The 122,644-nt window shown below is 35.1% G+C and overlaps 10 protein-coding genes and 1 non-coding gene across 30 annotated transcripts; 7 read left to right on the top strand and 4 right to left on the bottom strand.

Annotated features, from left to right (window-relative positions):
* The first annotated feature begins 26,473 nt into the window (after window positions 1-26,473).
* LOC125214400 (methionine aminopeptidase 1D, chloroplastic/mitochondrial-like) lies at window positions 26,474-30,758 on the top strand. Of its 2 annotated transcripts, none has more exons than XM_048115413.1 (10): window positions 26,474-26,663; window positions 27,410-27,479; window positions 27,899-28,130; window positions 28,385-28,546; window positions 28,638-28,679; window positions 28,818-28,889; window positions 29,079-29,158; window positions 29,821-29,918; window positions 30,029-30,076; window positions 30,398-30,758. In XM_048115413.1, the coding sequence occupies exons 1-10, from the start codon at window positions 26,558-26,560 to the stop codon at window positions 30,541-30,543; spliced, it is 1,056 nt and encodes a 351-aa protein (XP_047971370.1). In that variant the 5' UTR covers window positions 26,474-26,557; the 3' UTR covers window positions 30,544-30,758. The 2 variants fall into 2 exon arrangements, with proteins under 2 accessions (XP_047971370.1, XP_047971378.1); XM_048115421.1 differs by having other exon boundaries at window positions 26,475-26,663; window positions 27,902-28,130.
* An 8,099-nt stretch (window positions 30,759-38,857) lies between these two features.
* Window positions 38,858-43,689, top strand: LOC125214393 (zeaxanthin epoxidase, chloroplastic-like). Its single transcript, XM_048115401.1, is given in 20 exon segments — window positions 38,858-39,437; window positions 40,112-40,274; window positions 40,367-40,441; window positions 40,667-40,706; window positions 40,709-40,766; window positions 40,860-40,975; window positions 41,269-41,328; window positions 41,331-41,479; window positions 41,625-41,716; window positions 41,830-41,944; window positions 42,040-42,143; window positions 42,291-42,336; window positions 42,424-42,488; window positions 42,562-42,648; window positions 42,728-42,782; window positions 42,858-42,946; window positions 43,207-43,229; window positions 43,232-43,252; window positions 43,255-43,292; window positions 43,370-43,689. Coding segments are annotated over 20 exon segments (1,926 nt in total). The 5' UTR covers window positions 38,858-38,967; the 3' UTR covers window positions 43,430-43,689.
* A 9,736-nt stretch (window positions 43,690-53,425) lies between these two features.
* Window positions 53,426-56,290, top strand: LOC125223069. Of its 2 annotated transcripts, XM_048126041.1 has the most exons (5): window positions 53,426-53,654; window positions 54,141-54,691; window positions 55,528-55,819; window positions 55,889-55,970; window positions 56,042-56,290. In XM_048126041.1, exons 2-5 carry the CDS (start codon window positions 54,145-54,147, stop codon window positions 56,240-56,242), a joined length of 1,122 nt encoding a protein of 373 aa, XP_047981998.1. In that variant the 5' UTR covers window positions 53,426-53,654; window positions 54,141-54,144; the 3' UTR covers window positions 56,243-56,290. The 2 variants fall into 2 exon arrangements, with proteins under 2 accessions (XP_047981998.1, XP_047981990.1); XM_048126033.1 differs by lacking the exon at window positions 53,426-53,654 and having other exon boundaries at window positions 53,721-54,691.
* A 69-nt stretch (window positions 56,291-56,359) lies between these two features.
* Window positions 56,360-61,525, bottom strand: LOC125223083 (RNA-binding protein Musashi homolog 2). 2 transcript variants are annotated; one of them, XM_048126054.1, is made up of 14 exons: window positions 61,373-61,525; window positions 61,063-61,198; window positions 60,874-60,963; window positions 60,547-60,612; window positions 60,396-60,461; window positions 60,201-60,286; window positions 59,999-60,044; window positions 59,871-59,925; window positions 58,779-58,855; window positions 58,256-58,397; window positions 58,053-58,177; window positions 57,878-57,982; window positions 56,971-57,129; window positions 56,360-56,683 (listed from the first exon to the last, which is right to left on the bottom strand). In XM_048126054.1, the coding sequence occupies exons 2-14, from the start codon at window positions 61,081-61,083 to the stop codon at window positions 56,609-56,611; spliced, it is 1,113 nt and encodes a 370-aa protein (XP_047982011.1). In that variant the 5' UTR covers window positions 61,084-61,198; window positions 61,373-61,525; the 3' UTR covers window positions 56,360-56,608. The 2 variants fall into 2 exon arrangements, with proteins under 2 accessions (XP_047982011.1, XP_047982017.1); XM_048126060.1 differs by having other exon boundaries at window positions 61,342-61,476.
* A 443-nt stretch (window positions 61,526-61,968) lies between these two features.
* Window positions 61,969-62,070, bottom strand: LOC125202943. Its single transcript, XR_007173270.1, has one exon. It is a non-coding gene; the product is annotated as a U6 spliceosomal RNA (small nuclear RNA).
* A 4,602-nt stretch (window positions 62,071-66,672) lies between these two features.
* LOC125213583 (PI-PLC X domain-containing protein At5g67130-like) lies at window positions 66,673-70,131 on the top strand. Of its 6 annotated transcripts, none has more exons than XM_048114237.1 (9): window positions 66,677-66,889; window positions 66,966-67,091; window positions 67,163-67,300; window positions 68,070-68,168; window positions 68,273-68,576; window positions 68,939-69,040; window positions 69,116-69,162; window positions 69,283-69,369; window positions 69,786-70,131. In XM_048114237.1, the coding sequence occupies exons 1-9, from the start codon at window positions 66,731-66,733 to the stop codon at window positions 69,945-69,947; spliced, it is 1,224 nt and encodes a 407-aa protein (XP_047970194.1). In that variant the 5' UTR covers window positions 66,677-66,730; the 3' UTR covers window positions 69,948-70,131. The 6 variants fall into 6 exon arrangements, with proteins under 6 accessions (XP_047970211.1, XP_047970194.1, XP_047970202.1 ...); XM_048114245.1 differs by having other exon boundaries at window positions 69,119-69,162; XM_048114254.1 differs by having other exon boundaries at window positions 66,673-66,889; window positions 68,939-69,162; window positions 69,283-69,466; window positions 69,786-69,917.
* Window positions 70,132-72,428: 2,297 nt separating this feature from the next.
* On the bottom strand, window positions 72,429-73,330 carry LOC125202776. Its single transcript, XM_048101241.1, has one exon. It carries the CDS (start codon window positions 73,210-73,212, stop codon window positions 72,526-72,528), a length of 687 nt encoding a protein of 228 aa, XP_047957198.1. The 5' UTR covers window positions 73,213-73,330; the 3' UTR covers window positions 72,429-72,525.
* A 1,017-nt stretch (window positions 73,331-74,347) lies between these two features.
* LOC125201905 (nicotinate phosphoribosyltransferase 1) lies at window positions 74,348-81,656 on the bottom strand. 5 transcript variants are annotated; one of them, XM_048100194.1, is made up of 15 exons: window positions 81,301-81,656; window positions 80,713-80,860; window positions 80,129-80,248; window positions 79,878-80,012; window positions 79,730-79,791; window positions 79,159-79,234; window positions 78,463-78,564; window positions 77,710-77,817; window positions 76,979-77,037; window positions 76,431-76,605; window positions 75,694-75,828; window positions 75,529-75,627; window positions 74,965-75,073; window positions 74,736-74,848; window positions 74,348-74,662 (listed from the first exon to the last, which is right to left on the bottom strand). In XM_048100194.1, the coding sequence occupies exons 1-15, from the start codon at window positions 81,420-81,422 to the stop codon at window positions 74,585-74,587; spliced, it is 1,641 nt and encodes a 546-aa protein (XP_047956151.1). In that variant the 5' UTR covers window positions 81,423-81,656; the 3' UTR covers window positions 74,348-74,584. The 5 variants fall into 5 exon arrangements, 4 of the variants coding, with proteins under 4 accessions (XP_047956151.1, XP_047956150.1, XP_047956152.1 ...); XM_048100193.1 differs by having other exon boundaries at window positions 77,710-77,826; XM_048100195.1 differs by lacking the exon at window positions 81,301-81,656 and adding an exon at window positions 80,953-81,280 and having other exon boundaries at window positions 77,710-77,826.
* Window positions 81,657-91,574: 9,918 nt separating this feature from the next.
* On the top strand, window positions 91,575-100,287 carry LOC125202597 (OVARIAN TUMOR DOMAIN-containing deubiquitinating enzyme 7-like). Of its 7 annotated transcripts, XR_007173131.1 has the most exons (16): window positions 91,575-91,744; window positions 91,835-91,944; window positions 92,040-92,115; window positions 92,419-92,568; window positions 92,727-92,788; window positions 95,054-95,138; window positions 95,246-95,407; window positions 95,585-95,711; window positions 96,331-96,461; window positions 96,570-96,667; window positions 97,469-97,596; window positions 97,892-97,993; window positions 98,425-98,464; window positions 98,568-98,667; window positions 98,753-98,844; window positions 98,916-100,287. XR_007173131.1 is itself a non-coding variant. In XM_048101030.1 (12 exons), exons 1-11 carry the CDS (start codon window positions 91,688-91,690, stop codon window positions 97,584-97,586), a joined length of 1,176 nt encoding a protein of 391 aa, XP_047956987.1. In that variant the 5' UTR covers window positions 91,575-91,687; the 3' UTR covers window positions 97,587-97,596; window positions 97,892-98,120. The 7 variants fall into 7 exon arrangements, 5 of the variants coding, with proteins under 5 accessions (XP_047956987.1, XP_047956988.1, XP_047956989.1 ...); XR_007173130.1 differs by having other exon boundaries at window positions 98,568-98,844; XM_048101030.1 differs by lacking the exons at window positions 98,425-98,464; window positions 98,568-98,667; window positions 98,753-98,844; window positions 98,916-100,287 and having other exon boundaries at window positions 97,892-98,120.
* A 3,924-nt stretch (window positions 100,288-104,211) lies between these two features.
* Window positions 104,212-107,260, top strand: LOC125201661 (CBS domain-containing protein CBSX1, chloroplastic). Of its 2 annotated transcripts, XM_048099865.1 has the most exons (8): window positions 104,212-104,418; window positions 104,491-104,578; window positions 104,651-104,715; window positions 105,406-105,454; window positions 106,229-106,290; window positions 106,736-106,851; window positions 106,952-107,009; window positions 107,091-107,260. In XM_048099865.1, exons 1-8 carry the CDS (start codon window positions 104,251-104,253, stop codon window positions 107,172-107,174), a joined length of 690 nt encoding a protein of 229 aa, XP_047955822.1. In that variant the 5' UTR covers window positions 104,212-104,250; the 3' UTR covers window positions 107,175-107,260. The 2 variants fall into 2 exon arrangements, with proteins under 2 accessions (XP_047955822.1, XP_047955823.1); XM_048099866.1 differs by lacking the exon at window positions 104,651-104,715 and having other exon boundaries at window positions 105,449-105,454.
* A 5,520-nt stretch (window positions 107,261-112,780) lies between these two features.
* Window positions 112,781-115,529, top strand: LOC125203985 (probable 2-oxoglutarate-dependent dioxygenase At3g50210). Its single transcript, XM_048102523.1, has 12 exons — window positions 112,781-112,947; window positions 113,021-113,136; window positions 113,627-113,745; window positions 113,822-113,885; window positions 114,082-114,149; window positions 114,301-114,359; window positions 114,442-114,613; window positions 114,721-114,740; window positions 114,816-114,862; window positions 114,937-115,017; window positions 115,135-115,224; window positions 115,306-115,529. Exons 1-12 carry the CDS (start codon window positions 112,914-112,916, stop codon window positions 115,432-115,434), a joined length of 999 nt encoding a protein of 332 aa, XP_047958480.1. The 5' UTR covers window positions 112,781-112,913; the 3' UTR covers window positions 115,435-115,529.
* The last annotated feature ends 7,115 nt before the right edge of the window (window positions 115,530-122,644 follow it).

Here is a 122,644-nt window from a genome sequence, read left to right on the forward strand (position 1 = left end):
ATTAAGAAATAGGGTTGAATGAGTTAAATAATAATAAAATAAAATAGGAGAGAGAAAAAAAGTAGGAGTGATAAGAGAGAGTAAATTAGTTGTTGGAATAAAGTAAGATTGATTAGATGTTTTGTTTTTAGTTAAAAGGGAAAATGACTCAACTTTGTTGGGACGTCCCAAAAGGAATTTGACTCAACTTATTTGGGACGGAGGAAGTAAATATATGTACATGGGATGTAGTCAAATACATACTATAAATATTGTACAAACTCCAAACTATGATCTGGACCGTTAAAAAGTCACTAGATGACAAAAATAACATCAACAAAAAATGTCAGCACATTGTCATCTGTGACATTTTCTAACGGTCCAGATCATAGTTCAGACTTTATACAATATATAGAGTTTGCATTTTATCATTACCCTTATATACATTTATCTTTATTTATTCAGATATCATCATAAGTTTAAAATGTACTAGTAGGTATGGGATGCCAGTGTTGTCTGACATTTAGATATACTATAGTTGTCTTAAATTTGTAATAACGAGCGAAATTGTGAGAATTTGGCTTAAAAATTTTAACCTTGATATGATTTCAACACGATTAGAACTAGGTGCAACTAATTTATTATCTTCCCTCTTATATGAAGTGAATAATTGTACAAAAATAAACTCTTCAATATAGGGATGTATTAATATGACAACCCTTGAAATAGTGACACCACATCTTTAGATCTTCAAATCTTTTGCCTCTCAAGCTGTCACGTGGTAGACAGTTTTGTTTTTTTTTTTTAAAGAAATCGGTGAAGGAAATTTCGAAGTCACTTTTTCATTGTTATGCGCCAACGATTTACCAGTTCGCATTCACATTCTATTGTCAATAAAATTTCACGCTAGATTTTATCAAAATCTTCCACCATTTTCACCGATTCTTAAGAGCATGAATAACCCTGGCCATTCGGGCCGCAAGTCCCCTCCACGTCATCATTCTCTCAAATTAGGGGTTCCAGGCCACAACTCCATTAACACCGCAGGCCACAACTCGGCCACACTCGGCCACAACTATTCATCTGCACTATTCACAACATATTTTAATCGTAAAATAGAATACGTTGAACAATTAAAACCGGGGAAAATTTATTATTGATAGAAAATAAGAAAAGAAAATTACAAATCCTAGAAAAAAAATTACCAATTCTAGAAAAGAAAATTACCAAACCTAGAACCAAGAAAATTACAAATCCTAGAAAAAAGAACTACTTTTCTTCATTTGTGCGCGAAGAGTATTCGATCATCTCACGGTGCAATTCGAGCTCGTACTCCGACATTCTCGAGGTATCCCTTGATGTCAACTCCGTCAGCTGGCCCATCGCAACGTAATACTCATATCCGACATAAGTCGATATCTTGTCCAAGGAAGGATTGGGTGGCGGCGGCGCGCATCGGAGTAGCTCGCGTTGCCTTCCCTTTGCTTTCCTCTTTGCCGCCTTTGTGCCCATCGGACGGCTTTCGGTACCGGAGATGAGAGGAAGAAGTCATGCGTCACATCACGTTGAGGTCGATTGGCGGACCTCCTTCAAGCGAAGTGTGTGTCCGGCGGCGACTTTGGTTCTCTTGCCGCCGCTTCGGCCCCACCGGTGTACTTCGGGCTCTTCTCGACAAGCTTCCAAACGTCGAGTGACTTGAAGTGCTTTCCCGTCGCGAAGAAATCGCCTTGGCCTTGTCCACAAGGTCCATCTCGGCTGTGCCCGCTCGGCCACATCCGGACTACATTAGTCCACTTGCCATTCCACTTGTTAATCTCCTTACGCACCCGACCCATACTTGCGTAGCTTCCGTAGGTACGCTCCAACGAGCCCCGGGTCGACCGGCGTTATGCTTATCCGCAATCCGTGCCGGACGCTTTGCCGCTTTGCTGGTTACCGATCACGCATCCTCGGAGACGTCGACGTAGTTCTTGGCCAGCCACATTGTCTCCTGCGTGTGCTTCTTCGCCCTCCTCATCGGCAACCTTGCCCTTGCCCCTCCGTGGAGTGGCTCCATATCGCGATATCGTACTCATCGGTGCTAACCGCGATTCCATGTCTACATTGGTAGGCAGCCCAGGGACTAGGTGTTGCATCTGGATCGGGTGTCGGCGGCACTTGCCGAGTTCGGGAGTTCACGAAATCGTCCATTTGGCGTTGGTCGGCTGTTAAACAAATCCATGAACTCGAAGTCTTGAAATGCTAGAGGATTGAGAGAGAAGTGAGAGTTTGTGTGGAAGAGTTACAAAAAATGAGTAAATATAGTGTATAAATAGAAAACCAAAAAAAAAAAAAAAAAAAATTCGGTGGGGACTTGCGGCCGGCCCGAACACAATTACGCCGGGATGGGCCGCAAGCCGATGCGGCCCGGGCATGGATAACGCCGGCCTGGACGTGACGGAGGGAGAGGCCCCGGGCAATCGCGTCCTCGGGACCGCCCGGGCCGAGCCGCAACACCATCCAACGCTGAACACGGGCCGGGACTCGCAGTTGCGGCCCGGCCCTATGCGTTATTCATGCTCTAACACGCTATTCCTTCGCAAAATCAATTCCATCTCAACACCATATTCACACACTTACCTTATTCGTTCTTCAGTTCTGATTCCCAATTCTATATTCACCCGATTATGCATTTCTTCAGTCCAAATTGAAGATGATATGCCAAGCGACTCGATTATCAATTTTGATTTGGAGATTTTCCAGAAGGTGGACAATTACATGTTGTAGATGATAAATTTTTCTATGTGTTTTGATGTGTATTGTTCGAATGATAAATTTTTCTATGTGTTTTGATGTGTATTGTTCGATTCATAACAAACTTAATGATTTTGTTTCTTATGAACTTACACGACGAGTATTATTAGTTTCTTAGGTGTTCAGATGAGTCTTTTTCAATTTGTGTTGAAATTGCATGTTGTAGACTGTGAATTTAGGTTTTTTTAATTATGAACCTACTGATTTTGTTTCTAATGAATGTAGTGTAGTATTAATTGTGAAATCGAGTGATTTTGTTTCTCATGAATTTAGATAATGAGTATTGCTCGATTATTTTGGGTGTTCAGATGAGTTTTGTTTGATCTGTTACGATATTAATATTGAATCCATTTGTGTTAAGTTATTCTTGCTATATATACTCTGTTATGTAATAATACTAGATTGCTATGTTATTTATTACATATTGCTTGGCACACTACTCCTCCGTCCCAGTTTATAGTCACATTTAGTTATATCACGGGTTTTAAGGAATTGGTGGAGTGTGTAATTAATGAAATGAGAGGTGCAGTGTGTAACAAATGAAATGAGATGGTGGAGTGAGATGATGGAGTGTGTAATAAATGAAGTGAGATGATGGAGTGCGTAATAAATGAAGTGAGTTGGTTGAAGGTGGGTCCCTTTTTTTTGGTTTTTTATTTTTATTTTGATTTATTTTAATGTAGATAATGCATTTGAGTGTAATTTTAGTGAATAATGGGGTAAAATTTTATGTCCAAATATGAAAAATTTAAATGTGACTATAAATGTGGGATGGACTTTTATGGAAAAATGTGACTATAAATCTGGAATGGAGGAGTAATTGGTAATTGCATTCAATTGAAGTTGAACTAACATCTTATTAATGTGATGTTTTCATGTGATCCAGTTCCATGTGTTCCAGATAGTGCAAGAGTTGTTTTTTGTATTACATTTAGTTGAACTACATCCTACTAATGTGACGATTTTTTTCATGAAGTCTTGGATACTAAAAGATTGAATTGAAATAAGCCTAAAGAGTTACTCTCAAATCCTAGATAACAACAAATTAGTTATCCATAAACAAAGTAATAAATTATGAACAAAAGCACAAAAAAATACTCCTCCGTCCCATAGTAGATGTCACATTTTCTTTTGGTTTGTACACAAAAGATGTCACATATTCTTTTTTGGAAAAAGTTCCCTTTCACATTAATATAAATATATTATTTTCTTTTCACTTAACAAGCAAAACAACATCTCTTAAAATCCCGTGTCAATCCCAGAGTGTGACATCTACTATGGGACGGAGGGAGTACTAGATAAACCCCAAAGGATGAATTTTGAAGTCTGTCCTCAATCTCCCCTCTTTCCTAACTCCAAGTTGAATGCATGGAAGGATGATGGAATGATTAGGGATGAGGAAAAATACAAAATACCGGTCTTATCGTACAAAAAAAAAAACAATAATATTGAATTTTTGATATACGTAATTTTGCACGGTATGATACCTTTCCAAAACATTTCGGTAATAATGATGAATTTTCATATACCGCGGTATTACCGCAACATCGAAATTCGATATAATACTTGTCATTAAGGTATATACAAGTAAATTAAGGTATACCGTACCTACCCACGCCTAGGAATGATGGAATAGTGTATCTATTAGAGAGGGAATTCTCAAGCAAAAGTGTGGACCTCTTCTATGATGAACGATGTGGAATATTTGTTGACTTTGAGGCAAATTCTTCAGTATGGTAACAATTCGGCTCCACAACATAAATCTTGGAGTGAATTAGGGCTGAATGCATCGCCGCACGAATCGAGTCGTTGACTTGCTCTAAGACTCTCGGAATGACCGATAACTCCTCTTGGCAAACCTATGGGCGGGAGGTCGGCTCAAGCTTGATTTCCACAATAGACCTTTGGGCCCCCATCGACCGCTGGCATGCCTGTGGCCACTGACATGGTTTTAATCCTCCGAACTTCAGTTTTTACCTTCTTGTGACCTTTTCTAAGTATATTTTACACATTTACCGCAAAACTAGCGAAATATCAAATGGTACAAAATTGCAATTAAATACTCCTTCCCGTTTGAAAGTCATTTTTCTATTTCCGTCCGTTTCACAAAATTTATCTCATTTTACTTTTTACCATTTTTGGTAGTGTAGTGGACTCCATATTCCACTAACTCATTCTCACTACATTTTATTATAAAACAAATATATAAAAATAGACCCACGTTCATTAACTTTTTCAACTCACTTTTTATTATATTTCTTAATACCCTTGTCAAATCAAAGTTGGTCGATATTTGGAGGACGGAGGAGTAACATATTTTGCATGATTGTTATTCAAAACGAAACGTGCATCATCTGTGTTAGTTAGAGAGTACTTAAATGAGGTAGCAAATGATTAAGCTATTTGGATAGACCCCTAATAATCCCAGGCATTATCGAATGTGCTATGAACGAAGAATTATTACACAAGTTTCATGTAAATGCTTGTTTACTAATTTCACCCAAACGTTTACTGAGCTATTTTTCCAACACAGTTTAGTAGTTTTGTTCAGACTTTGAATTGATAAATTCCGATAATAGGGGCCTGGCGGGTCACAATTTATGTGTATTGTTGATCCGCTCAGAGGTATAAAGTTTGACCTTTGTATTATACTTCTTTTATCCAATAATAGATGTATACTTTCTTTTTTAGTTTGTCCCAAAAAAGATGTTACATTTCCTTATTTTTTAGAAAAATTCTCTCTCACGTTAATATAAATATATTATTTTTTCTCTCCACCTAACACAAAATAACATCTCTTAAAATCTTGGATCAATAATCAATTGTGTTATCTATTATGAGACAAATGGAGTATCTAATACTCCACTCATCCCAATTAAGTTGGGTCAAAACTTTTGTACACGAAGATTAAGAGAGAGTAAAATAGATTATGGAATAAAGTAAGAGTGATTGGATAAAATAAAATAAACTATATTAAGAGAGAGATAAGAGAGAGTAAAGTAGATGATGAAATAAAGTAAGAGTGATTAGATGTTTTGTTTTTATCTAAAAAGGATATGACTCAACTTTGTTGGGAAGTCCCAAAAGGAATACGACTCAACTTAGTTGGGACGGATGGAGTACTAGTCCAAGTGGAGGTTGAAAAATCTATGAACTAATTAAAATATTAGGCTGTAAATAATTTTGGACTTAATTATATAATGTAGAAAAATAAAACAAGCCCATAGGCCTATAGTCGTGGGGCAATAAGTAGATATCTCTCTCTATTGTAGAGAAATAGAAAAAGAAGATATGTTTTTTTGTCAGATAAATATGTTCGTATGTTCATCAGACTTCCTATCTTTTCCTGATTAAATTATGTACCAATGAATTATTCTTGCATCGGATTAGCAATGCACGTGGATTCACTTGCATAATTCGAATTAGAAATGAATGTGGATACCAAGTAGTGGATTCACTTGCAAGATTCTATCAATCATGGAAAACAAACTACACGTAAGTATTTCTAACTGTTGTGTTAGTTGCTCAACGTACAATATCTATTGTGAAACTAAGCATCTTCACGATGGTTGGTTACCTCGGATAAATACCAACGACGAGATAACACCCCATATTGTAGCGTCAATTGATGGCATAGAAGCTTAATGCCGATATCTTCTTGTTTAAAACATCATTGAAGACGTTTGGGTGGTTGAGCACTTTCGTTGTTCAATCCGACGACAGCCACTAGCACAACCATTGGAGGACTGCCTTTGTGGCCGCTCGTGTATGCCATGTTCCATGTCGTGGGCAATTCTTCCATTGACAATGCTTGCAATCAATGTTGTCAAACATTTCGGGCAAGTCATGGTGTGTTTCGTGAAGACGAAACAACTGTCAATGATCGTTGGTTGTCGGTGTCTCTGCACAAGACGCCAAACAGTCAAATACTCATCGCATATATCCGAAGTTAACCTAATGGCAAGTTGTCGGAGTGTAGAAGTACACTTCTACAATGAGGACTGGTAAGGTTGGCATGGTACTTTTAAGACACACCATACATTTTATCAAATTGTCTAATTCGTCGTTGGGAGAATTATTACCGTTGGAGTCCATAATTGAATTGAAAAAAAATTGTTTTGGATGAGTGCAAAATGGAGTTTTTAAGTGTAAATTTTTTTTGGATCGAGTAAAATATTTATAGATGAGATTAAGAAATAATAAAGGATAAAAATTAAAAAAAAAAATTGAAAATATAATCATGGGATAACTAATAATCCCTTCGTCCTAACTAAATTAAGCCGTATTCTTTTACGATATCCCAACTTAAAAATGTTATTTCCATTTTTTTAAAAATAAAATATCTAATAAATCTTATTTTATTCCACCGTCTATTTTTTTATCTTTTACTGCTACTTTATTAATTTATTTTATTTTTATTTAGGTCATCTAATATACTCCCTCCGTCCCGGATAATTTGTCCCAATTTTCTATTTTGGTCGTCCCACATAATTTGTCTAATTTCACTTTTTACCATTTTTGGTAGTGGAATTCATATTCCACTAACTCATTTCTACTCACATTTTATTATAAAACTAGGTCATCCACGAGTTAGGCGGACGATCGAGGACGATGCATCATCCGCCACTATGTCAACGCGGAAGATGGCTTATCCATCGTCCGCGCCCGATCGATCGTCCCGGACTAAGCGTGACGATGTGACGGACGATGCACCACGCGTTTTGGTTATTTTTTAATTTTAATAAATTTTCAAAACCTATATATACCTCTCACTTTTCACTTCATTTTTCACTTCCTTCACTCTCAAATTCACACTACATTTTTTACATTTCAAACAAAATTAATCCCGTAGATTAACCAAGTCCGAATAATTCGATGTTCGGTGGTGCACGATGGCGGTACGAACCCGATGAATATCGGCCATTCGACACCAACACGCAGACGATCTCGATTTCGACATGAACTCGTACGTGTTGTCCGACATGGAGCCTTCTCCCACCCGCACACCGGACCCATCTCGCAGCCGCGCCGCGCTCCTCCGCCGCCTCGGGCTCCGCAATCAAGAAGAGGCGGCCAAGGTAAGACCCGAAGTTTCGCTACCACGGTGAATGAAGAGTTCACCTCGGGCGGACGAACTACTCCGGAAGAATCCATCGTCTTGACGAGATGTTGGATTGATATTTCTAAAGATCCGATGTTCGCCAACAATAAGAAGATTATTGCGTATTGGGAGCGCATCGCCGATGAATACAACGCATCCAAGCCGGCCGCCTACAAGCGCCAACGGAGTCGCGCACAAGCACTGGAACCAAATAAAGAAACGAGTCAATTTGTTTGCGGGAGAGTACGAAAGTGCGAGAGGAGCGAGGCGCGCGAAGTCCTCGCGGATGTGCGCGGCAAAGCAATCAAGTCGTACATGTCATTGTACGCGACTTCAAGCACTACCGATCCTGGGCGCTTTTGAAAGAGAAGCGAAGTTCGTTGGAAGTGTGTTGCCCGAATCGACGGCTAAGAGGAGGGCGTCGAGCGCACCTTTGATGATTATACAAGGCGGCAGCGCGCATCTCCAATGGACCTCAACCATCCGGTGTTCGAGGATGAGAGTTCCGACAACGATGTCCTCAGGTGTCCTCGGGCATCAAGGCTACCAAGGGGCAAGGGCAAGGCGACATCCTCCACCGCCGCGCCGCATGACCCGCCCCGAGCTTGACCCCAAGCGCGGCACAGCCTACACGGACTTGGTGGCCTCCTCGAGCTATATGACGTTGTTGGACGCATACAATGTCTGATGCGGACGACCAACCGGCTCAAATCCAAGGCATCCAATGGATGATCGATGGGTTGGGACTACTCTAGACTAGCCTTTTTTATATGTAGTGCACTTTTTTTATTTGTAACTTTTTATTGAATTAAGTAAATGTAGGATTTGCTTAATTGTGTTGTTTTTATTTATTTATTTTGCTTGATATATTTGCATAAATTATATAAATACAAAATAAAAGTAAAATGCTTAGAGCGGGGCTTAGGGCGGGCTATAGTTCGCCCCATTGCAGGTGGAAGAGGCGGATGATAAAATGCGTGTGGCGGTGCGTAGGAGGGGCTTAGGGGTGACTATAGTCCACCCTATTGTAAGATGTCCTAATACATAAAAGTAGGAATCGATTCCACTAACTTTTCAACTCACTTTTTATTAGGGATTTATTAGGGAGTAATTTTTTAATCACCATATCTGAATCTTTTGCATCAACTTAGTCAAGATGAATATTGTGCTATAGTTTGAATTTTAAGATTGAATTAGGGACTAGGATAGAGTTGATAGATGTGAAATCGGTGAGTGATGACTAAGAAGGTCCATGGAATTTCTGACTAAAAGGGAAACTGGATTCGCCAAAGTACTTGACTGCCACCTCTACACATTTATGTCAGAATACCCATTTCCATATTGTCAGATGTTTTTTTCATTTTTATATTTATTCTAATCTCCTATTTTCTCTATTTGTTTATTTTTATCTTTATTTTCACGTCATGCTCTGCCACACGCACCAGCTGTGTTATTAGCTGTCATCTTGACCGTTGACTTGTTGTTTCCAATGATATGCGTTCTGTTTTTAATTTCTTTTTTAATTTTATTGAATAATTTCTGTATTTCAAGTAATAGTAAGATTAAAAAATTTGGTCGGAGGATCTTGTCCGCCAAAATTAAAGATATGATATGTTACGAATCTCATTGTTATTAATTGAAATTCAATAAAGAGAATATGAGAGAGACTTGAATTGTAAAAAATCAGTTCCAATGTGAAGGCAAGTTCATCCATCATGATTATATGCATGTTTTGGCTACCTAAACCTTGAACATTACTTGATTATATTTGAATTATGCTAACACCACAGCAAAAAAGTGGTGCAATACTAGATTATTAAGCTCATTGGCTACTTGAATCTTGAATCAATTAAATTGCAAAAATAAGTTTTTGCTACAAGATTTGTACATAAAAAAGTGATGCAACACTACCAAGAGCAAAAATATAAAAATTGATAGCACTGGTCAAAACAGCAAGATTCTACTATATTAGTAATAATTAGCATAGGAAAACTGGGACTAACTAACCCCGAAAAAAATGAGCTTGAGATATTTTAATTGTTTTTTTTTTCAAATACAATCTTGATTACAAACAGAAACCTGAACCAGATCCTTCCTCCCCAAAATTTGCCTTCCACAACTCTGATTCTCAACTCTTTAATCACCAAATTCCTACAAAAGAAAACAAAAAGTGAAGTTAGGGTAGCTGAATAATATGGTACTAAGGCCGATCTCTAATTAATTTACAACAACCATTGTTCAAATAGCAAAATAGAATACGAAAATAGTTTCAATACACCTTAAAACTCATCCTATTTTGAATTTTTGACAAACAAATACATACACCCTCCGTCAGACAAAAGGATTGCACTATTTTCTTTTTATTTCGTCCATGAGAATATGTATTTCTAATTTTATCTTTAATGAGACGAGACTCATTCTATGTTAACAATACTTAATTACTTTGTTTATGAATATCTGTTACTTTATTAATTATGTATTAAAACCTATATTCAATTAAAAGTGGATATTCTGTGGACAAAGTATTTCGAGTATAGAGAATGTTTTTTAGGTTTTGAATTTGATATAAATAATTGAATTATTGATGTGACATACTAAAATGAGTTAGATTTGATATAAATGATTGAAGATTTGTAAATAAAGATAAATTAGAAAGAAAACCTGTGATTGTGAGGTGTGGTCATGATGATGAAAAGAGGAAGCTCTTTTGTCAATAGAGTTGTGAGTGAGCTTCTTAGAGGGAATGTGAGACTTCCTAAGGCCAAGAAAGCCCCTCCACCTAGTGGGATTCTTGGGGGGCGTTGTCGATCTTGATCGTCCTCGTCTTCGTCGTCGTCGTCGTTCTGGAGCTCGTCGCGGAGGGTGGTGGTTTTGCCCTCCTTCAAAGGGAGGAGCCTCCTTTGGAGAAGAGCTCGTCGGCAGACATCATGGAGTAGTTGGTGACGGAGAATTCGAAGTCGGAGGAGACGGGAGCGTCGCGGTAACGAGAATGGGAAAGGGGTCGGGAAAAAGATTCGACGAAGTCGTTGGAGAAGGAGATTCTAGGGCTCATGATGGGAGGAGCCTTGTTCTGCTCTTGGTTGTTGTACATGTCTCCACATTCACTACTCACACCCACACTCACTACTACCACAAACATATGCTGCCAATTTCTCATCCAAATTTAATCAAATTAAAATGTGTTGGATTTTTTTCTCTCTCTAATAAATTTTACAGGGGCCCTCCAGCACTGTTGCACTGCAGCAGTAGATGTTTGTATTTATATCAGATGAGGGGGACCTTTTTTTCTTTTTTATTCAATTCATCTAAGTAAAAATGGATTGATTTATACTCCATTTGTTTTATGTTTACTCTTTGAGAGTTTGTATTTAGTAGGATAAATTAGAGGTGAGGGAATATACCCAATTATCGGACTTATCATACTCAAAAAATGCGAAAATATCTGTTTTTTGGTATACTGCAATTTTCGGTATGATACGTATTGCAAGATTTTAGTACTGTAATCGATATTAATTTTCCTATACCGATTATTCAATATTATACCGTAAATTCTTATGCTATCATGGTATATCAAATCCTTGTGCATACCAAAAAAATCGGTGTATGTTGGACATATTATATAAATATAATATCATATTTATATATTTATATATAAAATAGAATTAAAAATAAACTCTCAGAATATTCTACTTTAATATATTTTTTGTATAAAATAGAATTATTTTGCATAACATATGTCGTATACCGTAAAAGTGCGGTATACTCAATAATGGTAAAGTAAAGGTATAAAATTAACCATCGAATTTTGGTTTGCAATCGGTATACGAAAAATCGTCGATATCGTATGATATTTTGTCATACCTAGACGTCACTCGGTTCATTAGCCGGTTTCGGTTGAACGGCGTTCGTTAAAAATGTGGAACTGAACCGCCCGCCTAGGGTCGAGCGTTCCGTTCCGGTTCGGTTCGATCACGTTCCAAGCGGTTCAAAACCGGCGGTTTCGACGAGTTCCGGGCGGTTCGTGGCGGTTCGGTTGGACCGCCGGTTCAATGCGAAATTATTTATATATTTTTTTAATTTTATTCCGGTATAGTTTTAATTGTAGAGTTGTAGTTGTAATTGTAGTCTTGTACTATCGAATAAATAAATAAAACGAGAATGACAATTGACAAAGGGTGGGTTTTCGACATTGGAGTTGGAACAATTGGAATTTTAGTGAAACAATCATACAATCATACAAATTTGAACGATATAGAATGTCGATATTACAAATACAAATGTTGAAAATTGAAATTACAAAAGAATCAAAAACTTAAATAAAAAAAGTTGAAGTAAAAAACAATAAATTATAAAGTAAATAGATAAGATATATATAGATTTTCTTAGTCAAGGAGATGTTTTAAATTAAATTGAGGATACTTTAAATTCAACCTTAATTGTTGAGTTTAATTTTAACCATCAACAATCATGGTAGAATTTCAAAAAGTCTCCGGTTTAGTTTTATAGAAGTCTTCTTCACCGATTAGAGTATATACAAATACAATTAGGAAATTTGTTTTTGATATTTTAAAGTTGAAACAAATTGAAAAAAAAAAAAAATAAAGGAAAATGACTTGGGCCCCACTTAAATTTAAAATTTAAGTTGGGAGAACTAATCCCAGAAACCGCGGTTTCATCACCCTACGCCTGTATGCCTATACCTAAACCCGAAAAGCTAGAACCGGAATTCGACCGGCGTTACGGTTCTTGATTTTTCGCAACCTCGAACGCCCGCCTAAAGCCGACTTATCCGTTCCGAACCGCCACCGCGTTCCGTTTCATTCCAAACCGCCCTACGGTTCCGGGCCGGGTTTGGACGGGCCGTTCGGTTTGGTGAAGTCTAGTCATACCGTAGTTTTCGATGCAGATGTGGTATAACATACGTCACGATCAACCCCTAAGTTAAATAGTATCTATATAGTATGAGCAAATGAAATACTTATGAAACTGAAATGAAAATTAAACATGAGAAAGAATAGAGGAAAGAAATTAAAAAATTATTTTTTTATTATAAATGAAAAAACTTAACTCCAAAATTCAATAAAGGTAATTTTTGGGAACGAATAAAATTGATGAGTGAGAAAAAATACCTTCGCTCTTTCAAAGTTTCAGTTTCCCTCTTAATTTTTGCTCATTAAGAAAAAAATTTAATTTAAAAATTATTTTAATTTATGTTTTGGTTGGAACTTTATTCAATCTAATGAATGGCATAGAAGAAAAAAGTGGGAGATTATCAAAAGTCTTGGCTCCACATCTAAAAAAGAATTCATTTTTAGTTTTTAAATTGCCTTGGGTATGTTGGAATAAATTGGAAGATGGGAGAATTGAGGCAGTTTGACTAGGGTTATAGCTGTATAAGAAGATGTGAGGGGGTTTTTGTTTGTCGTGAGGTAAAACCCAAGACCATATCTTGGCAGAGGCATTAACCCTTGACTCAGTCATACGTTTGTGTTACATTAAACCAAAACAAACGGTTACATAAATCATAATTGAGCATAAATATTAAATATTTAGTTCTTCAATGAATCCTCCGTCGTATCCCCAATTTCCCATTGGCTATTTATTCCAAATAATCATACTCCCCCCACGTCTCAATTAAGTCGAAATTTTTTTTTGGATATCCTATATGTCGAGTCATTCAAAAAATATATATATAAATATTATCTTTTTTTTTTATTTAATTATTTTTCTTCTTTTAGTACTTTTTCTTTCTTTTGCTTTCCCAAAACAATTTTTAATTCCCGAACATAAAATTTTTATCAACTTAATTGGGAAAGAGAAGATTAAAAAATAACGATAAAGAGAAGAATAAAGTTGACTCAACAAGAAATGAAACGATAAAATGATGGAAAATAAGAAGAAGAAGATGGAAGTGTTATGATTTAGACTAATTCTTGGAACCTATGAACCTTTTGCAAAACAAAGAAGACAACTCACACCAATTTTCTCCAAAGAAGGAACCTAATGCCTCCACAAAACTAGCAACACAAGAACTAGAATTGCATATCCTAACATTTAATCTAAACCCAATAATAGATTGAAATGCAACCACAAGAGATTTTGGATAAAATCGTCAAAGATGAAGATGGATGCTCAACAATTCTTGGAGATCAGAGCTAGGCAAGAGAAGACTAAATATTACACAACAATTCATCCTTGGGTTTTGTTTGCTTTTTCTTTACGTTTTGTACTTTAATCTATAGTTTTTGCTATTTGTCTATGAGTAACTAAACTATAAGAATTCTTGGATGTGTTAGTTACTTCTATTGGTTTATATCATTCCAGTTTTTAATATCCGTTTTGTTCATTACATACTTCAATTTTAAGTGTGATAATGCTTCATGTCTGAGTGACACATTCTGTGATAATTTATTGACTTGCAAAGTAATCGAGAAATGATTTGCATGTTAGAAGAGCTTATTTGACGTTACAATTAATTCCTCTTAAAATGGTACTTTTAATTGAGAGTAGGAACAGTTTGAGTATTATGTGCTTTTGGGAGTTGCTAATCTAGGATTGACGACCCTAATGTGTGATCTACTTTGTGTCGCATGAGCAATATTTATGTGACTCGTTCTAATAAAGCGCGAACTGTGCTAGGGTATCATAACTGTGGTTTGTATAAACCATTGTGAAAGCTCTATCCTTTGAATTCCACCTCTTTGCCTGATTTAACTTCTTTTTTATTTATTTTTCTTTCTAGTTAATTATTGGACCCCAATCAACACATACAAATAAATTTTTAATGATACTAAATCTTGAAGCATATCGAATATGCAGTTCCACATTTTCTTTTGCAGCCCCATGAATCTGGGCAGTGTTAAAAATCGGACCGGATGATACGCTTGGATTTTGCAGTGTTTTAAGGCCTTTATTTGGTATGTTTTGAGTGTCAAAGTTGCACTACAAATCCATTATTTGCATATTTTATCTAAGTTGGTATTTTGACGTACTTTGTGAGAAATGTGCAAAATAGAGCCTAAAAAGATAGCACAAAGTCAAAGTTGAAAATTTGGAGTTTTCGAGCCAGCCAGCAGTCCGCTCCATCTTATCAAGTGACCGCTGGCCGTCATCGACCGCTGCCCCTGTAGCGGCCTGCTTCGGAAAATAGAGCTGAGAAGATGAACACGCCCAACAACAGTTGGGAAGTGCGCAACGACCATTGATTTAGATCCAGTAGCTATGGGATGATTGTCAGCGACACCTGAAACAAGTGCAACGACCACTGATTTAGATCGAATAGTTGCGGAATGATTTCCAGCGACTGCTGAACAAAGTGCAGCGGCCCTATGAGAAAACGCAGCGCACAAAAATTGCCCTATTTTCTCTCCAAGACTTATCATACTATGTTGAAAATTTACCATATCATGACACGACTTGGAGGCTATAAATACCCCTTTAAGCTTCATCAAAGGAACCTTTTGGTAAATATTTTCCAGATCATAATATTTGAGAGTTTCTTCCACTGTTTATCATTGCTTAAGGAGTTTGAAGAGTGGATTCAAGAGAAGATCAAAATTACAAAATTTAACCTTTGGATTCTATTGTTATAGTTCTTTTGTTTTCTATGTTTTTCCTACAAACTACGTGTTTAGATTATTCCATTATGTGTAACTAAACTCATATTATTTTAGGAATGTGTTAGTAACGACTTTGGTTTATACAATTCCTATTTATATAATATTCATTTTGTTCATTACTTTGCTTCTATTCTAAGTGTTGGATAATGCTTCATGTTTGAGTGACACATTCTATGATGATTTATTGACGTGTAATATAATCGTAAGAGGAGGTTTGCATGTTAGAAGAGCTTAGTCGACGTCACAATTAATTCCCCTTGAAATGGTACTGTTAATTGAGAGCAAAAATATTAGGAGTCTTAGGAGCCTTTAAGAGTTACAAATTTAGGGTTGACGCCCCTAGTGTATGTGATATACTTTGTGCCGCATGGACAATATTTATGTGACTCGTTCTGGTAATGTATTAACTGTGCTAGATTGATGTAGTTGGAACTAGTATAGACCTTAACTGTGAAAGCACATCCCCGGAATTCCCTTATCCCATCTATTTTATCTCTGTGATTTTATCTACAATTGTTTACTTGCTTTCGTAATTGTACAAGTTTTTACTTTTCAAAACCAAAATCTCTTGTTTTTCCAAATAGTAAAAGAAATTTAGTAGAAGGTAGATAATCTGTGACAATTTTCCTTGTGATCTATATCTGGTGCCAACCTTTGGTTATACTATATATACTATGTATACTTGTAGATTTATTTAGTGTTAATAAAAAGTACATCAAGTTTTTTGCGCCTTTGTTGGGGATAACTTTCATGTTTCGTGATTGATATCTTTCAACATATTATTTTGCTAATTTGGATTTTATTGCCTTCTGTTTTTATTTTTTGTTTTTATTTTTTTTTGTTTCCTACATGTGTGCATGCGAACGCGTTCAGTGAAGTACATCTTAGAACCTATTGATCAGTAGGTTGAAAAGACTCGTAGAAAAATCAAAAGTGATCTAAGAAATATGGGAGACAACACCCGAGCAGAGATCAAATTGTTGCGATGACTGGTGCAACAACTGTTGGATGAAAAGGCTGCGGAGAAGGTGACCAGAGAGGAGCAGGATTGGAAGAACATGGAGATAGTGCCCCTGAGGGTCCTCGTATAGATGCAAACAACTTCGAGTTGTGGATGCCCCTTATTCAGAGAGTGGAACCTTACCCTTTTGCCGGGAGAGCCACCAGGGATGCAAACCGTCATCTCGTGGAAATTGCAAATACTCTCAAGCTGAATGGTGTCGAGGATGACGCCATAATGGTACGACTCTTTGCCTTTTCATTAATAGATTTTGCTAAAGAGTGGTACGAGTGTCTCCACATGGAAGAACATAGTAGCGCTCTTCCTCGACAAGTACTATAGGAGTTACAAATCTAGGATTGACGCCCCTAGTGTATGTGATCTATTTTTTGCCCCATAGACAATATTTATGTGACTCGTTCTAGTAAAGTACAAATTGTGCTAGGGTATTGTAGTTGGAACTTGTATATACCATAATTGTTAAAGCACATCACTTTTATCTTGGTGATTTCATCTGCAATTGTTTACTTGCTTTCGTTATTTTACAAGTTTTTACTTTTCAAAACCAAAATTTTTTGTTTTTCTAAATAGTAGAAGAAGCTTAGTAGAAGATAGGCAATCTGTGATAGTTTTTCCGTGTTCGATATCCGGTACTGACCTTTGGCTATACTATATATACTCTGTAAATTAGCAGGTTTATTTAATGCTGATAAAAAGTGCATCATTGTACTCTGAGAAGTGATGTTTGGTCAAGTTCGATTCACACATTTAAACCAACTGACTTGTGTGTTCTTTTGAACCGAGAGAACTAGCCGGTCACGTTGTGAAATGACGAAAGATTCGACTAGTTTTTGAATTTTCCATGTTTCTCTAAATATATACTCCTTGAGACGAACTTTTGACATGTGAACTTATACGAGAGACTTTATCACTGCACCACAAGGTAATGTGTTATATATTGGAGAATATTACATAATTAATCAATTAAAACATAAGATGGAAAAAATGGCAAAGCTCTTTTATCGATACCAAATAATGCAGTGTATAATTTTTGCCAACAATGTGTTAAAGTGGAGAGAACCTGAAAAACGAAATTACTCATGAAAATATATAGATCAATAGATCTCTAAACTCAAATGGTCTTAAATTAGTTGTAGTTAGCAATTAAGAGGTGAGTTAGCAATTGATCATAATTCCATATCCACATAATTTAAATAAATTTTGCAAAATGGTCTGATACATAACTATTTTTATTTATAAATTATACTTCCTCCGTCTATTTGTAGTAGAGGTGTTTTATTTTGAGCCATCTTTTTAAAAAAATGATAGTAATAAATCCCGCTTTAGCAGTCCCGGTTGAGTTGGGCACATGTTTTAAGGAGAGTTTGAGTGTGTATTAAATAAATATGGTAGTGGATGTTGGGACCCACATTTTTTTAACAATTTTACATTTAAAACACTTTTTCTAATGCTTATTTTCGGCTGTTACTATCACTAATTAGAATTTTTTTTTAACTTAGCAATATTAACATTAATGATATTTTAATTTCTGTAGAGATACACCCAATTCAGTATATCACCAAACAAAAAAAAAAGAACGACCAAAGGAAGAGGGGTAGAAGATAATTTGGAAATCAAGCTCTGAATCAAACAATCAAAATTAAAATTTAGAATCTGTCCAAAACTAACAAGCAAATTTCGTCAACAAAGTGAAACAAAAGTGGCTTTTTAATTTCTGTAAACACACCAAAATTCCAAAACCCTGTGGACTGGACAAACAAAGAGGATTAAATTCAAATCCAGGCCGTGGTGAAATCGGCAAAGAATGCCGGCGGATTATTAGTGTGGGCGGTGACATGAGCGTAGGTGGAAGCGCTGCCGCTGAAGAGCTCCGGGTCGGAGTGCAGTAGGCCTCTGTTGGTCGAACGACACCGGGCTGGTCGAGTCCAGGGGCGAGAGACTGTCGTCGCTGCCGTTTAAGGGGCAGTTGGATTTGAGGGAGGAGTAAACACAGGGTTCCAGATCTAGGGTTACCAAGGAAGGGGGCGCACAGTAGAGAGAGAGAGATGAGGGGAATGTGAAAGGTTTTTCTTTTAATTGGGTTTTGTATTTAGTTGTTTAGTTGATTTTAAAATTAGAATAAAGTCATTTTTTAATGCACTGAGTTCAACCGGGACTCCTAAAGCGGGACGCCCGATATTGTCCAACCGGGACTGCTAAAGCGGGACGGAGGGAGTACTATTAAAGTAGAGAGAAAGTAAAGTGAGAGAGAATAATATATATAAGACTCTTTCCTATATTATTCTCTCTCTTACTTTACTTTGCATATTTCTCACAAAATATGTCAAAATAATAAAATATACTATAAAATATGCAATTTAAGAACTTAATTTGCATGATTATCATTCAAAACGGGGAAATATAGCCTTAAAACATGTAAAATCCGTGTTTATATAGACCCAATGAGCTCTAATTCGGGCTATTTATTACCTTTTGAGGCCACAATTGTTACCAAATCAGAGCAAAAGCCTCCAAGTCTATAAATACTCCTTATTGAAAGGCATCCAATTGCTCCATAGCCTTAGTCCAGTCTATAGTTCAAAATCATCTATCTTCTACACATAATTTACATTCATCCACAATTATTCTAGAAGATGCAATCCGTGTAAGAAAAGACCGAAGACTTCAAGATTCAACATTGGTTTTATCTATTTCTTTCATGTCTGTTCATTACTTAAATACTATTTGTACTGCTTGTCTATGAGTAGCTAACTCTAAGAATTCTAGGGATTTAGAAGTAACACATTTAATTTCAGTTTTTATCAACCAAAACTTTTATTACTTTGTCCAATTGTAGCGGATAATAATGCTTATGGTTATTTAACAAACACCGAATGTATAATTTAACGATATGTGGAAAATTTGAGAGAGAATCCATACACAAGTTGATAACACTATAGTCCATATCCTTAAAAAGGTAAACCTAAGAGTTGAGGCTTTTTAAGGACCTTATAAACCATTTAGAGTTACTTGCTATTTATTGAGACCTTAAGCTAAGTAATCTACTTTCTCTACAGATCTTGGAGTTTCCAAATTATTTTCTACTACTTCACTCATAAGTTCATCCAACTTCCATAGGATCCCTTATGAGAATGATTACGTGATTTGTCCTAGTAACTTTGTTGTCATGAGTTTGATGATGAACTATTCATTGATAACTAATGTTTTAAAATCAATATCCTTAGAATTCCCTTCTTCACCTGATCTGCATTATTTACTTTTGTTTTATTTCTCATTTATTTACTTAAAATCTAGTTTTAATATGCTAAAACGTCGCCTCTACAAATAGTATATGACGTTTATTATATAATAGACAGTTTCCAATTCTATTCCCCATGTTCAGTATCCCATTTGGTTATACTATAGCTACACTGTGAACTTGAAGTTAGTTTCAACGCTAATAAAAATGACATTATTTATCAATCCTCAAACTTAATTATTAGTTTGTCCCTAAACAAAACACGAGAGAAACTTAAAAGATACACTAATACTAAAATACTAGACTTCATCGTTGCCTTAGAAAATGTGGATAGTAACAAGTTCAACAAAATAAATCCCATCAAGTACAGCTATTGGTGAACTTTTATTACTGATTCGTTAAACACCTTGAAGTATATACTCTCACAATCGTAAATATGTGTACTTAAAACTCTTACTCTCAAAATGTATATAGACAAAATGTACGCTCTCCGATCATACAACATATTTAAATAATATGACTAATAATGACAAAAATCTTTAATCATATAAAAATAATAAAAACTCCTACTACTTTCATTTAGCACTAATCCAACACTTTAAATTTCATTTATTTTTCTTCTCACTTTCCACTTCCATCACTTTTTCTATTTCCTTTTCGTTCTCTTGACCTTCAACTTCCTTGACTTTTTCTATTTGCTTTTCATTCTCTTTTCAAGTTTTCTTTTTGTTTTTGGGTTTTGTGCTTTTTATTCTTTTATGAGCATCTAATATTTTTTCCATTTTGTATACATCTATTCCTTTTGGATTAAAGCTCAACTTCTAAAACCACTTTTACTTCTTTTTTCCTAATCTCCTTATTTCTTTAATTCTCTTTCCAAAATATTCTGTATTTCTTATGAGTGTTTGAATATCACATTCTCATTGTTTGGCTTCTAAAACATGCTTTAAATCTAAAAAATGTTTGACAATAAGAATTATGTGAATAAGGTTGAATTTAGTTATGAAAGAGGGCCTAACCTCCATCTATAATCCTTTAAATTACCACGTATAATTTTGCAGTCGAGGAACAAGTTGCAGAAACATCTACACAATTGTAGATAAATCACACTAGCTATAAACTTTACTAGTTCAATCTCACAAGGTGTGTGATTCAAATCAAAGTTAAAGCGTGATTCAAGTTATAGAAACAACTGCACAAAATGAAAGTTATAGAAACAATTACACAAATGTCAAGCAAGTAATAGTTCAAATCTCACAAGGTTAAAACATGATTCAAGGCAATCAAGTAGTAATTCACTACTTATACACATTTTTACTAAACTTTTCAAGTCATTAGTCAAAAAGAACTCGAAATATGGAAGAATTTAATCATCATAAAATCCCTAAGGACACGAATTCTCTAAAATCTCTATACGCTCCATTAAGACTTCTTTCTTTGGATTTATTCAAATCAAAACAAAAACAACTAAAGCTAACTAAAAACACTAAAACTAAATCAACTAAACAAATAAAAAAACTCCAACAAAAAAAAAATTAAGTAAAATTATTTTAATAAAATAAATTCATGGTCCACCAGTTCATCCCCAAAATTAATTAAAACCACGTAAAGAATAAGTTTATAAAGTCAACTGGAATATGAGAAAAAAAAAAAAAAAAAAACTAACTTCAAAAAACCAAATCGACTCTGCCTCTGCCCTCTAGTGTGCATAGACTCTTCTTTAAAAAAAATAGGCATAATTGTGTACACCCAATTTAACTCACTTATAATTTTTATTCACTAAAATTTTTATTATCAAATAATACATAAACTTTATTGATATCACTATGGATGCTAGACAACAAGAGTCTCTCCTTCGACATGAGCCATGGATTGATTGGGGTCCAGAATTAGACATACGACACCACGTGGAGTTAATAGAGTTCGATGGCCTTTCGAGGATGAGAGGAAAAGAGAATTCTCGGATTTGAGGCCAAATCCTTTCCAAAATGTGGAGGATGATAGGATCATGGGAGACGCGCGTCAAAGGTTTCAGCTACAACTGGATTCCAATAGTAACTGACCTATCGAGATGACGTCCAACCGCTCTTTAAAGACCACTAATGTCTTCGTCTTCGAAAGAGCTTGGCGTGAGTACCTTGCACGCCTCAATCGTAGTCCGGTGGAGAGAGTTCTGGCCTTTTTACGAAAGCCGCGCATTGAAGGCAGGTGACTCCAGAGAGAACGCGCGACCGGGCGAAATGAGGCAAGAAAAACGCCCGGTCGGTCGGGCGTTTTGTACGTTTTTTGCGAATCCAGACAGAAAGTTCACCCTAGTCGGGTGAAATGAAGCATAAGGATCGTCCGGGTGGGCGTTTGGCGCTGTATGGCCGAATTTATCCATTTTAAAGCTTTTTCTTTGGTTTTCAACCCTACCTATATATACTCATTGTGAGACTTTCAAATCTACTTTGTTGATGAATGTTGAATGTAAAAAAGCTTCTATGGAGCATCTCATTTGTCAGATTTTACCCGATTTATACTTGTAGGTTGTTTGATTTCATCTTTTAGATTATGTCAAGTAAAGGTATGCACTTATGGTTTGTGCATCCATAGGGTAATGGAGACAATGGAGTGCTTGCCTTTGTGAATGTAGCCTAAAGTTGCCCTCATCCTTTTGCGAGATGTCTTAGGTCCCAAGGAGGGCTCCTCCCTCTGCACCTTCTTTCTTTTTTCTAATCTCCCCATCAAATCATTTTGGCTAATTTTTATGACTTGGCCCACCCTATTCTTTTTGTTTGTGTTGATATTGGGGTCAAACATTATTAGGGAAAATATTTGGAATATAGAAGGATTTATTGACAAAGATCCTCATCATTTATTGGTACTCTCTTCGTCCCAACTCAAGTGATTGATTTTTTTTTTACCGTTGTTTTGCGAAGATGATAATAAATAGTTAAAGTGGAGAGAAAGTAAAGTAAGAGATAGAATAATATAGAAGAGAGTCATATATATATTATTCTACTCCTTCCATCCCCAAAAAGTATGAACTTTGAATTCAGCACGAGTTTTAATAAATAAGGAGAAAAGTAAGAGAGAAAGGGCAGTGGAAATAATGTTAGTGGAGAGTAGGGTTCATATTATTATAATAGTATAAGTGTTAATAGTAATGGTATAAGTTCTAAATAAAATGATGTGTATGGGTAGTATGTTGTTTGAATTTTCAGAATTAGAAAGTTCATACTCCATCCGTCCCACAAAAGATGTCACACTTTCCTTTTTAGTTTGTCCCACAAAAGATGTCACATTTCCCTTTTTGGAAAAAGTTCTCTCTAACATGAATATAAAAATTATATTTTCTCTCTCCATTTAACACACAAAAACAAAAGCCTCCTAAAATCTCGTGTCAGTCCCACAAGTGTGACATCTTTTGTGGGGCGGAGGGAGTATTTCTAATGTATTTTTTTAGTGACTTAAATAATAGTTCATACTCATTGGGGATGGAGTGAGTATTAATTATTTTACTTTATCTCCACTTCATTTTCCTTAACCCCGTGCTGAAAAACAATCAATCACTTGAGATGGCAGATGGAGCAATAACTTTTGACATAGTTGTCGATTCTGAACGAGTGAACTCTAAAAAGTCCCTAGATAAGGTAGTTTGCGTATTTCAGTATCTGATAAAAGAAAACATATCATTAGAGATTTTCGGACAAAAACTTATTTATGTTTAAGGTACTTTTGCACTATTATCGGGCATTTTGCCATTTCTATCATTTTTAAAAGGGATATTTAGTGTGTTTCCATAATTTCTATCCTTTTTTAAAAGGGATATATGGATATTTAGTGATATTTGTCTCATCCCTCTCGCTTTTCATAATTTCTTCCCTTTCTTAACATTATGTATTTTCTTATTTATCTTTCTCATTCTTCATTTATTCATAATTTAATTTAGTTTGACGATATATTAAATGCACACATTAAAAATAATAAGAATAACTTTAATAATACTTATATGGGAAATTGGTCCCCAATATCGTGAACTTTGCACAAATTTTGGTTTTTCCTATAAACTTTCAAATTAGTACCATAAATCATAAATTTTCAGATTGGTATGCCCCAATAATCCAAGAATCTTTGAAGAAATTCCCTAATATGCGTTCCTCGGGTTTGTGAAAGAGAGAAACAAGATTTTGTGTTTTAACTTTTGTAGCGCAGCGTCATATGTGTGTGTTTCTAATTAAATTTTTTGTATTTTATTAAATTTGTTTTGTTTTCTTTGCTCTTAGAGTTCTATTTTGTTAAATAAAAGTAATTGTGTTTAATATTCCAAATAGATATGCCAACATGACATGCCACTTATAAGAGTTCTCTGCCAAATAGGATTCAAAATGCCATATAAGCAGTCGGATTTTACTCTTGACCCGCCATGAGAAATATCACACCGATCTAAGAGTTCATGATTTATGGTACTAATTTAAAAGTTCATAGAAAAAACCAAAATTTGTGCAAAGTTCATGATATTAGGGACCAATTTCCCTACTTATACATATAGCGGCGTTAGAGTAACAATCATTTTTAAAATGACAACATACCACCAATCCTCGAGCTGCAATATACATTAGTAGGCATTGTAGATTAATTTCTGCATATTGCATTTTAAATATAGACGGATTGTATTATAGATTATTTAGTTTTGAATCATAGACAATTTTGTTTACAATGCAAAATAAATTATCTATAAATGCAATTTGAATACATACATAATGCAAATTAAATAATCAATGTCTAAAATAAAATATTATAAATATTTTGTTCACAAGCATTTTCAAACGCAAGTTTTGAGACAATGATGTTCAATGAGTTAAGTGAATAGAAAATAAAATAGAAATTGAGATGGCGTTGCGAAAAAAACGTTCATTGTGGAAAGATATACTAATAATATATATTTCTCATATACCTTCTAAAAATGTTATTATATCTTCTTAAAAATTAATGAACTCTAAAAAAAATTATTAATGAACAAACTCCAAAAGAAGAATTTAAAGTCAAAGGGCGAACAGGTATAATTATTATTTTTAATTAAAAATAGGTAAATATAATACTTCCTCTATCCCATAATAGCATGAGATTTTAGAAGATGTTGTTTTATGTATAAGGTAGAGAGAGAAAATAGTATATATATTTATATTAATCGAAAGACTCATGCACGAAAATTAGCTCGAAACATAACTACAACCTCGGATCCACGACTCCGGATAAGAAAAACACTTAGAAATTAAAAGCAACGACTAGATCTTCACAAGGTACTTCAAAAGCAACAAAGATAAATGTTTGCGACAAATCCAACGACAGACAGTAAAGATTAAACTAGAAAGCAAGATAACGATTGTTTTTGCCACTCCGGACGGTGATCTTGCTATACTACTACGGCAAAGCCGGCGGAACGGTGGATTGATGACTTCTCCTAGAGACTCTTGGACGTCAAGTGACCATAGCCGTGGCGAGGAACGAGAGATTGGATAATCTTGAAAGACCGATCTTCTAGAGAGAATTCTACTAAGTGTGTTTGAGAACCGAGAACTTGGAACTCCCAACCGAACTCCAAAAAGCGAACTCCTTCTCTCTCTCCAAGTGGCTTCTTTTATAGGGAGGCTTGCCCTTACTTTTAGGGTAGACTTTCTACGTTTTGACTTTTCGCCCTTGTAAAGATCATCCCACTATCCTTCTTCTCCATCTCGAGCCTTTTCCCCGGCATATCCTGTCGATTGCACCCTCCTTAGCGCCCTTGTCACTTAGTCACAGAATCGTCTCCTCGATTTGGATCCAACCCGCAACTTGAGCAAGTTTTGGGGAATAAGACATGCATTTCCCCGAAATCGACCAAGAAGCAGAATCGACTTATCGATTGTATTAGGGGACGGAGGATACTTCTTTCTTTTTATCTTCCATCTCTCCATTTATCCTTTCCCTTTCCCCTTAGAGATAATAAAAATATTCTCCCTCCGTCCGTAAAATGTTGTCCAGTTTACTATTTTGTCCTCCATGAAAAGTTGTCACTTTGTTTTATTTCTATTTTTGGTAAATGAGCTCAATTTTCACAACTCTTTCACTCATATTTTATTATAAAATTGCTATAAATGTGGGACCTCAATTCCCATAAATATTTTCAACTCACTTGTCTCCATATTTTTTTAAAATCTGTCATGAACTTGACAATATTTTATAGACGGAGGGAGAACTATATTACTACTCCCCGGCCATCTAATAAGAGTCTATTTTATTTTGGCACGTCTTAAAGAAGTAGAGAAAGTGGATTAATAAGTTAATAGAATTATCCTTATATATATTATTTTATAATAATAAAATATAAGTAAAACAAGTTGGTGAAATATAAGTAAAGTCTTTTTACGTTTACGATAAAAGTGAAACATTTAATTTTAAATTTGAGACGGACATAAATGACATATTAAGACTCTTAATTCATATTGAAACTGCCTAAAAAATATTTTTCCCTCAGAAGATGAAACTCCATGGCAATAATAATTTATGCAACTTTATTTTATATGAAGGGGAAAAAAGAAGAGAATGAAATAAATTAAAAGAAAAAGATTTTTATTTTTAATAATGAATTATTTTAAATTTGGGATAACCAAAAAAATAGATTCGATGGGAAGAATGAAATTTATACTCGTTTGTACTACTGGGTCGGAAGGGACTATCTAATTTTAGATTCATTTAAAATCGCGGTGAAGATTAAAACCAGTGCCGCAAAAATATCTTAAAACAGATATAGCTGTGGAGGAAGCCAAGCAAGAAAGGAAATAATGGCGGCGGCCACTTCAATTCAACCTCGCTTAATATCCACCTTCCTTGGAGACTGCCGCTTTCTTCCCTCCCATTCAATCCACCGTCTCTTTCGTTTCAATCCAGGTTCCTTAATTTCACCTCCAATTACTAATTTCACCAACTCGTTTGTTGTGTTATTGGAATCCGATATCTATTTGCCTCGCATTTCAAGTTTAATCCGATAAATTCTCGATTGAATCGAGACAGAGCTGGATTTATTTAAGCTTCAAGTCAGTTATTAATTTATTTTTATCAAATGTTCTATCGATACTTCTATTTACTCATCCTGCAACATGTAGTGCTATATAATTAGAATTACCTGAAACAGTTTACATTCGAGTTCTCTCACATCATAAAAACGGTATGGTTAATTATTGTTAATTCACTGGATCGATGTTTGAGTGTGAATAGTTCATTGGAAAATTATGTCATGAGTTTAGTACTGAATTGAGAGTTTTTATTCTGCTTGAGGTTTTGATGATTTAACATTAGTAGAAAGTTGAATTTCATGCTACAGCGTCCAAGGATTTTCCGATTCCTTTTCATAGTCGAGTTTCATGTTAGCCACTTAGCCTTGAACCTTTCTCTTCGTATAGATTGTTATTCATGTGCCACTTCTTAATGTGTGTTTACAATGAACTCGTACAGCTTCCAAGGATTCGCTGTTTCTATTTTCCTTTATAAACCTCTTCAAGTCATATTATGTTGCTATCCTTGTTGAAGTTGGTTGTTTCAGATTTTGGTTATTTAGTTTCACATATTTTTGCAAGAGAAGTATATTTTTGGATAGTATACTACCAACATTGGTTTCATAATGAATTTCTGAGCAGGAAGGGAACATGTTTCAATGAAAATGTCAAGGACGTTCTCTGGATTGACCAATTTATTATTTAACAGAGGGTATGTTCTCCTGTTTCTACAAAATTCAGAGTATTTAAGCACACATTAACTGAAAAAAACATGTGGACTTTATTCTATAGATTGGAAATTAGCTCCTTCTTGAGTATTACTAGTTCATATATTGTTTTGGGGGTATGTTAGTAATGAATTATAAATTAAGAGGGCAGAGAAACATCGTTTAGTTTCTCATTTCATTTAAATTAAATTTATAACAAGAATCTATGCGAAATTTATTCTTTGAAAGAATATACTGAAAGCATGCCCTGTTTAGAGCTTTAACTCTGCAATAAGATGAATATGTTATAGATTATTGCTAAAACCACTCACTTTGTTACTAATAATTAGTGAGTGTATACTACCCCTACAGTGGCTTTCCTTCTTCTTTTTTTGCTGTTGATCTAAATTTATAATCTTCCTAGCAGAAACAATGAAGAATTTGCTGATAGCAAAAGGCAACGTTTAAAACCCGGTACAGTATCTCCCACTCGGCCAGTCCCCGATAACATACCAAAACCTCCTTATGTGAAATCTAGAAAACCACCTGGAATTGCTAGTGGGCCTGAAATACACAACGAGAAAGGGATAGCATGCATGAGAGCCTCAGGGAGGCTTGCTGCACAAGTTCTTCAGCATGCTGGAACTCTAGTGAAGGTTCATTTCTGTTCATTTACTTTTTGCATATGATCTGTCTTGCCAGGCCCATCAAGACTTCAATTCGAATTCGAGTAACTAGTCCTGCTGTTACCTCTTTTCCACTCTCATGAATGCTTCTATTACACTGGTGACATTTTTTTTACTATCTCTAAGGACTAGGAACCTTGAATCGGTACATATATAAATTCAATCATGCATTGGTCTAGCTTTGCACCAGACGTCATTTACAGTTTATTGTCATCCCTTGGCAGCCAGGCATCACAACAGATGAAATTGACCAAGCAGTTCATCAAATGATTATTGACAATGGAGCATATCCATCTCCCCTTGGTTATGGTGGGTTTCCAAAGAGTGTATGCACATCAGTGAATGAGTGCATTTGCCATGGTATTCCAGATTCACGGGCCCTTCAGGTTTGTTGCAGCGAACCATTAGCTTCGAAATAGTATTTCTTTTTATGTGTGAAATTCGCAACTTTAAGATTTCTGGCTTGTGGCTTTGCAGGATGGTGACATTATCAACATTGATGTTACAGTTTATCTTAATGTAAGCAAATAATTGTCCCCAATTTCTCTTGTTTCTGAAGCAGCTAGTTCTCTGTGCAATACGCTCTCAATGAACCCTGAATTCCTTTAAGTTGCTTGATAGAGTCTTTGTGCATTTGACTAATTGACTGACATGCAGGGTTATCATGGTGATACATCTGCAACATTTTTTGTTGGAGAAGTCAGTGAGGAGGCCATAAGCTTAGTTAAGGTAGGGTTGCCTGGTAGGTGCTATTTATCTTTATTCTATTTAGTTCAAAGAATATGTTTCATCTCTAATATTTTGTTTATTTTGATCAAGTCATTGTGTAGGTTGTTTATGACAAAGCTTGTCCTATCATTATTTGCCGTTGAGAGTTTGAGTCATTACTTTCTGACCGATAACCGTGCTTTGTGATAGGTGACCAAAGAATGCCTTGACAAGGCAATATCAATATGTGCACCAGGAGTCGAATTTAAACAAATTGGCAAGACAATACAGTAAGACATCTGTTATATCGCAATTTTCCTGTTGACTGTATTATACAATATAATCATGCCTATACCTGTGCATATTATAATTGAGTCACTCAACTATCATATGATTCGGTTGATCCTTCGATTTTGTGTTACTCCCTCCGTGCCACTCTAGGAGTCCCATTTGAGATCGGCACGGGCTTTAAGAAGTGTAAAAGAAAGTTGGTGAAAAAAGATAGTGGAATGTGGGTCATACTTTTATATATTAGTTTTATAATAAAATGTGAGTGGTAAAAGGTTAGTGGAATGTGGGGCCTATTACCATTTATGTAATATTTCAACCGGGACTCCTAAAGTGGGACATCCAAATATGGTTAACCGGGACTCTTAAAGTGGGATGGAGGGAGTATTTTATTTCTGGAATTTTATTACAGAGTTTAAAGAACTCAACCAAATAAAAGATTAAAACTAATTATTGAATATTGCTCATAAGGACCACATCAGAGATAAACATGAAAGTTGAATGACTATCTTTGCATGAGTACCTGAATGTTAATTGTCTAATTAATTGAGCAATCTGAAATATGGAAGGAACAAACACATCTGATGGCTACTGACTCACATTAGGAGAGAAAATGATAATTTATGTTCATATTTTCTGCTTTGCATTGATTTTCTTTTAAAAGTGACCATGCAGATGAACATGGTTATGGAGTTGTCCAGCAGTTCGTTGGCCATGGAGTTGGAAGAGTTTTCCACAGTGCTCCTGTGGTTCTTCATTACAGTAGATTCTTCTGCTCTTCTTTCAATAATTCCTTACTTTTTTGTGGATTACAACATATGTTATATAAAATTGTCCTACGTTTGATTTCTGATTGATTTTGGTTTATACAGGGAATAATGATCGTGGACGTATGGTTCTAAACCAAACCTTCACCATCGGTATTATCCAAGTCACTCTTACTCTTAAAAAGATCAACTGTTGTGATGCAGAATTTTACAGATAATTTTTTTTTTCTGCTACCCGCTGTTTAAAGACAACTAAAAAAAAATAATATTCCCGGAGCATTGTTTGAGATTTCGGTTTCAAGGCTATTCTGTCTCGTCTGCCTAAAAATCATAATTATGTTACAAAGATGCATTTGTAAATTTTTATATCCAAGTAATCTTGAAGGGTCAAGAATGTATCATACTCTTGTCTCCTCATCTTTATATGGAGACTAAAGTGCAGGTTACGTTCTCACACAGAATCATGTTTTGCAGAACCAATGTTGACACTGGGAAGCATCAACCCGATAATGTGGGACGACGAATGGACAGTTGTAACAGAGGATGGCAGCCTCTCAGCTCAGTTCGAGCACACCATCTTAGTAACCAAGGATGGCGCAGAGATATTAACTCAATGCTGATCCAGGCCCCCTTCACCATATCTTGATTGCAGGAGATCTCGGTAAACATTGGTGGTATGCGGTAGAAAACATTATTTATAAATCTTACTATTTGTTATTGTTTAAATGGTACACAATTGTACGTTAATCTGTCATGTAAAAATGGTGAGTGTGTCATGAAATGGGAACTCATTTCCCTTGTTTTTCTTGAGCCCCTAAGATTAGGGCATCTTCAATGTTTTTCTTTTTTATTTTATCAGTCGGGAAACCATGGGGAAGTAGATCCATTTGTTGCTTTTCCCCTTCAAAATTTTTGATCGAGTCTGATAGCACAATTTACAATGGAATTCTATTCGGAATAAATGTTACTGTAATAATTTTTGGTTAATTATTTGACTTTGTAGTTAGGAGTATATAATTTCAATTTTAAAAATTATAAAACTAATTTAGCTTCTATTTTAATTTTATAATCAGAATCATATTTTTCATTAGATGTAAAAGAAACTAACTGAATGACATAATAAATATGGTACTAATGCTGAAAATTCGGGAAGTGTATTTGTGGCTTTTTTTGGTACGAAAATACCCTTTGATATTATTTTGGGGGGTTTAGGCAATTTGGTCTTTTTACACTTTTAACATTTTAAATCTGATATTATTTTAGTTATGTACTAACTTTGATATTATTTCAAAATTATCATTCTTCTTCCATTTTGTTATCCTTCACTGAATTTGTTTTTTTAATTTCAATATTAGATTTAATTTTACAAAATTTTAAATTTTATTTTTTAAATATCAATAAAATTTTTTAATTATAAAAATTATTAAATAGCAAAAATTAATAGTTATAATCAATATTTGATAGTGTATAGTACTATGTAATCAATAAGGTATGACAACGCCTTAGTTTTAATCAATATTTAAATAGCTTTAATCATAAATAGATTATATAACACAATTTATTCTGAAATAAATATGCATCTAATGTAAGACTAATATAATTTTTGTTTATTAATTTGAAAACAATCAAAATTTACTAGAAAATTTTAACAAAAATACTCCTATATAAAAATTTTAAGTAGGATCAAATTTTTAGTCAACTTCATAATATTTAATCACAAGCAATTATAACAACCGAACGGAGGCTAAATAGAATAACTCTTATTTTTCCATCATGATTAATATTATTTTTCTGTACTTCTTCAATTCAATTGAATATTATATTAAATAACAAAAATTAATAGTTTTAATCAATATTTATAGTGTCCATGAATTAATAGTTTTCATTAAAAAATTTATTGATATTTAAAAATCTAAATATTAAATTTAATTTTATAAAATTAAATCTAATATTGAAATAAAAAAATTCAGTGAAGGATAACAAAATGAAAGAAGAATGATAATTTTGAAATAATATCAAAGTTAGTACATAACTAAAATAATATCGATTTAAAATGTTAAAAGTGTAAAAAGACCAAATTGCCCAAATCCCCAAAATAATATCAAAGGGTATTTTCGTACCAAAAAAAGCCAAAAGGAATAAATGTTACTGTAATAATTTTTGGTTAATTATTTGACTTTGTAGTTAGGAGTATATAATTTCAATTTTAAAAATTATAAAACTAATTTAGCTTCTATTTTAATTTTATAATCAGAATCATATTTTTCATTAGATGTAAAAGAAACTAACTGAATGACATAATAAATATGGTACTAATGCTGAAAATTCGGGAAGTGTATTTGTCCAAGATCTCATAGGAATAATATTTGAATGATTTTTTCAATTATATTAGCTACCTACCTAGAACATTAGGACAACAAAATAACCAATCAAACGAGTTTTCATCATGCTCCGGAGTTTGAATAATCTACTTTTTTCTTGTTTAATTTTCGATTTGAATATTGATGTCGGCTGTTTGCAATTTAATGTCCGGAGATAGATGGAAAAAAAGGCAATGCTCATGAGTTTCAATTTTTTTGGACGAAGAAAATTCATGTCTTAGCACGTGGAAGGAACAAGATAGGTCTCATTTTTCGTTAATACTACTCCAATTATTTTTTCTTTTTATCTCTTCTTTATTTAATCAATCATGCATTAAAATCAGTGGTATTTCAAATGTTGTCTATTTTTTAAAGATATAGGGAGTATTAATTTACAGAAAAATGGAAAGAGTAGAAGAAGAAGAAGGAGGTATAAAATAAGAGACTCCATAATAGTGGACTAGCCAGCGCCCTAGCCACTGGTGTGCGGCTAGTCCGCTATTGTGATCAGCTAGCCGACAAATTTAATTTTTTTTAAGAAGAAGAAACTCATCAAATTGGAGTTAATCTATAAAAAAAACTTTAAAATTGTTTATGATTTTTTTTTTAGAACTTATATTTTATAGTTATGAAATGCTAAAATTAGTATTAGTACATGTAAGAATAGATACAGAGTTAAATGGAAAAATAATAAATACAGAGTTAAATGGAAAAATCTTCACTAATTTGTAAAACTACCGCGAGGTATTAAGGATTTAGAAAGGAAGTGATTTTAAAACTATTGTAGAATAATCAAAAGAATTCAAGTAATCCTTTTTATGGTGTCATAATTATGTTAACAAATATTAAATGAGTTGTCAGTGGAGATAATTTTCTCTCCACAAGTGTTGAAAGGATGGAATAATTTAGATTTATATAAAAAAGTATATTAAATTTTAATGGTGCAACATGTTAAATAAATGGGCATTAAAATAAATAAATGACACTTTCATGCAGAATAGTCGAGTGTTTTTTTTTTAGAAACTACTCCCTCCGTCCGCAAATAGAAAGCCTGTTTTTCCATTTTGATATGTATGCGAATATGAATCTCGGTTCACTTTTATTAGAACAGTGCTTGTGTCAGAAAATGAGCCAAACAAATAGAATGCAAACTTCGAGTAGCACTCGTAGATAAATGCCACAAAAGGAACAGAATAGGCATCGAGCCGTCCGAAAATAGGGCCCGTTTTTCCATTTTGATCCGTCTGCGAATAGGAGTCTCGGTTCACTTTTATCATAAATGGTAATAGGGTATCACTTTTCACTAATTCATTCTACTCACATTTCATTTAGAACTAGTATATACAAGTGAGACCCCTATTCCAGTAACTTTTTTCAGCCCACTTTTCTTAACATTTCTTAACACTCATGCCACCAAGAAATAGAACTCCTAATGGCGGACGGAGGGAGTAATTAACAACAATAAACTAATTCTTAGGTAAGAGAGAATTATCACAAACACTGCAATCATACCAATAGATAGCCAGAGCCTATCTAGGTTATGAATTCGTTTTTCTTCTTACTAAATTTGGTCAAGTCCCCTACTAGAGAACCCATGAGAAATCATTAGATTGTCCTATTTTAACCTTCTTAGTAAGAAGTCTTAGACTTGTTTATTTGTATTTCAATAAATAAGTCGTTATATTATACTTTCTCCGTTCCATAGTAATGGAGGCAATTTTTTTCGGCACGGAGATTAAGAAAAATTGTGTTAGGTGAGTTAAGTAAAGAAAGGGTAAAGTAGGAAATGAAAAAGGTAGAGAGATGTAGAGAGAATAAAATAAGAGAGAGTAAAGTTAATGAGAAGAAATGTGTTGACTTTTACTATAAAGGGAAATGACTTCATTATTATGGAACGTACCAAAATGGCAAAATGACTCCATTACTATGGAACGAAGGGTGTGTTATTTATTCTCATAATTAGGTAAACAAGTGGGCGTGACGTTTCTTGTATACATGCACAAGCTGACTGTACAAGGCATGTACACTCGAATCATCTTTTAATATACAAACCCCAGCAATCTCCCACTTATACTCAGGGACGGAGCCAGAAATTCTATATAAATGGGGAAAAATTCCATATAAAGACATTTTAAGGATTTTAGAAGGGGCTTTTATAAAGGTATTTAAAAAAATTTAAAAATAGTGATAAAAATAGCACAAATGAATTTTTTTGAGGTGGGGCATTTGCCCCTTGTAAAATGCATGTACATCCGTCCCTGCTTTATACTCAAAGAATGCTTTCGAGTATACCAACCGCTTTATTGGCCTTGTGCTACACATTCACACATTTTCTCCCACTTATACTCAAAGCAGAATTTGGCTACTATGTACTCAAACTATAATTCTATAAAAGAATCTACCAATATAGTTTGCTAGAATACATAAAAATGAAACTACAAACTTGTTATTTATATCTTTAATTCTTACTTAGGAGCACGTTTATTTGTTCAAGATATTAATAGGTCCTTTGATCCAGTGGAATGGTTTTATGTTTCTTTCTCAAGTGCACTTATACATATTCCTCTGTCAAAATTCAGTAGTTTTGATCATTTTGAATTTCTACTAATTGAATAAATATAGAAACATAAAGTTTTTAATTAACTTTCACAACATAATAAATAAACATCAACTATTCAAATAGTTAATTCTTGGCTTGGAGTATTAATATAAATTTTAATGTGCAGACTATATTTACTATACAATACTTTTTAGTATTTAAAATAAATACTTTTCTTGTGAGTAGTTGAATTAATTAACTTGCCTTGTAATCAATTATAGTGATTAATTTTCTTGTGAGTAGTTGAATTAATTAACTTGTCTTCTAATCCATTATAGTGATTAATTTTCTTTTATCCTTATTTGAGCAAACGTGACCAAAAGATCTAAAATATTTTTTTTTTTGAATTCATGTTTAACATAAAAAGGTTCAATTGATTCATTGACAAAATAATGGTTCAATATTTAAAGGATTAAGTATTGATTTTGCTACATATTTTAGACTACTGGTACACCGGTAATATTTTTGGTAATATTCGTTACATTGAGTAACATATACTCATGAATTCGTTAAATTTTTGGCAATAATTTTATATTCGTTATATTCGGCAATATATACCAGTAATACTCGTATATATCGGTAATATTCGTTATACTAGCATATACCGATAATATTTTCTGTATACCGTGGTATAAGAAAATTCATACCGTTATCGAATAAAAAACTTACGATGCGGTATTGTACTGTATCGAAAATTACTGTATACCAAAAATTCGGTATTTTTCGGTAATACAATTGATATACCAATTTTTGGTATTTATGCCCACCCGTATCCATAGTTTGGGGAGTGAGGTTGGGGTTGGCATCCACAGTTGGGGGAGTTTACCATTATTCTTCTTCTTCTTCGGGAAATCAGGAGGAGGGGATTGAGGTCAGGAATCTAGGAAGGGATTGAGGTCGGAAATAAGTAGGAATGGTGTGAACTGTGAAGTCAAGGAGGAAAGGAGTGAGGTGGGTAATCAGTAGGAGGGGGCGGACGACGTAATTGATATTCAGAGGGTAATTAGCAGGAGGGGATGGAGTTCATTCCGGTGACGACATCATTGATATCCAGAGGTGAATCAGGAGGAGAGGAATCAGCAGGAGAGGGTGGAGTTCCATTATTGATATCCAGAGGTGAATCAATAGGAAGGGTGTGGAGAGCATTGGGTTCCGCCATTGAAAATAGAACAAAAGGTTAGGAACTCATACTACGTATAATCTGGAAGATTGGTATGATTAACAGAAGTTTTAATCATGGTTTTCCATGGAAAAGTAAAAAACGATATATAGTAGTACAATGCACATTATGCACCAAGTTTGCAAAAATAAAACAGACTTGTAAACAAAGTGAACCAGACTTGGTATGCATAACAAATTGTATATAAAATGAAATCAAATTTGTTCACTTGATAAATCGTAAAGCAAATTTGTTGTGCGTATAAAATTTGATTTGTTCAAAATGCAATTTACACCTTTTCGGTCCTTGGATTATAAAAAATATTGCCAAATGTCTCCGAATTAGAAAAATTATCATTTGAGGACTGAGGTCCTTAATTTCCATAAAAGTGTTCTTTTCCCTCTCTACCCCATTCTCAGAACATCTCTCTTTATTTTGATAAATAAATATATACATACTGAGTTGGAAATATTCAATACTTCAATATTATGCAAATGTGATTTAATACATGTATGATGTAATTTTATACTCTCTCCGTCCTTGATTAGGAGTCACACTTTGACCGAGCACGGATTTTAAGAAATGTAAAGAAAAGTTGGTTGAAAAAGTTAGTGGAATGTGAGACCTACTTACTATTTATGGTAAAAATGAAGTGTGACTCTTAATTGGGGAGAGACTGAAATGGAAAAGTGTGACTCTTAATCGGGGATGGAGGGGGTATAATATAATTGGATAAACATAAATGTCATGGAATTTTTTGAAGAAAATAACATAATTTTGAGTCGAACAATTATGATTATATTACTCCCACTCCGTCCCTAAAGAATATGCATTTTGGATTGACACGAATTTTAATGCAAAATTTGTAAAGTAAGAAAGAGGTAGAGAGAAAAAGTAATCAAAGTATTGTTAGTGGGGAATGTGTTCCCACCTAATTAGAGAGGAAATAATTTCCAAAATTGAAAAGTGCATATTCTTGTTGGACGGATTAAAAAGGAAAGATTACATATTCATGTGGGGCGGAGGAAGTACTTATGCTACCCAAAATAACATTAAGAAAAATGAATTATTATTTAAATAATATCATACTCTCTCCGTCCATTAATACAAGGGCAAATTTCATTAGGCACGATTTTCAAAAAATGTAGAAGAAAGTGAGTTGAAAATATTGTGGAAGGGTGAATCCTACTTTTATATTATGTTTGTAATTGAATGTGAGAGAGATAAAGTTAGTGGAATATGGAGTCCACTACCAAAAGTAGTACTCCCTCCGTCCCACGTTACTTGAGTCGTTTCTTTTTTGCACTCTTTTGAGAAAATGATAATAAATACTCTCTCCGTTCTATAATAGTAGAATCATTTTGTCATTTTGTTAGGTTCCATAGTAGTGGAGTCATTTTTCTTTTTAGTAAAATATCAACACATTTCTTCTCACTTACTCTTTCTCTTACTTTATTCTCTCTATTTTTGCCCCTCTCCTACTTTTTTAATCTTTTATTAATACATTACACATCTTTTTCTTAATCTTCATGCCAAAAAGAAACGCCTCCACTACTATGGAACGGAGGGAGTAGTTAAAGTGGAGAGAAAGAAAACAATGTAGAGAAAGAGTCTTGTCGTTCGTATATATTCTCTTTCTTACTTTACTCTCTCCACTTTAACTATTTATTACTCCTTATGTCCTAAATATTTGTCACTTATTTCCTTTTTCGTTCGTCCCTAAAAATTTGTCATTTTCACTTTTATCATTTTTGGTAGTGGACTTTATATTCCACTAATTCATTCTCACTCACATTTTATTTTAAAATTAATATATAAAAGTAGGACTCACATGCCACTGACTTTTTACTTTCTATTACATTTCTTAAAACCAGTGCCAAATTAAATGGTGCCAAATTTTAAGGGATGGATGAAGTATTATATTTTCAAAATAATGGAGATGAAGCAGTATATAGATAAATGAGAAATTTATTGGTGAATAGACGAGAGGCAAAATAGAAAGTTTGTTGGTGGATGGAGATTTGAGTATGGAAAAAAAGGAAGACAAAAGAGAGAAAAGAAAAGTCGCGTAAGAAAGAAAATAAAGGATATATGAGAGAAAATGACAAAAAAATTGTTATATTCTTTTTTTTAGGTCTCATGAGTATAAATCGAAAATAATAATTTTAAATAATAATTTTTTCTAATTCAAATACATATTGTGATGTTTTTTCGATTCTGAAAGTTAAAATACATTCCTTTTTGTTTAGTAAAAATAGTTTCATTTATAAATGGCACGAATTTTAATGAGATATTGATAAAATAAAAGAGTATTAGAATAAAAGTAGGTAAAATAAGAGAAAAAATGAGAAAAAAATAGATAAAATATGAAAGACGATAGAAAAAATAGATAAAGTATGATAGATAAACTTTTATTTTTGGAAATGACACTATTTTTTGTGGGCATTTTACAAGGATTAAATTTGAAGTTCGTATATAAATATGTATATAAATCGTGGATGATTTAGGAACACCAAAGCAGAAATTGTGATCCTCGTATTCAACTTTTGGTATATATATACACCAAAATAAATCGTGGATGATTTAGGATCAATCAAGATCACCAAGAAGAAATTCTCGTATTCAAAATTTAAACGACACCAAAATTGAAGCGTAAAAGTAAATTAAAAAAAAATTGTGAAAAATAGGTGACCACAGAGACACGAAATAAAGATATTTGCAGACCCGCGCCACATCAGAGTGACACATGGCAATGAAATCTCCATCTCTTCACCTCCTTCATTACAATAGATTGGCTCCCATTTGCCCCGGCCCCACTCATTCTTTCCATGATAAAATTAACAGACATTCTTCTTCCTTCACGTATGATTCATTCATTCATTCAATTGAAAATTCTCAATTTCCAATTTAGTTTGGAAGAATCAGAATGACTTCATCCCTTCTCTACAATCCCTCCGCCGCAATTTCGCCAAGATCGAGTTTTTTTCCGACAAAAACTCGCGGCTCCCCGGGCAAGAGCAGGGTTTCGGGCAAGCAGGGCAATTGGGCTTCTTCGAAGAAAGCGGCGGCGGTGAGAGCTAGCGTGGCGGAAGCTCCGAAGGAGCTGAGCTCGAGGGCGGCGGAGAAGAAGCTGCGGATTCTGGTGGCGGGAGGCGGGATTGGCGGGTTGGTTTTCGCGTTGGCGGCGAAGAGGAAAGGGTTTGATGTGGTGGTTTTTGAGAGGGATTTGAGTGCGATTAGAGGGGAGGGGCAGTATAGGGGTCCCATTCAGATACAGAGCAACGCTTTGGCGGCTTTGGAGGCCATTGATATGGGCGTTGCGGAGGAGGTTTTGAACACCGGCTGCATCACCGGCGATCGGATTAACGGCTTGGTTGATGGGATTTCCGGCAACTGGTATGTTTTTCTTAGTTTTCAAATATTGGAATTTTTACCAATATTTCTAATTATTATAAAAAAATTTAAATTAGCGTATACTCCGTTTCGTTCCATTAAAAATAAAACGTTTTTCTTTTTTATTGTCTCGTCTAATTAAAAAAGAAACGTTTTCTAAAATGGAAATAGCATGTCTCTATCTTTTCATCTTAGTTTATTCTCTCTTCATTACTCACATAAAATCAATTCAGTGCTAAAAAGTGAATGTTTCATATTTATTGAGACAGAGGGAGAGGGAGTATCATACAAATTTTTTTATTAGTGTTTCAAATGAGTGCAATCAGTCAAAAATCACTAACTTTTTCTTATTTTCATCCTATTCACTCCATATCCCTAATTTGTTAGTATTATATAAGTTCATGTTAAAAAATTAGGATCTCTAATGTTTACTAGTTAGTAGGCATGGTGTGATGAGACAAGTAAAAATCAATTTTCTTAATACTTAATATACCAAAACTTATTTAATTGTCTTTTTCACCCAGTTGTATATTCTAACTTCAAATTTTTTGTACTAATTTGAAACATTAGTGAAATATTTTGTATATATATGGTGTAATTACCCCTGTTTGCTCCATATGAAAAGGCTGTTGTCATTCTCATTTAATGTGCAATAGAATGATAGAGTTGATTATCAGGTACGTCAAGTTTGATACATTCACCCCTGCAGCAGAGAGGGGACTCCCGGTCACTAGAGTCATCAGCCGCATGACTTTGCAACAGATCCTCGCTTCTGCGGTTGGGCCCGAGATTATCATGAACGAGAGCAATGTCATGGACTTTGTCGATGATGGTGAAAAGGTAATCTGATGTTGTTGTTGTGTGGTTAATCCATGAGGCTGAAGTTCTTCTTACATTGATGGTTGAAGAGTAGTTGTTGATTCTGTATTCAGGTGACTGTGAAACTCGAAAACGGACAGTCTTATGAAGGTGATCTTCTTGTTGGTGCAGACGGGATATGGTCAAAGGTAGATTCTTCGTTGCTTTTTTATCAGTACAAATGCTTAAACAAGTTTTGTCAGAGATGAATGCTGTTTGGCATGTATTGCTTTGAATATGTCGGATCGAATCAAAGATTCGTTCAGTTGATACTTCTCAAGAAAGTTCCACTACATTTTAGTAATGTTGTAGAATTATAGCCAGAAATTTCTCTCCCTTTTTTTCTGATAGTGGGAGTGATGATTTTGATGTAGGTGAGGAAGAACTTGTTCGGGCAAACTGAACCGATATACTCTGCTACACGTGTTACACGGGAATAGCAGATTTTGTGCCTGCTGACATTGAGACAGTAGGGTATGGCTCGTGTCAAATGTTTCCACGTCTATATTATCCGACCTGCTCTGTGTATGATGTGCACGAGGCTTATGCAAATCAACTATTTTGAAGGTACCGCGTGTTTCTGGGCCACAAACAATACTTTGTTTCCTCAGATGTGGGAGGTGGGAAGATGCAGTGGTATGCATTCTACAACGAAGCACCTGGTGGAGTTGATGATGAAAATGGTAAATATGCTTCATTGCTTTCTGCATGGATCAACTGCTGCTTTCGAATCAACATTTGTTATTGCATCAATGAAATTTAAGCCAATGCGGAATACTTCTGCTCTAAGATTGAGACATGAAGACGTCCAAACGAGTCCGAATTATTGTTATGGATAAAATCAACAACTATGATCTAAAACTAACAATGTAGAATAAAAGTAACAATTGTCATGAATAAGAGTGACAGTTCTTATGAGCGTGCATGTGTGCTTCTCCATGATTGGTGCACCTTATGTGCTTTCTTGTTTCTGAAGGTAAAAAGGCAAGGTTGCTAAAGTTATTTGAAGGTTGGTGTGATAATGTTATGGATTTGTTGTTGCCACTGACGAAGAAGCAATTCTTCGAAGAGACATATATGACCGGTCTCCAATACTTTCTTGGGGAAAGGGTCGTGTGACGTTGCTTGGAGACTCAGTCCATGCAATGCAGCCGAACTTGGGCCAGGGAGGGTGCATGGCCATTGAGGTAGACCCATTTCTGCAAAAACCTCCTAAACTCGAAAGCATCTTGAAATTTGATCTGAAAAACAAGTGTTGAGTATTGTTAGCTTTTCTGATCACTTTAGCATTTTTGGTATATCTGTTTTAATGTCACGATGAATGATTTCCAGGACGGATATCAACTTGCACTCGAGCTTGAAAAGGCTACAAGGCAAAGCATCGAGTCAGGAAGTCCAGTCGACATAGTCTCTTCTTTAAGGAGGCAAGAGTTTATAACTTCATCCTCAGAAGCACTCGTCCCCTCTTCATGTAGACACAAAAATGCTCTGAAACCATACAAGAATCTGACTGTCCCTTAGATTTGCTTTGTTTCAGTTATGAGAATGCTCGAAAACTTCGTGTTGCAATCATTCATGGACTTGCTAGAATGGCTGCGATCATGGCATCAACTTACAAGGCATATCTGGGAGTTGGGCTGGGGCCGTTGTCTGTAAGAAACATTGACTTTGCTTATTCATATCAGGGAATGAGAGACGATGCTTATGGTTATCTAAAATTGACAGGATTTTGTACTCTGTTTTGCAGTTCCTGACGCAATTTAGAATACCGCATCCCGGAAGAGTTGGGGGAAGGTTCTTCATCGACATCGGTATGCCTCTGATGCTGAGTTGGGTTCTTGGTGGCAACGGGTAAGATTCCTTCGCTTTGGTTTTACTGAGTATCCAGTTATTTGTTCAAAAACGATGTTCGCCTTCGTAAGTATTATAGATTTAGTATGCACTTTTCTCCATTGTTCAGTTACATGTTTTCAGACAACTTATTTGTATACTTTGCAGCTCGAAACTTGAAGGGAGAATGCCGCAATGCCGCCTTTCCGACAAAGTGGGCTTCTCAAACAACTAGTAAAATAGCTCTTCTTGATACGTTGCAATTTCCAATAGCTAACTTGTTCTTCTGCATGTCGTGAAGGCTAGTGACCAGCTACGGGAATGGTTCTCAGACGATGATGCTTTAGAGCGAGCTCTCGATGCAGAGTAAGTTTTTTACCCCATATTTTGAACACTTCTATCTCCATTCGATTAGCTCACCTTCACTTTTCGTACCCAGTTGGTTTCTGTTTCCAATTGGAGATTCGACTGTAGCATCTGAGACTATATTCCTAAACAGAGATGACAACAACCCTTGCTTGATCGGGTATGCATACATCTTTCCCCAGTCCACATTTACTTGTTTATGGTTTAGGGTTTAGCGCGTAACTTTTTTCTCATCTTAGGAGTGTACCGCATCCGGACTTTCCAGGAGTGTCAATAGCTATACCATCAGCTCAGGTGAGACTCTTCCCTTGTTGAACATGTTTCGACTTCACCTTTACCGCTTGTGTTCTCAACAACAGAAGATTGTAGGTTTCTAAAATGCATGCTCGTATAAGTTGCAAAGACGGCGCTTTTTACCTGACAGACTTGAGGAGTGAGTATGGGACCTGGATTTCAGAGTAAGGACTTCAATCTCGTGCTTATTCTCATAAAAGAGACTTTATTCTTATATTATAGCCCGAACTCTAATCCCATGATGACCTTCCTAGCCCGAATTTACAGATATAGCATAACATATCTCGTTGCTTACTTCATCCCCCGAAGCTGGTTTAATTTGTCTATACGATGCGATATTAAGTGAACAACGGGGATAGTACGTGTAATATGAGATGAAAGTCCGGGCAATCTGATAATGTTATAAAACATGTTTATTTGGCAGCAATGAAGGCAGGCGGTATCGTGTCTCCCTAACCTGCCTACTCGTTTCGGCCTACCGATGTGATAGAGTTTGGGGCTGATAAGAAGGTATGATGTTGGCCTCATATGAGCCCCCATCCGAATATGTCAGGGTTATTTATTCATCTCGGTGTCCATCTGCGCAGGCTGTTTTTCGTGTTAAGGCAATGAAATATCCTCCCAAGACGATAAAAGGACGGAAATGAACTTCTGCAAGCAGTATAGTAGCTCAGGTTGAAGAAAAGGAACTTGTACAGGATTTGATTGCGGCAGTGTGAAGCAGCCAGCCGAGATTTTGACCACAGCATATTTATGTGTGAATCCTAATGTTTGATTGTTGGGATTTTGTGATCATAATTAGCAATAGCAATACATGTATATAGATGATGATTACAATGGTATGTGTGATTCTAGCGTCTGTGTTGTGACTCTACCATTATTACTTAATTTTGGTTAGGCCAACTAATAAGTCGGGTTCGAGTCACTTAGCGTGGTTGTGTATAACCGTCAGTGAATTAAAAAGAATAAAAATAGTCTGGATAGAAACTACTCCATAAAGTCTATAGTTGAAATTAGAGGAACATATGTATATTTTCATAATTTTTTGATTTTTTGCCAATAAAAGTTCTGAATATCCCGTTTTTTCTTCTATTCACTCTGTGCAAGATAAATATCATCGGGTAATGTTTCTCATCAACTCATTTGTTCACCCACAAACAAAAAAATGCTCTACCTACATTATTCTTTCAATTTTGAACAAAACAAGTTTGCAGCCAAAGAGCACCACATACAAAATATTAAGATGGTTGGCTAATAAGGATCTATCCCTCTGTCTTTGCCTATAGAGTAACTTTAAATTTGATTATAACAAGCAACTTATACTTAGAGCATTCATAATGGGGCGCTCTAACCCCCGCCACATCAACATTTTATCCTCTACCTTCCACGCACGGTAATGCCCTATATCCGCTTTATAGTTTTTATACTTCTATTTTGTATTTAATTTTTATGTTTGCAAATATGTCAACCAAAATAAATTATAAAAAGCACCACAATTTAAAGGCAAATCCTACATTTAATTAAAAAAAAATTACAAAGTGGAAACAAAAAAGCGTGTCCAACAACATCCTCGGTTGGCGGCCCTCACCAATTCCCGTAGGCATGTGCCGCACCGAAGTCGGGACGCGGCCTGGGCCGAGTTCCGTGAGGTCGTCGCATTTGCCTTGGCCTTGTTCTTCGCAGCTTTGTTGCCAACGGGAGGACACCGGTGTGCCGGAGCTCTCATCCTCATACATCGGCTGGTTGAGGTCCATCGAGGTACGCCGTTGTCACGCCGTATAATCACCGGTAGCGGTGTTCTTCATTCTCTTCCTTGCAGACGATATGGGCATAATCCCTCCTTGAAACTTCGCTTCTCCTTCACGATGAGCCAGGGAAGTAGTGCTTGAACTCGTCGTACGTGAAATGTACGACGCAAGCACTTTATCGCACACATCGGTCAAACTCTTGCCTGCCCTACCCTCTCAAGCACTTCGTATACTCCTCGAGAACAAATATACTTCGTATACTTCACCCGATCCCGCTTGCGCACTGCTCCCGTGCGCTTATGCGAGGCCGCCGCGGCTTCGTTGTAGCGCTCATCGATGCATCAGCGGATGGTGGATGCTCTTAAAATACAAAAAACAACTAAAATATCAATGCAAAGCCTCGGTCCGACTTGGATATCATTTGATGGAGCTTATACAACTAATATTTGAACCGCTAAAGCGAGTCTTCATAGGGCAATTGTCATTGTGGCAAATCGTACGGATTTGGTCGTTATCGGTCAACCTAATAACGACCCAACCTAATAAGGCCTAACCCGAACCCGACTGTTAAGGAAATCGTAAATCCGACACGATACCCACTCGCTACCTTCAAATCCGAACACAATCCGCATCCGACACAAACCCATTATAGACACAATATAATATGGGTTGACACGACACGATAACGACCCAAACCGATATTACACGATTAAACCTTAATTTTTAACCTAATTTACATAATTAATATTCGTTTTATACCTAATTTATAAGAAATTAAAAAATTTAAAGTAAAATATATTTTTAAAATAATAATATTATTTCTTAATGGGTTACCCGTATCCGACCCGCATCCGACCAGACCCAACCCGAAATTATCGGGTTCTTAATGGGTCAACCCGATAAGGACACGGACCCAATAAGACTTGACCCAACCCAATAATGTCGTGCGGATTCGTGTCGGATTATCGTGTCGTGTCGAAAATTGTCGCTCTAATTGTCACGCCTATGGACCCGAACCTGGGTGATCTATCCATGACCAAGATGAAGCTTGGGTGAAACTAAGTAGAGGTTCGAACATACCGATATTGAAGAATCAGCAATGAGTTGTGTTTATGGGTGAAATGACACTCGAACCCGAGCTAGGATCTACAACGCGGGCAATTACTAAGTCACTGATTAATTGAAATCTTCGATTTTGATTGTGTTGTGGACTTCTTGGAACTATCATCACTCTAATAACAGATCAAACCGTATAAATGTTGACTAACTTTTTAAGTCTTTTAAAGATTAATTCTCTTCAATAAATAATTAATTTTTGCATGCGTGGATCTATGTTGCGAATATGACTATTTTAATTCATTATTTCTCATCTTTAATATTTTAAATATAAATTTAAATTTAATTTATATTTGCCGGCAACGGTAACAAATTATTATTTTTTTCCCAAAATAGATGAACAACTCAAATTTTGATTATTCCCGAATAAATAATGAATATTTTTGTTAGATTTTTTTTGGGTTGAAATTTGGATTAATTTAATGATCGGTTATTGTTAAAATGATACATTATTTAAGTGGGGGAAAAAAGGAGTGCACGCTTATTTGAATTCGTTATAATAAGAAGCAAGCTCCTAGATAGATGAACGGGGGTTTGGGGGCGCCCCGGTAGCGGGCCCAAGGGAGGCCCCCCAAAATTTTTTTTGGGACAAAACTTGATGGGAAAATTTCCCACCCAAAAAATATTTTTTCCCAAAAGTCGAAGGACTAAATTGCAATTTGGGAAAAACCTTTTGAAATTCGGTTATTTTGTTTAAATCTAAAAATTTGCAATGTTTCATTGAAACCGTTTCATCTTCTTCTTTTTTCTTCTTCTTCTTCTCCGACCCATTTTCTGGTTCAAAAATCGAAAATACAAACATATGATCTTTTAATAATCCAAATTTTTATCCAAAATTAAATATTTTGGTTGAACCGGAAATTTGATAAAAAAGGATAAACACGACTTTGGGAATACCCGGGTTTTGTTTCTCTGTTTTATATCCCCCCAACAAAGATCAAATCAAAATGTCAAACCCAAAAAAAACGATAAAGGGAAGGGCCCAAAAAGGGTTTTCCCAAAAAGTTAGATAATTTTCACGGGATTTTAAAAACGGGGGGAAAAGAAGAGCATTTCATGGCCAAACCCCAATTGGTGTACGTTCGAGTACTCCCATCCCCAAAGGCTTTGATAATGAAATTTGGGGGAAAATGACGAGGAGGCGGATAAAGGGGGGAAAAACGATGACTACATATGTCGTGGTCACATCGGTATGCCGATTCCCTTTTTTGATGTGTATCAAAATGTAGGGGTCTTTTAAGGAATTTGTGGGATTCTTTTCGAACCCCAAGTTTTGGGAAGATGCCTCGAAAAATTTCTTGTTGGTAACTTTATCAACTATAAAATGGTTGATTCGAGGCCGGCATGGAACAATACAATGAATTTTTGAGGGGGAAGAGGGTAAACCCTCTAGGGGGTAAAGAAAACGAAGTTTGGGGAAACGGAAGTTTGGGTTATAACAGAAAGGATGGGAATAAGAAGCCCAAAATTTGTTCGGGGGGAAAACCGGGGCACTTCAAAAGGATTGTAAGTTAAAGGGGGAGGAAAAAGGAAAAACAAAGGGACAAAGGACCAGGACCCCAAAAAAATCATTGTCTTTTTACCTAAATGATCATTCGGTTGAGAATTATTATGCATAAATTTTTTTCCCCAAAGCATTTTATGTCGGGATGATATCTCATGGTGGATTGATTGGGTGCAACATGTCATGTATGAAAAGGATCGTCAATGGTTCAAGGATTTTAAAACCCAAATTTAAGATGGATCTTCCTTGAAGTTTGGAAAGGGGTGAACGCCCCCAATAAAAGGGAAAATAGGATTTAGCCTAGTTTTTAACCTCCGGAAATTCGTTATTGTTAGAAAATGTTATGTATGTACGGGAATTCGAAAAAAACGTTATTTTTCGGTATTGTTTTTGAATAGTTGTGGCTATAAACAAGTATTAGAAAGTGATAAATACATTTTGTCAAGGCAGGGAAATTTTATTGGCTTTGGTTATCTTTTTTGGCTTTTTGGTTGAATCTAGATGTCTCTTTTGTGAAAAATTGTTTCATGACCTCTTCAAGTATTGGTAATCATGTTAGTAAATCATAATTGTGGCATGCTAGACTTATAAGAGATTAAAAGATATGTCAAAATGAGTTTGATATTTTTCAAAAATTGAATAATGAAAGGTTTTAAAACTTGCATGTTTTTTTAAAATTTAGAAAAACCTTTCAATAAAAATTTGTAAATAAAGAAACTAAGGTATTAGAACTTATACATAGTGACTTGTGTATTTTCATTCTTTTTCCTCACTTGGTAAAAAAAAAGTATGTAATTTTTTTTATTAATGATGCTTTTAGATTTTCCATCTTTTCATGTCATTAAAAAGATGAAGCTCTTGATAAATTTAAAAAATTTTAAGGAAAGGAAGCTTTATCATGGTGGGGAAGATTAAAACTTTTCCCGCCGATGGGGGGTAAAGTATTATGATAAAACTTTTGAATCGTAAAATAGACATAAAACGACTGCTCCATATACACCACAACAAAATGGTGTATTTTAAAAAGAATAGAAACGTTGAAAAAAAGGGGATTAATTCAATGTTGTGTTATTGGGCCTAAGTGAAGGATTTTGGGGGGGATGTTAAAAATTTTGAATTTGTTGAAAGAGTTCCAAAAAAGGAACAAGATTACCCCTTATGAATTTTGGCTTTAAAAACCCCCAAAATTTGATTTTTATCTTAGAGTTTGGGGTTGTCAAAAGGGTGGAAAGACAAACTAACCTAAAATGAAAATCATAGGTCAAAGAGGCATAGATTGGGGGTTTAGGTATTCAAAAAATTTCTGTTTGTTATGGTTTTTAATGTCTTAGAATCTAATGACTATGTATCTTGCACTTTTTTTGAGTCAAGGGATTTTGATTTTGGAAAATGAGGATAGATTCACGTCTATACCAAAAACCGGAGGCATGATTGCAAGGTTTAGTAATCTTTTCCCTTCGGAAAGGTGATAGATACACCCCCCAAAATTTGGGGAAAGGGTAGAGAGAAAAAAAGTTAAGTTTTTTGGAAAGTTTTCCAATTTTTTTTTTATTTGGGATCAAGAAATGAAATTAATTTTCAATATCGTATTTTTTTCCCGGGGTGATGACCCAAAGGATTTAAAAGGCTATGGCTTAAGAGTTTCCCGTTTTTTGGAAAGAGACAACCCCAAGAGGAGATGGATTCTATAACCCAAAATGGTACTTGGATCTTGGCTTTACCACCCGGTTGTGAAGTTTTAAAATGAAAAGGGATCTTAAAAACGAAGATAAAGGGGGATGGAAGCATAGACAAATATAAAGCCAGTTGGGTTTAAACCAATTTTTTTGGGCAAAGGGAAGGAATTGGTTATTTTGACCCCATGCCCCCGTTGCTGGGATTTCCACAATTAGATTATTTTGAAATTTTCAAAAATAATCTTGTAATTCCCAAAGGATGTCAAACCGCCTTTTAATGGTGAATTAAATGAAAAAGATTTTATATCAAAAAAACCAAGGATTTTCATGCCCCCAATGAACATAAGGTTTGTAAATTGGTAAAATTTTTTAGGACTAAAACAAGCCCCCAAAAAATAAAAATCGAAGTTTGATGGCGGTGGATTTTTCCCCTTTGGGTTTTTTATTAAACCAAATTGGAAAAGGGGTATATAGCAAATTTTTATTTCTTTTTTCCTTTAAAAGGGGGTTTTCATTTGCTTATATGTGGATGACATGTTGATTTTGGTCTTTACCAAAATCAAGTTGATAAAACAAAACATTTTTTTCATCTAAGTTTGAGATTTTTAAAACATGGGGAAGGCTATTGATTCTTGGAATTAAGATCACACATGGAAAAAACAAGGAATTTCTTTTTTTCTCAATCACATTATATTGAGAAGATTTTGGGAAAAAATTTTAAATTCAAAAAATTGTTCTCCCGGGTTAAGACTCCTTTTTTATCCCAAAACTGGGTTTCCCAATAAAGGGGTTGTTGTGAACACCAATATTCAAAGGCTATTGGATCACTAATGTATGCTATGATTAGTACCAGACCCGAATAGCCTTTGCTTGGGAAAATTAGTCATATACTCATAATCCCAAAAATTTAATCCATTGCAAGCCATGAATCGAAAAAATTTAATACTTAAAAGGAACAATGGATTATAGGTTTTTCCCTTATTCCGGGTTTCCTTTGTTTTGAAGGTTATTCGGATGCAAGTTGGATCACCAAGGGGAAATCATTCTTCCCCAAGTGGTTTTGGGGAGCCCTTTGGGGGTGGTTTTATATGTTGGGCATCAAATTAAAAAATTTTATAACAAATTCAACAATGGAATGGGGGTTTGGGCATTAAAAGGACGGAAAAAAGGCTAAATGGCTAAAAAATTTTATATATGAGAAATTTCCCTTGTGGGCCCAAACCGATATCACCTATATCTATCGGGGTTTATAGTCGTTTCCTTGGCAAGGCATATAGTCATATATAATGGAAAGTCAGGAGTTAGGTGTTAGATAAAGCATTTTTATTTGTGAAAAATTATTTTTGGGTGGTGTGATATTCCGTGGAGTTTGGAAGAATCAGACAACAGCCCTCATTTAACCAAAGGGTTAAGTAGAGATCTTTTTTACAAATCCGGGTATAGGGGGTGGGATTAAAGTCCACTACAAATCTTCCCATATTAAGATACCCAAATTTCCCCCTTTGGGATGAAAAGATGCAAATTAAATTTGGGAAAAATTAATGTTGGAGATTGGGAAAACATTTTAAAAATTTGTCCCAAGGTATGTGTTCGGACCTACAAGTTAAGGAGGTTGAATATATAGATTCTTAATAGTTCTTTTGAAAAAATTTCAAATGTAGGTGCAAGAATAAAGGAGCTTCCCATATAAGCATGAAGTTTAGCCGCCTTTAAGAGCCCCGGGACTTGGGTTTTGAAAGTTTATGAAAGGGTAAGGACATTGGTAGTAAAAATATGTCAAGATAGAACTATTCATATGTAAACTTTTGTGTACATCATCCTTGTATTCAATGTGAGTTTCAGTTAACCTTAGAGACCCCGGGGGGATTCGAATATTTGGAATGTGTAATGTACTAATATGGGTTTAATCACAAAATTTCATTTATACAAAAATTTGAATGTTTGGGGGAAAGACTTGTTTTAGTTAATCAAGGTTGCACTAAAATAGGGGGGGATTGTTAGATATTTTCGACTTTCAGATATCCGATTTTTATTTCTCTGTTTTATATCTCCTAACAATTTTTTTGTATAATAATAATAATAATCTGAGAGGATACCATCAATCTCGACTCACTTGAGATGTGATTTTATGCAATGACACTCTATTACTTCTCGCAAACAGATCAGCCCACCCAATGTACTTTAGAACTATAGGGTACGAAAAACCCAAACTTTCTATAGATAAGAAAAACAATATGAAAACATTCTTCAATACTAATAGAGAATAACTAATCTCATCTCACTATGGTATGTGAATTTCCTTTTTTAAGCACACCAATATCATTTGTTAGCTAAGTTAAGTGTAACATCATATTGATACTACAACATTTCAAAATAGATATAATTAAGCTCACGTATGGTGATTGGGGGATGTCAAGTAGAAGGTGTAAATTGTCACCATGGATGGAGCATAACGGTGTTGCCGAGGAGGTTGGATTTTTGGTTTGATACTCGGGGCTGTTTATTATATATTATTGAATTTCTAGACATTTTTGAAGCAAGATACAATGATAGTAGGAATCATAATTTATAATCCTTTCATCTTTAGTTTGCAACAGCCTGTTTATTATATGTTATGTTGTATTATGATAAATGTGGCTACAAATTCAATGCTTGTTTTGGAATATATACAAATATTTATCTTTTTAAGTAACTTTGTATTCTTTGTATCTGCATCTTGGTATGGTGTTATTTTAAGGGGTGGTGGCACCCTAACATGCCCCTTCTAATATATTTTTAAATTTTATGATATGTTTATTGATCACGAAATAATGTTGTAATTATAAATTAGATTTGTAGTTTATAGTGATATGAGTGGATCAATTTTTTCAAATGCCGAATTTGAATGATAGTTGTTTCAAATGCTCCTTATCCATGTATTATGCCAGGGAGTTCTCCCAAGTATTTTATAATTTGATGTATTAATTATTTCGAAGTTTGTTAGTATGTTTTAGTTGTATAATTCTTTGTTATTATTACTTATATTTTTTTCTACAATTTTTATGATATTGTTTCTAAATTCTTTTAAATTAAGCTATAATCTAAAATTAATGTTTTAAAAATAATTTAATTCGTGCATTGCACGGATATAATACTATTTATCGTACAAAAACCAACATTTACTATTCCACCGTCTAACAAGGAAGTTATTACTTTCAAGAAAAATGTGAAAAATGGCATTTTTGTCCACACGACATGCAAATTACTATAGCTTATGTATCGTTTTTCTCTGAACATAACGAATTAAACAATAACATTATCATGACATTTCATCTTTTAGGTTGACCTTATTTTCTATTGCACATTATTAAGATTCGTTTAAATAATTCCACATTTCATATTAAAAAATGAGCGAAATGAAATGATTCAATTTCAATTGTACCACGTAACGGGCAACACAAGTTGATGTCTCACCCACTTGTAGCTAGTAACACAAATAACAAAAAGTAATTTCTTCTATAAAATGTTAGTACCTCTTTCTTACAATAAAAGTCATATTTTACTATTTTGATCCGTCCCACGGTAAGAGTCACATTTCAGTTTTACCATAAATAGTAAATAAGCCTCATATTCTATTAACTTATTTTACTCATATTATTTTATTATAACACTAATATATATAAGTGTGACTCATAGTTCACTAGCTTATTTAACTCACTTTTATTTATATTTTTAAAAATACATGCACATGTCAAATGTCATTTCTATTGTGGATAAATTAAAGATAGTACGAAATAAGATAATCTAACCTATCAAAATATCTATTGAAATAGTATTCTGTTCCGTGATAGTGGAGGCATTTCTTTTCGTCACACGATTTAAGAAAAATTGTATTAAGTGAGTTAAGTACAAGAAGAATAAAGTAGGAAATTAAAAAAGTAGACTGATGAGAAAGAATAAAGTAAGAGAGAGTAATAAAGTAAATAAAAAAAATATGTTGAGTTTTACTAAAACGGGAAATACCTCCATTGCTGTGGAACGTACTAAAATGACAAAATAATTTCACTATTATAGAACAGAGGAAGTAGTATCAAACTTCACTGAAATTCTAAAATACTCTTTCTGTCCTCCAAATTTTGACACAGTTTATTATTTCGGTCCATCCCCTAAATTTTGACACACTTCACTTTTTACCATTTTTTATAGTGGACCTCATATTCCACTAATCAATTCATACTCATATTTTATTATAAAATTAATACTTTAAAAGTAGGACCCACATCCCACCAACTTTTTTAACTCATTTTTCATTACATTTCTTAAAACCCGTATCGGGTCAAACCGTATCAAAATTTAGGGGACGGAGGGAGTACAATTGAGACGGGGACTTTTGCCTACATATTTAACTCATGATATATCTGAAGTTGTTGATCTAAATGTTAATTATTGCGAAATTTCGTTAGCAAATTCACCATTCACACACACACACACACACAGTGATAGAGAGAGATCAAAAGTCGATCCAACAAGGGTCCCAGTGTCTTGGTTGTATCCGCATATGGCATTGACAGTAATTGGAAAACATCTTATGCCAACTCAGCCTTCTCACCATCCCTGTATTCTTCCTCCATTAAATTATTCTTGAAAAACAATCAGTCTTCCACAACTCCATTTTTCTATTCCCTTCTTCAAACAACCTTATTTCCTTTCACATTCTCAAAATCTAGACACCTTAAACTATTCCTCCATTACCCAAAACAGAAAATCCATTATCCTACAACATTTCTTCCACATAAAGTGCAAACAAGATTTTCGAGACGAAAAGGCAAGAGCTTGAACTCAATTAAAGGTAACTTCTTGGGTAAAGCAACATTTCTCTTTTCTACCTTTCGCCTTTCATTTTCTGGTCCCATTTGTGTCTGTATGGTGGAGGGAATTTAGGGACTGTAGCCAATTTTGAGAGCGAAAGATTGGATTTTTATGTGGTAATGCAAGAAGGGTCTGTAGGGGTGTGTGTTCTTGGCTGGTTACAAAGACATGACCAGCCCTCCGGTGGTCCCAACCGTGGCGCCCATAAACTTGCAGACTGCAGAAAAAATAGAGCTTTTTGGAATTATTTGGCATTTAGACATATTGTCAACTGATGATGCCATTGCCTGCCTTCTTTGTCTCAGTATTTTGATAGGTTAACTTAACTTAGCCTCTGGTAGGAAAAAAGGGGCCTTTTAAGTTATTGAAAAGTTAGATCTGAATTCTTGATTGTTTTATTGTTGGTTCTACTTGTATCAATAATGTGTTTATGACATATTTGGAGGGGATTTTGATCTAAATTCAGAGTCATGAGAAGGAATTCTGGACCGCCTTTTAGGAACTCGGGCGCCTTCACTAGCCCCGGGACGCCAGAGTATGGTGATCAGTTGCCGAAGACGTGGAGCTCTGAGAGGGTGCCATTGCCTGCAAGCACTAGTAGGAGGCATGTTTCTGCAGCTGCATTGATGCCCTTCAATAGTGGGAGGACAGTGCCTTCGAAATGGGATGATGCTGAGAGATGGATCACCAGCCCGATCTCAGGGTTCGGTGCAGCAGCTGCTCAGAGACGGCCCAAGTCCAAGAGTGGCCCTTTGGGACAGACCCCGATGGGACTTGTGTACTTTCCCAACTACTCACCCACTATGCCTGTGCACGAAGGCGGGGCTGTGAGGAATTTCATGGCGAATTCGCCCCTCACTACCGGCGTTTTGGTCCCTGAGGGTTTATCTGTTCATTATGAGTCTGAAGTTGATGCAAGATCCCGTCCCTTGTATGGTGAAGACGACAGGAGACATGGTGCTAGTATGCTCGGCTTGTCTGATATGCGTAGCGAAACGTCTGAGCCTAGTTCTCGAGGTACGCTATGGCCTCTTTAGTAGTTAGCTGATTATTGCTTGCACGATGATGGTAAACAAATAAAATTGAGAGAAAGTGTTATGCATTGAGCTTGTCTTGAGACTAGGGCTGTTCATGATATGGATTTACTTGTTTACTTCTATGACTGAACTTAGCATACAGATTCGAATCTCCTCTTCTACTTGTTTAGGAGGCTGTGAGCTTGTTTGGTCTCATCTTAAAGTGACATTTCCATCACTTCTACTCAGGATTTGGCATTATGATTATGCCTGAATAGGTATAATCTGTCATTTTCTAAAATAAGGGAGATGCTGGAAAGTGCAAGTACCTTTTAGTGGTAAATATTTTTGGGCAGAGGTATTAGTTATAGTATATATGATTCGATTTAATGGGTGTTGACTCCATAAATCATAATTCCCCCTTTTCAACTTTGTTAAATAATGATTAGCTTAGTTACAAGAATTGAGTTCATTTTGGGTAATTTTAATTAATATAATCAATTAGCAGAATAAAATATATGGTGGGGCCCATTTCATTGATATATTTTATACACTGCATATGATAACTTGGGTTTGGTATCTATCATTGCTTAAATGGTACAGTATAAATCAAAATTCATTTATAGTGCATCTGATGAAAACTAAACCACTTCATTTTAGGTTCTTTTATGGTCTTAAGCTATCTTTTATTTGATTGATTGAATTCATTGATGATTACATACAACTATATTTAGGTACTCTTGTGTAATACCTGTGGGGCATGTTTGTGTGTCAATAGAATCTGCCTCCACCTGAATAAATCTTGACGATTTCTTGATTGACAATTTTAATGGGCAGACGACAATATGGGTGGCAAGGAAGAAGAAGCCCTAGTTTCAAGAAGGGATATGGCTACTCAAATGAGCCCTGATGGAAGCACCCAGTCATCATCCAAAGGCAGATTATCGTATTCTACTCGTTCCTCATTTCCTATGCTAGGGAAAGACGACATCAGAGATGTCCAGGTAGACAAGGGCACCAATACTTGTAGAGAATTGAGGAAACAAGATGTCAAAGAGATGGAGTCAACTTGCGTAGGAGACATACCTACAGCTTGGGACGTCACTGAGTCATCCAGAAACATGTCCAAGTATGTTGTGGAACTGCAAAAAATCTTGAAACTTCAGAAATTATGTACTTATTGATCTGGTTTGTGTAGGTTTCAGAGAGAGGAAGCTAAGATCTCTGCTTGGGAGAACTTGCAAAAGGCTAAAGCCGAGGCTGCAATGAGGAAACTCGAGGTTCGTTTACCACAAACTCTGCTCTGTATTTGCTTTAAAGACATTCTGCCTAACTGAGTTGGTTCGGGCAGATGAAACTGGAGAAGAGGAGATCAGCTTCGATGGAGAAGATAACAAAAAAGCTAAGAGACAAGCAGTCGAAAGCTCAAGCCATGAGAAGCACTCTGTCAGACCAACCGCCTCCTCCAACACATCGCAGGAGGAGGATTTCGTGCTCTATGTATTTCAAGTTTTGCTCTATTTGTAGCTGCTTCATATGCACCAAGAAATGAACACTTGCAGAGTTTTTAATCATATAATCAATGAGAAATTAGTACTCATTGTGCTTCTTGCAGAAACTAAAAATGAGTAACTAAGAGGCTAAACTGAAATATTTATTGGGCACAGAATACAGAAAACATCTTCATGTAAAATACCAACAACCAACTGGAGATAATTTCCTCCTACGATTCAAGAAATATGGGATTCAACATTAAAATGGCATCTAACTCAAACAGTAACACTTGCTCTCAACAACTAAAAAGAAGTGTCAAACGGAGATAATTTCCTCCTATGATTCAAGAAAATCCACAATTCTGACAAGGGCAACAAATTACATGTCCAGGATTCATTCGATACAGCTGCTACATCTCTCTGACTTAGTAAGGCCTATACCTGTAATCTGCACGTGGAGGTCTGCCTCCGTTCATACTGCCGCCAACACCATAACCCCACTGCCAGGTAGTAATTACATTCAGTCAGTACAACAGTTTGTAGTTCATTACTTAGATACCATATACATCTAAAAAAAACGTATTTACTAACATAATTTCTCAAATAGAAAATAGATTTTCATCTAAATCCTTTCAGGTTTGGTTAAAATACATAACATATTCTGATACAAGGTATACTAGATGATTATATATAAACAGTATAATAGATTATATATGAACAGCAGGTATAGACATGTTGCAGAATTTTTTTAGTGTGAATGAAGAGTAAAAAATACATCAGTACTCACATCATCAAAATCTAAGCTCCCATACATCCTACCATAACTGCGCATAGGCGGCACACCATACCCAAATGGCTCAGGGTTATTCGTCGGGTAAGTACCACTTGGGCCAGCAGCAGCAGTAGCTGTAGCATCATCAATAGGTGTTGCTGAATCTATTGCAATCTGTAAAACAAGAAATTAATAGACTTACAAACATCCTTGCCGGGTTATTTAATGAAATAATTGTTCTATAACATTTTATTTTACAAATAATGATTACCAACCAGTTATCTATAACTTTATGCCTTTGCACAAGTATTGCATCTCGAAAATCAGTTAAATAATAAATAGCATGAATATGGCCAATCTCATTTATGGCCAGAAAATAAAATTAGAAAACAGCGAATAACAGGGGCTAACATCATTTTCCAATGTTAACATTAAGTTTTTATGATCTAACAGCTAAAAACTATATTGAATAAGGAAAACAGGATTTAAATAGAATGAAGGGTCAGGAGTGAGTGATGATTATGGATCACTAGAAATACAATATAAAGGTTTGGGACCATTGTGGAAAAGACAAAATACAAAAATATGAAGAAATGCAAGAAATGCTTGTAGTACTGGAGAATTATTTAGTCCTAGTCACTCAACACCAGGTTGCTACATAATACAAACGCAGGTGGCTACATGATACAAAAACCAATACTTTCTCTAACCTATTCTCAAAATTTATAGTATAGCAGGATATAATTAGTCAGAGATTGATCACACTGCAAAAGATCCATATGTTAGGACAAACTGCTTTTGGACATCTCACTACTTCCTATAACCTTGTCAGCCATTGGTTAGTCAACGCAAATCATTAAAAGATGGAGTAGAATTATTCTCAAAGGATTATAGTCTATTCAAGTACAGAAGGCGTCAAAACCTGATGTCCACATATCTCATGTGATCTTCGAGCTACACGATCTGCAACACCATCATCAGCAAAAGTAACAAAACCAAATCCTCTATGACCTGTTCTCTTGGGGTCCTACAAAAATAGAACTGCAATATATCAAAATCTAGTGCCATCAAATACAGTAAAGCACAGATATTCTTACCTTTGGAACATAAACATCTAAAATTCGTCCAAATCTCCCAAAGTAATGGCGAAGATCTTCTACACTTGCCTCCTGAGGCAGCCTACCAACGAAGATTTTTTTTCCCATTCCACGAGGTACCTCCCCTAATGATATAATAAGCAATTGGGGTCATTAAACTCAAAAAGGCAGTTACAACATTGTACTTTCAGCAATGTACTTACTTCCATACATGGCACCAGGAGGATCATACAGGGTTGGTGCACCAAGTGTAGCATATCTAGTCGCAGCATTAATATAAGCATTATATGCACCATATCCACCCCCGCTTTGAGGTGCTCGGCTAACTGGCCTGAATTCTTCCTCCTGTTATACAGTCGGGAAATAAAACATATATACATGGGCTACGGACTACACATTCAAACAACAAAAAGATTCAAATACACCTTAAAGATCCATTTACTGCAAGGGGACATTTGCACCTTTTAGCTATTGTGCATAATGACATATATCATACTCTTGCTCCATAAGTCTATATCATTTTATGCACCAAAACTTTTACTATAGTGTCACAGTGTGGACTGGATGACCATTTTAACTCAAGTATTCATATCAACGATGCATTTCATTGTCTTTATTGAAAAAACATAGGAAAAGATCCATAAGTAAATCTTGCAAGATGCCGACAGATAATTCGAATTATGGGGAAAAAGTAAAAAAAAAAAAAACCAAAAGTGTTAAGGATACCTTCGGAGTTGCTCGATCCACAACAACAGTTGATCCGCCCAACTCATGAGTCTCAGACATTAGATCATCTACTGCTTCTGTGAACAGTTCAGAATAAAATATATTTTATACGATATAAATTACATAAAAGTACCATCACATGCATGTATAATGCAAGTCAACAACCTCACAAATAAAGAGTGTTAATAGCAGCGGTGCTATAGCTTAAGAGACTGATCACATCTCAGTGTATCAGAATAGGCGGTTATTTAAAAATTCATACAAAAATATTCCAAATCCAGACCTATCAAATTAAAACAAGCATCATTATACCAAACTTGAGAAGTTGCAGCAATATGATATCGATCAAAATTATCAAGGAGTCTTGGCATCTTTATCTTTTATGTTAGATTGAGTCATGTTTATTTTTAGGAGTCTTAAAAGGAGTCTTTTAATTGAGTCTATACTCTATATATGTTGTTCACTGGAGTTGAGTCCAGCAAGTAGCTGTGGAGGTATGGCCCTCTTTGGGGGCAGCGTTACATTTGTTACTTAATTTCAGTACCGGTTATATCAATTTAGTTTCAGTCCTTTTGGTTTTCAATTCAATAGTTCCTGTTTTCCTGTTCTCTATTCTGTTCTTTTAAGATTCCAGCAGCCAACAGCAGCCTTCCTCTAACACAATACATACAAGAGGCCAACATTACGGAAAATATTAGGACTGGTAACTCACTTAACTAAAAAGTTCAATTGTGAGCAGATATATCATTGGGATTTCGCGGATATAAACGACAATATATAGAAGAGCCAAAAATTAGTAATCTCACTTTTAACAAATAGAATTAAGAATATCTTTGAGATCACAGGCAGTATCTGTGCAGGCAAAAAAATTAAAATAGTTTACTTAATAAAACTTGAAAGAAAAATTAATCTTTATATACATAGAAAACATTTAAAAAATAACATATAAGTTCTAATCAAGCAACTTCTGATACTACTCTCTAGTCTCTAGAACCAGGGGCTACTAATCAGTATGAATGTGAACAAGTACAAATCTGACACAAGGAAGAAAACATATGTAAAATGCCAACAAGAGCAACAAATAAGATATACCAGCATTTACAAAAGTGATAAATCCAATTCCACGATGGCCTTTGGTAGATGGATCCTGCAAAAATGAATTGTGAGGTGCAACAACATAGAAATCAACTTGTCGTAAAGAATGGGAGAAAAGTAAAAACCTTCGGCATGTATAAATCTGTTATTTCGCCGTATTTCTCAAAATGGCTGTATAAGAAGATAAAATATAACACTATCAGACTTTTCCAGCATACAAATAAGAGTTCGGTACATATTCATCTACTAATTTGAATTGCGGATAGTCAAAATAACTCATGTGGATGATATATTTATAGAAGCAAAAGTAAAAGAAGGGAGAACAACCTTCTGAAAACAGCTTCAGTTACTGATGGTGGAATCCTAGCCACAAATATCCTGGTAACTTTCTTAGATGAGGTTTTCATTTCATCCTAAAAAATAGAAACTATGCTCAAAAATAAAGTATAAAGAATCAATTTTTTTATGGACAGCTATAATAGGAAAGGTTAAACAATAAAATTGAGCATCAAACAAGTTAACCTTTGGAGTGGCTACTTTGACTTCCAGCACCCTATTGCCAAGTAAATGCTCACTTGCTAATGCCGCCTGGAACATTCACAATTACACAAAAGTTATTATGCGAAGTTGCAAACTGATAGTGAGACTCAACAATGATGCATTCAAAAATAACCTTTGCATCCTCGGCTGTAACAAATGTTGCATACCCAAAACCACGAGAGCGACCGGTAGAACGTTCCTGAAATCACCATGACAAAGAAGATAAGGGGTCTCTTGGTATTACTATTACAGACTTATGCACACATCCCATTAAACAAACCTTTCTCCACCATAGTATAATGTATACCAACAGGTTTTGTTTGTTTCAGGTGAAGTAAGTTTCAGAATACGAACATTAACATTTAGCATCAAGAAGCTGGCAAGCTGCCAAACTAGATAAATGAAAAATCTAAATCTCTTAGGTCTATTTGCTTACACAAATAAAACAATACGAGCTTACCTTTAATACAATACAGTCCTCCAGCTCCCCGAATTTGCTCATGTATTCCCTCAATCCCTCAGTATCGACATCCCATGGAATTCCCAACACCTAATTTGGACACATACATGCACATTAATCAAATAATAATCTTACACTCATCAAATGTACAATTGTGTTATGAAAAAAGAGCAGTATCCTGAAACTTACAACGAGCTTCCGGTCAGTCATGATGAAAAGAGGTCCCTGCTACCTAGAAATGGCGAATTTGGGCAGTTCCCACAAATTTCTCTCCCCTCTTTCCCTCTCTCTCTCTCACCAACCCTCAATCGCTCACGCACTCTTCCTGCACACAACAATAGGGACACCTCTATCTCACAACACACAATTACCATCATCATCATATACCAAAGCAAACTCGCCTAATTTCTAAAAAATTCTAACACAATACATGTACCTAATAGAGAAAAACAAAATTCACAAAACAACCTTGAAATTAGGCGCTCGTCGCTTAACTGACCTTTGGATTTGATAGGATTTAAAACCCTAAATCGCACCTCTCTCCTCTCTTTCTCTCTACAACTCTCCGCTCTCCTCGCGTCGCTCAGCTACGTGCTTTTTACCACCGTCCCTCTTAAGCTAATTTTATTTTCGCCATCAATAGCGACTCTCTGAATGCTTATGCGATTTCTCTCCTCCTTTTACTTGGGCTAGTTTTGGAGGTGTCAACATTTTCATGGTCTTTTTTTAGACTATTATTCTCTTCCTCTGAGTCCAATTTGGCTCGAATTTTAAGAAATAATTCATCCATCCTTAAAAAATAGATTAGTTTTATTATTTTGAACCGTTTACAAAATGGACCAAGTCTAAATATGTGAAGTTTTAGTCAATTACTTTCTCTGTCTCACTCAATATGTCCACATTCTTGAATGGCACGAGATTATTATGTGGAGTAAGTAAAGAAAAAAATAGTTGAATTAGAAGAGAGGAGGGAGTGATTTATTTCCAAATATAGAAAGTGAACATTTTAATTGAGACAAACTAAAAAGGAAAGATAGACATCTTGAAAGAGACAGAGAGAATAATAATTAGATAATTAACCACTAAAGGAACAGAGGGAGAGTAATATATTTATTAATTTATGCATGTTATATTGTGCACGAGTCATGTTAATCTTCTTTATATCGTTCCAATTTTATTGGATGTCCTCGAATGAACTTAACCACTAATAGTCTAATATATACCCAAGTTACTAATCAAATCTACATGAATACAATATTCAATCTTGACGGTATACAGTACCCAAATTCCCAACCAATAACATGATTTTTTTAAATTCGTTAATTAAGTACTGTAGTTGAAATACTTCTAGTTTTAAAGATAAAATATCAACTCATGCAACATCATCTACTAATTATAGTGGTTCTTCCTTTAGTTATGCATTTCTAGATAGAATAAAATACGTAAAAATGATATTAGAGTACAAAGTTAGCAAATGAATTTAATCATTATTTAAGTTTAAATTTAGTGAAAATGAGGCATAAATACAAGTTATATATTTTATTTTTAGCTTATAATATTATCAAAATATCTTTAATATACATAAAAAATTTAGAATCTCTAGTGATTTATAGACTGTTTCTCACGTATATCTACTTCTTTGTCCTTATAGGTTTGCAGGCATACGCGCTCTAGGTTTACCATAAAGGGCGCTTGACCTAGAGTTCGAAGCAACCAACAAACGAAGAATGATACAGAGAGGAATGACTCCTTAAGTTAGAAAAATCGTCCAAAACTTGTTCGACTCGTGGAGAGTCACAATCAAATTGGCAACAACTATTAGCTTCCGCATCTAGACAAAATCGAGTTATCTTGTAGTTCTAGCAACATATGGAGCTTATGAGAAGACAAATGGAGGACAGAGAAGAAAAGAAGATCCAGTTCGCAATATGTTTACCAATGAGAACCTTCCAGGCCCACCCATTGGCACAAGGATCAATGTCAACACGTTTAGCATCACAGTGTCTGAGGATCCCAATAGCTATTAGGTTTATAGGAGAAGCTCAATTTTAGATAAATTGTTTGATTTACATCTAAAGATGTATGAAACTACTAGCATGCTTGAAGAATCATAAACATGATCATACGTACATATATTTGATACAATGAACATATGCAATTAAAACATGTATTCAAATAATCAATCAAATTATGTATTATCACATAAAGCGTAATTCAATCACCACTTTACTTCAATCTTTGAACTTAATCTCGATCAAGTTCAGAGATTGAGAGAGAGAGAGAGAGAGTCAACGCTGAATAGTGAATAGCGTTAATTCTATTATTCTCTTCTTATGGCTTCTTGGCTTGTTCCCTTATACATTGAGTTGTATTTTGGGCCATATCACTATGGATGATTGGATTTTGGTCCTAGTTTAAACTTTCTAATTAAATTAAAATTTATTTAATTTAAGATCAAACTTAGATATTTTTGTCACCCACCAAAGGCATAATATTGATTTCTCGTCCAAACCAAAATTATGAGTAATTTGGATCTTCCTCTTTAATTACTTCATCCGTATCTAAAAGTATGAACTATTCCTTAATAGTATGTCCCTGATAAGTATGAACTTTTTAATTTCAAAATAGGGAAACAACACTTTACCCCTACACATCATTTTATATACAATATATACCATTACACTACACTACTAATGATGTGGAGCCCCTTCTCCATTAACACTACTTACACTACCATTTATCTCTCTCCTTTACTTTACCAATTATACATTAAAACTTGTGTTAAACCAAATGTTCCTACTTTTCAGGGACAGAGGGAGTATATCATTTCCTGTGTTGAAGATATAATTATTCATTAATTAATATTAAGTCTACTACCTGAATTTTATTAATTAATATCTTTTTTCCAATAGTGGTCCTCTTTAGGAATCCCTATTTATTATTCATAGAATAAATTCCATATTTGTCAGGTTTCTGAATTATAAAACTTCTTCTCAACACCTCTTGTAGATATAATCAAACCGGACTCTCCCAATACACGTGTCATTGCAATAACGTTACTAGCAACACTTAGATAATACTCCATCTGTCCCACAAGAATATGCATTCTTTCCTTTTTAGTCTGTCCCACAAGAATATGCACTTTCTAATTTTGGAAAGTCTTTTCTCTTTAATGAGGTAAGACCCATTTTCCATTAACTATACTTTAATTACTTTTTCTCTCTACATCTCTCGTACTTTATCAATTTACATTAAAATCCGTGTCGAATCAAAAGTGCATATTCTTTAGAGACGGAGGGAGTAATGGTTACTACCCAATCTACCAGGATTCTTGGGCAATGAAAGACCCTCACCATTTGATAAGTCAAAGTAGTTCTCAATTGATATTGTATGCTATATCAACAATGATTAAGAAACAATAAATTATCCACACCTCGTCTTTTTATTAATAGCACGAAAGACTTATCTCACCGTTAGGTCCATTCAGTGCTATACCACACCAACGTCGTTCAATTTCCAAGGTAAGGAAATTTTCGGACTGACGTCGCAACCTTTAGTGATAGGTGATCAAAGTCTATCTAGGTTGTAACAGTTTTCCTTTTGCAAGAACCAACAAGTTACCTACTGTGAACGTCACTTACAACTCGTCTACTATGCAGATGATTTAGACTTATTTTGTTTCCTATGTATTTAAATGTAAAACAAAATTGCAACATCTTATAAATACATAAGCAAAACAAATTGTAACAAAATACTACCTCCGTCCCACAATAAGTGTCACATTTTGTCATTTAGGTCCATCCCACAATAAGTCACATTTCACTTTTCCATAAATGGTAAGTAGACCCCACATTCCACCGTACAATTCTACTCACAATTTATTATAAAACTAATATATATAAGTGAGATCCATAATCCATTAACTTATTTAACCTACTTTTCTTTACATTTTTAAAACCCGTTCCCACACTAAATGTGACATTTAATGTGGGACGGAGGTAGTATTCATTTTAATAAATATGGTCAAAAATTGGGTGTAAGAGTTATTACATATACAAACATTTGAAATATGATTTTCAGAATACTTTAACAATCTCCCACTTATACTCAAAACAGCTTTCGAGTATACCAAAACTGCCCAAAATCCTTACTTATATTGGAAACGAGTCTATGTCAATCGAACACCAAATTCTTTCACATGATGCTCAAATTCCTTGATAGGAAGATCCTTTGTGAATGTATATGCCAAGTTGTTTTTCGGTTGCGATCTTGACCACTCCAATGTCATGTCTCTGCACTATATTGAAATTTCCTCGTGTTTACTTGCCTTATGGGTACATGGTTCCCTTGAGTTTGCCACAACACTAGAGTTATCACAATAGATAGTGATGCTCTTGGGCATACTCGGAATCACATTTAGATCAATTAGGGAGTTTCTAAACCATACTATTTCCTTTGTGGCTTCTGATACAACCACATATTCAGCTTCCATAGTCAAGTCAGTGTTTCTTCTTCAAAACTCTTCCATATGACGTCTCCACCTTTTAAGGTGAACACATAGCCAAAGGATCTCTTCGAATCCCGATCAGATTGATAATCTGAATTAGTATAACCCAAAGGATACATCTCAAATGCTTGGTACCTAGGGGTGTGCATTCGGGTTTTGGTTCGGTTTTTCGCCCAAACCGACCCGAACCCGAAAAACCGAATTTAGGCTAAAATTGAAACCGAACCGAACCGAAAAACCGAAAACCGAAAAACCGAAAACCGAACTTAAAAAACCGAACCAAACCGAAAAAATCGAAATTTCAAAACAAAACCGAAAAATAAAAAAAAAATAGTATATTTTAATATATCTAATTTATTTTATTTTATATATACTAATAGAATATAAATATATATAATATAAAATTAATATAATATATATAATATTTATTATATAAAAATATATTAGAAGAATATATATTATATATATGATATAATATACTAAATTAATAGGATAAAAATATATAATAATATATTTAAAATATAATTCGGTTTTTCGGTTTTTCGGTTTTTTTTTTTTCGCCCAAACCGAACCGAACCGAAAAACCGAAATTTTTGTATTTTTAAAACCGAACCGAACCGAAAAACTGAAAAAACTGAACCGAATTTCAAAATTTCGGTTTGGTTCGGTTCGGATATTCGGTTTTCGGTTATTTTGCTCACCCCTACTGGTACCTATAGAATACTCCTTCGTTCTTCTCATAGACTTGAGTATTTTCTTTAGCGCAGTCTAATGTCCTTGGATAGGATTTGACTAGTACCTTGCAATCATGCCAACGACAAAGCAAATATCGAGCCTCGTGCAAGACAAAAAAAAGCTAAAGAGACATGTTATGTAAATATAAATGCTTTAAAACTATTTTCTCTTTTATATTATGTTTTCAACTTAACCACTAAATATTTATTTTTTAATTTTTATTATAAAAATATTTGCTTCAATTAAAATGAGATGGAGGAAATATTCCGTCCATCCCTTAAAATATGTCATATTTCTTTTTTCATCTATTATATACAAATAGTCCATCCATTTATCATATCCGCATAATTTCAACTATTTTTTCTCATTCTCTCTTATTTTATTAATTATACATTAAAATTTATGTCAAATCTAAAATGACCTATTTCTATGGGTAGGAGGGATTAAAGAATACTTCTAATCATAAAAATTTAAGTTTATAAACCGAGAAAAGACGTCACTAAAGCAAGATAGAGAGAGACACGTCAATCATTTTTGGGAATAAAAATTCAGTGTCTCTCTCCTCTATTTCTGTGTATAAATCTGTGTGCTATTTTGAGGAAGTTCCAAAATCAAATGCAGGCATGCAAAAGTTGTTTGATCCTTCATTCTCGTCGTCACCTTTCTGAATCTATGCGCTTTCATCTTCTCTACTCTCAGGCCCTCAACTATGTCCCACTGAAGCTATTCTTCGTTGCAGCAGCTTTCCTCTTCACCTATTCTTCAACCCTCAAGGTCAATTTTATTTTCAATTTCTCAAAGGAAATCACATTTTTTCTTATTCTCATCTCCAATTCAAAATTCAACCTAGGTTGGGGAAACCTGTTCGAGCTCCACCAATAACTGCGAAGCCGGCTCATATTGCGGTACCTGCGCTGCCAACGGCAACACCAGGCCTCGCTGCACCCGCATTCAACCTATAAATCCTGTCACTAAAGTATGCACTTTCTGGTTATTTCTCTATCCTAGTTTTTTGTTGCATTATATTGATTCAATTGTGGATTGCAGGTTGGAGGCCTGCCTTTTAACAAATATTCATGGCTGACGACTCATAACTCGTATGCTCGGATTGGGCGGAAATCAGGCGTCGGTTCCGATCTCTTCGCACCGACTAATCAAGAGGATTCCGTTACCGATCAACTCAGAGTGTGTAATCACAATCAATATTTTTATCTCTTGTTGTTTCTATTTAGCTTTGGAGCTCTAGTTTAATTTGAATGAGGCATTGCTGTAATGCTGATTTGTCAGTTGATATGACTAAATGCGTGTATTCTGCTATGTTAGTTGCCGTTTCTTTGGTAGTTTTAACTATGCTTGATGGCTAGCCTGTTTCATTGATTAGCCAAAATTCAAGTTTGTGAGGTCAAAATGAAAGAGGTACTAGTTGCTAGTTTCCACTCGATTTTGTTCTGGATTAGAAACTAACTAGTAGGGTTTCTTATTGATATGGAGAAATGTATCTTTATATTCAAGGGCTGAAGCTGAATTTGGTAGTGTTCTTTGTTGAAATTCATAGTCATTGTAGGTCTTTGCCTACCTGATTTCTTGAAGGAAGAATGTTCGTGCAAGATCTCCATAGTTAGAAGTTATAGGATTTTCCAAAGTATAATTCATATGAGCCAATCTCGTTCATTTTCAGTCTTCTCTTTCTTTGAAAGGCTTGTGAGTACATTATGTATTAATTTTTTTCTTAAGCATATCTAGGCCTTTTAATCTTAACGAAATTAGTTGGAAGTCCGAACATTGAATAACTGTCAGTGCAGTAGTTATGAGCCAATGTTGATGAACAAATACTGCATCCTGAAACATGATTATAAGATGTAAATTAAACTCAATTACTTACTTTGCACATATTGATATTCATTTACAATAAAAGCAAGATTTTTGTTCACTATAAGTCGTGTGCATTTTGTAGAATGGCGTTCGAGGTCTAATGCTTGACATGTACGACTTCAACAATGATATCTGGTTGTGTCATTCGTTTGGGGGGAGGTGTTTAAATGTGACTGCATTTGTAAGTATGTCCGTGCTATGTATTTGGGTACTAATATGCTAATTGTGGTCTCTGTTACCATTTTTTATTTATTTACAAGTCGTTTTAATAAATTTCACCACCAGCAACCTGCTATTAATGTACTGAGAGAAATTCAAGTTTTTCTTCACAAAAACCCAACAGAAATTGTCACCATCTTCATTGAGGATTATGTGGTAACTCCACAAGGCCTGACAAGAGTGTTCAATGCATCTGGACTTAATCACTACTTGTTCCCACTCTCTCAAATGCCCAAAAATGGTGAAGATTGGCCAACAGTTCATGATATGGTAATGAAGAACCAAAGATTGGTAGTCTTCTCCTCTCAATCGTCCAAGGAGGCCTCTGAAATGGTTGCATTTGAATGGAATTATGTTGTGGAAAGTCAGTGTGAGTTTTACTACTAATCCCTCAAAATCAAACTTAGATATTCAGTTTCTATATTTGATCGAATCTATAGACTAACTATTATGCATGCGATTTCTCTCTTGTGTTCCATAAGCAACCTATTCTACTTGGACTTGATAGTTACTTGCTTAATATATTGAAAAAACATTAATGAGCTAATGAGTTCGTATAGCCAGTCTTGAAACTTAAGAACTTTACATGTATCATTTTACATAGTTGTTTCCATGAGTAAAATATCTTTTATTTTATTATCTGATAATGATTAGATATGCACAACTTTTTGAAGAAAAAGATTGTTTACTTTTATTTAATACAGAGACTATACTGAGATATGATTTTTGCAGATGGGAATAATGGGATGATTGTTGGTTCTTGCCCCAATCGTGGAGAATCTTCTCCCATGAGTGCATCTTCAAGATCTCTGATTTTGATGAATCACTTTCCAAGTAATCCTAATGCATCGCAAGTTTGTGTGGATAACTCTGCTAATCTTCTCAACTTAATGAGGACTTGTTATATAGCAGCAGGAAATCGATGGCCAAATTTCATTGCAGTTGATTTCTATAGAGTATGTGCCAATGTTGTCTCAAAGGGGTCCACTTACTAAAATATTTTGGCCTAAAAAATGTTACGTGTATTTGGATATTATGTGGGCTTTTGACTTAAGTTATTTATTCTCTTGTTGCAGAGGAGCGATGGAGGAGGAGCCCCCGAAGCTGTTGATAAGGCGAATGGGCACTTAACCTGTGGTTGTGATAGCGTTGCTTATTGCAGAGTACATTCTCAAACAAAATATCTACAATTTTCACCCCCTCCCCCTTCACGGAATCAATGAATTATTTGCATCTCATCAACCAATATTCATGTTTTAGGTTGTTACCTTTTTTCCTTGCACCTTTTGGATGTTTGTCCTTTCGGACATCTTCTCTTGCATGTGTTGAACACAATTTCATGTCAGTGTTATTCCTTAAAATTCCTCTCATGGAATTAGGGATCTGTATGTTAAGATAGAAATACATTTTATAAACAGTCATAAGCTATCAAACTTCACATTGGCGCCTCATAATCAACTAGCTAATAGCTCAAAAGGAAATGAACGCCCAACCCTAACTAAAAGTGAAGAAGCCCTTACATTGAATACGCATATCGACCGTTTATATACTAATGAAACTTGTGTATGATACATTGCAGGCAAACACAACGTTTGGCAAGTGCGATGTACCTTTACTTGCACCTCCACCGCCATCTCAGCTACTGCCTTCAACTCTAGCTCAAGCACCTATCAACAATTCTCATAGTAACAGGCCTCTCATTTCGATTATCTTAGTTGCACTTCTCCTGCTCTGTCTCTGACCTATTATACATACTCTGTGCAAGCTTGAGAGTACAATTTGTGGGTATAAAGGTTGAGAAAGCATCACTAAAACATGCAAGTTTCCCATTTGTGCACATGAAATGGTTTCGACTACTGTATATTGTAACGTAGACATTTACATCAAATTTGACAATGAGAATAGAAGCTTCTTTTCCACACTTATTTTGATGTTCCAATTGCCGTAGATAAAGAAATTTGGTAGCTTTATCCTAGATTCCCAAAGTGTTATGTATGTTATAAGTAGTCTCGGATTTTTTTCCTTGTTTATGATGGAAATTAGTTCAATTTTGTGTAGTGGTAGCTTTGTCGGAAGGAATATGTTGCAATACATTTTGAGTAGAGAGAATAACAACTCATTGCCAGCTGTTGTAGGAGCAAGTAGTTACAAAGAGGTTGAGCCTCCCTCCGGACCTTATTAGAAGTTCCATTTTTTATTGGCACGGATTTTATAAAATTGTTTGAGTTTGTAACTAAAAGTGGTAGAAAGAGTTAGTGGAGTATGGATCCTACTTTAAAATATTGATTTTATAATTAAATGTGAGTGGAGTGAGATTAGTAGAATGCGGAGTCCATTTGCCAAGAATAGTAAAGTGAAATGGAACTTCTAATGCGGACCGGATGAAAATGGAAATATGAGACTTATAATGGGGACTGGGGACCGGAGGGACTATTGTATACGGCTCGACTCTGCGATAGATAGTTATCGTTGTTTTAGAATTGTATCTGAGAGATTTGGTTCAGTAGTTCATGTCTTGTAATCTTCCATTGTTATCATCTTCCATTCCTATCCTATACACCATTCGTGTATTAGTTCACGTTTCAGCACTATCTATACATTTCCTATTCTTCATTATGTTTTCCCTATGTCTGCAAATTCTATCTCCAACAATGGTGGAGAATTCCATCGATCAACATCCTTCGAAGTTTGAAGATGCAACTGGGGTTTAACTCAGAAAAATGTTGAGTGGTATCAGAGCTGTTGATCATCGGAAGGGGAAGGCGGCTAATCCTCGAAGACGGCAGTGAGGGAGGATTGTGTGGATGGGGAAGAACGATGGTTAAATTGGAGAAGATAACATCCTTCCATGAAGTCTATTGGAAACAAGCAATGCTTCTCATTAAGCAAGAGGCACAATGGCAATGTCGGATGCTAAATTCGATGAGCTAAAGAAGTTAATTCAAAGCCTACGCTAGCCGAACGAAGGTCGATCGATGACAACAATGGATGCTAGTTCCGGAAGCCGTGAATCACATGTCAGAGAAGGAGAGACACGTAACACTATTCACAATCCTTTGGAGGTGGTAGTGAATGTCCATCTGTTAGAGAGTGAAATGGCGTGCTAAATTTATGTTTTGTGTTGCTTAATTTAAATACTTCCGTACAAAATGTACTTCCAAAAATTGGGTTACCATCCGATATAATTTTCTATAGGAAATAATGGTGTTTAATGACCATGTTAACAAATAAAGAGGCCACTCAAGGCTCATCGAATTTTGTTGGAAGCGCCCCAAAGTGTGCATAAATTGTTAGTCGATCGACCGCGACCATAATAGCGGTGAAGCCTCGTGAGGGAGAGTGGAAGGCCTGTGATAGCCCATTATAGTCTTCTCACATACTCTATTTGGGATCGGAAGAGGTTGTAACTCATATTTTAAGTTGAGTACTTTTGGTAGCTTGACATTTTGTACATGTTGCAACAAACTCCTAACATCTTTGTGCATGCCAACCCAAAAAAAAAAATTGCTGCTAACCCTCGGAAGGTTCGGTCGACGCAAGGATGCTCGGTCGTGGGTGCGCTTTGATATTCTTGGGGCACGGTTGTGTGTGTAGGTAACGTACAATGGATAATGGTGTGCCGGTTATAGTATAAGTTCTCGTCTGTCACTGAGATCTATGGTGGATTCTTTCTCGTAGCCACAACGGCGTGAAGCTCGCATAGGTCGGGTATCATGTCGTTCTCAGCATGCATAGAGTCAATTTAGCATGGGGCTAGTTGAGCGAGTATCGCGAGCATGGTGCCCTCGGTCATCTCATTTGAGTCTCTGCAAGAGACTATGGCAACGAATCTATCTGATGCACCCGTTTTGTATCCAATCTAAACTTTAAACCATTAATTTTCAGATATAAAATTGTTGGTCCGGTGTTTGGAGAAAATCCTTCGGGTCCTTTGGTTGCTATTAATCACAAAAGGACCTTTGTATTTTCAGAATCTTAATTTTCTAAGAGCATCCACAATGGATACCCTAGTGGAAGCCCTAGTGAGAGCCCTAGTGATTGCCACGTCAGCATGCCCTATCTTTCTGCAATGGTGGAGCCCTAGTGCATGCCCTATCTCTTATCCACTTTTCATTTCAATTTTAAATCATTGTTTTTTTAATTTGTTTTTAATTACTATAAAATATCAAAATATATTATTTCAAACACCACAAATGCTGAAAAAAAAAAAAAAAAAAAAAAAACTACATTACTTAATAGAAAAGTGGAACTACATCATACTTAGATTAAAAAAAAAAACTACATTAAAACTAAAATACTAAAAAAAAGAAAAAACCAAACTAGTCATCTAAATTCAACCTCTGCGCCAAATTCTTGATCATATTCTTAGTCCTCTGTCGGGCTTCCGGATCGGTTTCTTCACGAAGGCTGTTTTGGGCGTCAAGTATAAACCTATACTCAACCACCTCGCGATAACCTCCGAACTCCTCGATCGCCCTGTCCATGAGCTGAACAGATGGAGCAGGCGCAGCCTGCGGGGGGGCCGCTGATCCAGACGCGCCCGCCTTCGCCTTCCCTTTGGCCTGGGCTTTGGCAGCCTTGGTACCAATGGGACGTCTAAAAGTAGACGTAGGCGTGCCGGAACTCCCTTCCGGCTCAGCGTTCAGATCCACAGGAGATGGGCCGCTGCTCGTGTAATCGCCAGCGGCGGTGTTCTTCGTCCGCTTCGGAGCCGAGGATCCAACCGGTATCCCTCCGTTGAACTTCCCCTTGTCCTTCAAGATCAGCCAAACATTGTACAGCTTGAACTGCCCGAACTGTTGTTGGTACTCGGACAACGACTTGTTGAGGACATCCTCCATGCTCTCACCGCTAGCTCTTCCGTCCCTGTTCCTGTTGTAGATATAGCAGAAGTTGTTGACGTGGAGCTTGATCCGATCCCAACACTTGCGCAGCTGAACCTTGGTCCGCTTGAACGCCCACTTCGGTTTCACCTCGTTGTAGCGTTCCTCAATGCGATCCCACATCCTGGCCGAAGTCTGGTTGTTGGAGGCTATCGAATCCTCCGATACATCGACCCAACACTGAGCCACCTTCAGGTACTCATCCAACTCGTAGTCAGTACGCCCTGTTGCGTACTCCTCGTTCGGCTCGTCGTGTGGGAGTAGGACTGGAACCGATGGCGCCTTTTCTTTCCGCGCCATCTTCTTCTTCCCTTTCTTCGGCGGCGGCCGCACAGGGGCAGGAGGTTGCCCACAACTAGGCTCCATATCCTCAACCCGTTACTCCTCGGTGCCGAAGAACGGATCAAACTCAGAGTCGGAGATGAAAGTGGATCCTACAGATCCAGGCGTCTCAACCCGGTAGTCTTCGTGGCCGGGCCACCGGGCGCCGCGGCCGCCGCTTCCTCCTCCAAACATCGGCATATCGTCGTCGACATTATTCGGGCTCGGGTATTGACTCAGATCCATTGTTGAAAGTGTGGATATTGAGAGAATATAGAAGAGAAAGTGAAGGGTTTGGTGTGTGAAAAGTGAAGAAAATGGAGTATTTATAGTGGTTTAAATTAGGGTTAAATAATTAAAAAAAAAAATATGGCTCGGGCTCGGGCTCGGGCGCGCCTCTGCAATGGGCGCCCGAGCTCACGCCCGATCGATCGGGCTCGGGATCGGTCGCGACCTAACTATCGGTCGCGCTCGGGCGTGACCGAGGGCTGCAATGGATGCCCGACCACGCCCGAGCCCGATCTTGGCCGATCGGGCGCGCGATCGGACATCCATTGTGGATGCTCTAAATGAACTAATCAAAGTCTAAAACGACCTAAATATAACCTTCGTATTATGTAAGAATGACCTCCGTGTTTTTAAAATCTAAATTTTCTAAATGAACTATAATGCTCTTCAAATGACTTTGTTTTCCGATATTGAAAATTTATCTAGTGTTGAGATTTGATCTCTATTCATGCACTAAAGGGATGGTGGCCTATAACAATACCTATTGTGATTTAAAAAAACAACTAATTCCTATTGCATAACCTGATAACCTAACGTGGATGTCATTTTTAGACAATAGGAATGTTATTTTTAGATTGCCCGAATCTATAAAAATTGTTATCTAACATTAATCCAAGAGAGATAAGGAGAGAAGGAATAAACACACCTGTGCAAGTGCAAATCAACCAATTTTATTGAGGAATTTGATTTGTTCATACCGACAGGAAGATAAAGAATATGCATCATGTGCATGCCCCAATGTGAGTTTACAAATTTGCAACTTCTGCTGCAGCAATTACAACACAATACCAGATTTACATACATACAAAAATGAAAGAAAGGCACAGCAGATTCCATTTCCCACTTTGTGAATGTAAAAATATGGTGACTTGAGGCATTGCAATAATCATTGCAACTCTCCCACGGGCGCTTCGTTCAGCCACAGGAAATGTATGAAGTCATATAGTTTTGCACTCACACTAACCTGCAACAGTAATACAACGTCACGACTACCATCTTCAAGTGCACGTTAAGCTGTGTACTTGAGCTAGATGTACCTTGTATGGTGTCGGGTTCAACCTCCTCATGTGATCGGATCGCATTTGGCCTAGTTGGTTGATGCAACGTTCTCTAATTGCGTTAAGAGGCAGTAATTCTTCTCTATATATTCCTGCATGCGTTGTGTTCATGTGACCCAAGTCAATATGATGAAATTTTCCCATATAACATCAAGATTTGATGGATGTATAAGCATGTTCGAGATTTTAGAAACCAAAAAAAAAGCACCTGATCTACCAGGCCAAAAACACTTCAACAGCTCCTCTACACGCTGTGGAACCACGTATGCTCTCTTGGATTCATTGAATGGATGACGACACAATATCCGTACACCCACCTATTACAGCATGAAATCCACATGATGAGGAGCTACACTGACAGAATAGGCACTTGTTATCAATCATCCAGTGGTGATCACGACGAGCAGTAGAAAGAAACACTAGTGGAATGTGTATGTTATGCACATAATCAACTTCATTCAGTGTTATTATCTTTAGTCTTTACCAAGGCGTGGTAGACTGGTAGGTTCACTGTACTATGTTGGAAAAACATTCGCTTACTGGTATAATCTGACTTAAAAGACTTCTCTCAAGATGCTGAATTCCAAATTTTCTCTAGGACAGTTATGCATACTAAATCTGTTCCACTACTAGGATATGTTTGGATGAAGTAAATCCTGACCGCCCAAAATTGTCATGGCTGAATATATCAGCAATGTTCATCAGAGAGTAACAGGAAAACAATCCAGAACTCTAGGGAGAATTATCATTAAGAAATAAGAAAATATAGAACCTTCGGGGGCGGTTCATTTTCCCCAGTCATAATGTCCACAAGAGGATAGCCTTCCTTCCCATATAATCTGTAGCACCTCTTTTTGCATGGAATAGAGACCTGAGATGAAACCCCAGTGAGTCTCCCAAAGTAGTGAAAGTGCAACATCATGAGAATTCATCAAACCTTTGAAACATCTTCAGAGAGCTTGATGCGAGGCTGGTTGTTTATTTCAACCAACTTGAATACAACACCAAGGGCAGGTTGAGCGTAGCATGTTACCAAATGAGTTCCGATTCCAAACGCATCAATTTCATGACCCTGAGCATATGAAGTTAACAATGAAAAAGATATAACTCCTCAACAACATAGCAATAATATAAATTACAATGAATAAACACGACAGAGAGCAATAAGACAGATTAACAATCATTGAATAAGAAAGAAACCAATATAGAACAATGGTAAATTTAACAATTTGTCATTTCCCAGCTCTTAAAATTACCTAATCCAGCTTGACTTTGCCATTCTTGCATCATGATGAAAGGGCATGGTTTAAGAATTTGTAGATTATGCCTAGAGATCAAACTATATATAGGCTACTTGGTTCTTCTTTAGTTGATTTAGGAAAAGGACAAGTTTCTTGGATACATTTCAAAATTTAACATGAAATCCGTTTGTTTGCTTCATTGTGAAGCACATATAAACCCAGAAGGGAAGTACTGTACTCATACGGCCATGTTATAAAAGTAATGCTGAATTTTTTTTCTTGGTGGACATAAATAAAGTGACAAAGTAGATATCAGCTCCATGTGAAAATATTACTGATCAAATAAACATATGCTTCTATTAGAGAAAGGCGCAATGGTAGAATGACCATCCATCTAAAACATGCATATAATCCTTTTCATGCAGACACCTACCTGTTTATTTAAGGCATCCAAAGTTTCTTCATTGAGATCGTTGCTTGCTGTAATGCCTGTCTTCCCAAAATCAGTGACCTTGAACTCCTTCTCTATAGCCTGAAAGAATTTCCTACTTTCACATGACAGGTAGGCAAGATCTCCGGAATCCAATCTAACACCTAATGCCTTATAACTGCAAAAAGGGCATTTATTAAGTATGGAATTAAATGCAAATATTGATTGGAGGCTTCGATAGAAAAACTGGAAGACCACTTTAAACCATCTTTTGGACACGGTCAAGGTGTGGTCATGTGGCTTAGAATTTATAAATATGCCACAAGAACAAAAGGTAGAAAATATGCGAGAAAGATGTGAAATTTCTGATAATTTCTGACTACGAAAATATAGACAGAAAAAATACTTAATCGTTTGGATAACTAAGAGTCTCCCTACTGTAAACCTACAAATAGGGAAATTGTTACTTTAGGATGTTAACCCTACAAGATAGCGGACACATGATTCATAAAATCCAAGTACTAAGTCAGGTATGCATCTCTTAAACTTACCCTAAGTCATATAGAGCTAGAGCAACTGCACAGAAATTAGGAATGCCACTTCGCATAACCTGTTCAGATAAGTTACAATAGCCAACATTATGAATTGGGGAAACAGGGTGGAACCAAATACCACATCATTTATAAGCATGTTCACTGTATAAGAGCCCAAGACCAAGGAAAGTACATGTGTTAATTTATTTCATAATAAATGATAGATCTACGGGGGAACAATTTAGATGAAGTAGTGAAATTGAATCATTGGAATGGAAGTTCAATGAATGCACAATTAAACCACCCATAAAAAATAACCGCAACAAATCACTTTGAATAACTGCAGAAGTAGCCAATCAGATTCCAAAAGATTCGACATGCAGTTCGAACTTTGAAGAGTTTGGTGGATTACAATAATTCCCTCTTCACTAGAGGTTAACAATAATTATGACAATAACCATAGAATCCCATATACTGTACAATACACTAGCAGAATAAAACATAGTAGTATAATAATTACATAGGTTGAGAGGCATTTCTTCCAACAGCATCATAATTCATAACTACTGAAAAGCTATCATTCTATACGAACAACCTGAAGATTAATTATGTAGCTTTAACAAACTGAAGTATTACTCAACACAAACATTATACGCCATGCGAAAAATCAAAGAACAAGCATATAAACCCGTCCTACTGGACAGGAAGCATTGACAAAATCTGATGGACAAGTAAAAGTTTTGACTTACATCATAAGTGTCCACAAGAGCCAAAAAATTCTTCGGGAACGCAAGGGCATATGAGATAAAAGCAACTAATTCACTTTGATTAGTTTCACCAAAAATCCCACCTAATAACTGCGAGCGCTGAACAGAGGAGAGTGTGAATCAATGAGCAAAAAAAATGCTAAAAAATAATCTCAAAATGTTTAAAACTAAATGCACATAAGGCTATGACTTTGAGGACCACAAAGACATCATAACCTTCTTTCTCAAACTCCACCATATCAACCGACCTAAAGGATCACAACAACCAGATACCAAAATATATCCAAAGTTTGAGAAGAAAAGGTGAATGATGACAAATTCATCTACATGCATTAAATGTAAAAATTAATCCCTAATACTGTTGGGCTAGCACTTAAATTTGACCTATTTAAAATCAGCTTCTTTGTTGCCACAACATCGTAAAACCAGCAATGCACCTCACCAAAAGATAAATCAAGACATGTAGTTTCTTCCATATCAAGGTTATGCAACTTCTATGCTAGTTTTTTTATAGTTATGGAAGTTTCTCTAAGAGGTAAAACTTTGAAATACAAAAATCAAATACACATTTTAAGTTCAATGTAATAATATTTGATGGTAAAACGTAGTAAATATGAATTTTTGAAGACAATTTAGGGTCTTGAGTCAAGGGAAAGACAAGAAGAATATAAAAGCAAAAGTTAGTGAGATATAGCTCAAAAATATGTTAAAACTAAGCATAGTTTCATTATATACCTCTAATTTGATTAACCATGCCTGCACCAAACCGACAAAGTCCTCACAAACATTTGAACCATCAGAATTCTTGAGTGATTTCTCAGTGATCTCATCAGAACTCTGCACATATCACCTTACAATTAGACAACCTAAAGAATTTGGGAGTATATTCTAAACAAATTTTAAAAACTAATGGTAAATGATGCTGCAGTTTCAAGAAGAAAATAATTTTTTTGATGCAGAGATTTTAAAAGCAAATATGGCTAGCAGGCCATAAACTTATTTTCTTCATTACTTCTCTCTCACTTCTCTCACATAGTCTCTCTCTTTCATAAGTTTTCTGAGTTGGGGTGTCTTTACTTTCTTAAAACTTCTGTGAAAACATGGATTAAAGGTTCTTTCAATAATCATCACCATAAGATCCTACCGGGAAAAGCAACAACACCTAATGTACATAGAAAGGTTCCATTAAAAGTATTAGTTCCAGAGAGAAAGGAAATCCAGAAGGCATGAAAGGAAGATGCATATCATGTAAACCTTTTATAATCATATAAAAATCTCAGAGGTGTCTGTAAAAAATCTGTTTACAGAATGCAAACAAGATTAACTAAACAGTAGTAACAGGTAAATTCAAACCAGACTTTAGAAGAAAGTATATTACGAATTGCTAAGGACAATATATAACATACACAGGTGCTTATTGTTTGTACCTACCATAAATGAGCTGACAAAGGCATGGGAATGAGTTCCACGGAGTGGTATTCCAAATAATTTTCCAGCAGCAACATTGCTGTCAGCACCCAATAGACAAGACAGATAAAAATGAGAAAATATATTGTCCTCCAAACACGACAGTAAATTGAGATCTTTTCAACCCCAAGTAGTGGGATTGACGCTTTATTGTTGTCAGTTGTAACATTGAACCACAATTTGGGTTGGTGGTACTGGAGAATAAGCATGAGACATTTATATTCCCCCCCCCCCCCCCCCCTTTCCTCTCTCAGGGTATGATTGATTCATTTTTATCGAACTAAAAGTACATTTAAGGAATGGTTCCTCAACAAATGATTCCCATCCCGTGTTCCCTTTACCACCATATAAAAAATACCCCCACCCAGGTCTTTTTTTTGTACATTAACTATTTTTGGCTTTGAAGAATATATAAGATATTAATTTGAATACCGTATGCATTTTAAAGACCTAAAAATCTTACTGTTTCATCATATTTGCATATACCATCAATGGCGAGAACTAAAGGGTTTAAGTTTGTTTTATCGTAAATCACCTGGTAGCATCGAATCCACCCATGTAACAATACTTTGATGCCCCAATACCCCCATCAGGTCCCTGCATAAATAAGAGGCAGGCAACAAATTGATGCTCTCTACAAAGATCAGTACTTCAAAATGAACGAGAGCAGCAATTTATATAACCTGGGCCCGCCGCAGCCCAAATTCTAAAAGAAGTTTGGATTTTCCAGCAACAAAACGATGCCTTGCCGCATTAGTAGCAACCAATGATGCATAATTAATAAGATTGACAAGTGGTGTTTCAAGCAATTGAACCACCTTCAAAGACAATGACAACAACAATGAGTAATACAATAAAGGTGATGAATTATTAACTAACTAAAAGAATGCACAACATGAATGACTTTGTATAAGTACACTAAGTTGGTACTTACAGCTACTGGCCCTTCAATCCTCATCAATGGTATCTTTGGAAACACAACAGATCCCTCAGAGATTGCATGTATCTCCACATCAGAACAATCAATTTGCCGAAGGTAGTCATAGAAGCCAATCTAAAGTGAAACATCAATAAGCCCAACTTTTGTAGACAACAGAATGACATCTTCTGGGTGCAAAAGTTCAGCTCATAAATTTTTGTTTTTCATAAAAAACGCCTCATCTAATTTACCTATCCATTCCATTTTTGTTAACTACTAATAATTTGTGAAGCTGCAGCATAATTTCCTAAAAAGACCAAGGACTTGGGAGAGATCTTCAAATAATGCTCAAAGCAAGTGTACATGTAGTTCTTCTGTTGTGAATAAAGCTGCTCAGCTAACTGATCTGTCATATAATGATTATCTTTCTGTAGCTATAATTGTAAGTTTGTAACCAAAATCAATTTAAAATTTAGAGTTCCGGAAAAATTGAAAAGTTCAAGGATTGACATAAGAAAGATGTGACCTTTAAATATAAAACACAATTCAGTAGACCATTTAAACATATTTGAAATGTGAGGTAAGACGATAGATCGAACCTCGCAGGATGAGGGTAAAGAGGCCTGTATGAAAGAAATTTCATCTTCTGTAAATCTAAAGTTAGCAATTAACTTTATACACTCTTCTAGGCCAGCAAAAACTGTGTATTCCCCACCAAAAGGGTTCCTCCGGAAGTACAAGTCAAACCTAAAAAGAACATAATATCAATACTCAGACAGGGTAAAGGTTCCCTTCATAATCTTCATGGGCGAAAAACAGCATATCTTGTAATGCCTAACCTAGTAGCACCAATCCTATCTGAGCTTTCGGGATAAGTTGTTGTATTGATTAATAGACATGACAAAAAAAGATCATTTAACATGATGTAGCCCAACACATGAGCTTGTGCGTATCCTAGTTGCTGTTAACTGAAACGTGCATCTTTTTGTTTTCAAATCTAACCAAATATGGATAAATCCATTATATCGCCATCATTGATCTTTTGAAGACAAAACAATTTTGCAAAAAGTGCATATTCATCGGAAACTCTAAGTTAAGCAGAGTGATGAAAATAATGAGAAAATCCCAAATGTATGTTGATAGCAGAAATGCAGTAGAGAGAATCGAAAATTGAATTAAAGAGATACACAGCGCGGTCGTTGTGCTTGGCGGATTTCCAGTAAGCATAGGCCATGGTGAACTGGTAGAGATCAGTGAGGAGAGGAGTGACCATGGGATTGGTGGGGCCATCAATCGCGGCGGCGGCCATTGAATCGTATTGGAGAAAGGTTAATTGGTTGAGGTATATGTGCAGAGAGGGTATATGCGCTGCTGCTAGTCGTTACAAACGATGAGCTGAGGCGGCACACAACAAGCACACTCTTGGAGAGAGAAAAGCAATGTGAAATAGTGAGCGGTTGGTTGGTTGGTTGGTTTGTGGTGGGAGATGATCGATACACACACAACTCAATACAACACAATGGGCCACTTTATACATGCTCCATATTCTTGTGCTCAATTTGAATAGCTTTGTGGAGCACATATATATAGTGGCATGATGTGCCTAAACCCATCATTATCAATACATATTTCCTCCACTTATTTATTAATAAAATTTTAATTTCACCATTTCAATTCATCTTCAAGTAACAGTCCATTTAATTTTTACTATAAATTATACTCATCCATCTCTATAAAAAGCATAAACATTTGCTTCAGTACGATAAGTAAAAGAGATATAACAGATAATATAATAGTGTTAGTGGAGAGTCTGCTTTACACCATAGTAATGGAGACATTTCGTTTTGAGCACTCATTTTGAAAAAATAATATACTTCCTCCGTCCCGGATAATTTGGGTCATTTTGATCGGACACGGATTTTAAGAATTGTAATGAAAAGTGAGTTGAAAAAGTTAGTGGGATGTGGGTCCTACTTTTATATATTAGTTTTATAATAAAATGTGAGTAGGAATGAGTTTGTGGAATATGGGGTCCACTACCAAAAATGGTAAAAGTGAAGTGGGACAAATTATATGGGACGGACCGAAATGGAAAATTGGGACGAATTATCTGGGACGGAGGGAGTAATAAATAGTTAAAGTGGAGAAAGAATAAAGTAAGAGAGAGAATATTGCAGATAAGACTTTTCACTACATTATTTTCCCTCTTACTTCACTCTCTCTCCACTTTAACTGTTTATTATCATTTTCTCAAAACGAGAGTTCAAAATGAAACGCCTCTATTACTGTGGAACGGATGGAGTACTAAAATAACGAGTAAGGTTATTGTGTTGTTTAACTATTCCAAAATTAGAAAGTTTATATTTTCGGGGAACGGACTAATAAGAAAATAGTTTATAATTTCAGAGATGATGGGAGTATAAACGAGTCATATATTTTCATTAATTCATTTTAGTTATTTTTATAATAAACCAATATAGATTTAAGAAATGATGTAATCCACTAATTTTTCTTAACTAACATTTCTTCATAATTCTTAAAACTAGTAACAATAAATAGAAATCTTAATCGTGAAAGTATGGGGTATTTGTTATCCTTTTAAGTCATAAAGTAATATATGAATTAATCTTAAATAGGTTACAATAATTTGTTATCTGCATCGTTCAAATTATGAACATTTAGAGCATCCGCAGCGGTGTCCCGTCCATCCGTGCCAGCGGCAGGGACACCGCTCGTTTTTAAATAAAAAAAATATTTTCCTACTTCCCAATAAATTATATTCATTTTCTAAACACTTTTAATTTATTTTTCAATTTTTTTCCCCCAAAATTCACATTTTCATCTATAAATACTTTCACTTCCACATTAAAAATTATGTAATTTTTAATTTGTAGGATTTTAATTATGTAATTTTTAATTTTTAGGATTTTAATTATGTATTTTTATTTTTTAGGATTTTAATTATATAATTTTTATTTTTTAATGTATTTTTATAGTGTAGAAATATTTTTAGTAATTGAAGTATTTAAATTGAATAATAGAATGATGGGACCCTTGAGCTTGTCATTGCGGAAGAGCACGGATGTGGGTGTTATGCTCTTGCCTAAAAACAAGGAGTAAAAGTGAGTCCGGGTTCACCTCCATGCTTTTATTTAAGAGCACGGATGGGGATGCTCTTAATAAAATGGTTGTTGGTCGTTAATATCACAAGTTATAAGAGAATTTTGAACTTTTCCACAGACATAAAATTTGATCGTAAAATTTATGAACTTTCATCGTATTTGAAATTTCCTACAATTATGTTATTGGAAATATTTAATCATGCGTGGACTTTGTCGATTCATAGATGACCAATATTGAATCCTATCTTATCAAGTGAGATACAAAAATTCAAAGAAGAATTGAAGATACTACATGGACATTGTGCACTCAAATTTAATGTGTGCGCGCGAATAAGGAGTTTTATTTAAGAATATGAAAAAAAAATGTCGGTTACGGTATAATCACAATGTATGAAAAAATTATGCTGTTTACGGCTATTTGTAAAGACATCTATTCTTTTCTTGTGCAATTAGTCACCTAGACTATTCGACGAGCCACGTGTACTTTCGATTTCGATAGAGTCATCAATTGTATATGAAACTCTAAGGATCAAAGTCCACAATTATTACAAAGTTTTAAATCGTGGACTCCATCTATTACTAATTGGTTTTAAAATGAAATTTTATGAATTTCTATCATAATAGTTATATTGCGGTTTACACCTATTACTAATTGGTTTTAAAATGAAATCTTATGAATTTCTATGATAGTAGCTGTATTGCGGTTTGCAGTATAAGATTGTAAATCATACCATTTGGGTTCCTATTTAATTAATACTCCTACTATATTTTTTATGTTTAAAATAGAAACAATAATTAATTACTTTGACACTGCCTATGGATTCTAAAAACTTATGAACAAGTGGTTCAATTTAAAAACAAAATTTATTATTCATGGAATATTTCAATCGTCCGAGATTCTGAATAATAAAATATTTTCTTTAACTCATCTTTGGGATATTATCAAACTGGGACTCCGACACACAATTCAGTGCAATAATAATGCTAGCATCTCCAGATATTAATGACGACCCAAAGCATAGTTTACTAGGTTGCGAAAAATGTGAGTCTATTGATAAGTCAACTAACGTATGCTCAATTTTATGTAAACAGATGGATAAATACTACTTTGTGTTTATGTATATCAATGATATTCCACACTGGTGTTGTTAGTTTCCATAAGTAAGAAAAACTTTCGGACTAACAACACTCCATGTTTTCACGATAAGTAAAGAAACCAACTGAACCACCTACTGTGAAGACACGTTCCACTATTCAGTCCACAATGTAGAAGACTTAGACTGATTATTACTTAAATATGTTACTCCCTTCATCTCCCATTAAGTCTCCATTTTCTTTAACCCACGGGTGTAACACCTCGTATGTCGGCCGAATCGGTGATGTCACAAAAGAGGCGCCATCAAGTATGACAATTTAAAATTTCATATTTTTGAACCATTTGAAACTCAAATATTTAAAACATTAAATTTTACAAACACATCAGAAGTTATTTACTATAAAACACTACAAAAAAATGTCAGTTTATCGACGGAATTAGCGAAGGAAAATTTTCGCTGCGAATTACCGACGGAATTATCGAAATAATTTTCTCTACGAATTACCAACGCAATTACGGACGGAATTTTCCATCGCTAACTTTTTTCCTTTTTTAATTAATGTATTTTCCGTCGGTCAAAAAAATTTACCGACGAGTTCTTTACCGACGGAAAAAAATTGTCCATCGGTAAAGAACTCGTCGGTAATTTTTGTTTCGACCGACGGAAAATACATTAATTAAAAAGGAAAAAAGTTAGCGACGGAAAATTCCCTCGGTAATTCGTAGCGAAAAATTTTCCGTCGGTAAACTGACATTTTTTGTAGTGAAATTAAGAGTTAACATGCACAACTAACAATTCAAACAATCTATACCGCTAACAAAGCTTAGTGACCCGCCAAGGAAGCAGTGCAGACATGAAAAAACATCGACTGGTATCCTCCAATGTTGACTGACCTTGATAACCTCTAGATTACTCGTTTACTTCAACAATTCGACAAAAATGATGAAAGAACGGAAGAAAAGAGCTTGGCCTCCTTCTATGTTGGAGCACCATTTTTTTCTCTTGAGAATGAAGATGAATAGTAACTTGGGAGGCTATTTAATGTAAGCTACTAATATTATTTTATTTGTTTAAATCCTCCATTCGCCCCTAAAATATGAACTTTTGAAATGACACGAGTTTTAATACAAAATTGGAAAAACAAATAATGACGGGCCCAGGTGGGGTCGAGTGCGGTCGACCGACCCCATCGTCCGTCCATGAATGCCGCCGGAATATGCCATTACCTAACCCTCCGACCTTCAAAATCCCTACCTTCGACCCCACGGCAGTGAGAAAACTGAAAATTAGAAAAACAAAGAAGGAAAGGGAAATACAGAAAACAAAGAGAGATGGAGAATTATTCAGTACAAAGATCTGGGGAAGAAGATTCATATATAGCGGGGGCCGGGGAAGAAAGAATGAGATTTAGTTCAATATTCATTTATTGAGAGTATTTTGAGATTTGGGCTTAATGAGTTGGAAATTTGGGCTTAGAAAATGAGTTTTTTAAATATTTTAATTCATTTTTAATCTCTATTTTTCGGAAATCATCTTAATTGGTAGTATTCTATTCTTAGTTTGTGATAGCATCACAATTTTATAGGTTTTTTTCTTATTTTGGTAATTACCAGTAGTATAATTTTATGAAATTTCAGTAGACAACAAAACAATTTACTAAATTTGCTTATCATAATTTATTGTATAGTAGTACCTTTTAAAAAATAAAAAATTTAATTACATGATAATATTGATAAATCACATAACATATCAGAAATAAATAAATAAAAAAAACTTTGAATATAACCATCAAAGAACATGCCAAATATTTAAATAAACTATTTGCATAACAAAATATAAATATAATGTTACTTATAATGTAATTCTTTCAAAAATATAGTATAAAAATATTAGTACTATTATTTAGAAAAAAAGTTTTAAAATCTTTTATATGTATGAATTTCAACTGTATCTGACCCACAGGTTTTATATCCCGAGTCCGTTATTGAAAGCAAGAGAAAGATAGAAAGAAAAGTGTGTTAGTGGAAAATGAGTTCCACCTTATTAAGGAGAAAAAAATTCCTTAAATAGAAAGTTCTTATTTTTAGAGGAAGGACAAAAAGGAATGAGTTTCTATTTTTAGGGGACAGAGGAGTAGTAAAGTGCCAAATGGCACTCATCTATATCATTTAAATTAATCTAGAACTTTCTATCCTTTTAAGACACGTTGAAGGTCCAAAATATCACCCTAGTTAACTATTAAAAAACATTCCCATAAATTTTCTTGAATAATTTTGGTCATTTTCATGTGAAAAGACCAAAATCCTTCTACTAAATTCTCTATATAGACATAGCATAAATTCTAATTTCTTTTTCAATCTTACTAAAATTATATAACTTAATAATAATGCTACAATACCTCTCATTAATTTTCATTACTTATTTTTAAATAATTTGGCCTTTTTCACCGTCAAAATAATCGCCGAAAGTCCTAATTCACTAGTTTTCTAATCAGAATTAAATTCAATCTACAATCTTTTTTGAGGTATTACGTGGTTTAAAAAGGTTAGTGGAATGAGTTAGTTGAATGTGGAACATACTTATCATTTATAGCAATAAAAAAAGAGTTACATTGACATAAATTATGTATCCCCAACACTCACATGGATGTTGATATACATCCCATCCAATGCCCCTAGACATCCCTAGTAAAACCAAAAGAGCCACATTGACATAAATTTAATTTTCACATGGATTTTGGTAAAATATCAACCACCATACTGAGATGTCTATTGTTAGAGTTTGTGTATTCTAGAAATCACCTTTCGAGTGATTGAATACTGTAAAAACTCTTATTTTATTTTCAAAGGAATAAAACAAATTATTTTTGTCATAATGTTGTTATGTTTTACGTTTAATGGTTGTTTTACTACATGTTTAAATGTATAAGAAACTAAACAAAGTCCAAGTCTTTGTTTTAGTAGACCGGTTATGGGCGACGTCCACTTTAAGGTAACACGGTCAGTTCTAAACAAAGGAAAAGAAGAATTTCACAACCCAAATAGGCCTAGACTACCTATCGTGAAATGTTTCAATGTCAGTCCGCATATTTCTATACTTTACTTGAAATAAGATAACATTGGTGTGGTAGAGCACTGGACGGATCTAACATCGAGACGAGTCTTTATGCTATCTACTGAAAGACGAGATCTTAATAAATGTTTATTTCTTAATCAATGTATGTTAGCATTGAGCATACAATATTGATTATGCATTGCTTTGACTTATCAAATGGTGTAGGTTTTTCGCAATCCAATAATCCTGATATATTGGGTAATGATGATTAATATATAGCGGTGCTAGGATTGCTATTATATTGAATCATGCGTGAGGTGAGTCTCGTTTGATAATGTCCTCAAGAGGAGCGCGAAATAATGTTTTATTATTCGGAACCTAGCTAGTTGGAGTTTGTTTACTCTATGAATAATAAATAAGTGTTTCATGCTAAGTCCACTCTTTAAATTTATAAGATGTTAATTGATTAAGTCTATAGCAGACATTAATTGGACATTTATATCTTAAGCGCGGAAAATGAACAACAAACAATGAAAACCCGGATTACTTGTAATTTTGGATTTGGATGAGCAATGCAATATTATTTCTGTAGTGGCTGCTAATAATATTCCAATATAAGCTTGTATTAAATTGTGAGTTCAATTTAATTAGTAAAAAGCTAATTGGGGGAGGCCATATCCAAAACCTTACATAGATCCCTTACTGGACCCAATATGAATTTAATATAAATAGGAGAATAAATGAGACAGAAAAATACACTTAATTTTTATCAAAAATTTTTGTCCTCCTATTCTCTATAGGGGGCGATTTTTCCCCTCTTCTACTCTCTGAGAGAATTCTGTCTTATTTATCCAATTCCTAGTATCTCGGCGAGATCAACCCACACTGATATTGGAATACAGTTCGGGAACCAGTCAGAAGATCCGTGGTCTAGTACTCGACGCCTTTACGTGGAAAAGTAGCGAGCTATCGTCGATTCTTTGGAGAATCAAGAAGGTATAATTCCTACTCCGTAGAAAAGTATGTTTTAGGTTTCAATTAATCTTAAAGCATGTTTTAATTCAAGTTATGTGCATGATACATGTGATAATTACGCGAATAGATTTTGTCTAAATAATCTGCTAAATAGATCGAAATTATTATGTGATTTAGAATGCGATTCCACTGCCAATCCCTTCACCTACTTGAACCACTTCCAACGTGGTTCATCGCACCCGTCTTCCATTGGCGTGGGCTTCTCCATGAATATTTCATGGATACTAATCACCCCTTTCAAGACCTTGTGAATGTAATGAGAAATAGTCTGCCGAGATCGCATAAAATCAAATCTAACTAAGGTTAATAGTAAAGAAACATGCTCCTCCATGGTGAGGAGCGATGCTGCTTAAGAGTACAGAAACATGCTCCTCCATGGTGGCATATTTCCGATCAAACAGGTCTAGGCACTCTCATAGATATCCACACAGCTGCCCGAAAGTGTTATGATCTATACGAAGGTTGCTTACACAATCCCTATCAGTCAACCGCACAATATCCATATGTCTAATTTACTCAAGAATTATGGACATCTTATAAACCACCCCATTGGCCTCGTCCTCTCCTTCCTTCAACTACCATTCTCTCACTAAAATACTCAACCAAGCTAACTAACATAAAACACTTTGGGTACTGGTTATGGACCATCTCTTCGACGAGCACTAACATATTTTCAGTCTTCTTCCTCTTTCTCTGGATCCGGTCCATGAGATTTCATCCAAATTCTCAATATAGAAGAAATCAATAACAAAGCACGGCTCATTGTTGTGATAACGTTGTGCATAACATGACCTCAACCACACTCTGATTGCTCCAAGAAGAATGTCATGAAAAATAATGGATTGTTAACAAATCTTTATCTTATACTTAATTAACAAAATCAATCACCAGATCTAGATGAGGGATATAGTGACACACGCAACAACGGAACAACGCTCTAGATAATGTTTGTCATCCGAGGAGCATAAATTAAGCTAGTGCTAGATCGACAGGAATAAACATGCTTCATGTGCTACCCAAGAGTTGACGTATGGTATTGTAAATGTAACTACAAAACAGAAATAGAAATAATAATTGGATAACCTCAACAATTTGTTGAATAATCCAAACTAATCAATGAAATCCCGCATAACAACATACTCCAATTTTTGAAGAACCAAGAACCCAAATACCCTAACAACCTATGTCGGAGCAAATACCGAACGGACCCTAACAACCTATGTGATTTGCTCCTACAAATCTATATTGATAGGTTTACTGGCCCTTATAATCTGCAATTCTGCATAGTCGAAGGATTGATAAATGGCGACTGACGGATTTGCAATTTGTTCAGATACTGCTTCGTTCATGATGTACGAAGAAGAGAGAGGATAAAAGGACAAAAAGAAATACTCCCACTATACCACTTCTGGTTGTGTTAGAGCTATACCATATTTTGTGCAACTAACATGTAAAAGGTGCAGGTCACCTATTTTACAAAGGGTTAGACGGAAAAACTTGTCATGGAATCAAATAAGGAGAAAAGGGCGCAAAGTGGGTCTTTCCACACATTTTCAAACATGCTTTTATTATTTTTACAAGGTAAACTAAATACACACATCGAATAGTTTAGTGAATAGATGTAATAAGGGGAAACAAATAAATCCCTAAAAACAACAACATGAAATAACATTTGATTGTTGCAAAGAATCTCAATCAGATCAACTCACTTAACTTTGAGTCATTTCTATCGAACTATCTAATAAGAACAAAGTTAGAATTTTGAACTCCAATATTATTTTTTCAATATGATGAACAATTCAATTTCAATTTGAATTGACAACAAATTATCTCGAAACGTGGTGTTTCGAGTGCTAAATAATAAATGTGATAATTTGCTGCATCATCATTGATTAAGTTTAAAATTTGGATTAAATTTCTTAAATTTATTGTCTCAAAAGTAATCCACCCCACTTTTCACGACAGATTTCGAATTTGAGGTTAAATTGGGTGATCTTTCAATTTATAGTATTAAATTCACACCTCTTTTAAAATATGAGATCATACACACGAATTTTTCATTTTCCTTTTTTTTAGTATTATTTTCCCTCACAAAATATATGAAATGACCAAACTATCCAACTAGAGATTTCATCTATAGACAAAAAAGGAAAAAAAAAACACATAAAAGAATAAGAAAAGAATAAAACACTAAAATCTTTTGTTAGGTGATTTGGTTAGTTCATGTATTTTGCAAGGACAAAAAAAAGTAAAAAATAAAAAAAAGGAGGAAAAGCCAAAAATCCCCTAAAATGAACAATTTGCGTACTCCGAGCTCATATAATGAAAGAGATGCAAATTTAATCCTAGAATCTGGGGATGTCAATCAGGCTAACCCGTTCGGGTTGTCTAGCGATTTGGGTGCAGGTTATTCGGGTAGTAAATTTTCAACATTAACCCTAATCCACCAGGTTTAGGGCTAACCCATCGGGTAATTCAAGCCAAAAAGTTTTAAAAAAATCTCTAGTAATCAAAATTTTCCTCTGTAAAATAATTCTAAATTTAGATATATATTTTTTATTTTAGTTTTATACTCACATAAAATCTTTAAATTTTCATGGTTTTCAACATTTGTTGGAGATGAGCCTTTCATATTGGTCAACACAAAAATAAATCAAAATTAAAGCAATCAATTTGAATTAAAATTTGTGTTCATGTAATTATTTTGGCATTGATTATAAACAATTCTTTATGAAAATTAGAAATCATATTTTATGGTGAAAATTAAAACACTAAAATATATTGGAAATTTTGCTGGCTAATTCAAAATTTTGTCTTAATTGGCTTTGGCAGTGATAAGCCAACAGTGACAAATATTAGGACGACGAAAGAATGGGTCGAGGTGGAACTTGAAAGTTGGTAATGTAGAACCGAGTGGAAAAGTATGAAATGAAGATTGAAGACTAGTGAATTGCAGCACATGTGAAATTCAAAAGTACAAGACAAACCCTAAAATTTACTATTTTTAATTTCTTTATTATTCTAGTTCTTTCTTATCAATTATATAAACTCACTATTTAAAACAATTTAGTCAATTGTAATTATTATCAAGATATCTTTTGGATTATATATAAAATAAAATAAAATAACAGATCATGCTGAGCTAAAGAACATCAGAAAGGAACCCCCTTAGATATAAGAGATATCAATCCCAGGCAATCCCAGTTGGAAAATTGCAAACCCCTAATTTCAAAATTGTGTCTTGGCGGCGAGGGACGGCAATATACATGGCTAAAGCAAAGCATCAGAAGCCCAAACCTAGAAAACCAGCCAAACAGACCCATGTAATGTATCAGTATTACTGCTAACAGTGATGCCATTTTTGTTAATTTTCCTAGTTTTGCGGTTTGATATTTGTTTTGAGTTGTCAACAGAGCAAAAAGCGGGGAGGGAAGCAAAACGATGTTTCTGAATTGCGGGAGCAGCTTGATGTTTTAAATTTGAAGATAATTCAGGTGACTGCAGATGGCAATTGCTTTTTCAGGTGCGTTCAATTTAGACCTTTTATTTTGGAAGATATGTGTGTGTTGAGTGATGAATGTGATCTGGATTCTGATTAATTGATTTTTATGGGGGTAGGGCATTGGCTGATCAATTGGAAGGCGATGAGGATCAGCATGAGAAGTATCGTGGCATGGTGGTGGAATTTATTAAGGTGAATTTATGAGAAACGGAGTTATTTTTTGCTGTTTCAGTGTGTTGTGATCAGCAGCAGGTTTTGCATTTGTTACTATAGTGATGATGGTGTTTTTTTTAATGAGATGAATGTTGTTCTCTAGTTATATTGAGTTTGGTTCGTGGTCGTTCTTCGGGGTTATAGAGTTTAGGGTTTAGATTTTCTTGAATATCTTAGTGAGATGGTAAGTAACAAGTGCTTGTAGAACCGGGGTTGGTAAATAAGTTTGTTTTAACATAGTTTTTCCTGTTACTGGTTTGATTGATGAGTTACATCTAATAGGAAAACCGCGAATCGTTTGAGCCTTTTGTGGAAGATGAAATTCCGTTTGATGACTATTGCCAATCCATGGGAGAGGATGGTACATGGGCAGGGAACATGGAGCTGCAAGCAGCTTCTCTTGTCACTCACAGTAACATATGCATTCATAGAGTATGTTATGTTTCCATGGTTCAAAACATGGAAATGGAAATGGAAATTTCAAGATTTCGCTACTTTTCAGCAGCACAAGTCCCTTTGTGTGCTCAGTTTCTATATATATTATGTCAGATTTTGTTAATTAATTAGTTCTCTTATTCAATTATTCGCAGAATATGTCTCCTCGGTGGTACATACAGAACTTTGGCAACCATGACGCTCCAATGATTCATCTGTAAGACCTGTTGCTAAGCCATATTTAGTTATGGCAGCTTTGCCATTTTCAAAATTTTTTATATATTTTCAATAAGGTTATGTGCTAAGAAAGCTTATTGGTTGCATCATATTATGTATTCTTGGTACTGATTGACATTTTGTCCGAATGCATATAAATGTACTTATATGTTGTAGCATTTAAATTTGAATTTCATGCTAGTGGTCTTTCTTTTCGTGTTGAGTTTCTTTTGGTAGTATCATTCTTGTGGAGCGTATTACTAATTTGTAGTATGTATTGCATTTAAAGGGACATATTTAGTGGTTGATGGGATGCCCAAATTTGTCCTCTATTCGGAATACTCTTAACAACAAAAATTATAAACTCCCCAATTTATGTTGCATGTATCTTATCATTAGGTCCTGCTGTAACTGATATGCTTTCTTACCATTAGTATTACCTTCTTAAAAACACGTTAAATTTTTTGAAATTGGAAACTTAGGTCCTTTCTACCTGGCATGGACAGACAACTTTTCTACGAAGTTGTTTGTTCACTTAGTCAAACAGCATTTAATGCTCAGAGAATCATGTTTCATAGTTGGAATGAAGGATTGGATTTTAGGGGAGGTTTTGGAAGAAAATAACAAATACTCCATATTAAGATAGTTTAATTACTCAAAAAATAGATTACTCCATAACGAGATTGAGGTCAATCCAAAAGCTGCCGTATGTTTTTTGTGAAGACTTCATGTGTAAGTATAACATCTTGCGCCAGTGTGTTCCTGCTCTTCATTGAAGAAAATTGATGAAGTGTAAGATACTTATCTCTGTTAAATTGGAATATAACATATGATGTCAGAATAAGATATTTAAATGACCAGTTATGTGCTGTTAATTTATTACCCATATTAGGAATTGATAAAGGTTGACATAGAAGAAGGAAACATTAAATTAAGGTGGAGTCGAGGGATTCGAGAAGGTTAATGTAAAAGTGATATGGAGTTAAGGCGGTTGAACACAAAACTAACGAAACCAAAGAAGACACGGAATGGAATTTAACTCAAAGAAATTAATCCCCCGGAGAGGCCTAAGACAATCCTCCGAAGAGGCCTATGGTTCTTCACCGCCAACAAATTTGATCTCTACTGAATACATTCTTCAAATCCTCCAACAGAATTTACAGGAGTTTACTAGACAAGAATCATCTAATTGATTTAAATCAATTCCTACTTTGTTCAAATCACATAAAATATAAACTTAAATTAAAGATAATAAAAGATAATAATTGACAATAATCAGCCAATTATTCTTCAACGACTTTGTGGTTAGATAGTTATCCATCCGCGAATAGGGTCAATATAAGGTTGTTGAAAAAGAACTAAAACTATAATGAGGAACCCTACTATTCTAACGTATGAGGTTAATAATGATTAGAAAGACTAGTACAATGTAGGTCTCCGTGGGCAATAGTTAGACGTAGACCCCCCCTTTAATTCAAACTTTAAACAATTATATATATATTTAGTAAGATACCCAGGGAATTCTGTGAATTCATTAGAATGTGGTTGGGGTTTATGCGGTGGACTGTAGTTGAGCTTTAGGTGGAAAGTTTGTTTGCCTGTTGAAATGATTCCCGGGAATCTACTGTACTTTATGCAGCTCAACATATAATCCTGCTTCAGCTCATAAAATTATTCCCTTTTTACCTATGTTTCGTCCATTCTACTACCCTTGGCTCACACAATGAGATGATGAATCTTGGAGAATTTTTCTTCCTTTAAAAATTAAAAAATGGTGTACTACATTTTCTAATGGAGGTATCGTTTCTCCTGTTTAAGAAGTTGCAGATATTCCCGTGTAGTTAGTATGCTCTAGTCTACTAGCTTGTATTTTCCTATTAGATCAGGTCATTGTATCTTTTCACCCAATTGCTAAATAATTAGCCTACTCATATAATTGGACACTATTCTATTAATGCATGATCTATGACTTTATCAGTAAATTCATGTGCTTAATATTGAGGTGCTATGAGCCTATGATTGATAATGGAGTACAGTACTTTGCCTGTTTATTTAAACTACCTGTTATAACTTAGCTCTTAGATTGAATATTATTAGTAGCATTTGAAGTTAGTTTCCGACTTCCCCATTTCCTGGTATATCTTATGAACCAGTATTGTCCCATGTTGTTTTGATTGTACCTCTCCCACCCCAGAAAGACCTTCCAGCTAATTTTCCTTTTCAAGTATGTTTTGTTTTCCATTTCTGAGTTTGCGTACTCTTGCAGTTCTTACCATGATGGAGAACATTATAATAGTGTCCGCACAAAGGATGACACATGCTCTGGGCCAGCTAGGCCGATTGTTATAAAGGTTTTCTTTTTTCATGGATTTGTACTCTCTAAAGGAATTTTAAATCTCATTTTGCACATATTACCTGTAAATTTGCCCTCTTTAGCTCTAAATCTGATATATTCTAGCTATGTCAAAAGGGTGATGCTGATCTTTCAGCTAAATCTAATCAACCAAAAACAGCTGCAAGGAAATCCACAGGGGGATGTGGAATGAGTGCTATATGTGAAGACTCTATCAAAATGGCGATGGCCGGAAGTGGATGCAGAGATGCTAGAAAAGTTGAACAGGTGATTATGTTTAAACAAGCCCCTTTCCCTCTTCCTGTATGCATGATATAGCCACTCTTATCCCAGATCACGAACAGGAGGATATGTGCTTGTTATATATTTACTTCATATGGAGTATGCTTCGATATCAGTTATTCTAGGAAAGTTTATTTTTTATGTATCTAATTTCCAATGTAGGCTCTACAACAAGCGGGTGGGGATGTTGATGCTGCAATAGAAGTCCTTGTGGCTGAAGAAGGATCCTCAGATCATATAGCTGTTGAAGCTGATTCTTCTCCTCTAATCGAAACTCCTAATGGAAATGGTTGGTTTTATCTTCCATTGTTCCTCTGCATCTGCTAATTTTATTATGTATGCTGCTGGAATAACTTATCCTTTCTTAATTATCTTTGCACATTTCATGTTTGCCTTTTTAAAATCGAGGCTTTATTCATATAAAATACTTGTACTAATTACTAAGGGCTACTGAATTTGTAAAAAGTTTGAATTTATCGTAAGTGCTATTATATGCAGAAGGAAATTATTCTCTTTCTTTGGCAACAAGATTATGTAAGATGTGATTGATTGAGCTATGTGTGGTATGCCACATGCATCCAATAACCTTCCTGTTCCTATTATGAAGGCATCGTCATGGAAATGGGACTAAAATTACTCTATTTTGGATAGATCGAAAGAAACTAGAACTACTCTATGTTGGATTGATGGAAAGAAACTAGTAATGCTCTATTTTGGATAGTTTTTCCATCTATTCCTATATAGATGGAAAGAAACTAGAAATACACTATTTTTGGATAGTTTTCCATATTAATGCATTATGGGTTCTTCTTAAACCGCGGCATGCTGATTTCTCTTTGCAATTGAATTTTAACAATCATTCTATTGTATTTGCAACATATTTACTTGCTTCATGTTGTATCTTTGAGGTTTTCCAGAAGAACACCAAGCTGAGAAAGATCATCACAAGCTACTGGTTCAAGACACAACAATTGAACTGGAATTATCTGGCAATGATGCAGAGACAAATAACAAAAAAGAACTCCAACCTGATGAAAAGGTTCTATTATGTGCAAGACACTGATGCCAAAATCCAAATGCAGAAGTGCATTTAGCCTCTATCTTTAGTCTGTTTTCTGCATGAGTTAGCATCACTTTATTGCTGCAGAAAATCCCGAGGAACAAGGCTTGCCCGTGTGGATCAAAAAAGAAGTACAAGTCTTGCTGCGGTACAGTTTCTGGGAGATCATCCGCCAGATTTCCAGTGTATGATTTTAAATGCCTTTATCATTATTTGTAGCAGTTGATTATTTGGTTAATCATTAAAAGCTACTCCACTTGACTAGTAAAATAGTCATTATGCTCATTCATAATCAAAACCAATTCTTCTCTAGGATGCCCATTAAATCACTCGGGACTCGGGAGCCAAACATGATCCACATGGTTGCGTTGATCTCTGTTAGAGACTGAATGTTTCTTTCTGAACTAAGAGCTTCACAATCAATCTTCTATTCCTACGATCCTCGAATACTACTCCGTTTCCTTAAAGATAGTTCTCCAACAGCTTCGCATGTTTGTAGAAGAATACTTACTTCATTTTCCATAGCAAAACATATTAGGCAGCAACACATTGCCATGAAACTACAGCATAATGTACTTAAATGAACAGAACCAGCCACCAAGTTGGCCAAATAATTTTTCATGCTCACATTTGCCGAATTTTCCTAAAGCAGCTTATTGTTTTGATGAACTGCAACTGAGCACAATTGATCTTATGATATTGTTCTGTACTGCTTAGTACTCTCACTTCAAAATCTGATGACTCTCACTTTAGGTAAAAATGTCAGTATCCTTTTTGTTTCCTCTTTGCATTAGATACAATAAGAAAAAAGGCGAAACCCGATTCTAATGTTAAGTCGGACCTTAGATTCTTCTGATACACCATTGCAATAAAAGACTCTTGTTATGCAGATACTACATGTGTTTATGCCATCAAAAACACTAATCAACTCAGGCCTGGACTACCTATATAATAATTTTTGATTTTATACATTACTATGTCGACAGTAACCAAACAGTTGACTACGGTAAGAGCCGGAAGGACAGAAAGCAAGGTAGAAAAGGTGGCACAATTCTTGTTCATTCTGATGGAGGGCCGCCCGACATGGGTGCACTATGCATCTAACAAATTTCAGGTAGCCTTCCATTGCTAATGTGTTATGTCAGATACTTTATCTTATGTGGATAATACATGTATACCTGAAATGTCAGTAGCTTTTCAATTGAAATTCATTATGCATTACTACACATGTCAATGCACTACATTCATTCATATTAAGATGAGTAACTACAAGACCTTGAGTTGGCTTTGATTTACCACAAAACATATAATGCTCTCTCTGTCACTCTCAATTTTGACTCATTAATGCTTCCATAGCCCTCATCTAGAGAATGATTGATTCTTTGTCTATTTCTTTTTATATGTTGCAGGTCATTTATGGAAATAATTCAATGAATTGAAGATAAATTGTTGTATCTTATTCCTGCGAAGGCAAGGCAGGAAATACCGTTCATACATACAGATTTGGCATGGTTAGAAACTTAGAATAGCGAATACCTTGCAAGTTTTGACTCTTTTTGTTGTGTTATATTGATATAGGTTTTGTTTAAAGTGTAAAAAAAGGTTTTTTAAGTGGAAATACAATTATAATTTATTTTCTTTTTTTTTTTTAATGTGAAGAAGTTTTATGTAGCACTTAAATTCATTGTGCCGGCTAGGCCGAACATCTTATTTTTATTGGCGTATCTTGATTTGTTCATGAGATTTGAGATTTTTCATAGGCATGGCTTGGCTTCCGAAGTGATTATTTTTCTGGCTTTTATTAGATACTCCCTTCGAAGTGAACTTGATCTGTCTACTAAAATCCAAGTCTTATTTTTCATGAGAGATAACATCTCTACAACCATAGCAGCTGACCATTTCTCACACTCAGATCTACTCATAGCTTCTTCATATGTGCTAGGTTCACTGAATTCTATTTCCTCAGCTACACATAGAGCAAAGTAAGCCATCTCATATTCTGAGAATTTTGCAGAAGCTTTCTTGCCCTCTTAGACTTTTCTCTGACATTTTCTTGCACTAAAGGAACATCTTCCCTTACTGCAGTTGGACTATTGCTCATGCTACTCGATTCACTTTGTTCAGCTTCTTCTTGCTGAGGCTCCACCTCCACAGAGCCCTTTCATTGCTCAGATTTTCATCAAAAGTGACATCTCTACTAACTCTCAGCTTCCCATTTTCTTGCTCTGTTCACCAGAGCCTAAATGCTTTTGATCCACTCTGATAACCAGGAAACATACATCTCAATGCTCATGCATCAAGTTTGCCATGTCTGACATGGGCATAAGCTCTACCTCCAAAGACCTTAGCTTAGAGAAATCTGGTAATTTACCATACTATAGGCTGTCTGCAATGTCAAAATTAATTGCTGATGAGAGACTTTTGTTTATCAAGACTATTGCAGTGGACACAACTTCCCCCAGGACCTTTTATCTGCCCCAGAAGTCAAGAGCATGCACCTAACACTCTCCATGATAGTCTTGTTCATCCTTTCTAACACTCCATTTTGTTGTGGATTTCTTGGAGTTGTTCTTTGCCTTTTTATGCCCTTGATCTTACAATAATCAATGAACTCAGCAGATAGATTTCCTGACCATTGTCAGTTCTTAGGCATTTCAGTTTTGTGCCTTTTTTCCTCTCCATCAGGATTTGCACCCACAATTTCCTCGAGTAGTCATTTATGATGAGGGTCATGAAATACCTTCCCCCATTTATAGTAGGTGGCTGGGAAGGCCCCCAAATATCACTTTGTGCATAATCAAGCACTGACTTAGAAGTGTGCTTTCCTTTAGGGAATGGCAGTTTCTTGCCTTTTCCCACAATACATTGCTCGCATTTTATCAGGTCTTCATCCTCAACTGCCCTTATCAACCCCTTCTTGATTCAAGAACCCCAAGTGAGATCAAATTTCTTTTGACCTCTGGTATAAACATGGGACAACAAGATTACAGATTCATTTTTCAGCCTCAATCTGATGCTCCCTTCACCTTTAATAGAGCAAACATGATTATTTCCCAACAAGACTGATCCATTTGATGGTTGGAAATTTCGAAACCATTCCTTGTGTGAGCTAATATGGAAACTACAACTAGAATCAATTATCCAACACTCACTTACTTCAACATCCATAACATTCATGATCTGATGTGGCTCTTCATCTTGCATATTATCTGTTGACCCTGATCATTCCTTTCAGATTCTTGCTTTCTCTTCCAAGAGAAGTAATTCTTCTTGATGTGACCTGACTTTTTACAATAATGGCAGCTACTTGTTTCCTTCTTATCTTTGTCAGTTTGGTTCTTGGCTTGGCCTTGCTTCTGCTTGAACTTCTGAATTTCTTAACATTCAATACCTTCGCAGATGACACTGGTTGCGATTGACTTAGTTTCTGAACTCTTTGGTTTGCAACACAGTCTGAACTTCAAGAAGAGTGATATGCTCGTCTCTACCATACAATAGAAGCATCCTTCAGTTGCTCATAGGTGGAAGTAGGGATGCCAATCCAACCCGAAACATGTGGGTCGACCCGAATAGCTTGGTAAAATTAATGGGTTAGGGCTGTAATTTTGTAACCCGATTTCAAAACGGGCTAAACGAGTTAGCCCAAATGAGTTGGCGGGTTAAACGGGTTGGCCCGAATGGGTTGCGGGCCGGCCCGACGAGTTGCCACTTTTAATTAAAATAGGTTTTAGGGCTTTTATGTATTTTGAATTTCATGTGGCACAATCATTAGTCTTCTTTAATCTTCAGTTTACACTTTTCACTCGATCTTACACTATGAACTTTCAAGTTCTATCCTGACTAATTATTCCATCGTCCCATCATCTGTCACTATTGTCTTACCACTACCAAAACCAATCAAGACAAAATTAAAAACTAAACCATCACAATCTCAATATATTTATCATTTTAATAATTATTCATATAAGATATGATTTTTAATTTTCATAAAGAAATAATCATGAACAATATGTTGGGATCGGTATACTGAAAAAGCATATTTCGAGCATGTTGCACGGATAGAATTGTTTGTATACAATAAACTCTACAATCCACTTTTAACCCAAGGCGAGAAAAAGTAATTTTATCACATTGGTGTTTGCTTATTCGTTTATACGATGTTTCTCAAACATTTAAATGTATAAGAAGAAAACAAGTCTAATTCTTCTGCATAGTAGACTGGTTATGAACGATGTTCACAGAAGGTGACGCAGTCGGTTCTTTGTAGAAGAGAAATAAAATTTCACAACCTAGATAGACTTTGGCTACCTACCGTGAAAGGTTGCAGTGTCAGTCCGCATGTTTCCTTACCTTAGGAAATAAACGACACTGGTGTGGTATAGCACTAAAGATCTAACAGTTGAGATAAGTCTTTCTTGCTATTTACTGAAAGACGAGGTCTCGGAGATTGATATTTCTTAATCATTGTTGACATAGCATTGAGCATATGATATTGATTATGCACTACTTTGATTTATCCAATGGTGTGAATTTTTTACAATCCAAGAATCCTGATATTTTGGGTAGTGGTGATCAATGTCTAGAGGTACTAGTATTGTTATTGCAATGAATCATGTGCTGGGTGAGTATAGTTTGATAATATCCTCAAGAGGTGTTCAAAAAAAGTATTATTATTCGGAAATCCGGCCGGTTGGAATTTATTCCAGAATAATAAATAAAGATTTTGAACTAGACAACTCTTGGAAAAAGATATTAATTAATTAAAGTCAAATAGGAGACTCAAATTAATTAATGAATATTTATATCTTAAACACGGGAAATAATAAATTAAAGAGGTAAAGCCCGGATTACTCGTAATTTTGGGACTGAACGGACAATCAATATTATTATACTATAGTGGATGATAATAATATTCTATTTGGATTTGAATTAAATTGGGGCTCAATTTAATTACTCCCTCAGTCCCGGCTAAGATGACACATTCCTTAGCCGACACGGGGTTTTAGGAGTTATTGGTTAATGTGTTTAATTAGAAAGAGAAAAAGTGGGTAGAAGTATTAAAATAGAGAGAAAGGAAGATGAATATTTTAATATGGGTGGAAAAAAGTAGTTGAGTGTATTAATTGGAGAGAGAAAGTTTCTAAAAAAGGAAATGTGTCATCTTAGTTGGGACAAACTAAAAAGGAAAATGTGTCATCTTAAGTGGGACGTCCGGAGGGAGTACTAAAAGTCCAATAGGTTTGGCCCAAGTCCAACCTCCATGAATCCCTAATCTGGCCCATCACAACTCTATATAAAAGGAGATTAGAAATGAGTTTTAATGAGATTTAACTCATAATTTTCGTGCTCCCCTCTGGGAGTGGACGGAAAAAATCAGTTTTTGACATAACTAATATTCTGTCTTCTTTCTAATCAAACCCTTTTTGATTTTGAGAAGCTTTGCCTACCCAAAGGTCATTATCTGGGTTCGAGATACAGATTAAAAGGTTCGTGGTTTGATACGCTCGGATTTTGCACTGTTTTAAGGCCTTTATTTGGTCACTTTTTAATGTCAAAACCACAACTCATGCCCATATTTTGCATATTTTATCTATTTTGACGTGTTTTGTGAGAAATGTGCATATTTGATCCTAAAAAAACTGCAAAAAGTCAAAGTTGGAAATCTGGAGCAATCGAGACGCCCAACAGTCCGCTACAACACATACAACGGCCGCTGTGGCCCAATGACCGCTGAGCCAGTAGCGGTCCGCTCCGAAGAAAGTTGTGCTGAGATGAAGAACATGCCAAGCGACGGCTGGAGAGTGCGCAACGACAGCTTCAAGAGTTTCCGAGGCTACGGGATTATTCACAACGACCGCTGCAACACAGTGTAGTGGCCGCTATCCAAGAGGCAGAGGTCCTCTACGGATCAATGTGTTGCGACCGCTGGACAAGGTGCAGCGGCCCGCTGTGGAAACGCCGCGCACAGAATTGACCTACTCTCCCCAAGATTTACCAAACTTAGCCACTTTTTACCTTATTTGCTGGAGCTTGATTTTTCCCTATAAATACCCCCTCAAACATTTTCATTAAGGATCCTGTTTTTGCCATTTAACTCTAGAGTATAAAATTTGAGAGTTCTTTATTGTGCAAGAGGTTGAAGAAGGAATCAAGAGAAGATCAAGACTGCAAGGATTCAACCTTTAGGTTTTATTGCTTTAGTTCTTATGTTCACTTTGTTTTCCCTACAATCTATGTTTTTAGCTTATTCAATTATGTGTAACTAAATTCATAGAATTCTAGGGATGTGTTAGTAACGACTTTGGTTATACAATTCCTTTTTGTATTTAATATCCGTTTTGTTTTTACTTCGTTTCTTCCCTAAGTTGTTGGATAATACTTCACGTTTGAGTGACACATTCGGTGATGATTTAATATAACTTGCTACATAATTGTGAGATGAGGTTGACGAGTTAGATCCACTTAGTAGACACTACAATTAGCTTCTCTTAAAACGACACTGTTTATAGAGAGTGAGGACTTTATAAGGGTCTTAGGATCTTTTGGGAGTTACAGATCTAGGATTGACAACCTTAGCGTTAGTAATCTACGCTTGTGCCACATGGACAAAACTTATGTGACTCGTTCTATCGAAGTATAACATGTGCTAGGGTATTGTAGTTGGAATTTGTATAACCATAACTGTGAACGCACATCCCTGGAATTCTCTTATCTCTCATATCTCATCTCTTTAATTATTTGCAATTAGTTGTTTATTTGCTATCAAACTGTTTTTAGTTAAAAAAATTCCCAAAACTTTCAGTTTTTCAAATAGTGAAAGAAGCTTAGTAGAAGGTAGCCAGTTTGTTATTATTGTCCCCGTGATCGATATACGGTACTGAACTTTAGCTATACTATTCATACTCTGTATACTTGTAGGTATTTATAGCGCTAATAAAAAGTGCATCATGGTTGAGTATGAAAAACATCACGTGGAGATGGCGCAAGCAATCAATGATTATTTGGAGAATCAGATCGGTAATTCTAAACCGTAGAAAATTCATGTTTTAGGTCTTAATTCCTTTTACGTGAATTTATGTGTGTTCTAGCATGCAATTGATGGTTTAACATGTGCGTAATTGATCCGATAGTAAGTCAAATAGATCTGTATGCATAATTTATTCGTTTATGCATGTCTTATGCTGTGCAGGGGCACCAAACCCCAGTACAATATCAAAATAATGACACGAAAATAAGCTTTAAACCAAATTGATTGATTTATCTTTGTCTATGTTGTAGTTGGCCGAGATGAAATGCTTCTCTCCAATTATTATTGAAGAAAACTATGAAAATTTAAAGATTTTATATGATTCTAAAACTAAGAATAAAAAAATATCTAAAATTTTAAATCATTTTATAGAAGAAAATTTTGATACACGAGATTATTTTTTAAAGGTTTAGGCCTGAGTAATAATATATATTTAAAAATAAAAATAACATCAACAATTGTTTTATTTACTTTTACCTCATTATCTTTCTATTTAACTTGCAAAATAACAGTATATAAAATTAGTATATAAAATTAGCATAGCAAAAAACAATTACTCATATTTCATATTTGGTGGGAAGTGGGATAGTTAGATTCCAAACATTGCCGCCCAATCTATGATTTGCCATACACAAATCCAAAAGTATGACTATTTGTCCAAAGAAAACAACAAAAAAATTTGATCTGCGCATTATATTGTTTGGTTCTCGAAGTGTCCGTCATTTTGCTGGCGCAACCAAAATGAGCTCCATATCACGGTTGGAAGTCCTCCCTCTGTTTCTCCTCCCTCCGAGTCCGACCTCCTCCGTGCCACCGATCCCCTCCCGCTTCTTATTCCGGCCCTGCCCCAAACCGCACATTCCCTCCGTTTTTGCCGTCGCGTCGACCTTCAATTCTAACTCTCTTCCTGTAATTCTTAATGCATCCTTATTTATGCACTTACCTTATTCCACAGCTCTACATTAATTCTGTTTCCTGCAGCCACGAAATGGAGTTTATAGAGTCGGTGATTTTATGACCAGGAAAGAGGATCTTCATGTGGTCAAGTCCACCACAACTGTTGAACAAGGTATGTACTCCTATATTCTATCTCCATTCAGATTTGATTTGAGATGGATTCAATTTTGATGCTTGTCAACAGCATTACAAATGCTCGTCGAGAACAGGATAACCGGTTTTCCTGTGATTGATGATGACTGGAAATTGGTGAGTTTTTGCTTCTCTCACCTTTTCTGATTTGATTTTGCATCTCCTAGAATTCTGTTCGATATAATTCAATAGCGAATCAATGGCTTAGTTATGTGAAGCTAAAAAAAGATTAATGAAGATGAAAAAAGATGTATAAATATGAGATTTGAAGAATGATTGTGATAAAAACGGACTTAGACTCACATTACATTTTAGAAAGAGGGAACACAGTCGGAAACAAAAGGAAATAGTAGAAAGGAATAAAAAAGGAAACAGCACAAGAAGAGAAAAAAAGAAAAAGAAAAAGAAAAGGATTCACAACGCATGCGCACACCTAGTCGTTTCAGTCTGTGTTGGGCGAGTGTGGCATGTAACGCAGGCGTAGCACGGGCGCCTCAGTGCTTCACCAAGAAGCATAAATGAAGATGCTTCAACTAATAGAGTGGTGAAATTTTAATTACAAGGTGCAGATTTAGAGTAAAATACACAGCGCAATTTTTTTGTTCTAATCAGCACAATTGTAATTTGAACTTTGAAGTGACTGGTACTGTAGCTGCAGCATGATCTCATATGTCATCAAGCAGTAAAAGTTTGTCATAATGTGATGTACTATTTGTTAGAATAAGGTGATTTGGGATTTATTTAGATGCCGTTTATGCTGAAATGGGATTCTGAAGACTATGCATGTTTTATTCATCTGTTCTGCAGGTTGGTCTTGTCTCAGACTATGATTTATTGGCACTGGATTCAGTCTCAGGTTTATCTCCTCGTTTCCTAATCGTAATGATACACATGCCCAATTTACATTTTTTATTCTCTAAAAATTAAGTTGAATCTTTCGAATTCATTATTGCAAAGTTTTGTTTTCTTTGGGCAAGCCATGATTATCACCTGGAAATATTGTGGGTTCACTCATGTGTATATGTTGCAAAGATGGATATAAGAAGTAGAAATGATTTATAATGTGTGTTTTTTGTTTCTGCTGCTATGTATTTTTATCACCATGAAATGCATGACAACTAAGAAGTAAAATTGATAATTAATACTCCCTCCGTCCCGGCTAAGATGGCACATTGCTTAGCCGGCACGGGATTTTAGGAGTTATTGGTTAAAGTGTTTAATTGGAGAGAGAGAATGTGGGTATAGGTATTAAAGTAGAGAGATGAAGATAGATGGATATTTTAATATGAGTGAGAAAAAGTGGTTGAGTGTATTAATTGGAGAGAGAAAGTTACCAAAAAAGAAAATGTGTCATCTTAGTTGGGACAAACTAAAAAGGAAAACGTGTCATCTTAAGCGGGACGGAGGGAGTAGTAAAAAGTGAAGCTCTATCATAGAGAACCCTGGACTGAATCAAGCATTACACTGAAAAAGAGTTCTTTGAATAAAATATATGCTCTCTATTAGTTTGTGTCCATATAGATGGATATGTACCTGTGTCTCCAAACATTTCTTCTTCTCTTGCTTATAGACTGAGAAAATCAGTAACTTCATTATTAATATTAGAAAAATGTTCGATTATCACCATCAGGTACTGAAAGGAGTCAAAGGACTGATGTAGGCATGTTTCCTGAAGTTGACAGCACTTGGAGAGTAAGATTTTTCTTCATGTCTTGTTATTCTTGTACAGTCAAACTTCTTTCCTTCCATGATACTTTTTCATATGGGTTTTATTGGCATCTTTCACACCAACCTCTGCTGCCAGTAGGGTATGAAGTTTATTCATACAACTATGCAAGTAACATGACCATAATTAATTATAAGATTCCGAGTTTACGGAAAATATGCTGAAGATACTTTCAACACTAGAAATGCAGGAAATAGCATTGTAAGTTTTCAACAAAATGAAATCAAACAGCTTGGTAGTTTGTTTTTGCATTCGCATCTCGAAAACCAGATGCAGAAAGAGTCGTAATTGAGGTCTGAACGATCTTATACGTTATCTGCAATTACGTGAGTTTCTATGTAGTTCATTTAGTGCTGATGGTACCGATTTTCGTATATTGGTACAGTCTCTTATTCTGGACAAGTTTTGCAGACTTTCAAGGAAGTACAAAACTTGCTTACGAAAACCAACGGACAAGTTGTGGGTGATCTGATGACTCCAGCACCAGTTGTGGTTGGCGAATCCACCAATCTGGAGGATGCTGCAAGGTACTAGTGTTTCATTCTGGCAAGCATATTTGATGTTTCTAGTTTTATTTTGCGAATGGCAACTCAAATTTTTAAGACACGTTTTGTTGTTAATGTTCAGAGTGCTACTGAGGACGAAATACCGTCGCCTCCCTGTCGTGGATGATGACGGCAGACTGGTAAGAACATGAAATTCCTTTTCTTAGTTTTCTTGTGGGATTGATGTACACAAGTTTGAATTAAATAGTTCAATTTTGCAGCTGGGGATTATCACTAGAGGAAATGTTGTCAGGGCTGCTTTGCAACTCAAACGAGCCACTGAAAAAGCAACCACAACGGCATAAATCTAGAGAGGTGTGTTACCACTAAACAATGTGAACTAAGCAAATATTATCTCAAAATTAATAAAACTTTTTGATCGATGACATTACCCCTCTCTCTATATATATACTCTGGAAATCATCTGCGTAAGAATGAATCTGCACAATTCAATTGAAAGATCTATAGTCAGTACTTAATAGTAGTCCATAGTCCATGTTTAATATCTTCTAGAATTTATAATTGATTTGATGTATGCAGCTTTTTCCAATAGTATATGTTCCTTTTTATTCATCCTATTTCTTTATTTTGTGCACTATATACTTCAGCGAATGCATTATAAGTAGACCCATCAATGCATTATGAACACATGTCTTAATTAACTTCGTTATATACAACATTATACTAAGTGCTTCACCAAACATCAGTGACAAGATATATGAGTTATATGTACTTATTTGACTGTTCGGTAGAAAAGATCGAGGCCCCCATCTTTATCTTAAACCCCGTCTTACTTCTATTATCTTGTGTTACCTTAACATGTCTACAGACATGCACTAAGTATATTAATAATTGACAAAATTATTTTGTGCAATTCGTAGCCTAATGGTAGTGGCTGGAGGTAAAAATTCTGGGTTTCAATAGCACATAGTGTTGCAGTTTTTAAATTTTATTGTTTATTTAACTACTGTAGTACTACAACACCTAATGCATTGCTGATCAGCACGAAGTGTAATACAAATGTATTTGGGCGAGTTGAATTGGTAACGTGTTATAATGATCAAATAAGGTTTTAAACTCGTATTTACACATTATTATTATTATTATTATTATTATTATTATTGTTGTTGTTGTTGTTGTTGTTGTTGTTATTATTATTATTATTATTATTATTATTATTATTATTATTATTATTATTATTATTATTATTATTATTATTATTATTATTATTATTATTATTATTATATACTGAATTTTTATAAATAGTTTTTAAACTCAAAATTATTTATTATGTACTATTAATTGTATTGTACCATAAGCCTATTAACGACAATTAGATTTTTAACTGCATTTGGGTTTGTAACATAAGAGCATGGCCCCGCGCTTGCTCGCCGTTGGACGCGTGCCGTTGGCACGGACTTGCTCGCACGTCTGAGCGAGCAATATTTCCCATTTCCTAAAATAATATATCTGTTTTTTCCCCACTTATAATTTATTTTTTCATTTTTACCTCCAAAATTCACATTTTTCATCTATAAATGCATCCAATTTCATTCCAAAAAATCCCACCAAACAACTCTTCTCATAGTCTCAGTTTCTCTCTAAAGTATTGCTAATATGTCTGGCCAACAATATCCAAACACCCCCGGCAGTTGGAACTAATGGTTCGGCAGTTCGACGTCTACCCCGTTGCCGGATGCGGGTTTTCGTCGGCTCCTCCTACCCAAGGCTCGGGCATTCCGGGTGGCTAAGAAGGGACGTCGGTCCAAGCAGTTCGCTACGTCGTCCTGAAGGGATGAAGAAGGCGAAGGCTAGCTGCCGCTGCGCACAGAGCCAAGCCCAACCACCCCCCATAACTCCACATGCCCCTTCCCTCCTAACGTGAACACGTTATTCAGGTATTTGCAGACTGCTATCAACATTGACACGTCCCGGATTAATACACTACAACTAGCTGCGCATGACCGGATGATTGAACAATTAGGTATGCGTCGTCGTTGCGACTGGAGGAATAGTTTTAATCTGTCCGAACAAAGAATATGTGTTGTTAGTTTTTATAATTTAAATTATGAAATTTTATTTAGAATGTACTTTTAAATTTTTAAGATTTTAATTATGTAATTTTGAATTTTTAGGATTTTGTAACGGTATTTTAGGTTTTTTTAATGATTAAAAAAATGTTTAGTAAATGTAATTTTAAAATTGATAATAGAATAGTGTAGTGAAGAGGATGCTCTTGGAGAAGAGCACGGTTAGGGGTGTTGTACCTTAGCTAAGAGCATCGAAATAAATGTACTATTAAAGTGGGACTGGGTCCACACTCGTACTCTTAGCTAAGAGCACGGTTGTTGATGATCTAATGAACTATGAAAACAATGTAATTCCCAAAAAAAATGGTAATCCTTCCATCCTATTAGAGTTAGAGTCAAAAATTTATTTTGCAAAATTGTACACTTAATTTTTATTTTATTTTACTTTCCAGTATATTTTATTTTCTCATAGTTCTCATACTTTGTTCTTGTTTCATACACCCTCCTTATGTCATTAGGAGTCCCATTTGTTGGCAATACGAGTTTTAAAAAATGTTAAGAAAAATGGGTGGAAAAAAGTTAGTAGAATAAGTGTTCCACTTGTATATATTAGTTTTAAGGGATATTGACACCTAATATCATGGAACTTTCAAAAAGTTGGGTTTTCCCACGAACTTTGAAATTGACAAATAATATCGCAAACTTTAACCCGAGTTTGTTATTTCCTCCAAGAAAAACTATCTTCAAAGATTGAAAAACTTGAAGCTCTCGAAGTTGTTGTCGAGAAATTACAAAAATAAATTCGTAAAATAAAATTATTTGCCTGAATTTTTTCATTGGTGGGAAATAACAAACTCCAGGGTAAAGTTCGTGATATTATTTGCCAATTTCAAAGTTTGTGGGAAAAACTCAACTTTTTGAAAGTTCCATGATATTAGGTGCCAATATCCCTAGTTTTAATTGAAATGTGAGTGGAATAGTTAATTGAAGGTGTGGGCCTATTATCATTTATGGTAAAAGTGAACTAGGACTCTTATTCGCGAACGGACTAAAATGAAAAAACGGGACTCCTATTCGCGGCCGGAAGGAGTATTACTTACTACATATTTATTTTTAATATTTGTGTCCAAATAAAAGCCTGCAACACTAATGGAACAAGGAGAGTAATATTATATACTCACTTCGTTACACTATAAGTGATTGATTTGTTTTGGGCACGAGATTTTGAAAAAAATACTCTCTTCATCCTTGAAAAGTATGAACATTCGGTTCAGCACAAGTTTTATTGTATAATTGGTAAATTTAGAGAGAAAAAGTTAAAGAGTAGAGTAAGTGGTGTTAGTGGAGAGTTGGCTCCACATCATTAGTAGGGGAATGTAATGACAAAAGTTGTAAAGAAAATGATTTGTAGGAGTAATGCGTTGTTTAATTATTTCAAAATTAGAAATTTCATACTTTTCAGGGACGAATTGATAAGGAAATAATTCATACTTTTCATGGACAAAGGTGGTAGTATTATTGAGTTAAGTGGTGAGAGAATATGAGTGATAATTAAAACTCGTGCTGTTTCAAAAGTAGTCTATTTTTATGAGATTTAGAGCACTCTCAATGCTCTCCCTTATTTCTCCCTAACTCCTGCCACATCAGCACCAAAATTTATCCCCAGTTTTTAGCCAACTTTTAGCCAACTGCTCCAATGGTTTCTCCCTTATTTCTCTCTTATTTCTCCCTAACTCAACATTTCATTTTTACATCATCATTTTTAATATTGTTTAATTTTCCCTACAAATGTGTTTAATAAATAGATTTATAATGAACAATTCATCATTGTATTAATCATTGGAAAATATAATACAACGAGAAAAAAAAAACTACAAATAAAAACCATAAAAAACAAAGATTTAAAAAACTAAGAGGGAGGGGCGTCCGGCGGGAGGCCCATCAGGATCTTCATATTTTGGATGGTCGACCAGAGGGAGTCTGCAATGGGGACGGACCCGCATATGGATATTGGCCTGGAGGAGAACTCAGCGACAACAACGAGGCCATCCACTGCTGATTTTCTTCATCAGTGGGGTTGGGATTTTGCGAACTCGACTCTTTGCCTTTACCTTTTCGGGAATTTTTCCTATTCGAACTCATAATTTTGAAGATTGAATATAGAAGATTGAGAAAATGAAGATTGTGTGTGATGAATGGAGGAGGAGGAATTATATATAGGGGAGTAAAAATAGCCGTTGGGTATTAAAGAAAAAAAAAACGCCGAAAATACGCCGAACGCGTCTACAGTGGCCGGCGTTCACTCGGCGATAAATTGGGGTTTTTTCGGGAACCGGCGTTAATTCTACCGAATTAACGCCGGAAAAACGCCGATTTCTCCCCATTGCCGGCGAATTTTCGGCGATAACCGGCGATAAAACGCCGGTTTTTAACGCCGCCTGCATTGGGAGTGCTCTTAGCGAGTATGACTTTGATGAAATTGTATTTAAGGAGTATATGTTTTAACACTAGTAACTTTTTGCCTACGTTATGTCAAAATATAAAACTATGATTAAGTTTTTATACGAACATGAAATAATGATGAAATTTTTATACCAATATAAAATTCTTCATATTTTATGCAGACAAAGATTTGATGTCGTCTATATATAATTGATGGAATGAATTAAAATAAAATATGAATGAAATTTTTTGTACTTTTTCCATCTCCTAAAAATATAAATTTTGAGAATGTACTAGTTTTAATGTGAAATTAATAAAGTAAGAGAAATATAAATAAAAGGTAATTAAAATATTTTGAGTTTAGTATAAGGTCTATCTTATAAGAGAAAAATTTCAAAAAATATAAAGTAAATTTTGTGAGACGCACCAAATGAAAAAAAAGAGAAATAGAGTGAATACTACTCAGTAAACTTTTAATTTTTTTATATCAATATAAAAGATGGAATGAATATTGAAATTATCCATGTCATAGTAATTGCGATGAGGTAGTTTTCTAAATATTTTACATGATTGAATAAAGATATTCATATGATATACTTCCTCCATCCGGTGAAAATAAGTTAATTGGAGATGGATACAAATTTTAATGCATAATTAATAAAGTAAAAGTAAAAGGAGAAAATATGATTGAAATAATGCAGTGGATGGTGGATGCTAGGGGTGAGCATTCGGGTTTCAGTTCGGTTTTTCGTCCAAACCGAACCGAACCCGAAAAACCGAATTTAGGTGAAAATTAAAATCGAACCGAAACCGAAATCCGAAAAACCGAAAACCGAAAAACCGAAAACCGAACTATAAAACCCAAATTAAACCGAAAAACCGAAATTATATTATATTTAAAAAAACCAAAAAACCGAAAACCAATACCCGAAAAACCGAAATTAAGACCAAGCATTCAAAGTAAAACCATGGCATGATTAACATCTCAACCAACAAAAATATTTAAGCTACAGCATCACCATCAACAAAAATTAAATTACATAAATATGTAGGCAACATGATTAACAAATGGAGCTGCAAGTTCCCGAATTTCAAATTTTCGGTTTGGATCGGTTCGGATATTCGGGTTTCGGTTTTTTTGCTTACCCCTAGTGGATGCCATAAAGTTAAGAATGACAATTTTTTTTAATATAAACTGTTTTTATAAGATGAAAAAGGAAAAAAAAAAAATCGGCCAGAAAGGAGGGAGTAAGTCCTTGTGATGGGAGTGGGATTGAAATAGATATATGACACTTTATTTTCCACTTACATCTGATTCACTAAACTATGATAAATATTATCTGGATTCCCAATATGATATACTCTTTGTGATGGGATTGAAACATATAGATATGACACTTTATTTTCCACTTGCACATCATTCACTAAACTAGGATAAATCATAAATAAATCTATAAAATAATTGATGTAACTCTTTCCCTTTTGTTGTCTTGCTGCTGCACATACAAAAACAAAGGGAATGAAACAAACAAGAAGAAGACATTGGTTTTGGATGAATTGAGAGCTGCGGCCATGGCTACCGACTTCATATCTATTCCTTTGATCGGTAATACTACTAATAGCAGCTTAATTCCCGAATTGCTACAGTTTTATTGATGGATTTTCCCCAATTGTAACAGATATTAGTCCGCTAGTGGAGAAATGGGATGACCCGAACCCGACCCGAGATGAAAGAGTAGCAGAAGTTGTTCAACAGTTGGATAAAGCTTGCAGAGAAGCTGGCTTCTTTTATGTGGTAATTGTATCCTTTTTCTTCTTTTTTTTTTCTGTGGAATTCATGCCAGTTTGTGTGTATGTCAATGTTTTTCAATTGAGATGTTGCGATAATTACAAAGTTAAATTGATATGTGTTTCTTCCTTATTTCTTACTCCCTCCGTTCCAAAAAAAAATAAAGACATTTGGGATAACACGAGAATTAATGCATAATTGGTGAAGTAAAAAAGATGAGGAGAAGAGTAGTTAAAAATTTAAATAGTGTCAGTGGATAGTGGGACCCACATTATTATTATTAGTGTTTAATGGTGGGTCCTAGTGATATGAGTTGTAAATAAATTGATGTATATGGAATTATGGATAATGAGTTAGGGAGAACATTTGGAAATGAGATATTTTTACGAGGCGAACAAAAAAGGAAAGTGTCTTTATTTTTATGGGACGAATTTAAATTTGAAGAAAAATTTAAAAAAGCGGTGTTTCTAAGAGTGTTATTTTACTGTTTATGCAGAAGGGGCATGGGATTCCGGATTCTGTTTTGAAAGAAATTAGAAGTATATCTCGCCAGTTTTTCGATTTGCCATACGAAGAGAAACTCAAAATAAAACTCTCTCCAGCAACTGGATACAGGTGTCTCTGAAGCATGTAATTGCCACAGTTGTTGTAATTGATGTGGTTTTCTAACTAAGAATGTCGATGAATGCAGAGGATACCAACGGGTCGGAGAGAATATTACCAAAGGCGTTCCCGACATGCATGAAGCTATTGATGTAGGTTTGGTCTGGATTCATGTTCCACCATTGATTATTGCTGCTTTAGTATCTTAGTGATAATGTAGTTTCCTATCAGCATATCATTTTAGGAGGCATTTTCACAGCATTTTCATATTTCAAATCATGGCACTTGTTTTGCATCCTTTACATGTTTTGCACTTATATTTTGTATTGTTGATTCTGAAAAACACAGTGCTACAAAGAAGTGGAACCTGGAATGTATGGAGGCCTTGGTGAGGTTATGGAAGGATGTAATAAATGGTAGCTATTTGCATCTAGCGAAACTTAATGTATCTCGTTTTATCTGAGTTTCAATCATCTCAAAATGAATGGTCGAATTAGTTATGGTAGTAACTGATGGAAGATGAAATTTGTTTGGTGTGTGCTTTGCTGAATCTATTCCTATTTGCAGGCCGAGTGATCCTCCACGTTTTAAAAATTTAATGGAGGACTATGTCAGTCGTTGCACAGGTGATAAATCGGTAAAATTTGTGCATCTTGATACCTGTTTTGTGTCTGCAATGAACGACGTAGATGAGTTGCATTATTGCAGATTTATCAAGAAAGATATTGAGGGGAATAGCTCTGGCATTGGGCGGGCCTTTGGATATGTTCGAAGGTAAAATAGCAGGGGATCCGTTCTGGGTGTTTCGCATAATTGGTTATCCTTCTGTCTCCCACCCCAGCTCCAAGCAGATGCCCGATGCCAAAAATGATATCGGATGGTAAGTTGTCGAGCCTCTTGCATTCACCTCCTCTACTTACTGGCATCTCTAATGTTTGATGCTTCTGTGCTGCTGCATTTCCCACCCCTCTCACTTCAACAAATCAGCGGAGCACACACTGACTACGGTAATGTTGGTGGTCATTACACAGTCATCTCTTAACGCATTTATGAATCAAAACTGATATTTTTGCTTTAAATAGGTTTACTAACATTGGTTAATCAAGACGATGATATAACTGCACTGCAGGTACGTGCTTTCCTTGTTGCTAACAAATACAAATTCCCTTTTCAGCCAATACGTTATGGCCTTTTGAGTTGTAGGTTAGAAACATAGATGGGGACTGGATACTGGCTGAACCTGTTCCGGGCACATTCGTTTGCAATATAGGAGACATGCTGAAGGTACATACCGGCCACCTCTCTTTCCACCAATTACGATGATCATAGACATGAGCACACAGCAAAGCTCGTATTCACACACACACATGCATATTTATTCTGGATGTCGGGAAGCTGCAGATACTTACGAATGGGCTATACGAATCAACTGTGCATCGGGTGATAAATAAGTCTGCAAAATTTCGAGTCTGTGTGGCATACTTCTATGAGGTCTAATCTCGCCCCGATATATATAAGCTTCTTCTACATATGTGACAAGTAACAGTTGATCTTTCTAATGGTTTATATCAGACAAACTTTGACGCCGTTGTACAGCCAGTGGAGATATGCGTGCAGAGGAGTGGTGGCGCCAAAAAGTTTGATGAAGCTGTTTATGGGAAGCATTTGGTGAGCAAAGTGGTCAACAATTTTGTTGTCTAGTTTTTGCAGCGGAATTTTGTGTTGTATTTGTATTCTCATTGCTTCTCATGTTTAAGACTTGATGATCTATGGTGTGTGATTTTTGGATTTCCTAATTTTGGGGTCATACTAGGGTGCCCCTTATTTAGAGTCACAACGTACATCCAATCTGGTGCTGCTGTCATGTGGCACAAAACATGCAATATTTTAAACACAAAAATGCAATTTAATTGTATATGCATTTCCGCAGATTGCATTTTAGTTGTAGGTAAATTGCATTTTATAGTGTTGAGTTTTGCATTTTCACATAAATTGCATTTTATATTGTTAAGTTTTGCATTTTCACATATATAAATGCAATCCGTCTATATATAAAATGCAAATTAAACAGTCAATATCTAAAATGCAAAACTCAATAATAAAAAATGCAATCTGCATATAAGAAAAATGCAATCTGCCGAAATTCATTTATAGCTTCTACAAATATATATTGCATTTTAGTGTTTATAATATTGCATTTTTTTCGCCACATGGAAGCACTAGATTAAATAACCTTTAAAATTAGTTGTTATACTAGTACCTCCCTATGTTTGTATGTTGATTTTGTATTTGAATGAACAAATTTGCCCTGAAAATTAAATATATTTTCAGAAATATTACATGGGCTTCTGTTAACAGATACTCCTGCCAAGTTCTTGAACTTAAACTTGTAATGAATGATGCTTTAATTAAATCAAATGTCATTGCCAACTAGATTTAATATAATGTTTAATCTGGGAAAGTATCTAAACAGAAAGCATCACTGAGAAAGACAAGTTGTGGCATCAAAATTTAGAGAAGATAGGTATAATAAGAATGACAACAAATTCCGACCCATCTCACAAGACCACCCAATCACTTCCATAGCCAAAATCAAAGAGGAATAAGTGAATTGAACGAAACACATAACATTATGTCAGGACCTGGTACAACTTAGACATGAGAAAACCCAATTTTTCGTATCCAGAAAATAAGTGACAAAAGCATCTATTTCTTCCCGACGTGTTTAAATCTTTGAGGTGTTGAAAGAGAGCATCGAGCAGCATTAAGTTAGCATGAGTTATGTCATAAAGATTATAAGTTTCCATTGGATAATATGGCACAATCAGATCAGTCGTAGCCATGGCCTCCAACACAAACTTGTTTTTATATGTACGATTTAGCATGCGCTTTTATATGCAATAGTAGCCTTAATTCTAATGTCTCTTTAACTCAGAGTAAGGAGCAAATTTTTAAGAAACACTAGGTAAAACTTAAAGCTGGATCAAGGGTTTTTACCTATTCTAGAAATTAAATTTTACCTACTGTGCTACCTGCACGGGTGAAAGGGTTAGTGAGTAGATACTAATACAATTCCCTTACAAGTGTGCAAGTGAGCGTAAAATAAACACGATATTTAACTAACTAGATTGTATAATTAGGAATGAGTATGATGAAATAGATTGAAACAATTTCAAATCATGTTAAGGGTAAATATGATCTTTAGGGATATTGGTCTCTAAAATTATGAACTTTACTAAAATTTTGGTATTTTTCATTAACTTTAAAATTGGCCTATAAAATCACAAACTTTACATTTTGTTTGTTATTTCCCATGGTGGCTCAATCACCATATCCAATCAACTTCCGTGCATATTTTTATCCTACTTAGCACTACTAAATCAACGTGATTTTCGATATAGTCTTTTATCCTACTTGTCACGAATTTAAAAAGTAATCTAAAATATTATAAACATTTCACAATTGCCACGTATAATAAGATTTTTGCCGAAGATTTCTTATTTAGGCTGCTATGGGAAATAACAAACAAAATGTAAAGTTTGTGAATATTTAGACCAACTTTAAAGTTTATGGGAAATACTAAAATTTGAGCAAAGTTCATGATTTTATAGACCAATATCCCCGATTTTAACTATGTAGATTATGTTAGTAATGAGTCTTTAAATAACTATGTTTGTCTCTTTGGTGATTTATTTGTCTTATTCTTATTGCGTTTATCTAGTTTATCTCAATTTTTATCATATTTAGTCTTGTTTTGGAAGCTTTTCATCCAAACCGTCTCATTGTGGGTTCGACCCCTAAGTATTATTTTAAACACTGTTCTATTGTAGATTAGAAGCATTTATAGGGTATTTTACTTCATTTGTCCTAACTAAGTTGAATTAAAACTTTTGGGCACAAGGATTAGGAAATTATGTTGAAATTAAATTAGGAGAAATAAATAAAATAGGAAAGATGAAAAAAAGAGAGTAAAATAGGTGATGAAATAAAATAAAAGTGATTAAATGTTTTGTTTTTATCAAAAAAGGAAATGACTGAATTTAGTCAGGACATTACAAAAAGGAATATGATTCCACTTAGTTGGGACGAAGTTTGTGATTACCTATGCTAATATTTTATTACCTTAAAATCCATAATAATGGAGATAGGTGCACATAGGTGTTTGAATAGAAGTGTTGATGGGATTTTTGCCACACGCAATACGAAATGATCTTGGTTGTTGGGTCGTTATCTGATTAGTTTTTTGTGATTACCTATGCTAATATTTTATTACCTTAAAATCCATAATAATGGAGATAAGTGCACATAGGTGTTTGAATAGAAGTGTTGATGGGATTTTTGCCACACGCAATACGAAATGATCTTGGTTGTTGGGTCGTTATCTGATTAGCTTGATAAAGTTCCAACCGAATATGGTCTTACTTGAACCCAACCTGTTAAGGGTTGGTCCGTTATTGGGTTAGCTTAATAACGACTCAGTCCAATAAGATCTAATATGAAGTCGACCCGAAGGAATTTTTCAACCCGAACACGAACATGCACTGTTACCTTTAAATTCGAACACAATATGCACCCAACACGATATACTCCCTCCGTCTCACTCAAGATGTCAACATTTTTCAGTGGCACAAGATTTTAGCGGGAATTGTTAGATGGAGTAGGTAGAGAGAAAAAAAAAGTAGTTGAATATTTTAATGAGAAGAATTGAGAGGAATTTATTTTCAAATATAGAAAGTGAACATCTTGAATGAGATGGAGGGAATAATAAGTGTTGACATGTCTCAATAATAACAAGAGAACAACACAAACCTAATTAACATTATTAAAATGATATCTCCTAATTTACATTATTAAAACTTGATTTTTAAACCTAATTTGCATGATTAAAACATGATTTACATGATAAAATCCGATTTACATGATTTACCATATTTTAAAAAAATAATTAAATAATAATAGCAGTACTTATGTTTTAGCAGGTCATCCGAACCCAACTCAACTAAACTTGATTACATGATTAAAATCCAATTTGCAAGATTATTTATTTTTTTCACAATAAAACCTGATGTACATGATTTACACCTGATTTATACGAACTTAGAATATAGAATTAAATACACTTAAAAAAAATATTAATAATTAAATTATAATATTATTTTTTTAGTAGGTTAAAAATTAAAATCCGATATGGTTTAGTGTTAGTCTGTTGGTTTACTCGCTTATATAGCATGTCATTTTGCTTGGTAGTGGCACAACTTCCTTCGCTTATACTCTCACTTTAGCACTTTAATAAACCAACAATTTTTCCTTTCAGTTGGAACTGCCGCTTCTTATATATTTACAATCAATCCGAATTTCTGCTGCTGTTTTGCTTCTTCATTCATTGTCCCTCTTAATTGTTTGCGTCTGTTGCTGTTGAATTTCTATTATCATGGGAGATCAGGATGCTCGGGAGATGTGAGCTTCTTTTTTTATATATTATCAAAAATTATTTGTTAATTTCCCTTTCTTCTGAGTGTTTTGTGTTTCTTGATTTCGACTCTCTTTTGCAGGTTTGATCGTTGCGTTCACGAATATATGCTGAGAAACGGCATGCATACTACTGCCGAAACCTTTGTGAGAGAGGCTGGTTTTCAGCCCTTCAATGATACTGAGAGTAAATCACTTCTTCCTTCTTTTAAGATGCTTATAATTTTCATGAATTCCATGATAGTAATATTTTGAAGGGAGAATTCTTTTTCATAATCAATGACAGCTATTCTGTTTGCATAGTGGCTGCTCAGTTTGTTACACAAAATAATCATGAGATGTAATTTAGAATTGAATTGTGAGATTATTTTAGTTGGAGAGAGGTGACTATGACTAATTATCACATGATTAGGATTGAGCTGCGGGATTCAGCTTCATGAACCAATCTCCTTGCAATCATCTTCGGTCAATCCAGGGATGGAGCCAGGAAATTATAGTAGGAGGGGCAAAAATATTAACATATAAATATAAAAATATAATAATAAGAGAAAAAATTTGGGTGTTGGGAGAGGGCCTCTGTCATTGCGGCTGTATTCAAAAGGAACACAAGTAGTTATTTTTTAAAAAAAAATTTTCTGGGGCTTATATTTATAGTACTTATATTTTTATTTGGGCCTTAGGTCTCCCCTATTTTCTAGTGCAAGCGGTGTTTTCCGTAGGTGAGGGGCAAGGAAATCTTTATTTTATTAAATGAAGGGGGGCAAATTATGTGAATATGTGAGTATTAGATTATTTTAATGTATATGTGTGTGTATATATTGGAGATTGAGCTGCGGGATTCAGCTTCATGAACCAAACACAACACATTTAATCTCAGGATATAATCTTGCAAATCGATAGTTGAGTTCTCAAGTTAATTATTGGAATGGTGTTTATTCCTCAGTACAATCTGATATAGAATGATATGTCATGCATATATGTTGATCCAATCTGATTTTTAGTAGTGTTTATACTCAATATTCTTGAGGGTGAATTTGACATATCACCTGAATCAATAATGAGTTCTCAATTTGATATTTCACATTTTATTCAGCAAATGGGAGTCCTCCTGAAGGACGTCTGAGAGAGTGGTGGTCCATTTTTTATGATGTATACACTTCTAGATTTCCGAACACATCACAGGTTTTCCAAACTTTTCTTTGTTTTTTTTCATTTTGATTATATTCTTGCATGAATTAAAGTTATTAGTATTATTTTTTTTTTCAAATTTCAGCCTCCTTTGCTGCAAAATGCTCAGCCTGGTTCTTCGGTGCCAGATTTCAACTATATGCTTCAGAAGATGCGTGATAGGACCTTAACGTCCACAACCACACCAGCAGCAGCCGAGCGATCTGGCGATGCTCCCACGTGTTCCAAGCGCCGAACAAAGAAGAAGAACCATGTTCCATCAAGACTCGGGCGAATGGATTATAGCTCGAAGTAGATAAGATTGATGCAAATCGTTTAATTATTATTTTCTTATTTCATTGCCTTATTTTCGGTCGAATATCTTGCATTAGTCGCAAGATATTTATTGAGTCGTTAGGATAGATTATACTCACTCGTCCCAGATAATTTGGGACACTTTGACCCGGCACGAGTTTTAAGAAATGTAATGGAAAGTGAGTGGTGGGATATGAGTCCTACTTTTAAAGTACTCCTAGTTTTATAATAAAATGTGAGTAGAAATGAGTTAGTAGAATATGAGGTCCATTACCAAAAATGGTAAAAATGAAATGGGACAAATTATGTGGGACGGACCGAAATGGAATACTGGGACGATTTGTCTGGGACGGAGGGAGTAATTTTTATTCTCGAATTTTCTTATTGATTCTCTCCCGATTTTTTTTCCACAGGGGATCATGATGTCTTTCTACGGGATTGCAGGTCTCTTTATTAGTTCCTATTTGTGGTGCACAATCTCCTGGTATAAAGAGAGTTGAATCGAGTAGAGTGTGGATACCATGAATACTAGAATCCTTAGTAATTAAAAACATTGAAAATAAACTAGCACTTCACAAATTGTGAGGTAAAAGTGAAATGAGACAAATTATGTGGGACGGACCGAAATGGAAAACTAGAACGAATTATCCGGGACGGAGGGAGTAACAGATTCTATTTTGCATATAACCGTGTGGAAGCACCAACCCAACATGTTGACTCTTGAATCACTTATTGACTCTTGAATCTGATCGATTATCCTTGGTAACCAGTTTCCATTTATCATCAAATCGAATTAGATTGCAAGTATTAAACTAAGCTATGGCTGCCTTATCATGAAAAAGTGTGAAAACTATCCATTATCCATCACTCTAGAATGTTGGTATCTAATTACCCCTAATTATTGGCGTGTTATAAACTAGTACTTCCTCCGTCCACGAAATGAGTTCCATTTTTTCATTTTAGTCATTCGGCGAATAGAAGTCCCGATTTATTTTTACCATAAATGGTAATAGAGTCTCACCTTCCACTAACTCATTCCCACCCACATTTTATTTAAAACTAATATATACAAGTGATACCCTTATTCTAGTAACTTTTTTTTACACACTTTTCTTAACATTTCTTAAAACCCGTGCCGCCAAGAAGTGAGACTCCTAATAGCAGACGGAGGGAGTACTATATACTCAGCTAGGGATGCTAGTGCAGCCCGCAACCCATGGGCTGGTCCGAATAGCCCGCCAAATTTATAGGGTTAGGGTTGGAAATTTTAAACCCGATAAAATTAAAACTCGATAAGCTCGCACCCGATTAACCAGCAACCTGTTAGAGCCAAACTCGAAAACCTGATGGACTGGCCCGAAAACCCGATAAAATTTCTATTACTCTATTTGTTTGACTCTTAATTCGACACTTTATTGGTTAATTTTATAATATAGAGAACCAAAAATATAACTTTCAGTTTTATATTAAATATACGTTTATTATAATCTTTTTATTGATATAATAATAGAATAAATTAGAAACTAAATTCACTAAAAGATATTTAAATTTCTAAAACATGCATTAAAATTTCTCGAAATATGTTTATGTTCATATTGCATAAAACTCAAATATGTTTCATAAAACTAATTTTTATCATTATTTATTGGATTGATCGTGTGTTAATTTTATCGATAGCAACTCGATTAACCCGCTGGGTTAGCCCAAAACCCAAACTTTTAGGGTTAGGGTTGAACTTTTATAACCGAAAAAAATACAACCCGATTATCCAGCATCCAATTGACCAGCAACCCGAGTAGAGTTGGCCCGAAACCCGCTGGGCCGACCCGATTGACATTCCTATACTCATGCTTTAATTTCCCTCCATAAATATTGTTAAATTATGCATAATTTGTGTACTAATTTGACGTCTAAACTCAAATGATGAGTGGCCATTAACCTAATTGAAGCAAAGCTTCCA

This window comes from Salvia hispanica, chromosome 1 (assembly GCF_023119035.1).
Source record: "Salvia hispanica cultivar TCC Black 2014 chromosome 1, UniMelb_Shisp_WGS_1.0, whole genome shotgun sequence".
Taxonomy (NCBI): Eukaryota; Viridiplantae; Streptophyta; class Magnoliopsida; order Lamiales; family Lamiaceae; genus Salvia; species Salvia hispanica.

Bases quoted from the DNA above. Each gene is read 5' to 3' on its own strand.
- LOC125223069 (XM_048126041.1), top strand. From the start codon at position 54,145: ATGAGAAGGAATTCTGGACCGCCTTTTAGGAACTCGGGCGCCTTCACT. The intron at 54,692-55,527 runs GTACGCTATGGC...TTTAATGGGCAG, and splicing joins GTCTGAGCCTAGTTCTCGAG to ACGACAATATGGGTGGCAAG. The intron at 55,971-56,041 runs GTTCGTTTACCA...TGGTTCGGGCAG, and splicing joins CTGCAATGAGGAAACTCGAG to ATGAAACTGGAGAAGAGGAG.
- LOC125213583 (XM_048114211.1), top strand. From the start codon at position 66,731: ATGCAGGCATGCAAAAGTTGTTTGATCCTTCATTCTCGTCGTCACCTT. The intron at 67,092-67,162 runs GTATGCACTTTC...TGTGGATTGCAG, and splicing joins CTATAAATCCTGTCACTAAA to GTTGGAGGCCTGCCTTTTAA. The intron at 69,370-69,785 runs GTACATTCTCAA...GATACATTGCAG, and splicing joins ATAGCGTTGCTTATTGCAGA to GCAAACACAACGTTTGGCAA.
- LOC125201905 (XM_048100193.1), bottom strand. From the start codon at position 81,422: ATGGCCGCCGCCGCGATTGATGGCCCCACCAATCCCATGGTCACTCCT. The intron at 79,235-79,729 runs GTGATTTACGAT...GGGTGCTGACAG, and splicing joins GGTGGATTCGATGCTACCAG to CAATGTTGCTGCTGGAAAAT. The intron at 78,565-79,158 runs GTAGGTACAAAC...TGATATGTGCAG, and splicing joins CCTTTGTCAGCTCATTTATG to AGTTCTGATGAGATCACTGA.
- LOC125201661 (XM_048099865.1), top strand. From the start codon at position 104,251: ATGAGCTCCATATCACGGTTGGAAGTCCTCCCTCTGTTTCTCCTCCCT. The intron at 106,291-106,735 runs GTAAGATTTTTC...CAAGTTTTGCAG, and splicing joins AAGTTGACAGCACTTGGAGA to ACTTTCAAGGAAGTACAAAA. The intron at 107,010-107,090 runs GTAAGAACATGA...TCAATTTTGCAG, and splicing joins TGGATGATGACGGCAGACTG to CTGGGGATTATCACTAGAGG.
- LOC125202776 (XM_048101241.1), bottom strand. From the start codon at position 73,212: ATGTGGGATCGCATTGAGGAACGCTACAACGAGGTGAAACCGAAGTGG.
- LOC125202597 (XM_048101030.1), top strand. From the start codon at position 91,688: ATGGCTAAAGCAAAGCATCAGAAGCCCAAACCTAGAAAACCAGCCAAA. The intron at 95,712-96,330 runs GTTGGTTTTATC...TGTATCTTTGAG, and splicing joins CGAAACTCCTAATGGAAATG to GTTTTCCAGAAGAACACCAA. The intron at 96,668-97,468 runs GTATGATTTTAA...CTATGTCGACAG, and splicing joins TCATCCGCCAGATTTCCAGT to TAACCAAACAGTTGACTACG.
- LOC125223083 (XM_048126054.1), bottom strand. From the start codon at position 61,083: ATGACTGACCGGAAGCTCGTT. The intron at 60,613-60,873 runs GTAAGCTCGTAT...TGGTGATTTCAG, and splicing joins AGGACTGTATTGTATTAAAG to GAACGTTCTACCGGTCGCTC. The intron at 58,398-58,778 runs GTATCCTTAACA...ACTGTATAACAG, and splicing joins TGGATCGAGCAACTCCGAAG to GAGGAAGAATTCAGGCCAGT.
- LOC125214400 (XM_048115413.1), top strand. From the start codon at position 26,558: ATGGCGGCGGCCACTTCAATTCAACCTCGCTTAATATCCACCTTCCTT. The intron at 29,159-29,820 runs GTAAGACATCTG...TTCTTTTAAAAG, and splicing joins CAAATTGGCAAGACAATACA to TGACCATGCAGATGAACATG. The intron at 29,919-30,028 runs GTAGATTCTTCT...TGGTTTATACAG, and splicing joins TCCTGTGGTTCTTCATTACA to GGAATAATGATCGTGGACGT.
- LOC125203985 (XM_048102523.1), top strand. From the start codon at position 112,914: ATGGCTACCGACTTCATATCTATTCCTTTGATCG. The intron at 114,863-114,936 runs GTACGTGCTTTC...TTTGAGTTGTAG, and splicing joins ATGATATAACTGCACTGCAG to GTTAGAAACATAGATGGGGA. The intron at 115,018-115,134 runs GTACATACCGGC...GGGAAGCTGCAG, and splicing joins ATATAGGAGACATGCTGAAG to ATACTTACGAATGGGCTATA.